The sequence below is a fragment of the Rattus norvegicus genome, chromosome 1 (genome assembly GCF_036323735.1).
Source record: "Rattus norvegicus strain BN/NHsdMcwi chromosome 1, GRCr8, whole genome shotgun sequence".
Classification (NCBI taxonomy): Eukaryota; Metazoa; Chordata; class Mammalia; order Rodentia; family Muridae; genus Rattus; species Rattus norvegicus.
Window position 1 is genome coordinate 22,168,373 of NC_086019.1, and position 101,664 is coordinate 22,270,036.

A 101,664-nucleotide genomic window follows, 5' to 3' on the forward strand; every position below is an offset into this window, starting at 1 on the left:
GAGCCTAACTAAAGAAAGCGGATGTTTAGCCTGCATGGACTGATACGCCCTATGCCTGGTGCTCGTGGAGGCCAGAAGGGGGCGCTGGATCCCCTGGAACTGAGGTTGAGAGCTGCTGTGTGGCTATTGAAAATCAAACCTGGGTCCTCTGGGAGAGTCACAAGTACTTTTAACTTCAGAACGATCTCTCCAGCCCCTAGAGACGCTTCTGGAGAGACCTCTACGTCCATGTTTAGGTGTCATTCTGTGGCCCAGCCTCTCTTCTTGTCTACTTTCGGCCTCCTGAAGAGGTGAGACAGTGAGGAGTTCCAGCAGCATGTCCTGCAGTGTCTTCCCTACCACCATGGACTGTGCCCTCAAACTGTAGCCAAAATAAACACTCCCCTCCTTAGTTCACTTTTGTACAGATTGTGTCACAGCAAAATATCAAATAAAGGATCAAGTCATCGTGACTGGAAGAGTGTGTTGAATAATGAACCCCAAAGATGTAGAAAAAAAATCTTTGCATATGTCGTAAAAATGTTCAGATAATTAATGATTTTAAAATTCAAAGACCATCACAGATTCCCTGAGTGGATCCCAACCACCATCTCAGTCTTTATAAGTGAGAGGCATAGTGAGCAGACCATTTGTAGACGGACCAGTATGACTGAACAGACAGTGCCGAAAACCTATGGAAAGGGCTGGGCGGGAACATCAGAGGCAGCCTGGATCTTGTCAGTGAACTTCAAGAGCAGCTCCTCTGGAGTCTTGGGCACTCGCCTCTCTGGTCTGTCCATCCTGAGGTCCTGCAATGTCCTGTAAATTCATGTGACCTCAGCTGTGGGATTAAGAGTGGAACTGAGAGATTGGTTTTGCTTGGGACAGACATGGAACAAGTTGTTTCCAGTTGGCTCCCTGGGAAGCTTCACTCCTGTTACAGGGAGGAGGGGCACATCTTCCGATAAGAAACATAAAAGGAATTCAGACCCTGATGTTAGTGATAGACCACTAAAGACAGTGGTCAATGGCCAATGGTCAGTTGGCCCCATCAATGGTGCGGCCCTCTTTGAGCTCCCTTTCACGTGTGGCCTGGAGCCTATATTAGAATAAGGGTACACAGTTTTTTTAGGAGCTGGCCATAGATACATGGACAGAGGTGTGTTAAGCACAAATACTTTGAGAGTTACCTGTGGAAAATATCTGCTAAGTTATGGATTCAAAATAAGTATAAAAGTGAAATTTTAAAATAATTTCCCTTTAAAATTTTTCTTTAACTTTTGTTTTTAGGAAAAGAAACTATCACAAAATACAATTTTTAAAACGCTGGTTGATGAACAAAACACCAATGGCTTATGCTCTAAGATCAAGAATCGACAAATGGGATCTCATAAAACTGCAAAGCTTCTGTAAGGCAAAGGACACTGTGGTTAGGACAAAACGGCAACCAACAGATTGGGAAAAGATCTTTACCAATCCTACAACAGATAGAGGCCTTATATCCAAAATATACAAAGAACTCAAGAAGTTAGACCTCAGGGAGACAAATAACACTATTAGAATATGGGGTTCAGAGCTAAACAAAGAATTCACAGCTGAGGGTTGCCGAATGGCTGAGAAACACCTAAAGAAATGTTCAACATCTTTAGTCATAAGGGAAATGCAAATCAAAACAACCCTGAGATTTCACCTCACACCAGTGAGAATGGCTAAGATCAAAGACTCAGGTGACAGCAGATGCTGGAGGAACACTCCTCCATTGTTGGTGGGATTGCAGACTGGTACAACCATTCTGGAAATCAGTCTGGAGGTTCCTCAGAAAATTGGACATTGAACTGCCTGAGGATCCAGCTATACCTCTCTTGGGCATATACCCACAAGATGCCCCAACATATAAAAAAGACACGTGCTCCACTATGTTCATCGCAGCCTCATTTATAATAGCCAGAAACTGGAAAGAACCCAGATGCCCTTCAACAGAGGAATGGATACAGAAAATGTGGTACATCTACACAATGGAATATTACTCAGCTATCAAAAACAATGACTTTATGAAATTCGTAGGCAAATGGTTGGAACTGGAAAATATCATCCTGAGTGAGGTAACCCAATCACAGAAAAACACACATGGTATGCACTCATTGATAAGTGGCTATTAGCCCAAATGCTTGAATTACCCTAGATGCACAGAACACATGAAACTCAAGAGGGATGATCAAAATGTGAAGGCTTCACTCTGTCTTTAAAAGGGAAACAAGAATACCCTTGGCAGGGAATAGGGAGGCAAAGATTAAAACAGAGGCAGAAGGAACAGCCATTCAGAGCCTGCATATACAGCCACCCAATTAGACAAGATGGATGAAGCAAAGAAGTGCAGACCGACAGGAGCCGGATGTAGATCGCTCCTGAGAGACACAGCCAGAATACAGCAAATACATAGGCGAATGCCAGCAGCAAACCACTGAACTGAGAATAGGTCCCCCGTTGAAGGAATCAGAGAAAGAACTGGAAGATCTTGAAGGGGCTCGAGACCCCATATGAACAACAATGCCAAGCAACCAGAGCTTCCAGGGACTAAGCCACTACCTAAAGACTACACATGGACTGACCCTGGACTCTGACCCCATAGGTAGCAATGAATATCCTAGTAAGAGCACCAGTGGAAGGGGAAGCCCTGGGTCCTGCTAAGACTGAACCCCCAGTGAACGTGATTGTTGGCGGGAGGGAGGCAATGTGGGGAGGATGGGGAGGGGAACACCCATAAAGAAGGAGAGGGGGAGGGGCTAGGGGGATGTTGGCCCATAAACCGGGAAAGGGAATAACACTCGAAATGTAAATAAGAAATACTCAAGTTAATAAAAAAAAAAACGCTGGTTGATATACATTTTTATATATAATTGATATATTTGATATATTTGCGATTGCCATATAATTGACACATTGACATATTTGATATATGACAAAACCAGGAGAATATGTGAGTCTTCTCAAGCTGACCCTGTTTGCCTGTACTTTACTATATTTTCTTGGCTACATTTCGTGCGTGGTCTTATAGTCATGCCAGAGCCACATCCATCACGGCTGACAATTTTGATCAATTTCAAAGACATCGTGACAGGTAAGAGCCATTCCCATGTCAGGCGAACTAGTGATGATATAATAACCTGGCTCTGACAGGCGCCACAGAAGTGCAGCCGGTTTATCCTCATCCAAATGTAATTCCACCACTCATTCTTACCCAAACGTAATCTCTCTCACCTTACTTCTCTGTTAGCTGGTTCATCAGCATTCTGGTGATCATCTGATGTCACAGAGGTGTCATGTAGGGAAATAAGAGCGACACGAGCTGCAGGCCATGCAGTTTCAGTAAAAACAGCTGACTTCTGCGGATGCCACAAACCCACGCCTGATGGGATGCATCCTGAGGTCCCCCGGGAGCCTTGAAACGGGCCAGTGGAAGTGAGGGGCGCTGTGGCTGGTGCTTCTCTGTCTTCATAGAATCCTTCTCCGTACTGCACGACTCTGTCCGTTCAGTGCATCAACTGAGCCTGTATGGTGTGACTGAGACAGACTCCCTTCACGCAGAACTCTTCTTTACAGTTGGTGGAGACCCAGGAACTGCCACCTGTTCTAATTTCACGAAGCCTTTCCACAAAGTACCACAGGGTGCTAAAGGAGTGTGGTAGCTCACAGATACCTTTATTTGTTTTAGATTTCAAATCAGAGATAAACGGCACTCGCAACAACCTGCCCGTTCCTTTTCTCTCCCCGTGTCCCCTTCCAAATTGTTTTCTGGGCTCTAAACTATCCTCCCGTGAAGCAGGGAGCAGTACTACTGGGGGCATTTCAAAATGGAAGCTTGTATACCCGGATGCTTCACGCTCTGGTGAAAGATCTGTCTTCACACTATTTTTATCTAAAAGTTTCAAAGCACTTGGAGCAGGGATTATGAAGTGATGTTTAAGCAGAAAAATGTGCCATTGGAGGGGACATTTTGCATTCCTGGGGACACCCTGCTGATTAGAAGGAAGGGAAGAAAAGCTCTGTGCTGTGGCTGAAGACACAGCTGCGGGGCGGAAGCAATCTTTCTTTTTGTTTTGCTCATTTTGGCATTTGGTGGGCTTTATTTTCTCTCTCAATGCTGTCTGAAAACGTGGATATAATAACAATATGAAAATTAAAGTCTTTTATCCTTGGATTCTGACAAGTTGCCAGAGCTCTAACATTACTCAAACATGTAATCACTCACGCACAACTCAGAGGTTTTGAAATACTGAAAATAAATTGGAAAACAGTGGCAATGTGCATATAATATGCACCCTACTTATATCTATTGATTTATATTCTGAAATTGGAATTACACTTGAATACACTTTTGTGGTTATTTTTTTTTCTGGCAATAATTCTTGAAGTGAAATTACACGTAAAAATAAATATGAAGGAAGCATTCTTTCTCACTACTTGGGCTATTTTGGAGTAAACATTAGTAATTGGCTCCATTTTACTAATTTATGATCATTGACTGTGCATCTGTGTACATTTGAATGCATGTGTGCATAAGTGTGTGCATGCATTTGTGTCTGTGTGTACGTACGTGTGTGCGTGTGTGCGTGTGTGTCTGTGTGTGTGTGTGCATGTGTGTCTGTGTGTGTGTGCATGTGTGTGTGTGTACGCACATGTGCACATGTGTTTATAAATGTGCAGATGATGGGACAACCCCTGGTGTTCTTTAGATGCCATACACTTTTCTTTTGGGGACAGGGTCTTTCACTCGCCTGGAACTCATGACAAGTCTCAGCTGTCTGGTTAAATCTGACTTAGGCATGCATGTGGTACTAACAATAAACAAATAAATAAAAAATAAACAGAAGTTTGCTGGGAATTATTAATTCTTCGAGGACTTAATACAATGCATTTTGTCATATTTACCCATCTCTACCTAAGTCACCCCCACTTTCTTATCCCCTCAACTTCATGCGGTTTTAAAATTTTTGTTTTTAATTTGATAGCTCACTGACTCCAATCTCTGCTGTCCACATACTCCTGGGTAGGGGACATACACTAGAGTATTATTGACCTACCAGGAGCCATTAGTAAAACCCTGGCTTTCCCCTATCCCTGAGAAACCATCAACTGTCTAGGACGAATGCTGGCCCAGGGACAGGACTTGAATGACATGTCCTCTAGAGGCTCAGACATGGATACTTGGTCCCGAGTTGGTGGAAGTTTGGGAGAAGTTTAGGAGGTATAGACTCTGGAGAAAGTGTGCCACTGGGGGTGAGCTTTGAGAGTAGATAGCCTTGCTTTCTGGCGCTCTCTCTCTCTCTCTCTCTCTCTCTCTCTCTCTCTCTCTCTCTCTCTCTGCTGCTGCTGCTGCTGCTTTGCCCTTTGGGTTAAAGCACAGGGTGATCTTTCAGTTTCCTCCTGCTGCTGTGTCTACCTGCTACTATGCCTCTCCACCACCATGGACTCATCCTCCTGGAACCAGGAGTTCAAACACACTTTATAAGTTTTCTAGGTCAACGTGTTTTATCGCAGTAGCAGTAAAGTAGCTAATGTACCTTGGAAGACCTTTAAAGGTCCTCTGGTTTGGTTAGATGGAGACATATGTACCACGAATTAAGCCACAGATAGAAGAGATTCTCAGGAAACAGTAGTGTGCAGAAGGAGTCTGCATGTCAAGGGGGAGGGTCAGTTACACTTCCCGGAAGCATCAGGAACCATGAAAAACTGGCCTTTAAAATAAATTTGTGAAATTTAACTATCCTTCAAGGTTCAGCTTTTAAATCCTCCGTTTCTTTTGTTCATAAAAACATCAAGTTTCCTACCTTTACTGTAACCGGTTTCTACAGTTCATCCCTGTAACATTGGATCTCTTGTCATTATCTTACCAGATCTTTGTCATGATGAATTATTTTACTTATTTTTACATCCTTCACCTTTCTGAAAATGACCTGGGCATTCTAAGGATCCAATGAGAGTGTGTTGCGTTAAATAAAGTAGCTTACACTCATGCCTCTCCTAAACCATCTTGTCCCAGCACTTGAGATGTGTGTGTTCATGTGTTGCTTAAAATCAACATTAATTTAGAAAAGAGTATTGGTCAGAAAGAAAACTATGTCAAGTTGGAAAGAGACACCCCCCCCTTTTTTTATTCCATCAAAAACGGACACTACTCTTTTCAAAGAGAGCTATAAATAAACACCCCAAGCCGCTCCCTGAAAGAGGCACTCGGTCTGGCCAAGTGCAGCCTTGAATGTTAATTCTGTTCTATTGAAAGCACCCGGGATTCAGAGACTTCTCCAGCCTGGCTGGCAACAGAGCAGTTTTATCTTCTGCACAGGGCTCGGAATGACCCACTTCTGTCACTTCAGTGGAACAAATAGAAGTAAGTTAGTTGACAGAGATAAAAAGCACATGTGGTGGTGGAGGCGGGTGGGACAGAAAAATCTCAAGAAAAAATATCAGTAGGACACTTCCTTGAGACTGGGTTAGCTTGCAATGAGGTTCCGACTTTTGCTTTGAACTGGGTAAATTCAGGCCATTCCTTCTGCTTGGTTTTAATGGCTCAATATGGCTTGGAATCATGTCTGAAGGCCTGTGCCATAGAGAAGATTGATGTGTCTACTAATCAGGAATGAAGCTAGCACAGGGATAAGGAGTCTTGGTCTCTAGGGTGACTGAGGAAATCCTTATAGTTAGGAAGATTGCAGTTAGTATCCTTAAGCAAGCCAATTCGACATCAATACTACTATAAAAGTCAGCAGAAATTCATGGGTATTTCTTTCTGTTACCAATAACAAGTCTTCCCCTCACTCCCCAACACGCATACCTCCTCAACTTCAATGGGGACAAAACCATTATGTAATGTCTTGGAGTTCAACATGAATATTTTTTTCTCCTATTTTGCCATAAAAATCTCATTTGCCAATAACCAGAAAATTTGCATTTGCATAAAAATACCACAATACACTGCAGCAAACCTTTAAAGAATACTCTGTCTGCTTTCTGCTCACCAGTATTCCTGCCAAGAACAATTAGTAATGCCAAATAACATCTTGCTAAATAGCTATTGGAAAGCACCAGTGAGCTACCAGAACATCTAGACAAAGGAGGTCACTGTCGAGAGCCCCACATCCCCTCAGCTTGGCCTCTTTGACACTGACCAGTTGGTGAATGGCACTAGGAAGCTGGAAAGCAGAGAAGACTGGAAGGGAAGAAAAATGAACTTGGAATCTGTTGAGGTCTAAGCCCCGCTGCCCGCCCCTCCCAGCATGACTGTAGCCTCTTGTTCCACGCCCTCTAGCTATTTCATAGTGGTGCCTATGATAGGCCTGCCAGTCACTGATACAGAAGAGTAACTTGACTCAGGGCAGGGCCGTGCTGATCACATACTCTGCTATATTCTGTATGTTTTGTAGTGAGATTTGTTAATCTTAAGAAATTCCACAAAGCTTTACATAGGTCCCATCAAGTTAAAGGTCAATATGATCTGTTATGTCTAAAGTGGCTTGCATCAGAGCTAACCACTGGACAGCACTTCCCGCACCTGCCTATGAGCTCACTGTGGCTTTTGTGGTTTTTGTTTTTTGTTTTTTCCTTTATAAGCTGAAAGATGTTTATCGTCATAGCTCAGATTCTCTCTTATGTTTCTGGTCTGATCAGTCTTAGGGTGTGGATTCCTAAACCTTCCCTGTCTGTCTGAGATCAGTGCTCATGTGGTTTGTAGAGTGCCTCATGGACTCCAAGAGAATCCATCAAAGAAGACAGGCTTTCTATTGGGACTATGAAAATGTGAGCAGCAGGAGAGATGAGAGATGGACAGGTCCACACTAGGACAACAGGACAGAGCAGCTCTGAAATAGCCCAGCCCAAGTTCAGACGAAGGCCATCCACATCACTGCCCACGAGAAGCAAAGAGGCCATTGGGATTCTTCAATTTTACTGATAAAGGCAAAATTGTTCAGTAAACGTTTACAAATGAAGGAAAACATTTCATTGAAGCTGGCTTACAGTTTCAAAGGTTCAGTCCATTATGATCATGATAGAAGCCCGGCAGCATCCAGGCAGACATGGTGCTGGAGAAGGATCCAAGAGAGTCTTGATCTGAAGGCAATCAGGAGAGACTGTCTCTTCCCTACTGAGTGGAGCTTTGAGGACTAGGAGCCCTCAAAGTCCACCACCACCGTGATACATTTCCTCCAACAAGACCACAACTATTCTAACAAGGACACACTTGTGAATAGTGTCACTCCCCGTGGGCCAAGCGTTCAAACCCATGAGTCTATGGGGGGCCTATTCAAACCACTACAATAACTGAAGTTAAGAAATAAATATATAGACCCTCTAAATGTGTAGTGGTGTAGGATTCAGGGGTCAGCTGAGGCTTCACTGGTCTTCTCTTCCTTTTGGGGTCATGGTGTATTAGGTGGGGTTCTCTAGAGGACCAGAACCAGTAGACTGTGTACATACATCATGAAAGGAGACTTATAAAACAGGGGATGAGCAGCCTCACACGGGAAAGACGGGGAACCCAGAAGCTTTGCAGTGCGCCAAACATTTTAGTAGCTCCATTTGGGGCTTTGCTAATTTTCAATCCACACTGAAGTACCAAAAAAGCTACACTCTAGTGTCAGGGGAGGGAAGATGGTGGCAGCAGCAGATAATTCCAACATATACTCTCATGGTGAGAAGTGAATGCAGGCAGGCAGGCAATGCCCAGGCCCCCTACCTGGGAGGAAATCCTCTCTGTGAGTTAACCCTTTCTGGACATGCTCTCACAGCTGCATTCTCTTAGTCGATTTCAGATCCTGCTGGGAATTTTTATAAAGTAGGTGATTCGTGCATTGAGGAAAAAAAAAATCAGAAAAAAATGCTTATTTATTTATCATCCATTGACAGTTTTGTATAGTCTGTAATGTATTTTGGCCATTTTTACTCCATTACCTACTGCCTCTCATCCTCCTTGTACTTCTGCTGAGCCCTCTCTTGTCCCCGAATTCCCTCCTATTTTCATGTCCTTGCTTTGTTGTCAACTCACTGAGCTGCACTACAGTTGCTTCTGTGAGCATGGGTAGGTGGTTATTCTTGGAGCACGGGTGGATTAACAATGGCTACACCACTGAAGAAAATGATTTCACTCCTTCCCAGCAACAATAGATTGCCAATAGCTCCCTGGACTGGTTTTGAAAGAAAATGGTCCCGCTAGGCTAACAGGGTTGACTACAATAGGAAGTGTGGTTGCTGGAGTAGGTTTGGCTTTGTTGGAGGGAATGTGTCACTAGGGGGTGGGCTTCGAAGTCTCAGAAGCTCAAACCACACCCAGAATGGCATTTTCCCCCCTTGTTTCCTTTAAATCCAGGTGTAGAACTCTCAGTTCCTTGTTCAACCAGCATGCGCCATGCTTCCTGCCTCTGAACCTCTAAGCCAGCCCAGTTAAATGTTGGTCTTTATGAGTTGCCTTGGTCATGGTGTCTCTTCGCAGCAATGGGAACCCTAACCAAGACACACAGTGAAGAGAAACTCCACTGACCGAGGGTGAGAGCAGCAATAACCTACTGGTGATAGCAAATATTTAGAAGGCAGTTTGACAAAAGAAAGCGAAAGGCAAAAGAAACAGGCTAGAAAGAGGTTGTTGCCCAATGTCTTTGGGTTTAGTCAAAAGTCATTATTGCTTATCTCCTCCTACTACTTTAAATATCTGTCATAGCTATGAATCTTCCTCTCTCATTTAGGATGAGCCCTGTGACTTTCTCTGATCAAATCCAGATAATGAAAACAATCTCAAGATTCAGTAACGGAAAGACACACTGTAGGGACCTCCGAGTCAGCTCAAGATCACTAAGACCGAATTCTCAACACGAAGAAGACTTACTTGCTCCAGAGGGACAGCGGGCAGGGATAAAGGACAAAGACAGAGAGAGAGGAAGAGGGAGAAGGGGAAGGGAACAAGGTTGGGGAAAGAAAATGGGCAAGAGACAGCGGTAAGAGACGTTTGTCTCTTGGGGGACAGAGGACTGCCTATGGATAGAGAGAAGACGGGAAGTGGCACATAGGAAAATGGCCGCTTTACAATTGTAAAGAAAGGCAATGGGCGAGTGCCTGAGTAAAGATGAGGTGTTTAGTGTTAATTGCACATGTTAATAGGGTCAGCCAAAAGAGGGGCTTTTGGTTGCTGGACTTGAATACTTTGATAGCTGGACCTTGGTAGGCAGCCTCGGGAGAAGGAAGTGGATAAAATAAGAGAACAGACCTTGTTGGTTAGTTTCAGGAATGTTATCTAATGGTTTGGCAAGGGAATGGGGCAAAAGGCAAAGCCTGCCAGAGCCATGCCCGCCAGGATCGCCATGCCCGCCACGATCGCCATGCCCACCATGATCGCCATGCTTTCTCACCACGCCCGCTTGCCATGCCTGCCATGTCCGCCATGCCCCCCATGCCCGCTTGCCATGCCCGCCATGCCCGCTCGTCATGCTCAGGCTGGCGATGGTCCCCTCAAACCCTGCTTGTACTTCATTCACAGTCCAGCAGCTCACTTCGCCTTGCTCAGGGCTGACTGTGCAGGAAACTGCCTTCTGCTACCTCCATTTCTCATCAATTCTGTCAGAATTAGAACTTTAAGGATGCCAAAGTTACTGGTCTATTGTATGAAAAACATAACAAACAAACAAAAAAACACAACTCCTGCAACCTATAAAAGAAAGCATTCACTGGGGGCTTGCTTACAGTTCCAAAGGGTGAGTGTCAGGGAGGCACTGAAACAGTGGCAGAGAGCTTACATCTCACCTGCAGGTAGCAGGGAGGGAGGGAGGGAGGGAGGACAGGAGGGAGGTCTGGGAATGGTATGGTCCCACCCCTGGTGACACACCTTCACTAGTAAGGCCATCCTCCAACAAGGCCACAGCTCTAAGTCCATCCCAAACACTGCTACCCTGAAGCCAAACATTCAGATATATTAGCCTGTAAGGTCCATTCTCAGCTCTTGCCCCCTCTCCCCACACGGGTAAAGGAAGAGGAAAGAAAAATCTTCAACTCCAGAGACTTTCTCTGGACTTGAGAGACATTTGAAGTTGTCCCTCTCTAAACTCTATGTGCAGAGTTTTGGTTTTTGTTTGTTTCTTCTTTAGGTTACGGGTCATTCCTGGAGATGTCTCAGCCACAGTCCTTGCTACGGGGACATTTTACTTCCTTTGGCTGTGCCCCTCGTCTTGGCAAATGGTGGCACACTCTCTTGTTCCGGTCGCTTTATCTTGCTTCAGACTGTCTCTTCTTCAGGTCCAAGACTCATGTTCTGTCCCTGGCCAAGTCTGTGATACAAGTTACCACCAATTGCAGCGACCTCAGACTGCCTAGTCCTCTTCTGCCCTTAGCTTCACTTGCAGTCCTCAGCTGAGAACACTCTACCCAGGACATTCGTTAACCCTTCCGGCACATCCTGTTGTCTTTAAATATCAACTCAATGGCACATAAATAATTCACACCCCTCAAGTAGTTTTCTGCATGGCTGGACTAATCATAGAAGCCTACCTAATTCACTGACTAGCGTCTGACTGTGTAAGTGCTCACTAAATATTTATTGAATTATGACTTATTGTGGTAATACAAGCTTGCTGTTGGCAGACATGATTCTCGGAAATGGTTATGACGGGAGAGGAGACCTTTTCCCTCTGAGGCCTTTCAAATTGGGTTAAGTTATTGTGTTAGAAGGGTCTGGCTGTCTAGCCTGAAACAGGCAGTGGGAGGGATAGCCTGATCCTGACATCTTAACTCAGCACCCCAGGAGCCACTGCGGCAAACAGAAAAAGGATCTGGTCACATTGCAGAAGCATCTCTTGTTATCTTATTCTTTCCCAAATCCCATGAGCCATTTATTCAGGGAGTTTTAGGTTTGGAGAAAATGCATCCAAAGCTCCAATCGTCATTTCCTTCCTTGGTTTCCGCGGCTAAATAACTCTCTAATCAGTAGATGGGAGAAGCTTCACTTTTTCCATCACACTCTTCACAACCCTGCAGGAAGAAATCAGGTCTCTGCCTGTGCTCTTGTAGACCAGAGAGTGACTGAAGAGAGCCAGACTTCTTCCTGCTGCTCTTTCTACAGCCAGAGGGACAGGCAGCTACAGATGGAACGAAGAGGGTGGCAGAGAGAGGATGGCAGGAACCGGAAATGAGCTCAGGAGAACCAGCCCTGAGATGGCTGGAACTGACTCAGCTGCCTGCTCTGTGGTGCGGATTGTCCTTCATCCCTTCCCAGATGTCCTGTGAGTGAGATGTTAGCTATGGAAGCCTCCGTCCGCCACTACCAGAGACCGTGCAGCCGAAGGACTCAAACTATGCAGGATTTAAGGATTTAAGCGCACAGTGAAACGCAAGGGAAGAGGAACCAGCCACAAGCTCTGTGTTTCTTAGGGCAAGACACATGAGCTAGCGTTGAGTGTCACTAGTGGGTGACTAAATTAACATTTAGTTGTTGTAATGAGTAGCAAGGGTGCAAACGTGCATCTTTTATGTGCAGTGCCATATTAAGTATGTAGGGGCCTCATAAATGTTAGGGAGCCTTGGTGTTGCCATCTGTCACTATGGCTAATGAATTTACGGTCCAGTTTTACTCCATAACTAATTCGTCCACTTACGACCCTCTTAGATTTACTCCCCAAGTCGTTTTAGAAAATACAGGATGGCAACAGCTTCGGCTCTCACAGCTGACCAAGTCGGAGCTCTCCCCTTGCTACGTGGCCAGAGAAGGCCCCGCCCTCTTCAATGCACCCAGAGCTACCTTCATCTGACAAAGCTCCCCTCCACAGGAAGCAGCTGGTAACACTCCTGCCCTGAGTTTTTAATATGCTTTCAGCATTAGGAATGCCTGCCGAAGGAACACACTTCCCATCTTCATTTTCAGACTACAGAAGCCATTTCTGCCACTCTGAAGAGCGGCATGACATCTTCCCCAGTAGGCATTTGAACCATCCACACACAACAGTGAGAAAGGTGTCCACGTGTTGTCAATAAATACAATCCTGCCTAAGGTCAGACCACACCCACTTTCTACCTCTCCCTCTTCCTCCTTGTCTCCCTCCCCCTCTCTCCATCTTTTAAAGAAATAATCTAATATATGGTGTGTGACTTGCAATATGTGTGTGTGTGTGTATCACATCTTACATAGCACATCTCATGAATTCTCCTAATTCCCATCGATTTCTTTTGATAACTTGTTCTTATCTTAAAATATTAAAGAGTATCGACCACTTCACAAGCTATAAATTTACCTGTCAAACGAAGTTAATTTCAAGAACATATTATGGCATGCTAAGAAAATTCATTCATGTATGTCTGGTACCAACATATACTCACATATGATACTTTAAAATACAAAAACAAAAGAATGAATTTCAGGATCATTGCATACCCGCTACGTCAAATCAGTGAAAAATGTACCTTCTCTCCTTATGTAGTGTAAGCTAATAAGCTATTTAGTCATGCAGTACGGCAACTACCAGGATTTCCCCATGGGCCTGTGAGAAGCGTTTGTGGGTTCGCTGCCCCCTTACCCATGCTGTAGAAGGTTCTGCGGTCAGCTGGCTGCTCAGTGGAACTGTGGATGTCTTAGGAAAGAAAGACGTTTGGGACAAAACCCAAGGAGAGAAAAGATGTGTGTGTGCTTCCTCCATATAATAAACCTTAGGGCCAGGCATTGGTGGTGCCTGCCTATAATTCCTGCACTAGTGAGCCTAAGGCAGGAGAATTACGAGTTTGAGGTGGCCCTGTGAAGAAAGAAAGGGAAGCAGGGGTGGGGGGCAGTCTTGGGTTACTTTTTTCCATGAAAATGTAAGTCAAAGTCATGTTTTCCAAAGATATCCAGACAGTTAATGTAGAGAAAGAGGTTTTCAGGGGTAAATTTTTTTTTGTAATAGTAGCAGATATTAGAACTTTGATTTATCTACTTAGCATGCTTTACTTTGTATTTTCAGTCTGTCTCCGAGTTGCTCAGAGTATCACTGAGTAAGTGTGGTTGTCTTGCCCCGAGAGAGAGCTGGGATTACATACAGGCTTGCGCCACTGGGCCTGGCAAAACTTTTATGACGATAAATTATATTTGATTTCAGATGGTTTTGGAGACGAACAGCCAGTGCCAAGGGTAAAACAGCCCCATTTCCGTCTTACTATCTTTCCTATTTGTGACAGTCTACTTGTTACCTCCGGAAGAGCTGTGCTGGCGAGCATGTGAGCAGAATGAAACCAGGCCATGCCTCCTGCCTGGTGCCAGCTGACACTGAGCCCAGAGAGAACCACTGATACCTGCTCTTCCTCGGGGCTGTGGAAAGTGCAGGGCAAACGAAGCTTCAGGAGATGAGGGTGACCTCATTTCGCTGCAGGGAGTTTTTCCGCTGCAGGGAGTTCCGGCACAAATTTGCCTACTGTACAGTAGCATACGTCTGTCTTATAGTTGAAGAGTACATTCCAGTTTTCCCATGCCTGAAACTCCGCATGGTAATGAAACATCCACCCCCTTTTTTTTTTTTGATGCAAACACATTTATAATAAAGCTTAATTAATAAATTAGGCATAGTAAGAAATTAACAAGATACAATGATAAAATAGAGCAATCATAACTATACTGAAATGTAGTATATGTCTCTCTTGTGTCAAGATAAGTACAAATACTTTCAATGCTTGAACAATGAATTTAACTATAAAATGTTTATCAATAACTATAAACGTCTGAAAGACAAAGTGAACAGGGACATTAGCTAGAGTTCTTGCCTCAGCATCTGATTATAGACTTGACCTAATTTGTTTGAAACCCGGTGGTAAATGGTCACCTTTTGCCCCGGTTAAGAAGATTTGCACCTTGCCCTAACTAAAAAACCCAGCAACTGATCATGATACAACCTCATGGTCAAAAAAAGTAAGTTTCTTCACGTATGTTCTCTGAGGAAGACCGTCAAACACTGCCATTGTTTGAAAAGGTTCATGTGTTTCCGTAGGTTCATGTGTTTCGATGCTTGGCCACAGGTAGTGGCAGTATTAAGTGGTATGGTCTTATGGGAAGTAGTACATCACTCCGTAGGTGGGCTCTGAGGTCTTCTATGCTCAGGTTCAGCCCACTTAGGATGAAAACCTCCTACTGGCTGCCTTGGAAAGGCAGTCTTCTTCTTGCTGCCTTTGGAATAAGATGTAGAACTCCCAGCTCTTCCAACTCCATGCCTGTCTGCACACCGCCCTGCTCCCACCATGATGATAATGGACTGGACCTCTGAAACTGTGAGCCAATTAAGTGTTTGCCTGTATAAGAGTTGCCTTGGTCATGGTGTTTCTTCACAGCAATGAAATCCTAACTAAGATACACACACACACACACACACACACACACACACACACACACGCACACACACACACACACACACCTTATTAAAGGGACAGTCCCCAGGTTCCCACTCCATTTCTCATATGCTGGCTATTCTCTCTGCTGCCTTCATATTTCTCATTGACTGTCCCTTGACAACACTGATCTCTCTGGGAATAGTAAGTAATCAGGTAGTTCTGTCTTGTACCTTTTAACCTTATCTTATGTTGCCTGGCATGACCACACCCAAACCTGATCTCCCACCTCTTGTCATCCTCTTCCATGGGTTTGTGGTCCCCTCTAATACTCTCAAGACCGTATTAGGATAACCCACAGGGCTGAAGAAGCGGGCAAGTGGGCAGAAGCTTTAGCTGTGCAGTTCTGACACCTGAACTTGAGTCTGCAAACTCACGTACAAAAGTAGTGGCCCCATGTACTGGCTGGTTTTGTGTGTCAACTTGACACCAGCTGAAGTTATCACAGAGAAAGGCGTCTCAGTTGAGGAAATGCCTCCATGAGACCCAGCTGTAGGGCATTTTCTCAGTTAGTGATCAGGGGGCGGCGGAGGGCGGGGTAGCCCATTATGGGTGGTGCTGTCCCTGGGCTGGTAGTCTTGGGTTCTTTAAGAGAGCAAGCTGAGTAAGCCAGAAGAAGCAAGGCAGTAAGAAATATCCCTCCATGGCCTCTGCATCAGCTCCTGCTTCCTGACTTGCTTGAGTTCCAGTCCTGACTTCCTTTGGTGACGAACAGCAACGGGGAAGTAAGCTGAATAAACCCTTTCCTCGCCAACTTGCTTCTTGGTCATGATGTTTGTGCAGGAATAGAAACCCTGACTAAGACACCCCACATATATAATCCCAGCATTTCTATGGTTTGACGGGATATGGGGCATGGGGGTGGGGGGAGACAAATTCATGTGTCAGATAGATTTCAGTTGCAGCGCAGAGCATAATCAACAAGAGTGACCCTGCCTCAATAGGTGGAAGCCAAGGACTGATTCCTTAAAGTCCATTGACCTTTCAATAACTACTATGACACTTGAATGCTTTTACACACACACACACACACACACACACACAGAGAGAGAGAGAGAGAGAGAGAGAGAGAGAGAGAGAGATTCCATAACAATACAAGTCATAATGAATGATAGCTGGCTTTATTTAAAAGTGTTATTAATCATCTCAAGGAAAGGCAAACTCATTGTAATTTGTTGTTTGGTTTTAATCACTGTTCTCTTGAAATCATTAAATAAGATCTGATTATTTATCCCCTTCATCCAGCTATTTTGTTAAATGACTTTTAACAGATTTTTTTCCCTAATGCTAAAAGACCCATGTTTCCTTGGGGTATGTCACACTTGTTCATGATTTATGACTTTCTGAAGTACAATTAGCTTTTATATTTCATTAGGGTTTTTAGAATTATGTCAACAAAGGAGATTAAACAATCATTCTTTAGGAGAAAGACACAGAAAAGAGAGAGAAGAGTGACGAAGGGGAGGGAGGGAGAGAGGGAGGAAGGAAGGAAGAAACAGAGACAAAGACAGAGATGGAGAAACAGGTTTTGAAGAAGGTAGTACGGTTGGCAGACCGGGATGGGAAGCTTAACAGACTCTTTGGATGCACTGGCTTCCTGACTGCGCCTCACCTGAAAAGGTTGCTTACCTTGTTAGGATGTTTCTGAATGGTTGAGTGTTGCCCATTGAGTTTGTAAAGTCTTGCCAAAGCTCCTGTCCCTAAATTGGGTGCAACCCAGAAAGTCCCCGTGCTCCCTGAGGCCCACCAGCTGCCAACTTGAGGAAGGAAAGGGGGTGACCAAACACAGCAATTCAGGCTGCCTATCACTCTCCTAGAGAGGATACTTGCCTCTGACTACATGTTACACGTTTCCCTAACAGGCAGAGGTTGGAAAGTCTACTGGGTGCACTGTCATAGATGAGAGGCTTGTCCAGATTTCAGAGGTGAACGAAAGTCCATATTTGTAAATGCCTGCTCTTACTTACCAGGCCAAGGTCACCTAATATAACCAAACAGAATTAAAGCAGGACAGTTGGAGGGTCTGAAGCAAAACTGATGCTGTGGCAATTTTATTGAGAGCAACCAGACTTTTTATATCTCTATCAGAAACAGAATATAACTGTCAGGACCAAGACAGTTGTAGTTCCCAGGGCACAGTAATGTTTGCAAGGTATACAGGGTACACAAGATTAATATCTACAACCAATTGTCCTGTCAAGCTTCCATGCTTTCATGTCCCTATTAAAGGGACATACAGAGAAGCACAAAACAGCCTGACCACTTCACCACCCAAGGGAGTGTTCTCTCAAGAACTGGAAGGCACATAGTGTGCACTCTAACCTGAAAAATCTACGATTCTTCCCTCTCAAGGCAGCTAGGCTGGGCCAACTCTATGGTTTCCTGCAACATACCCTTCCACTGAGTCTGTGTAGCAGTGTCTATGGGAGGCCCCTAGATGCCCTTCCTAGCAAGGAAAGGTCCCTTTCACTGGAGATAATGACCCTCTATAGGAAGATGTTATCAGGCTCTGGGACTTACAGATTGCTGCTTTTTCTTAATTCTTTCACATCACATCCATGATGAGACTGATTGGGGAATCTCAGAGATGGCGGCAGCTGCAGTCCAGTAGTCCAAGAGGAACCACTGTAAAGGCTGCTACCCATAGGGTGCAGAAGGCACAGACAATACCAGGAATCTCCCATGAAAATATTCAACACGGGAAGGGAAATTATTTTAGCTGCCTAAAAAGAAAGCCTTTCTACGGATTGTACCTCAAATGGTGGAGGGCAGGGGAAGGTGATGGCCATCTTGTGGTAAGAGAGCGTCTCAGAGAACAGCCAACCCTACTTTCCATCTTGTGTTTGAAAGTCACCTGAGTAGCTCGAATTGTAGAATTTACATACTTAAATTCTATAGTATGTAAGTTTTGGATTTTCAATTTTCAACCAAGTTACAACTTTATTTAGTTATATGCATATTATATATCCATACTCAAATTACTGCACACTTACCTACTGCACACTTATGTCCAAACAATATCCATGTAAGTATATTCCGATTTACCACTACACGAAAGTGGGGTCTCACCTGTGAGCTTGGGAGTGAGAGTGCTCTTGGGAGACAAGCTCTCTCTAGGCAAGTTTTGTGTCCGGAGGGCTGTGGGACAGCGTTAGCAAAAAGAACAAGCAGAGCAACCCCGTACAAAAGAAAAACAATCTCACCATGGCCACCAAGTACCTGCAAGTCCAAGAAGGTGCAGTTTAAGGAACTTTTGTCCTTTATTACTAAGCAAATGTCTGGTCTCACAAACAATGCTAGTTCTAGATTGCTCACTGTTTTAAAACAAACCCCTTAATTCTGGGGAGGGATACAATTAAGTAAATTATATATATATACTTTGTCCTAGTTAGATTCCATTATTAACTTGACAGAGCCTCCCAAGTCCTCTGAGAGAAAAGTCTCAGTTGACAAATTACTTAGACCAGATGTGTGTGTGTGAGCATGTCTATGGGGGACTGTCTCAATTTTCAATTGATATAGAAAGGTCTAACCAACTGTGGGAGGTACTCTTCTCAAGCAGAAGGGCTTAGGTTGTATAAAATGGCTAGCTAAGCAGCACTTGAGAGCAAGGCAGCAAGAAATGTCTCTCCATAGTTTCTGCTTGAGTTCCTGCCCTGACTTCCTTCAATGATAGATTACCATTTTGTTAAATGAAACGAATTCCTCTAAGATAAAGTTGCTTTAGGTCAGAGTATTTTGTCACAGTAATAGAAAGGAAGTTGGGATATACTTATATGGATATTGTTTTGACATAAGTGTGCAGTAAGTAGTAATTTGAGTATGGACATATAATACGCATATAACTCAATAAAGTTGTAACCTGGTTGAAAATTGAAAATCCAAAACTTTCATACTATAGAATTTAAGTATGTAAATTCTAAAATTTGAGCTACTCAGGTGACTATAGCAAGAAGGTCTCTTAAGTTCTGGATCTTAAGATTTGCATAGACTAAATAGCAAAAATCCTTGTACTCAAGGATAGAGAGGTGGAGGAGGAAGGAGAAAGGACAGAAGAGAGCAGAGTGAAGGGAAAGAGGAGAGGCATGAATTGCTTTTGTGTCTCTGGAACACTGATTATTTCTAAAAGTTAACAATCACTGATGCTTCCAGTCTCCATCTGTGCCCAGAGCTAACGCTGTCCACAGCCCTCCGGACACAAAACTTGCCCAGAGAGATTTTGTCTCCCAAGAGCACTCTCACTCCTAAGCTCACAGGTGAGACCCTACTTTCATGTAGTGGTAAATATTAAAAAAGATACACCATTCCACACTACTGCCAGCTCCAGTGGGCCACATGGCATCTGCAGGGTATTTTCATCTCAATCAGCAAAGTGTTTCAACCACTAACCTCCCAATCTCCATCCCATGCTGCCAACAGCTACTCTCTGAGCCCGGCAGGAGCAGCCCTCTTGCAACTCTTGCTGTGGACTCTACTCACATTCCAGCATCCTCCCCCTGTGGTTATAGTCACAACTCCCAGCAACCCATTAAAATCAAAACAATATACTTGTAATTTAGCGATCAGATTTATATCAGTAAATCATCACCCCACAAAATGTCCACCCAATAAACTCTAAACCAATTAATATTAATGTAAACTGCCCATCTGGATAAAACAAATTGTCCTATAAAAATTCATCCTTTATGAAATATCCATAACTACCTGTGGCCTTTTAAGGCCACACAGATCTGGGCTGTCCTTCTCCTTCTTGGTTCTTCTCCTCCTTTTTCTTCTCTCCCTCCTCTCTCCAAAACTCTGTGCCTCCTATACTTTTTCACTGCCTAGTCTTATCTTGTGCCTACCTTCACCTGCATTTAGAAAACAACCCACAGTTTCTCTCCAAAGAGGGACCTGCCAGGAGCCCACAGGGCACAGGAAACGTGGAGCAGCCTGGGACAGGATCCTTCTGGTCTCTACCTGTGCCCAGAACTAAGGCTATCCCACAGTCCTCTGGACTCAAAACCTGCCCAGAGAGAGCTAGTTTCCCAGGAGTGCTCAAAACCCTAAGATCACATACTCACAGGCCCTCAGAAGGAATAAGCTCCATTCAGAGACAGCAAAACCAAATAATATCAGAGATAAACAGACGGTGAGAGGCAAGCATCAGAACCTAAGCAACAGAAACCAAGACTACTTGGCATCATCAGATGTTGTTGTAAAATTATATTAAATAAAATGCTGCCTTTACCCTCACTAGGTCTGGCACCATAGTGCCCCAAGATATCTGATAGATATCTTGCCAGAAATACACATCCCAATTCCATGGCAGCCCAGTGTCTCTGCTGCCACACACTCTCCCAAACTCAATTCTCCACAAGAAAGAACATGCAACAATACCCTCTGATCCCACTGGTAAGACATAATTGCCCACCTAAACATACAAAGCCCTATACACATCTATCCCTTAAGAATATTCATGACAACCTGTAAATACACAGAGTGGAATCTTAATGTCAGTCTCCATGTTCTCTCCGCAGTCTCTTTCTATCTCTTCCAGTCTCCTGTCTCCTCCCATCCCAGTCTCCTCCTCTTTCCTCAAACTTTTCTCCCGCCCATCCTTCCTTTTCATCCAATGACAGGCCTCATTCTATCTTGTACCTGCCTATACCTGCATGATGACATCATCCCACAATCAGAACCAGTTCTCCCACCACAGCAAGAACTGGATACACCAATACACTGGAAAAGCAAGATTTTTATTTAAAAATCACATCTATGGTGATGACAGAGGACTTTAAGAAGGACACAAATAACTCTCTTAAAGAAATTAAGGAGAACACAGATAAACAAGTAGAAGCCCTTAAAGAGGAAACACAAAAATCCCTTAAAGAGTTGCAGGAAAACACAACCAAAACAGTGAAGGAATTGAACAAAACCATCCAGGATCTAAACATGGAAATAGAAACAATAAAAACAAACAAACAAACAAAAAACCAAGAGAGACAACCCTGGAGATAGAAAACCTAGGAAAGAGATCAGGAGTCATAGATGCAAGCATCACCAACAGAAAACAAGAGATAGAAGAGAGAATCTCATGTGCAGAAGATACCATAGAAAACATTGACACAACCCTCAAAAAAATGATTAATGCAAAAAGGTCTTAACTCAAAACATCCAGGAGATCCAGAACACAATGAGAAAATCAAACCTAAGGATAATAGGTATAAAAGAGAACAAAGATTCCCAACTTAAAGGGACAGAAAATATCTTCAACAAAATTATAGAAGAAAACTTCCCTAACCTAAAGAAAGAGCTAGCCATATACATACAGGAAGCCTACAGAACTCCAAATAGATTGAAACAGAAAAGAAATTCCTCCCATCACAAACACCAAATGCACAAAACAAAGAAAGAATATTAAAAGCAATAAGGGGAAAAGGTCAAGTAACATAAAGGCAGACATATTGGAATTACACCAGACTTCTCAACAGAGATTATGAAAGCTAGAAAATCCCAGGCAGATGTCATACAGACCCTAAGAGAACACAAATGCCAGCCCAGGTTACTACATCCAGTAAAACTCTCAATTACCATAGAAAAAAAACCAAGATATTCCATGACAAAACCAAATTTACACAATATCTTTCCACAAATCCAGACGTACAAAGGACAATAGATAGAAAACGCAGAACACAAGGAGGGAAACTACACTCTAGAAAAGGCAAAAAATTAATCTGCTTTCAACAAACCTGAAAGAAGATAGCCACTAACAACAAAAATAATAGGAAACAACAATTGCTATTCCTTAATATCTTTTAACATCAATGGACTCAATCCCCCCCAAAAAGGCATCTACTAACGGACTGGATATGGAAAGAGGACCCAGCATTTTGCTACATACAGGAAACATACCTCAGAGACAAAGACAGACACTACCTCAGAGTTAAAGGCTGGAAAACAATGTTCCATGCAAATGGTCTGAAGAAACAAGCTGAAGTAGCAATTCTAATATTGAATAAAATTGATTTCCAATCAAAAGTTATCAAAAAAGATAAGGAAGGCCATTTCATACTCATCAAAAGAAAAATCTACCAAGATGAACTCTCAATTCTAAACATCTATGCTCCAAATGCAAAGGCACCGACATTCATATAGGAAACTTTATTAAAGCTCAAAGAATACATTGCACCTCACACAATAATAGTGGGACTTCAACAGACCACTCTCATCAACGTGCAGATCATGGAAACAGAAACTAAACAGAGACACAGTGAAAGTAACAGAAGTTATGAACCAAATGGATTTAACAGTTATCTGTAGAACATTTCATCCTAACACAAAAGAATATACCTTTTTCTCAGAACCTCATGGTTCCTTCTCCAAAACTGACCATATAATCAGTCACAAAACAGGTCTCAACAGATACAAGATACAAGAATATTGAAATAATCCCATGCATCCTATCAGATCACAATGGACTAAGACTGGTCTTCAATAACAACAAAAACAGCAGAAAGCCCACATATAATATGGAATCTGAACAATGTTGTACTCAATGATAACCTGGTCAAGGAAGAAATAAAGAAAGAAATTAAAGACTTTTTAGAATTTAATGAAAATGAAGGCACAACATACCCAAACTTAGGAGATTCAATGAAAGCAGTGCTAAAAGGAAAACTCATAGCTCTAAGTACCTCAAAAAAAAAAAAAAAAAAAAAAAAAAAGAACAAACCAAAAACCAAAAACCAAAAACCTGGAGAGAACATACACTAACGGTTTGACAGCACACCTGAAAGCTCTAGAACAAAAGGAAGCAAACACACCCAGGAGGAGTAGATGCCAGGAAATAATCAAACTCAGACTGAAATCAACCTTAGAAACAAGAAGAACTATACAAAAATCAACAAAACCAGAAGCTGGTTCTTTGAGAAAATCAACAAGATAGATAAATCGTTAGCCAGACTACCCAGAGGACACAGAGACAGTGTCCAAAATAACAAAATCAGAAATGAAAAGGGAGACATAACAAGAGAAACTGAGGAAATTAAAAAAAATTATCAGATCCTACTACAAAAGCCTATACTCAACAAGAATGGAGAATCTGGAGGAAATGGAGAATTTTCTATACAGATACCAGGTACTAAGGTTAAATCTGGATCAGATAAACCATCCAAACAGTCCCATAACCCCTAAATAAATAGAAGCAGCCATTAAAAGTCTCCCAACCAAAAAGAAGCCCAGGACTATATGGGTTTAGTGCAGAATTCTTTCAGACCTTCAAAGAACACCTCATAACAATACTCTTCAAACTATTCCAAAAACTACAAACAGAAAAAACACTATCTGATTAGGTCTTTGAAGCCACAATTATGCTTATACCTAAACCATACAAAGACCCAACAAAGAAAGAGAAAATCGGGCCAATTTCCCTTATGAATATCAATGCAAAAATTCTCAAAATTCTCAGAAACTGAAGAATATATCAGAATTCTCAGAAAATAAGACTATATCAAGACAATCATTCACCATGATCAAGTAGGCTTCATCCCAGGGATGCAGGAATGGTTTAATATATGAAATCTATCAATGTAATCCACTATATAAACAAACTCAAAGAAACCACATGATTATCTCATTAGATGCTGAGAAAGTATTAGACAAAATTCAATACCCCTTCATGATAAAAGTCCTGGAAAGATCAGGAATTCAAGGCCTATACTTAAGCATAGTAAAAGCAATATACGGCAAACCAGTAGCTAACTTCAAACTAAATGAAGAGAAACTTGCAGCAATTCCACTAAAATCAGGGACTAGACAAGGCTGCCTACTTTCTCCCTACTTATTTAATATAGTACTTTAAGTCCTAGCCAGAGCAATTAGACAACAAAAAGAGGTCAAAGGGATACAAATTGGAAAGGAAGAAGTTAAAATATCACTATTTGCAAATGCTATGATAGGATACTCAAGCGTTCCCAAAAATTCCACCAGAGAACTTCTAAATCTGATAAACAACCTCAACAAATTGGCTGTCTATAAAATTAACTCAAACAAATCAGTAGCTTTCCTCTATTCAAAGGATAGACAGACTGAGAAAGAAATTAGGGAAATGACACCATTCACAATAGTCACAAATAATATAAAATACCTTGGTGTGACTCTAACCAAGCAAGTGAAGATCTGTATGACAAGAACTTCAAGTCTCTGAAGAAAGAAATTGAAGAAGATCCCAGAAAATGGAAAGCTCTCCCATGCTCATGGATTGGCAGGATTGACATAGTAAAAGTGGCCGTCTTGCTGAAAGCAATCTAAAGATTCAATGCAATCCTCCCATCAAAATTCCAATTCAATTCTTTATAGAGTTAGAAAGAGCAATTTGCAAATTCATTTGGAATAACAAAAAGCCTAGGATATTGAAAACTATTCTCAACAATGAAAGAACATCTGGGGTAATCACCATCGTTGACCTCAAGCTGTATTACAGAGCAATCATGATAAAAAAAAAAAACAACAAAAAACTGCATGTTATTGGTACAGGGACAGGCAGGTAGATCAATGGAATAGAATTGAAGACCCAGAAATAAACCCACACACCTACAGTCACTTGCTCTTTGACAAAGGAGCTAAAACCATCCAGTGGAAAAAAGACAGCATTTTCAACAAATGGTGCTGGTTTAACTGGAGGTCAGCATGTAGAAGAATGCAATTCGACCCATTCTTATCTCCCTTTTCAAAGCTTAAATCCAAGTGGATCAAAAACTTCCTCATAAAACCACATACACTGAAACTAATAGAATAGGAAGCAGGGAAGGGTTTTGGACACATGGGCACAGGGGAAATTTTCCTGAATACACCACCAGTGGCTTATGCTCTAAGATCAAGAATTGACAAATTGGACCTCATAAAATTTCAAAGCTTATGTAAGGCCAAGGACACTGTCAATAGGACAAAAGAGCAACCAACAGATTGCAAAAGATCTTTGCCAATCCTACATCTGATAGAGGGCTAATATCTAATATACACAAAGAACTCAAGAAGTTAGAAGAGAAGACTCCAGAGAACTAAATAACCCTATTAAAAATGGGGTACAAAACAAACTGAAAGAACAAAACCACATGATCATTTCATTAGATGCTGAGAAACCATTTGACAAAATTCAACACCCCTTCATGATAAAAGTCCTGGAAAGATCAGGAATACAAGGCCCATACCTAAACATAGTAAAAGCCATATACAGCAAACCAGTCGCTAACATTAAACTAAATGGAGAGGAACTTGAAGCAATCCCACTAAAATCAGGGACTAGACGAGGCTGCCCACTCTCTCCCTACTTATTCAATATAGTTCTTGATGTTCTAGCCAGAGCAATCAGACAACAAAAGGAGATCAAGGGGATACAGATTGGAAAAGAAGAAGTCAAAATATCACTATTTGCAGATGATATGATAGTATATTTAAGTGATCCCAAAAGTTCCACCAGAGAACTACTAAAGCTGATAAACAACTTCAGCAAAGTGGCTGGGTATAAAATTAACTCAAATAAATCAGTAGCCTTTCTCTACACAAAAGAGAAACAAGCCGAGAAAGAAATTAGGGAAACGACACCCTTCATAATAGACCCAAATAATATAAAATACCTCTAGGTGTGACTTTAACCAAGCAAGTAAAAGATCTGTACAATAAGAACTTCAAGACTCTGAAGAAAGAAATTGAAGAAGACCTCAGAAGATGGAAAGATCTCCCATGCTCATGGATTGGCAGGATTAATATAGTAAAAATGGCCATTTTACCAAAAGCGATCTACAGATTCAATGCAATCCCCATCAAAATACCAATCCAATTCTTCAAAGAGTTAGACAGAACAATTTGCAAGTTCATCTGGAATAACAAAAAACCCAGGATAGCTAAAACTATTCTCAACAATAAAAGAACTTCAGGGGGAATCACTATCCCTGAACTCAAGCAGTATAACAGAGCAATAGTGATAAAAACTGCATGGTATTGGTACAGAGACAGACAGATAGACCAATGGAATAGAATCGAAGACCTAGAAATGAACCCACACACCTATGGTCACTTCGTGATTTTTGACAAAGGAGCCAAAACCATTCAATGGAAAAAAGATAGCATTTTCAGCAAATGGTGCTGGTTCAACTGGAGGTCAGCATGTAGAAGAATGCAGATCGATCCATGCTTATCACCCTGTACAAAGCTTAAGTCCAAGTGGATCAAGGACCTCCACATTAAACCAGATACACTCAAACTAATAGAAGAAAAAGTGGGGAAGCATCTTGAACACATGGGCACTGGAGAAAATTTCCTGAACAAAACACCAATGGCTTATGCTCTAAGATCAAGAATCGACAAATGGGATCTCATAAAACTGCAAAGCTTCTGTAAGGCAAAGGACACTGTGGTTAGGACAAAACGGCAACCAACAGATTGGGAAAAGATCTTTACCAATCCTACAACAGATAGAAGGCTTATAGCCAAAATATACAAAGAACTCAAGAAGTTAGACCGCAGGGAAACAAATAACCCTATTAAAAAATGGGTTCAGACCTAAACAAAGAATTCACAGCTGAGGAACGCCGGATGGCTGAGAAACACCTAAAGAAATGTTCAACATCTTTAGTCATAAGGGAAATGCAAATCAAAACAACCCTGAGATTTCACCTCACACCAGTGAGAATGGCTAAGAGAAAAAACTCAGGTGACAGCAAATGCTGGCGAGGATGTGGAGAAAGAGGAACACTCCTCCATTGTTGGTGGGATTGCAGACTGGTACAATCATACTGGAAATCAGTCTGGAGATTCCTCAGAAAATTGGACATTGAAGTACCTGAGGACCCAGCTATACCTCTCTTGGGCATATACCCACAAGATGCCCCAACATATAAAAAAGACACGTGCTCCACTATGTTCATCGCAGCCTTATTTATAATAGCCAGAAGCTGGAATAACCCAGATGCCCTTCAACAGAGGAATGGATACAGAAAATGTGGTACATCTACACAATGGAATATTACTCAGCTATCAAAAACAATGACTTTATGAAATTTGTAGGCAAATGGTTGGAACTGGAAAATATCATCCTGAGTGAGGTAACCCAATCACAGAAAGACATACATGGTATGCACTCATTGATAAGTGGCTATTAGCCCAAATGCTTGAATTACCCTAGATGCACAGAACACATGAAACTCAAGAGGGATGATCAAAATGTGAAGGCTTCACTCCGTCTTTAAAAGGGAAACAAGAATACCCTTGGCAGGGAATAGGGAGGCAAAGATTAAAACAGAGGCAGAAGGAACACCCATTCAGAGCCTGCATATACAGCCACCCAATTAGACAAGATGGATGAAGCAAAGAAGTGCAGGCCGACAGGAACCGGATGTAGATCTCTCCTGAGAGACACAGCCAGAATACAGCAAATACATAGGCGAATGCCAGCAGCAAACCACTGAACTGAGAACGGGACTCCCATTGAAGGAATCAGAGAAAGGACTGGAAGAGCTTGAAGGGGCTCGAGACCCCATATGAACAACAATGCCAACCAACCAGAGCTTCCAGGGACTAAGGCACTACCCAAAGACTATACATGGACTGACCCTGGGCTCCATCCTCATAGGTAACAATGAATATCCTAGTAAGAGCACCAGTGGAAGCATCTTGGTTCCACAGTGGAAGGTAAGACTGAACTCTCAGTGAACATGATTGTTGTGGGGAGGATGGTAATGGGGGGAGGATGGGGGGGGAACACCCATCTAGAAAGGGAGGGGGAGGGGTTAAGGGGATGTTGGTCTGGAAACTGGGACAGGGAATAACAATCGAAATGTAAATAAGAAATACTCAAGTTAATAAAGAAAAAATGGGGTATAGAGCTAAACAGAGAATTCTCAACTGAAGAATATCAAATGGCCAAGAAGCACCTAAAGAAATGTTCAACATCCTTCGTCATCAGTCATGCAAATCAAAACAACCCTGAGATTACATCTCACACCAGTTAGAAAGGCTAAGAACAAAAACTCAGGTGACAGTAGATGCTGGCAAGGGTGTGGAGAAATAGAAACACTCTTCCATTGTTAGTGGGCTTGCAAGCTGGCACAACCACTCTGGAAATCAGTCTGGAGGTTCCTCCGAACATTGGACGTAGTACTACCTAAGGACCCAGCTATATCTCTCCTGGGCATATACCCAAAAGATGCTCCAATATGTAACAAGGACACATGTTCCACTATGTTCATAGCAGCCTTATTTATAATAGCCAGAAGCTAGAAAGAACCCGGATGTCCTTCAACAGAGGAATGGATACAGAAAATGTGGTACATTTATACAATGGAGTACTACTCACCTATTAAAAACAATGACTTCATGAAATTCTTGGGCAAATGGATAGAACTAGAAGATATCCTGAGTGAGGTAACCCAGTCACAAGACAACACACATGGTGTGCTCTAGCTGATAAGTAGATATTAGCCCAAAAGTTCGGAATATCCAAGAAACAATTCACAGACCACATGAATCTCGAGAAGAAGGAAGAACAAGGTGTTTATGCTTTAGTCCTTCTTAGATTGGGAAACAAAATACTTGTGGGATGAAATACAGAGACAAAGAGTTGAGCAGAGACTGAAGGAAAAGTCATCCAGAGACTGCCCCACCTGGGGATCCATTCCATATGCAGCCACCATACCCAGTCACTATTGCTGATGCAAAGTAGTGTTTGCTGACAGGAGTCTCATATGGATGTCTCCTGAGAGGCTCTGCCAGAGCCTTACTGATTCAGATGAGGATGCTTGCAGCTAACCATCAGACTGAGCACAGGGACCCCAATGAAGGAGTCAGAGAAAGGACTGAAGGAGCTGAAGGGATTTGCAACCTCATAGGTAGAACAACAATATCAACCAACCAGACCCTCCAGAGCTCCTGTGTATTAAACCACCAACCAACGAGCACACACTGAGAGACCCATGGCTCCATGCACATACGTAGCAGAGGATGGCCTTGTCTGGCATCAATAGGAGAAGTCCTTGGTCCTGTGAAGGCTCATTTCCCAAGTGTCGGGGAATGCCAGGGTGTTGAGGTGGGTGTGGGTGGGTGGAAGTCAGAGCATCTTCATAGAACAGGAATGGGTAGGGGTGATGGGGGGGAAGGGGATAACACTTGAACTGTAAATACATAAAATATCCAATAAAAATACATTAAAAATCACTGATGTGTACCACCTGACAAGTCTTCCTTGGCTTGGTCAGTGTTGGTGTTTAGATTGCTATACTTGAAAACCCCACTGAATTTGAACATGCTGATAACATAATTTTGAGAAAGCCACCATATTTTAAAAAGTAGACAAGCTTTAGTCCAAAGCCTTGCCTAATTTCCCTATAGTCATAGCAGTAATTGCTATAATGACACAGATACTCTGGTATTAAACTAAGTACTTACAAATTATTTTAATACAAATATTGTCAGAGTATGTAATAGTCTTGAAAGAAAATGTTATGAATCCCATTGTCCATATATATACTAACAAAGTTTTTAATATAAAAATTTAGCCTAATAGAATGAAACTCATATAACTCCCCAATTTTAGAGAGTTTTGTGGTCCAATATAAGTTACATCAGGGCCTTCAGGGATATAAACATGTATATGTGTACATGTTTATGTATCTGTGAAATATTATTCCTATGTATTATCCAAATGACAGCTTAATTTTGCTTATTCTTTTTTTTTTTTCGGAGCTGGGGACCGAACCCAGGGCCTTGTGCTTGCTAGGCAAGCGCTCTACCACTGAGCTAATACCCAACCCCTAATTTTGCTTACTCTTAACTTTGGGGAAAATAAAGGGTTTGTTGTTACAGCACTGCAACCTCAGTGCTGTGGTTCCATTTGCTGGAGTCTCAATAGGCCATCCCCAACAGGACTAGAATTGATACTTTTCCTAAAGTAACAGCTGCTACGTGTTTTGCTCATCTGACAAGAATGTGTAGTTTGGTGCCCATTTCAACAGTCCCAGCACAGCCTCCCTCTCATCCTGAAGGAATTTCTCTGTTGCCTACAGGATCATCACGCACCAATGTTTGCAGGCAAGAGCCTCATGCCCTCCACTTTCCCAGAAACTCAGATACAAGGTTATCTCTGTAGCCTTCCCGTCAAGGAGTCCAATCCGACCTGCTCATCATGGACTAGTGGATACGATAGTTTTAGTGCTTCTGATTTCTGGGGACAACGGATGCCTTGCTTGCAGGTTCTATATACACACGAAAATCAACAGGCTCCCAGGTAACTGCCCTTGGAAACCCCTCACTGCAGACACTTTGGCGGCTGTCCTCATGCGCCTAGAGTCTCAGACTACTCCGTGCTGCTTTTGGTTGTCACAGGACTTTGGATGCTCAGTATCTGGCTATCCGATGGTCAGCTGAGATACGGAGTCTGTGACCTCCACATGCAGTTGTCTATTTTGCTTATGGACACAACACATTCCAACATCACCAGGGTTCTCAAGGCTCTGTAAGACGGGATGGAGACTCAGGGTATCTTGTATATTATACCTGAAGAGGGCCGGAGGGTCCTCGGACACTTGCCAAATTTGCCGGACAGCAATCTACTCTCACGCTACCTGCAGGCTGGGTGGAACTGACTGTAAGGAGCAGTTGGAGTCTGTAGACCAGATGACTCAGATGTATGGCGAACCACATGGGACGGGGCTCTGGGAGACGCCACTGTTTTTCATTTCCTTAGCCAGTATATCCCTTAAGAAGGGCAGGGCTCACTACCTAAAGACTATACATGGACTGACCCTGGACTCTGTCCCCATAGGTAGCAATGAATATCCTAGTAAGAGCACCAGTGGAAGGGGAAGCCCTGGGTCCTGCTAAGACTGAACCCCCAGTGAACTAGACTATGCGGGGAGGGTGGCAATGGGGGGAGGTTTGGGAGGGGAACACCCATAAGGAAGGGGAGGGGGGAGGGTGATGTTTGTCCGGAAACCGGGAAAGGGAATAACACTTGAAATGTATATAAGAAATACTCAAGTTAATAAAAAAAAAAAAAAGAAAAATTAAAAAAAAGAAACAAATAAAAAAAATGTTAAAAAAAAAAAAAAAAGAAGGGCAGGGCTCAGAAACAGCACCTTGGGCAACCTTTGAGCATTCGTATTAATGCTAGGTGCCCTTTCCAGCATGTGCTCTCATCTCACACTTGTGGTCAACCATTATCTAAAGGTTTGAAACAAAATTCTTTAAATATGAAATCCAAAGACAGAGCAAACGGCATCCAAAATCTTCAGTAACTCTCTTGGTTCCCGTACATTCAGAGCAAAATCACACACCTCCACAACACGAATGCTTGTCAAACCACCTCTTTCCCAAAGCTCTGGAGGTCAAACCTGGGGCCTCAAACTCATACTAGGGAAATACGCCATCCCTGTAGCTACTCCTCAGCTGTTTCCTTCATAGTCATGGGTAGCACTGGTAGTAACCCGTATATGCACTTCACTTTTTAAAACATACATTTTGTGTGTGTGTGTGTGTGTGTGTGTGTGTGTGTGTGTGTGTGTGCGTGCGCGTGCGCGTGCGCACATACATGGGGGTGGTGGTCTTGAAATAAACATTCAGTAGCTGCTGTAGCATAGGCATTTCATCCAAACTCCCTTTGAAATTCCCATCTCAGTAATAAACTCCTAAAGCTTTCTTCCGTCAGGCTATAACCCTCCTCCATCTGTCTGTATGTGTTTTGCCCGAACATATGTATACATATCATAGCTTACAGAGACCAGAAGAGGGTGTCAGACCCTGTAGAACTGAAGTTACAGAGAGCTGTGAACCATCATAAAAATACTGGGAATTGAACACAGGTCCTCTAGAAGAGATTCCAGGGCTCTTAACTACTGAACTGTCATCTCTCCAGCTTCTTTTGTCAAATTTTAAAGCTAATGAACTTATTATTTTGATCCTTCCCCATGAAAGCTAGGCCCAGATGAGGAGGTATACTCTTGGACCTGGATGTTTGAACCTTCACTTGCACTAGGCCCTAAATCCTTTCAGGTTCAGTCCCATACTCCTCCACTGCCTGTTAGTCCTCTTGCCCCAGCTGCCTACTTGGAAAGGATCCTCCTGTCCCACATCCTGGATGGCATCTCCCTTTGATATCAAGTGGGCAAAGATTCAGACACAAGGGAACCAAGGAAAACTGCAGCTGTGTCTTGTTCGCCATGTCTCCTGAGAATTAGACATCTCTTTGTGATTAAACATTCTCCTCAAAGCTACAGTTGGGTTCTCCATGGTGATTGGAAGCTAATGTTCCAGGTGTTTGCTTGATCACCATGTATATTTACACACTAGTGAAGGGTCTGCATCCTCACAAGACCCTAACTTCTTTATATTTACATTATGGCTTTTTTATCTTCCTTCTGTGGCCTTTCTAGAATTGTGTAATCTGTTCATCTTTTGTCAGAGGAAGGGTACTTCATGGTAACACTGATGACTACCTTAGTTAGGGTTTCACTGCTGTGAAGAGACACCATGACCAAGGCAACTCTTACGAAGGATAGCATTTAATTGAGGCTGAGTTAGAGGGTCAGAGTTTCAGTCCATTATCATCAAGGTAGGAAGCATGACAGTGTCTAGGCAATCATGGTGCTTAAGGAGCCAAGAGTTCTCCATCTTGATCCAAAGACAGACAGGAGAAGGAGACAAGGAGGAGGGTCTCAAGGCCCACCCTACAGTGACAGACTTCCTCCAACAAGGTTACACCTACTCCAACAAGGCCACACCTCCTAATTGTGCCACTCCCTGGGCCAAGCATATTCAAACCACCTCATAGACCTTAAAGGGAATTCTAGTCCACCATGCTTGGGCTGAGTGGAGAACCACTTTATTGCATGGTGCGTGATTATGCTGTGTACTTCATAAATAATTGTAGAGGAGTATTTAAAAGCCACAATGTGTTAGCTCAGTGGTAGAGCACTTGCCTAGCGAGCGCAAGGCCCTGGGTTTGGTCCCCAGCTCCGAAAAAAAGAAAAAAAAATAAAAGCCACAATGTGGAAGCCACTGAGTTCATTTTTTGTACCTACTCCTCTCTCTCTCTCTCTCTCTCTCTCTCTCTCTCATTTCCTTTGCTAAATTAAATGCCCTGTTAAGTGGTCTGTTTTTCAACTGACTTCCTTGAAAAGTCAAGATCTGGGAACTGCCTGTACGGCAATGTGGTAACTGGTACCTTCACCCCTTCAAGTCCAAATGCCAGAGAGCACCTCTCTCCTTGCACTGTAGCTTCTGTTTTCCTGGCAATGGCTGTAGACCTCCACCCCATGCTACCATGAAGCACTCTTTCTGCATCAAAAGATGAAGTGGTTACATGCCTTCCTCTCTGTTTAGCTTGTGATCCTGGTCTAGCCTTTGGTCTGTATTCACACCTACACGTTTACACTAAATGGTAACATCTGCTAACACATAGCCCTACCCACCAAAGTAAGGCAAATTTTACAGGTTATAGAACTTACAGCATAAACACCTCTTCAGGGCCCACCATAGCTCTCTGTAGCCCGCTACAGACAATAAAGCTGAAATGTGAGTTCTCTCCCTGATTTACAGCTGGCTTTATGAAGCCTGTGATTTTCATTTATCTGTAAAAACATTTTTTAACTTGCTTTTGGGAAGAAATGTGAAGTGGCTTTATTTAAAGCACGTACCACAAATATAATTTGGTATTTGTCCAGTTGAAGATAAATTTAAACTGACTTTTCACTACGTATAGTAAAACCATCCCAAAGCAGCCCTGTGCAGAGAAGTGAAGCATACCATGTTCCAGAGACCCATCCACCATTCTCTCTCATTATCCTTTACGGTTTAGGGTCACTATCTCCTCTAGTCTACACTTAGCTGCCTGCCTTAGCCTGCTAATGGCCCTCCCAAAGGAACAGCCAAACTTGCTTAGTCAAGATCTTCATCTGGTAACTGGGGCTTCGAATGCTGACCCAAAGGTTGCTCACCACCATCTTGTTCGCAATAGACACAACAAAAATGAATTCCCAATAAGCACCCCCTCATGTGTTAGCATTCAAGATAAAGAGAAAAAAATCCTAAACTATTTCTTCTCTAATGACCAGTGATGTAAGTTTATTTTAAATATACAAAGGTTTAAATTTATGGAACATTGAAAAACTATCCTTAATATTATTCATGATCATTTACTTAATTCCAAATCACCGAATCAGTTTTAGAACTAGACCATAGATCTTCAGTCTCCTGATAATATAGCAGTATACACATATCTGTGTGCATATATATGAATGTTTTGCTTTGCAAATACAGGTGAAAACTATATTTATCCTATTTATGGTCTATCTTGCTGTGATTGTGGCAAATCCAGTGTTCTTCATCAATCCCTCCTACATCCAGTTCTTGGGGATTATCCAAATACACCAGGAGTCTCATGTGAAGGGCTCCTTGGCCTTTGGTCATCGTGGTTATTGTCAACTGTAGTGGTTGCACAGAAAGGGTATGTGTTTCTAGCGGTCTTATCAACAAGGTGCGTATAGGACTTGCTAACTCAAGGTGTTCTTCCTAGGGTGCAGCCTACCCTCACGACATTGAGACACCTTCTCCTCCTCATCCAAAATGTCCTTTGAAATGTTTGGCGAGTAGAAGTGAAAATTTTTCAGTCCTGGCAGAATAGTGATAGGGTGCTCATGTAGAATACACACAAGAACCTGTCACCCAGCACACACAAGAATCTGTCACCCAGCACACACAAGAACCTGTCATCCAGAACACACAAGAATCTGTCACCCAGCACACACAAGAACCTGTCACTCAACACACACAAGAACCTATCACCCAGAACACACAAGAATCTGTCACCCAACACACACAAGGACCTGTCACCCAACACACACAAGAACCTGTCACCCAGCACACACAAGAATCTGTCACCCAGCATACACAAGAACCTGTCACTCAACACACACAAGAATCTGTCACCCACTATATGCAAGAACCTGTGCTTGGTCACTATGGAGACACATTCACACCAACTCCCCCATACACACAAATAACACCCCCTGCCTATTCCCACCTGCCAAGAAGAATGGCCACTATTCTGCTCACAGGCCACCATAGATTCACTGGTCAGACCTCAATCTCAGGTCAGGCAACTCTTATCCCCATGCACCATTTCTTAGCTCCTGCCCTAAAAAAGGCAGATGCTTTCCAAAATCTTTCCTTTCAGCTCTGGGGAAGAGGAAGCCACAGGACTTTAAGACTTAAATTACCAACAAGGTTGAACTGTGTGGGAAGGACAAATTCTCATTATTCCATTTTTCATACAAACCAAACAAATCGGAGGAAAAAGAACCAGAGGTAAACAACTCACAGCTCTAAAAATTTAACATCTTAATGAAATTGCCTTCATTATCTGTGTATTCTGATTTGTTTTCTGAATCTTAACTCTTAAGGTATATACTAATCTGATTTTTAAGATTGGGCTTATTTTAGAAAAGATTATGTGTATGGGATGGGGGAGGGGTTGTTGGTATGAATGTGCCTTCATAGTACTGGGAACACATATAGGTTCTTGTGCATGGCGGGTGACAGGTTCTTGTGTGGTCTACATGAGCACTCTATTACTATATCACCAGACCTAAGATTGCCACTTTTAATTGTCAAAACATTTCAAAGGACATGTTGGATCAGGAGGAAAAGTTTAGGGATGGCAGCAGTGACTCTTAAGGTTGTAGTTCCAATAGAAAGGGAACAGGTGCCTGATGCTTCTCCTTTCCTACTCCCCACTCAGTCATTGCCTCTTCCCAGAGCCTTGAGCATGACCACAAGATTTAAAGCTATACCAGGACCGAACCTATTATCTTTCTTCCTTCAAGGAAATTATTAAAATCACTTCGAGAAAAATATATGAGAATTAGAAAGTATATTTAAGAGCTTAATGGGATTTTTGAGTTCCATTTTCCCTTTAGAACCGACTTCAGTATTCTTAGGAAAATGTAGACTCCCTACAGAGCTGGTGATAAAATCCGCCCTTAGCCACATTTGCCTGTGTTGGACTTGGTAATGTGGTTTCCTGTCTTTGAGTTATTCAGGGAACTGAGGATCTAGGAGTGGGTTTGAGAGCTCATTTCAATCTCACCCTTTATAAAGATCCACCCCCAAACAGCGCTGCTCTGTGTTGGTTGAATAATTCACAAACGGACAGATGGAAGCAGGCTTAGGGAAACTGAAGTCGGGCCACGCATACCCAGCCTTTTGTGGAGCAATTCCTTCCTCATTTCCATTGGGGCTAAAAACAACACAGAGAAAGATTTAACAAAGCATCACTAATAGACTTTCATGTGGATTTATTAAAGAAAAACAAACAAAAAGCAAAACAAAACAGCAACATCAAAAAGCTCTTCTTAGTGGCGCGTTACGACTCTAGAGTTGGAGGGAACAACCAAAGAGTTAATTGGAGCCCAGGCGTTGTTTTACAAAATAAGCCTTCTGGGAAAGGTTTTGTCAATGGTCCCCGTTCTGTTTCTTTCTTCCTTTTTAAAAATTATAAAAAAGCAGTAATTGTTTTGCTCATTGAAAAGCATGAAACAAGAAAAGTAGAGCTGAAGCTACTGCCACCTTTTCCTGAGCCTGTCAGCCAGCCCTCCCGTGGAGCCCGGGGGGCGCTGCTTGACTCCACAAATTAAGCACCGAGTTATCACCCTGGGTCTCCAATCTAATTTTCAGTGACCTTGTGAAAATTTCTTCAAGTGTTCGGGTTTGTGTTTGATTTTAAGGTGTGGAAAATAATATCAGCCTCCTACCACGAAGCTACGGGGGTGATCCCAAATGAGTATCATTGAAAATGCATTGCTCACAATGTGTGAAGGACTGACTCCATGCAGGGAAACTGGAAGGTGAGAAAACATACATACACACACATACACACACGCGCGCGCGCGCGCGCACACACACACACACACACATGCACACACATGCACACACGCACACATGCTCGCGCACGTGAGGGGAGTGGGGGTGTGGGGTGGGAAGACCATTCTGTTATCGGATTTGCACTGCACATTGGCTATCGCTTGAGAAGCGGTGGCAGCTTTGCTATGGTCTAAGAGCCGAGGTAACTCTCATTATCCTGAAGAAAGCAAGAGTTAACATTTGCACCATCAGACAAGAACTTGGAAGGAACGTAGCTAGTAGAGTTTGGTTTGGCTTAAGCTCCCCAAGGTCCAGCCGTTCAGTCCACTCTTCTTTCACCCTCAGCTGCCTTTGTGGTGCTGGAACCACCCACAGCCAAGAAGGGCTGCTCTCCCTCCCAGTGTGGGTATCGGGCAGCCATTCCTGACTCCGAGTTGGAGTCTCCTCATTCCCTAGCCTGTGCCATGGCCTAATCCTATCCTCTGCCGCAGCAGCGTCAATCTGCTCATTTTCCTGTCAGACAGACTTTTCAGCATTTGAAGCCAGAACTCCATTTGGCTAGACTACTGTCTTCAAGAAACATTTCCACATCCACTCATTATCCTGGTGCTGACTGGGAGTCTCTCTGGCAGTGTCATCTTCTTGTAATTCAAGATTTCTTCTTATTGTTTCTCTTAAAACGTTGTTTTCAAAATGAGTCATGGCCCAAAAAGGTGGATCTAATAATTCAAAGTATACTGAAGTCTCTTTTACTTATCTGTTTGTCTTCTTTTCATTCCAGATGGCTTGAAGGGCTAAAACTACAGTTCCCAGACTGCTTTGCTGTAGATAAGAGTCTGGGTAGGAACTGCATTCTGTTACATAAAAACAGTATGTTTTCTACAATTTTTTAAACCTGAATAGAAGAGAAAGCCTTTGAAAGATTTTTTGGTAGTGGTCCAGCTTTATAGTTCAGAGTTTAAACAGCCAATAAGGCTAACCCTTTCCCATGGGGCAGAGCTTAGAATCATTTTATCATTAAACAAAATAAAACAAACAAAACAAAATCTTTCTATGGCAAATAAGCTAGATTAAACCAGAAAAATAATTTAGAAAGAAATTGTTTCAACTTTTCATCTTGGACATATTTTTCTTCATCCATATATGTTCTATATTTTTAATAGATGGAATGATATGCAAAATGTGTTAGTTTACTTCGATTGTTAACTTAAATAGCTAAGCAATAGCTAAGAAATCAGTAAAGCACTTGTCTAGATAGAGGATTGCTATGTGGGACAGCAACTGAAGAGAAAGAGCTCCCCTGCATATGGGCAACACCTCCCAAAATGGGGGAATATGGAACCAAAGTGGAGGCAGTAGGAAGCCCATTGGCGTGCCTGACCCCCTTTCTCCACTTGTGGTTTCCAAGATGCTAAACTCTGCTCCCCACCCAGATCCTCTCAGTAATAATTTCTTTCAGCCCCTACTTACTTATATTTCATTTGTTTCACAAATTCACTGACCAGGGCAGCCTACCCTAGAACTCACAGCAGCTCTCCTGACTGTAGGCATGAGCCACAACCCAGAGCTTACCCCAGCCTTTAAATCTAGCCCTCTTATGTGGAGCTCTGACTTCCACACTCTATTGTTCTGGACTCAAGCTACAAAGCTCTCCGTGACTGTAGGTTCCATGTCTGTGTATTCAGCCAAGTACAGATGGGAAGTGTGCCCAAAGGAGCCCTGAAACTCCCAAAATAAAATCTTGAATTACACACAGACACACACACACACACACACACACACACACACACACCAAAAAAATAGTTTTTGGATCTACCTACTTACGTATCATCTGTCTATCTACCTACTATCAACCTACCGATCTATTTATCTATCTATCATCTATCTACCTATCTATCTAATGTATCTATCATCAATCTATCACCTATCTATATCTATCCACAACCATATCATCTATGCCATCTATATATGTCACAATCAAGTTAAATTACAAATATTTAGCTTTGATGTGTACACATGTTAAAGTAGTTAAGCTCTATTCTTTATGCAAATTTCTAGTACAGCAACAGTACACATTAGCTTTTGAGAACTTACTTTTAATGGAAAGTGCTCTTGACCCCACAGCTGCTATAAAACAAACTCAGTCCACTTATGAAAACCTTTATGAGGTCAGCAAAGCACAGATTCAGAACTTGACAGACAGTGAAATGGTCTGTGATTTCAGAGAGCGCTTCACTCAGGCAAAGGGCACACCATCAGGATGTTAGTACATCCTGATGCACCCTGAAGGGAGGTCTGCACTGTGACTTTTGTGGGGATGCCCTGTAAGCACAACATCGTGCAACCTCCAGCTTCCTTGGACACGAAATCCACTCTGCTGTGTTCGGCATCGCCTCTTCTCTCTGGGAGCTGGACCGATGATGCCAGGGTATAAGTTACTGAAGTTCATTTCTGCTCATAAAAGGACCTTTACTCCATACTTCGTTCCTTGCAGTTAAGTGACATTTTCTTTTCTTGGAACTCAAAGGAGCAAGACACTCTTTTGGGATGCCCTTTCCTCCTTTAAACATGCATATTTTTTGTAGTGCTGGCGATCCAAACTCAGGGCTCGCTGCATGCTAAGAAAATGCTGTACCACTGAACTGCTCTTTAGGGATTTTCTCAGCTTATATTATCTCGTCTATATAATCCTATATATTCTTTGTTAGAACAGCTAAAAATGTCACTTTGTAGATTCTTCAATCCCTTGAGATGAAACGGTTTCTTTCTCTATATGTGATTCCCTAGTGCTGGCCGGAAAAGCCTGCTTAGATTCGAGCTACTCAGATTCAACCAAATTTTAGCTGTCTAAGAACTCCTACAGTGGACACTGTTTGAGTTAGGGTTTCCATTGCTATAAAGAGACATTGCCAAGGGACTCTCATAAAAGCAAACATTTAATTGGAGCTGGCTTACAGTCCATTTATCTTCGTAGCAGAAAGCATGGTAGTCATAGTGCTGGAGGCGCTGAGAGTTCTACATCTTGATCCAAAGACACCCAGTAGAAGACTAACTTCCAGGCAGCTAATAGAAGGATCTCATTGCCAACCCACACAACGACACACTTCCTCTAACAAGGCCACACCCACTCCAACAAGACCACGCCCACTTCAGCAAAGGCCACGCCCACTCCAACGAGGGCACGCCCACACCAGCAAGGCCACACCCACTCCAACAAGGGCACGCCTGCTTCAACAAAACCACACCCACTCCAGCGGGGCCACACCCACTTCAACAAGGCCACACCCACTTCAACAAGGCCACACCTCCTAATAGCATCACTCCCTAGATCCCGCATATTCAAGTCACCACAGACATAGCTTAGCCTCTAGTTGGGTTCGTATTACAACCCGCATTATGTTTGAGCTTCAGTCTTAGATTGGAGTAAATCTTGGAAATGACTGAAGACATACATACTAGGAGCCCAGTTTGCTGAGGTCACACTTAGTGGGTTTTTTTACCCCTAATTGGGTTAAGCCAAATGTTAGAATATCCACCGATGTGGGAGAATAGATTCCCGTATGTTATTTAACTATTGCTGGTCTCAGATGGCTTCGGAGTTGCCATGAGTCCTTATTCCAGAAATGCTGGACTCGGCTTGCTACTTAAACCCCTTTTTATTAACAGAGAAAAATCACATGGCTTGCAGAATATCAGCCAGTTTCTTAGATACACCCAGAAACTCTGGATTTTCCTTCTCATCTGTCTCTTCTATTTTATATACAATGGCTGCCATTCAAACCACAAATTTGATTCCTTCACCACCACCACCACCCCCATACAGGATATGGTCTTATTTCCTGCTTTCTTTGGGTTTTTCTCTGTGATCCCTCTGTAGTAGCCATTCTCCAGGCCTGCACCAGCAGCACCTCCCTTCCCTGGCTGATCTCATCATCATCATCATCATCATCATCATCATCATCATCACCAACATCATCACCATCATCATCACCATCATCACCATCACCACCACCATGAGCATCATCACCATCACCACCACCATCATCAATCATCATCATCATCATCATCATCATCATCATCATCATCATCATCATCTAAGCAGGGATCCTTTATTACAACACATGAAAAAACAACAAATCAGTGTAGGTGCCAGGTTGCACCATACCTACCTCAGTGTCTGTCTTAGTTAGGGTCTCATTTCTGTGAAGAGACGCTGTGACTAGGCAAGGCTCATAAAGGAAAGCATTGAATGAGGGCTGGCTTGCAATTTCAGAAGTTGATCCCATTATCATCTTAGTAGGAAGCATGGCGCTGTGCTTGGAGGAACCAAGAGTTCTATATCTTGATGTGCAAGAAGCAGAAGGAGACATTGTGCCACACTGGATTGTATAGTGCCACCCCCTATGGCCAAGCATCCAAACACATGAGCCTATGGGGGTTAGTTCCATCAAACCACCATAGGCTTATAGGCTTATAGATACAATATAATGTGGAAATGCATTCAGTTCAACTAAAAAATTTCCATAGCTTAAAACAATCTCAACCCTGATAAAAGAGCCCAAAGTTCAAAGTCTCCTCTGAGATTCAGGCACAGTGACACACTTCCTCGAACAAGGCCAGACCTACTCCAACAAGGCCACACCTCCTAATAGTGCCACTCTTTATGGCCAAGTATTCAAACATATTAGTCTATGGGAGACATTTTTATCAAGCCACCACAATATCCTGCCTATTTCTTTTTCTACTACTCATTCATCACCCCACTGTTGTGGTTTGCCCTGAAGTTATCTGTATTTTGATGCTAATTCCACTGCCCCAAGAACAACTGCCTAGTCACATACTCAGGAATCAGGTGACTTCACCAAAACCTTTTCCCCATTGAATTTGTAAAGTACAGGTGAGGGGCAGGTACAGGATAGAAGGAGGCCTGTCATTGGAGGAGAAGGAAGGATGGGAGGGAGAGAAGTTTGAAGGAAGAGGAGGAGACTAGGATAGAGAAGAGGAGACAGGAGAGAGAGAGAGGGTGAGAAGCCATGGCAGGTGATGTTAAGATTCTGCTCTGTGTATTTACAGGTTGTTATTAATGTTCCTGAGGGATGGATGGTACCGGGCTTTGTATGTTTAAGTGGGCAATTATATCTTATCAATTGGGTCAAAGGTTATTGTGTTGTGTGTTCTTTTATGTGATGGTTTGAGTGTAGGAAAGTGTGTGGCAGCAAGAGACACTGGACTGCCGCAGAGTTGGGATGTGTTTCTGCCAAGATACCTAGCAGATACCTTGGGCACAGTGGTGCAGAGCAAGCGGGTAAAAGACCAACAATACATTTTTTTTAAGATTTATTAATTTATTATATATAAGTACACTGTAGCTGTCTTCAGATACACCAGAAGAGGGCATCACATCTCTTTACAGATGGTTGTGAGCCACCATGTGGTTGCTGGGAATTGAACTCAGGAACTCTGGAAGAGCAGTTGGGACTCTTAACCGCTGAGCCACCTCTCCAGCCCCAACAATACTTTTTTATTTTTATATTTTTACAACAACAGTGTAGTATAGGTTCCCTTGCTTTTCCAGAGAAATTGCTCCTTCTTGACAAATCCAATGGTAAATGCAAGTCTTCACCTCCATTCAGAGTTATCCTGGACACTGCTGATCCTTGGCTCTCCTCTCACCTGGCTCGCAGCTCTTTCCTAATCTCTTCTGAGAGCCATTCTTGTCCAGCCTGTGTTCTTCAAGTTTCCATTGAGGGCCTGTTCTGCTATTCCCTTGAGTATACAGTCTGAGGGCTAGAGAGTTGGCTCAGCCATTAAAGGCTAGGCTCACAACCAAAAATATAAGCGTATACAGCCTGAAAGCAACATTTACCATCTTAAAGCCCAGTATGACTGGAATTCTGACCTTTCTACATCCTTATCTAACATATCCAGTCTCTGAGTGGTCCCTTGGTATCTTTAAAGCCTCCGCCCCTTCCTCATTTCCATTGACCTAGCCATCTTCAGATTCCTGACAATTTTCACAGAAGACTTTGATCCCTTCCTGTTTCAGGGATGAGATAGTGCATTGTCCCATGGAAAAATGATAGGCAGCAGGTGGGGTAAGCAAAGCCAAGGCCATGATTTATAGATCATATACCCTCTATGTGACCTCAGTTCTTATTTCCACCTATGTACAATATCAAAGTATCCCGACAGTCTCAGAGAAGAATTGAGCTAGCTTTCAATAGACTTCCTGCCTCTGACCCTGGCTTCCAATGTTCACTCAAACTGGTCTTTCTAAAACAGATGTTATCCAACCTTTTCTGTAAAGGATCAGATAATGATTATCTTAGACTCTGCAAGTCCTACTAACTCGGTTGCAACTGTCAGTGTAGCACAAGATTGGCCATAAGCACCATTACGTCAATGAGCATAAAATTAAACAAATAGGCGAGATTCAATACAAGGTGGAAGATAGAAACTTGATCTTATCCTTTCCACTGGCTTTAGGGTAGACCTTATATTCTTCCAAATAGTTTATAATGCCAGTTATCACTGAGCATCATCCAGGATGGCAGCCATACTGGAAGACCTGTAATACGTACTGCCTTGTATGTCTATCTACAACTAAGTAGGTCTGTCTGGGGCTGACATAGATAACCAGTGACTGAGACGTTTATATGATGTTGTATCTCTGTCTTTAGGAAAGCTGTGCTCTTAGGCAAGCCTCAATTTTTTTCACCTGTGAGAATACGTAGTAATATTAACACTGTTCTGGGGGAAAATACTATCAGCCTCTTGTGAAATTCAGCTACATATGAATAAAAATATAATGAGAAAGGAAGAGCAAATGTCCATCCTGCCTATGCAGACTTGGCTGGTCCCTACTTCTCACTTCCTCTCTGGGGCACTTATCTTGGGGTCTCCATGTCTGCCTTTTATTGACACAGGAGGTCAGGGGCAGCTCAGTGGATTCCTAGAGGGTCCGTACCACCTGCATTCTCTTCAAACTTATCCACTCATCCTTTTGTGATGGAAACTGATACCTACTTAATTCAAGTCTAGGGTGGGAGCCTTGGCTCCTGACCTATTTCTCAAGTAATTTATTCTTCTCATGAAGCTAGCTGGAAATGATGCCAGTGTGTGTGAGTAGGAGTGTGAGTGATTGTGTGTGAAAGTGTCACTTTGAATGTGTAGGTGTATGGGAGTGTGTGGACATGGGGGTAACCACGAGTGTGTTTGTGTAAGTGCTGAAAGAGAGCCTTTTCCCGTGGAGAATGATAGACAGCAGATGCAGTAAGCAAAACCAAGGCGTGATTTGTAGATCATCTATTCTTTGTGACTACAGGTCTCATTTCCACCTATGTACAGTATCCAAATATGATCTAGACTTAAACATCGAGTAGGGAATTCTTATTTTATACGTGTTGCTTTTAAAGTGCTCCTTTGTCCAGCTTTGGTTGCCTCATGACTTGAATCTGACTCATTCAAGCTGTTACAATACACCTTAATGAACATCTTTAATAAACAGCTAAAGCTCTGGGGACCAATCTTCTCTGCTCTTAAGGAACTTTGCCTCTCATCTCACATCAACTACAAGGAAGGACCCTATAAAGCAGATGCATTGGCTCTGAGCATGGCAATTCTTTCCTTTGTTGCCTGGAGCTAGAAAAAAATCTCTTTTAATGAGGGATACCTAGAGAATGCATTAAAATGCTTTCTACAAAATTCACCTTTTTTGGGTTACAAAATTAAATTCAATTACTGTGAGTGGCACCTCTTACAAAGCATCCTTTGTATATACATAAATCACACCCTGCAGCATTACCACAGAGAAGGACATTCATGCAGAGGATTCTATAAATGATCACCATGTCAGCTTGGAAATCCATCTCAATCTCTTAGTTACTCTCTTTTTTTCTGTTTAAACTTTTCTATTGTTTTTATGAGAATTAATTGACTACACTGAAGTTTTTAAACTCTCTATTATAATGACTTTAATACAAATGTCAAACACTCTGTTAAATATTAAAGTATAAAACATGTCCAATCTATTTATATATTTTTCTGAAAACTTTTGGATAAACGTCTTCTAGTTCCTCTCCTAGTTTGTTTCAACTCGCGTTTGAAAGTCCGGAGTTTGCTGAGAGCATGTGGGTTAGAGTATTGCTTCAATCAGATTGGCCTGTGGGCACATCTATGACAGATTTTCTTCACTGAGAATTAATATAGTAGAGCACAGTTCCCTATTGGCATTGCCATCCCTGTGCAAGAAGTCCTGAGCTGTATAAGAAAGCACAGTCCACTGTTGGCATCGCCATCCCCATGCAAATGGTCCTGAGCTGTATAAGAAAGCACAGTCCACTGTTGGCATCACCATCCCCATGCAAGTGGTTCTGAGCTGTATAAGAAAGCACAGTCCACTGTTGGCATCACCATCCCCATGCAAATGGTCCTGAGCTGTATAAGAAAGTTAACTGAGCAAAAGCAAAGGAGCAAGGCAGTAAACAACATTTCACTGTGGTTTCTGCATCAAACTCTTGCCTTGATTTCCTGCCCAAACTTCATTCAAAGTAAAAGATGAAAGTATAAGAAGAAACAAACCATTTCCTCTCCAGGCATTTTTTGGTCAAGGTGTTTATCATAGCAATGGAAAAGGAAACTAGGTCAGTCTTAAGCCTGGATGAAAGCAGAGAGTCTTCCATTTTTAAGGAGGTAAATGAGTCTATATCCATCTACCAACAAAGCCACCAAATACATGTAGCAAAATATGATGGACTTGAAGGAATATATAAATCCCCAATGACCTTTTGGATACATCCAGACCTCATTTCCCACAGTGGACCAACACTATACAGAACACAAGGGAGACTGAAGACTAGTATAAGCCAACAGAACCTAAAAAGCTATGTTTAAAAAATCTACCCTAAACCAACAGAATACATATTTTCCTCAAGTGTGCATGGGACATACCCATGGGATATGAGACAGATGGAATCGACCATATGTTAAAGAAGAAAACACATCTCAATAAATCTGACAAGTTTGCAATCACTAGTAGAAATCAATAATAGAGAAACACTGGAAAATCTACAAATTGGAAGAAATTAAAGAACACACTCTAAAAACAATTCAATCCATGACAGGAAGAAGTATTGGTCTTTCTCAGTTCCAGACAGTGCCTGCTGTTGCCCAACTGAGATCAGGTGGTGTCCCTAAAGCCAGTCGACTGCAGCAACTCAGTGGCTCTATAGGAACTGGCTCTATATGAAGATGGTGAATCCTGTTCTTTTCACACGCAGTGTCTGGGCGATTTCCCAAAGCAGAAAGTAAATCTGATCAAGTCAGGCAGATGCACAAACTGACAGTGCTTTGAACAAAGCCATAAAAAATCTCATGAAATAGAGGCTGAACCAGAAAACGTGGGGAGGGAGATGACCCCATTGGCAAGTGCTTGTCATACAAGCATACACACCCATGTTTGATCATCAGAAAAGCTAGGCCTGGGCAGTCCGGACCTTTAATCCCAGTACTAGGGAGGCACAAAGAGAAGACTGGAACTTGTTGATCAGATCCTATCTGAAAAAATAAGGTTCTCCATCCTATAAAACAAGGCAAAACAAAACAATTTTGCTTGGAAAAGATACCCAGTGTTGACCTTTGGTCTCTGCATACACTTGTTCAAGAACCGACACACACAAACTTGGATGAAATGAATAAAGTTCACGTGGGGAAGAGCAAAGAGTCAGAAGTGGCCGGCACAGCAGAGCCTAGTGTCATCAGAGGCAACTGCTCTATTACCTGAAGGAATATATCAGAGTGCATCAACAGAGTAACACGCCGTGACCTACATGGTGAATACCAAAGTACAAAGAAAAATGAGTTGTGTGTGGAAAGGGAAGGAACCATTTTAAAAAATATAAATAGCAGAGATCGGGATGGTGCCCACAACAGAACATATGCATGCTTATAGAAGCATATGGGAGGGATGGCCTAGATTTGATACAAGACCTGCGATAGTGGTTATCAGGGAAGTGATGCAACAGGGTGTCATCCCGAAAGTCCAGTGAACAGTGTCTCAAGGAAAGATGGTACCCAAGAAGAAGAGAAAAACCAAAACCAGCGCCAACAGAGGCTACGGTTATCACTTTTAAACAAGAGGGAATTAGATGGTGGAAAAACAGTGAAGACATAGAGTGAAGCAGATTGAGGCAAACATGGAGAAAGCTAGCCAGCACAGAGGACTCTGCTAAGATGTTTGACAAGAACTTAAAGAGACAGGAACAAGCTTCTCTGTCCTACTTTATAAAAGGAAGACAGATAAAGCTTCCTTCCCGTGGCTGTGAAGATGAAAGGGAATGATGTTCGCAAAATGCTTATCATAGATCCTGAACAAAATGAGAAGTGATTAAAAAGAAATCACATTACTGTTGTTGTACTGTCACTTCCTAGTTAACAGACCTGAGGATTCCAAGGGCGACCAAAGTGCTCATTCAGCAAAGTCCCCGGCAGGCGGAAAGTGCACTGAGGATTGAGCAGACAAGATGGTGGCCTCTGTAGACATGCCAGTACTTACCAAGCAAAAGGAATTCTAAAAGCGTAGCAGTGGTTTGCGTTAGGGTGTCTGTGTGGTGGGGCCTGGGACTCATTTACATAAAGCCCTACCTTTTCCAGTTCTGTCTCTTGATCTTCTCTCTGCATTGCATTTGTGTTTTATCTATTCTGCATGTCCCATCAATCATCATTTACTTCTACTTTAGTTATTATTGTATAATTTAAAATCTGATTTAGTTATGGGATATATATAATAACATTTCATTTCCATTGCCCACAACTTATTTCTTCCTTTATATTTCAGCTCCTCTTCAAACTCCATACTTTAAAGTACAAGTTATATATGTCTAGACACTGACACACACACACACACACACACACACACACACACACACACACACACTTTTTCATATCCATGGCTGTGACTAATCATAGCTCCTAAAGAGAGCTTAGTCAAATCTCAAGAAAGAAAGCATAAGAAAAGTTCATAGTAAATTAGGGCAAGGAGAAATTCTTCTATAAGGAGTTTAAATTAGGAAATACAATAGATTTCTACATCTGGATCCACAGGCAGTAAGAAGAGAGAGACACTGGGTCTGGTTTGAGCATTCAAAACACCAAAGCCCACCCCTAGTGACACACTTCCTCCAATGTGGAAGTTCCCATGAAGTATCACCATTCCCTAATAATCAAGAATTCAAGTATATGACCTTATGGGAGCCATTCTTATTCAATCCACCACAAGTCATCACATACCTTTCAAGATATTGAAAGAACTTGTACATTTAATTTAAAGCATTTAAAAGTTTGATGTGGCTGCTCTCCTGAGGACACCACAGCCTACAGGCATCCCAGGAAATCCACTGCACATAGGGCAACTCGTTAGAACCCTCCTGAAGTCCTACAGCTGTTGCTAGGAGCCCATTGACTCAGGACACATCACCCCAGAACACACTACCCCCTTGAATTCTATTCCCCTTCTGACCAGTGCCTTCTGCTGGGAAGACTGTCAGCTAGTCTGCTTCCCTGAAGACACTCCAGCCTGAGGCATCCTAGGAGTTCCTCTGCACACAAGGCAGCAGGGCAACTGATACCACAGTCTAAAGACTTCCCAGGGGCTCCATAGCATGCAGGGCAACTGACCCAGTAGACTGAAAGCCTCCTTGAAGTTCTGGTATACACAGGAAAGCCGAAACCACAGTCCATAGGGCCCCCTGGAGAACAGCTTCACAGAGGACAACAGTTTGACTGCTCCTCTGAAGACCCCACAACCAGAAAGCCCCACAGGAGATCTGCTACAGCCAAGGCTGCAGGCCCACCAGGAGAACTGAAGCAACCCAGAGACAAAAGAGGCAGGATCCAGACAGACACCCAGACCAGAAAACACCAGGGACAACCTGATGGTGAGAAGCAAGCACAAGGCCATAAACAACAGAAGCCAATATATGTGGGTATCATCAGAACCCAGTTCTCCCACCACAGCAACCCCTGAATACACCAACACACCTAAAAATCAGGAAGCTGACCTAAAATCCTATCTCATGAAGATAATAGAGTCCTTTAGACAGGGATATAAATAACTCACTGAAAGAAATACAGGATAATGCAGACAAACAGGTAGAAGCCCTTAAACAGGAAACCAATAATCTCTTACAGAAATACAGGAAAACACAATCAAACAGGTGAAGGAATTGAATAAAGCAGTTCAAGACCTAAAAGTGGAAGTAGAAACAATAAAGAAAACACAAATTGAGTCAACCCTGGAAATGAAAAACCTAGAAAAGAGGCCAGGAGTTACAGATGTAAGCATTATCAACAGAATATAAGAGATAGAAAAGAGAATCTAAGGTTTAGACGATACGATAGAAGAGACTGACACAACTGTCAAAAAAAAAAAACCCAAAACATAAAAAACTACTAACTCCAACATCCTGGAAATCCAGGACACAATGAAAAGACCAAATCTAAGAAGACAAAGATTCCCAGCTCAAAGAACCTGAAAATGTCTTCAACAAAATCATAGAAGAAAACTTTTCCAACCTAAAGAAAGAGATGGCCATAAATGTACAAGAAGCATATAGAATACCAAATAAATGGGGCCAGAAAAGAAAATCTTCTCATCACATATTAATCAAAACACTAAATGCACAGAAAAAAGGAGCAAGTACTAAAAGCTGCATGGGAAAAGGGCCAAATAATTTATAAAGGCAAACCTATCAGAATTACAACAGACTTCTCAACAGAGACACTAAAAGCCAAAAGAGTCTGGTCAGAGGTCAACAAGACTCTAAGAGAACACAAATGCCAGCCCAGGCTACTATACCCAGCAAAACTCTCAATCAACAACAATGGAGAAACCAAAATATTGCAGGACTAAATCAAATTCAAACAGTATATATCTACCAATCCAGCGCTACAGAGGATTCTAGAAGGAAAACTCCAATACAAGGAGAATATCCACACCAAAGAAAACAAAAGATATTAATGATATTAATCATCTTACAACAAAACCAAAAGGAAAGAACCACATGCACATAATGCCAACTACAAAAACAAACATAACAGGAACTAACAATCATCTGTCTTTAATATCTCTCAATATTAATGGACTCAATTCTTCAATAAAAAGACATAAGCTAATAGAATAGATATGAAAACAGGATCCAGCATTTAGCTGCATACAAGAAACACATCTCAATAACAAAGACAGCACTGCCTCAGAGGCTAGAAAAACATCTTCCAAGCAAATGGTCCCAAGAAACAAGCTGGAGTTGTCAACCTACTATCCAATAAAATAGACTTTCAATCAAAAGTTATCAAGTGAGATGATAAAGAACACTTCATGTGAATCAAAGGAAAAATCACCAAGAGAACATCTCAATTCTGAACGTCTGTGACCCAAATTGCAAGGGCATCCACATTCATAAAAGAAACTTTACTAAAGCTCAAAACACACACAGCCCCACACAATAACAGTGGGAGACTTCAACACCCCACTCTCACTAATGGACAGATCATTAAAACAGAAAGTAAACTGAGGCACTAATAGAGGTTATGATCCAAATAGATTTAATAGATATCTACAGAAAGTCTCAGCCTAAAACAAAAAGATGCACCTTCTCAGCACCTCACGGTACCTTCTCCAAAGTTGACAATAAAATTGGGCACAAAACAAGCCTCAACTAATACAAGAAGACTGAAATAATCCCATGCATCCTATCAGATCACCATGGCCCAAGCCTGGTCTTCAACAACAACGAAAACAACAGAAAGCCCACATACACGTGGAAACTGAACAACTCTCTACTCAATGATAACTTGGTCAGGGAAGAAATAAATAAAGAAATTAAAGATTTCCCGGAATCCAATGAAAATGAGGACACAACATATTCAAACTTATGGTACACAATGAAAGCAGTGCTAAAAGGAAAATTCATAGCACTAAGTGTCCTGGTAAAGAAAATGGAGAGTTCTTACACTAGAAACTTAACAGCATACCTGAGAGCTCTAGAACAAAAGGAAGCAAACACACACAAGAGAAATAGAAGTCAGGAAACAGTCAAACTCAGAGTGGAAATCAACCAAATAAAACCAAAGAGAACAATACAAAGAATCAACAAAATCAAAAGCTGGTTCTTTGGAAGAATCAAGAATATAGATAAACCCTTAGTCAAACTAACTAAAGGATCCAGAGGCAGCATCCAAATTAAGAAAATCAGAAATGAAAAGGGAAACATAATAACAGAAATGGAGGAAATTCAAAAATCATCAGATCCCACTACAAAAGTTTATACTCAACAAAACTGGAAAATCTAGATGAAATGGATGGTTTTCTAGACAGATACCACACACCAAAGTTAAATCAAGATCAGATAAATTATCTAAACAGGCCCATAATCCCTTCAGAAATAGAAGTCATTAAAAAGCCTCCTAACCAAAAAAGCCCAGGGCAAGATGCCTTTAGTGCAGAATTCTACCAGACCTTCAAAGAAGACCTAATACCAATATTCCTCAAGCTATTCTATAAAATAGAAACAGAAGGAACACTACCTAATTCATTCTATGAAGCCACAATTACTCTGAAACCACACAAGGACCCAAATTTCGCTGATGGATATCGATGCAAAAATACTCAATAAAATTCTTGCAAATGAGATCCAAGAACACATTGAAACCATCGTTCACCACGATCAAGTAAGCTTCATCCCATGGATGCAAGGTTGGCTCAATATATAAAAATCTATTAATGTAATCCACTATATAAACAAACTCAAAGAAAAAATTCACATGAGCATCTACTTAGATGCAGAAAAAGCATTTGACAAAACACAACATCCCTTCATGTTCAAAGCATTGGAAAGATCAGGAATTCAAGGCCAATACCTAAACATAATAAAAGCAAATTACTGCAAACCAACAGCCAATATCAAATTAAATGGAGAGATACTTGAAGCAATTCTACTAAAATTGGCGACAAGACAAGGATGCCCACTCTCCCCATATCAATCCAATATAATAGTCAAAGTGTTAGCTAGAACAATAAGAAAACAAAAAGAGATCAAGGGATACAAATTGGCAAAGAAGAAGTAAAAGTATCACTTTTTTCAGATGATATGATAGTATACTTAAGTGACCCCAAAAATTCTACCAGAGAACTTCTACAGCTGATAAACAACTTCAGCAAAGTGGTTGGATATAAAATTAACTCAAATAAATCAATAGCTTTCTTTATATAAGTGATAAACAGACTGAGAAAGAAATTAGGGAAACAATTCCCTTCATAACAGTCACGAATACTATAAAATACCTTAGGGTAACTCTAACAAAACAAATGAAAGATCTGTATGACAATAACTTCAAGTCTCCCAAGAAAGAAATCAAAGATCTCAAAAAATGGAGAGATCTTCCATGCTCATGGATTGGCAGAATTATCATAGTAAAAATGGCCATCCTATCAAAGGCAACCTACAGATTCATCACAAGCACCATCAAAATCCCAACACAATTCTTTGAAAACATGGAAAGAGCAATTCTTAAAATCATCTGGAAAGAAAAAAAAAACAGAATAGTGAAAACAATTCTTAACAATAAAAGAACTGCTGGAGGAGTCACCTTCCCTGGCCTCAAGCTATACTACAAAGCAATAGTGATTAAAACAAAACAAAACTGCATGGTATTGGTAAGAGGCAGACATGTTGATCAATGGAATAGAATTGAAGACCCAGAAATAAAACCACACACTTACAGACATTTTATCTTTGCCAAAAAAGCCAAAAAAGAAAGCATCTTCAATAAATGGTGCTGGTCTAACTGTCAGTCCATATGTAGAACAATGAAAATAGATCCATATTTGTCACCTTGCACAAAAAAAGTCCAAGTGGATCAGTGACCTCAACATAAATCCAGATACAATGCATCTGATAGAAGAGAAAGTGGGAAAGAGCCTTGAACTCACTGTCACATGGAGAAATTTCTAGACAGAACTCCAATGGCTCTAAGATCAAGAATTGATAAGTAGGACCTCATGAAACTGGAAAGCTTCTGTAAGGCAAAGGACATAGTCAATAAGACAAATTGGCACCCTACAGATTGGGAAAAACTCTTCACAAACCCCACATCTAATAGAGGGCTAATATCCAAAATACATAAAGAACTCAAGAAGCTAACCTTCAAAAAGCCCAAACAACCCAATCAAAAAATGGGGTGTAGAACTAAACAGAGAATTTACCACAGAGGAATCTTGAATGGCTGAGAAGCACTTAAAAAAAATGCTCAAAGTCCTTAGTGATCAGGGAAATGCAAATCAAAACCACCCTAGGATTCCACCTCAGTCCAGTCAGAATGGCTAAGATCAAAGCCTCAGGAGACAGCAGAAGCTGTTGAGGATGTGGAGAAAGAGGAACACTCCTCCATTGCTGGTGAGATTGCAAACTGGTACAACTATTCTGGAAATCAATCTGGAGGTTCCTCAGAAAATTGGAAATAGTTCTACCTGAAGATCTAGCTATACCACTCATGGGCATATACTCAAAAGATGCCCCACCATGCCACAGGTGCACGTGTCCCACTGCAACCTTGTTTGTTATAGCCAGAACCTGGAAACTACCCAGTTGTCCCACAACTGAAGAATAGATACAGAAATTGTGGTTCATTTACACAATGGAGTACTACTCAGCTATTAAGAACAAGGACATCTTGAGTTTTGCAGGCAAATGGATGAACTAGGAAATATCAGTCTGAGTGAGGTAAGTCAGACCCAAAAAGACATGCATGGTATATTCTCACTAATAAGTGGATATTAGCCAAAAATAAAAAAGTACAAAATACTCAGGATACAGTCCACAGAACTCAAAAAGGTCAACAAGCTGAAGGGCCCAAGTGAGGATGCCTCAGTCCCACTTGGGAGGGAGAAGAAAGCAATCACAGGAGGGGGATGTAGGGAGGGACCTTGGTGAGAAAAGGGACAGGGAGGGGAAGAGGGGAACATGGTCAGGTATTGGGTTGGGGAAATGGACTGAAGAAGGAGGTTGGTAGAACCCTCCAGAATGTACCAGAGACCTGGGAGGTGAGAGAGTCTCAGGACTCAAAGGGTGGGATCCTAGATGAAATGCCCTACAGTGGAGAACTTGTGGAGCCCACCTCCAGCAGAAAGACAGGGCATCAAGTGAGGAATGGGATTGCTATCCCACAGTCAAAACTCTGACCCATAATTGCTCCTGTCTGAAAGGACTGCAGGGATGGAAATGGAGAAGCGCCTGAGGAAAAGAAGGTCCAGCAACAGGCCCAACGTGAGATCCAGCTCAAGGGGAGGCTCCAAGGTCTGACACCATTACTGAGGCTATCGAGCACTCACAAAAAGGGACTCACCATGACTGCCCTGCAAAAGACCCAATAAGCAGCTGAAAGAGTCAGATGCAGATATGTGCATGCAACCAGTGGGCAGAAGCTGCTGACCCCTGCGGTTGAATTAGGGAAAATCTGGAAGAAGCTGAGGAGGAGGGCAACCCTGTAGGAGGACCAGCATCTCAACTAACCTGAACCCCCAAGATCTCCCAGACACTGAATCACCAACCAGACATCATACACCAGCTGAGATGCGGCCCTGACACATATACAGCAGAGGACTGCCTGGTCTGGGTTCAGTCAGAGAAGAGGCACCTAACCCGGAAGAGACTGGAGGCCCCAGGGAGTGGGGAGGTTTTGGGGGGGGGCATCCTCATGGAGATGGGAAGTGGTGGGGAGAAGGTATGGGACTGGGAAGCAGAAAAAATCTGGAGTGTAAAACAAAGATTAAATAAAATTAAAAATAAATAAAAAAATAAAGTTCGATGTGTCTTCTTTTCTGTTGTAGTGAGATGGCGATGTAATATGCTGCCTGACAGTCTTGTTTGGTTTCAGGGAACTGTACTTGATTAGGCTGTGGTGTTTGCTGTGAATAAAGGCGAGATACTACTACAGAATTGCAGCATCCAGAATTTGGCTGCTTTTCCTCCTACTCAGCCAGGTCCTGTAGCACGGGTCTCTGGAGAGATTTTTATGATTGGCCAATGAGCCTTATATATGCAGTTGCCGGCTTGTCCTATCTTTTATATTTCTTTTCATTTACTGCATTCCCATGCAATGTCAAAATCCCTTGTGCGGGTCTCAAAAATAGCCTTACTGTCGTTAAGGAGACCCCAGAGGCAACTACACTCATGATTTACAGTGATGATGTCTATTCTCAAATGCCCTCTAAATATAGCACCGGCTTGCTCGAAAAGAGCAAGCCAGGTTTCTGGTTTTTGAGAATGTGAAGGGGAGCTGAACGGAGGAAAATTGTGAGTCAAGCTGGCTGTGCCAACAATTCAGGTTGTATTGGAGTCAGGGAAGTAGAGGTTTGCCTATGTGGCTCGAGCATTTCGCTGTTGTTCACAAGCAAGTGTTGCTAGTAGGAGAACCACTAGCTGTTTTCCACCCTAGTTTTCAGACATTGGAAATTAACAAAAGCGAGTGGGAAGGGCAGAGGCACTGCAGGGATGATTCATTCAAATGAGTAAGAGGTATTGTTTTAGTGCAAAGGCGATCTAGGTGTGCCTGTGTGAGAAACATCACGTTTGCTGGTGTATTCGAACTCCTAGAATTTCATTACTGCCCAGTTCAGTCACTCAGGCATCGGAGATATCCTCAAGGGACAGTGTGTGCGTGCGTGCGTGTGTGCGTGCGTGCGTGCATGCGTGCATGCGTGTAGGGGACCGTAGAGAAGCCCAGGTAGCCAAGTGTTTTACTACACCGGTTTTAATCTCAACCACTTGCCTAAAATATCTGGATAACAGTGGCCAGGCCTGGGGCTTGCTGATCAGAGTCTAGCCCAGTTGGTTGGCCTCACACCTCAGTAAGAAAGTTTGTTTTTAAAGTAAACTTATTAAAATTAAAAATGAAAATAATTAAAAGTTAAAAAGTGCATTTTTTTTGGTCTCAAAATTCTGAAAGGCGTGCCTATGTCCAGAAATGAGTCTAGGCGCAGTCCAGGCTGGGACTACAGAAAGACTTCTGGTAGTTAGATTAAAACCTATAATCAGCATTCCTCAGAAACCTGTGAGACAGGTTTCTATCTGTCAAAAGGATTCACTTCCAATATGTTCCCTTGACTCTGGCAGAAAGGACATATGTCTCCCCATTGACATCCATTTACCTTAGGTATGGATCAAACCCCACAGAACTCTGCAAAGGATTCTAATCTGAGGTACTGTATGTAGGCTTTACTTTTCCTAGAGTTACTCGGTCTCCCACTGAGGAAGACATTGATTACCTTGCAGACATGCAAAGTCACAGAACTGGGTTCAATGAAAGAAGAAACTCAAATTACCGTGGTATTGTTATTTTAAAACCTGCTTTTACTATTTCTTTATTTAAACAATTTTGAGGGGAAAAAAAAACCCTTTTTGATGGCTGCTCTTAGTAATCAGGCACCTATGTTTCTGTGCCTTGTGATAAAAGATTGGATATTTCCAGAAGAAAGGGAAAGTGAAAAGTTAAAGGTCGGAGGGAGTGATTTGAGGTGTGTGAATGCAAATTGTGAAGTTCTGACGGAGTGGTTTTACATATGTGAAAAAAATTGAGACAAACAGTATGTAATAGTAAGATTTCAAAAGCTCAGAGTTTACACATATTAATCACTGGAGTTCTGTTCAGTTTTTAGTTTGGCTTTGATAAAGCATTGGCTGCTAAACTTTCTTAAAGAATTATCATAGTCACAGGTTCAAAAATTTTAATTTCTTGGTTGCTTTCTAACCATAGACTTAAAAGCGCTTCTCATATGTTGAGAACATTTCTGTCCAGTCTATACCTATCTAGTCCTTAGACAGAGGGAAGAGGGTTCATGGTTTTCTTCCAGAACCATCTTCTGGGTTCTTTTCCCTTTGGTTCCCTTTCCTGTCAGGAAATCTCTCTTATCAGTGATGAACGCTCATGTTGATGATGTTCCAGGATTTATCTCTGCTATAGTTCAAAAATATGTGTCTATTTCAGCTGCTTAGGGACACTTAACTGATTTTTCCACAATGAGAATTTCAATGCACATTATAGACAATGGCCATGCTAATGTTTCTTAAAACTTTTAACTTGTATCAACTTTAAAAGTGTCATGTGAACTTTAGGGAGTTGCAACTTGGGTCCATCTGTCATAGGTCAACTGGACCTCTCAACCAGTTGAGTGTATGTTCTCTTTGTTGTTAAAAACAGGGACTTTTCTATGCCTGCCTTGCTCTGAAATAATGACAAGGAGAGCTTTATATTTATTAATAATATACAGGCTTTATAGCCGGGCAGGTTCTGAGCTATTCTAGCCCAACAATGCTGGCCCGGCCAACTTAGTCTTGCCTGGCACCTCCTTCTTCATTCACACCCGATGGTGACTCCTTGATTGAGAGGTTCCCACCCTGAGACCCTCTCCTTCCCCCTGGTATGGAAGTCCCCCCATCTTTTCCTCTCCTGCCCAACTATAGGATGTTCAACTCTTTATTTGACTAATCGGGTGACAGAGAACAATGATTTATAAAATACTGAGACAGGAGGTGCTTTGTAATAATGACAATACCAAAGTCTGGACTGCAACCACATCTCTGGATACAGAAATCAGCAGTTGAATACAAAGTACACAAAAACATCCCCCAACGTTTTGTCTTCCAGACATCCCAGGCGAAAAGACAGACCTGGAGTAGCACATAAAGGTTCCCCCTAAACTCCTTAAGGTTACCTTCTGTTCCTAGTCTATATCTGTCCCAGCAGATTTCCATGGGGCTGACAAACACCATCCAGGAATCAAACCTTAACTCTGCAACTGCTCTCAAAGGACCTCATCTCCATAGCCTCAGTGTGAGACATGAGAAGAACCATTTCCACGGTTGTCTGATAAAAGCAAGCTGTGTTTAGAAGTGCACAAGGGACTGGTCAGACTACTGCCTCCCCTCAGCTGAGTTTCAGAGAGTAGCCCTTCACTAACTTTTGAGATCCCTTTTATGGGGAGGGATTAGGGTTGATAGAAAAACAAGAAACTGAACAAAGACAACAGACACCATGACAATAATAATTGTTGTCACCCAGAGGTTCAGCAGCCTGACCAAGAGCATTTAACAGATAGGAGTCTGGTTCAGTTGTCTCCTTGTACAACTCCTGGACTGCCTGATGTCCCCACACTGGGCCTCTCCAAGTTCTAGGTTGGCTCCAGTGTCCTGGGGCATCCTCAGCTTGTTGTAAAGCTTAGGCGTTGGAACCCTGTTGATGGGCATGCAGGTGCCAGGCCTCTCCAAGTGCCTCAGTCCCCAGTGTCACCAAGGTGTTCTCAGGGCTACAAGAGAGGTCATAATGAAATCAACAACAAAACAAAGCAAAACAAAACAAAAACCAAAAAACTGTTGGCTCTGGTTGAACTCATATTAACCAGAAATAACCAGTGAGCCACTGAATGTCTCCCTTTGCCCAGAACAAGGGTGTATAGTCCTCATCAGATCCTCCCCATTCCCAGCTCAAGATTCCCAGAACCAGAGCTAGAAACTAGCCAGAAAATGTCACAGAAGACTTTAGAAATGCTTCTGTGACTTATCGGGAGTGGGGAGTGGGAGTGGAGGATCCTCCTTGCTGGGGCGTCCAAATGTTAGACCTGAGGGAAAAACCATTTCCACAACTGTCTTATTAAAGAAGCTATATTTAGAAGTATGCAAAGGACTGACCAGATAACTGCTTCCCTCTTTGTCAGGGTTTCAAAGAGCAGCCTCTTACTGGCTTTTGAAGTCCTGTTTTGTGGGTTAGGGTTAATAGGCTGCTGAGATAGTTGGCTATTAGCACCTAGACAGAAGAGAGGGAGACTCAGAGCTCAAGGCTGATAGGCAGAGAAGCATCAAAGGTGTTCAGGAGATTAGCAAGGCAAAGGGGTAGAGTTACATATATAAAATGTATGGTTCAACTGAAGGTCAGCATGTAGAAGAACGCAAATCGATTCATTCTTACCTCCCTGTACAAAGCTCAAGTCCAAGTGAATCAAGGACCTTCACATAAAACTAGATACACTGAATCTAATAGAAGAGAAAGTGGGCACAGGGGAAATTTTCCTGAACAGAACACCAATGGCTTATGCTCTAAGATCAACAATTAACAAATGAACCCTTATAAAATTGAAAAGTTTCTATAAGGCAAAGGACACTGGCATTAGGACAAAACAGCAACCAACAGATTAGGGAAAGATCTTTACCAATCTGATAGAGGGTTAATATCCAATATATACAAAGAACTCAAAAAGTTAAACTCCAGAGAACCAAATAATCCTATTAGAAATGGGGTACAGAGCTAAACAAAAAATTCTCAACTGAGGAATACTGACTGGCTGAGAAGCACCTTAAGAAATGTTCAACATCGTTAGTCAACAGGGAAACGCAAATCAAAACAACTCTGAGATTCACGAACACCTGTCAGAATGACTAAGATCAAAAACTCAGGTGACACAACAGATGCTGATGAGGATGTGGAGAAAGAGGAACACTCCTCCATTGTTGGTGGGATTACAAGCTTGTACAACCACTCTGAAAATCAGTCTAGAGCTTCCTTAGAACATTGGATATAATACTACCTGAGGACCCAGCTTTACCACTCCTGGGCATTTACCTAAATGATGCTCCAACATACAACAAAGACACATGCTCCACTATGTTCATAGCAGCCTTATTTATAATAGCCAGAAGCTGGAAAGAACCCAGATGTACTTCAACAGAGGAATGGATACAGAAAATGTGGTACATTTACACAGTGGAGTACTACTCAGCTATTAAAAACAAGGACTTCCTGAAATTCTTAGGCAAATGTATGAATCTAGAAAATATCCTGAGTGAGGTAGCCCAATCCCCAAAACCATAAACATGGCGTGTGCTCACTGATAAGAGGATATTAGCTCCCAAACTCAGAATACCCACGACACAACTCACAGACCATATGAAGCACAAGAAGAAGGAAGTTGAAAGTGTGGATGCTTCAGTCCTACTTAGAAGGGGGTACCAAATAAATACTCACGGAGATAGAGGGTGGGAGGGACTTGGAAGGAGGGGGAGGGGTTAAGGGGAGCAGGATCAGATATGGGAGGAGATGGGGATGATATACAGAGGGTCAGGAAATTGAACAGAGGTGTGTAGCAATGGGGAATGGGGAACTGGGGGTAGCCACCAGAAAGTCTCAGATGCCAGAAAGGGAGGCTCCCAGGACTCAAAGGGGATGAGATAAGTGGAAATGCCCAACAGAGTGGAGGGAGAACCTGTAGAGACCATATCCAGAGATTGGACAAGGGCCCCGGTTGGGGGATGGGGCCACCCATTCAAATTTTTAACCCAAAATTTCCCCTCCAAATTTTTAACCCAGAATTGTTCCTGTCTAAAGGAAATACAGGGATAAAGTGTGCAGCAGAGACTGAAGGAAAGGCCATCCAGAGATTGTCCCACCTGGGGGTCCATCCCATATACAGACACCAAACCTAGAAACTATTCAGGAGCATGATACAGCTGTCTCCTGAGAGACTCTGCCAGAGACTGACAAATACAGATGCTCACAGCCAACCATTGAACGGAACACAGGGACCCCAATGAAGGAGTTAGAGAAAGGACTGAAGGAGCTGAAGGGGTTTGCAACCCTATAGGAAGAACAACAATATCAACCAACCAGATCCCCCCACCCAGAACTCCCAAGGACTAAATCACCAGCCAAAGGGTTCACATGGAGGGACCCATGGATCCAGCTGCATATGTAGCAGAGTTTGGCCTTCTCAGGCATCAATGGCAGAGGAGGTCCTTGGTCCTGTGAAGGCTCAATGCCCCAGTATAGGAGAATGCCAGGGTGGTGAGGTTGGAGCGGGGGCTTGGGGGTCTGTAGGAACACCCTCACAGAAGCAGGGGGACAAGGGATGAAATAGGGTTTGCAGAGGGGAAACCAGGAAAGGGGATAACATTTGAAATGTAAATAAATAAAATATCCAATAAAATGTATATAATTTGTAATCCCCTACATCACCTCTCGCAGGTTTAGCATAGGTGGAAAACACAATTTGCAGAATACATTGTGCTTAGGAAAGAGAAACTTACCGTACAGTCCAGAGATAATAATGATGCACAACACCGTGGCTCCTTAGCAACAGTGTGGCTCCTTAGCAACAATATGGCTCCTGTGTTGGTTTCTCGGTGGCTGCTCAAAACCAGAGAGCCCTGGCGTTGCTGATAACGGATGGAAACAAGTCCCCAGCATGAATTAGTCTGGTCAGTGTGCTTGTCTCCTCTGTTTCTTTCCGGTGAAGTTACTTGTTATCATTTGCAAGCCAACAGCATTGGAGAAGAAAGCCGTGGTAGACAGCTCCAGCAAAGAGCAGTGTCCCACGCTGACAACGTCCCCAGCTCCCTACACCTTTCCCACACCTCATTTCCTGAGTTTGAGTCTGAAGGAGCCAGGTCAGCACCTCACACAGCTCAGGAACAGGACACAGAAATAGGAGAGCCTTTTGCCTTGCAATTTAACATCCTGACAGTTGCTTAGAGGCCTTGGAATTCGCAGAGCCACCTTTCTGCTTACTGCTCCACTAGCTGAACACAGGAGTTTAGTAAAACAACTTCAAATGAAGAGACTAACTCTGGAAAAGGCGGATGGCTGATGTCCTTAAGAAGTAGGAACTAGGATTCTAGTTTCAAAGGTTCCCATGCTAATGTGGCCTGCTTTGTCATTGACTATGGCCAAGTCTAATTTAGTTCATTTTGCCACATGGGTACTTTCTACTCAAGGAACTCGGCAAATGTATTTTACTGTGTCACATTGGCTAATGTTTCTATTCTTCATGATGCTGTGTTCTCTGATATCACTGTCGGTGGTTCCTTATGGTCTCAGTTCTGATTTCATTGGTAATGGACTTAGCATCCTTCCATGTGAATTGTTTCTTTTGTTTAGAGCATGTGGATTAGAAGCCTAGATTTCCTATCCTACACCGTATTCTTGCAGTGGAAATACACCCACTTCTGTTGTCAGGGTGAGTGGAATATAGTGCTGTGATTGATTGACACTCCTGGATGGACCTTATAATATTGTGTGGTCATTGAAATTTCAACAAACATGTTAATAAAAGCTTTTCACTAGCTTTAAATTTCCACATGAAGAGCATATTGCAGGTGTCTGGAAGCCTTTCATGAAGGACTAGGGAAGAAAATAAGTGTAAAGAAAATGAATCAGACCAGAAATAGATTTTTACTTAGCAAAGTCAAGACAACTGTAAATCAACCAAGTTCCTGCTACATATAGACCTGTGAAGATGAAAAGAAATGTTTGCTGCAAGCTGTTCAAAATCTGGAGTTTAAGACGTAACAGCAGCAGACTCATTCAGACGGTGAAACTGGATATTGGATACAAGTTACATGTGTGCATAGATGCACACATGTACACAATCTGCACATGCTAATAAAGTAAAATTAAAGTTAAAGATATACCTTCTAGAAGACAGTATTCTGGAAGACAGAAAACATGCCAAGGGAACTTGTAGAGTCATAAGAAAGTCCAGGCAGAATATTTTCAGCAATGGCTGTGTGTTGTAAGAAAGAAACAGGCTCGGCAAAGGACAAGACAGTTTGCCACAGAAAGAAAAGGGAGAGCTCAGACAATAGAAAATTGGAGAATGAAATTGTTCATTGCTAAATCACGGCTGTGGCCATATAGAAGTAGGAAAACTTAGATCTATAACATCAACATCTATAACATCCCGTAAAAAAAAAGAAACCATGAAAAATTACGGCTGTCCAGATTACCCAGTAGATAAAAATTCATGGCATTAGGCCTGATGATGTGAGTTTGGTCCCTGAGATCCATGTGCCCTGGCTCCCATTAGCTGTCCCCTAAGCTCCACATATACTCCACGTATCTGTGGCATGTATATGTTGTATTCATGTACATGTGTACATGCACACATGTGCACACACAATTTTTAAATTCTTAAACAAAAGATTAAAAGAATGCTAGAAGGCCATTATGATTCTTTCTGGGGGTGGAGAGGTGGCTTGGTGTTTGAGAGCGCTAGCCAGTCCTCTAGAGGACCAACGTTCAGTTCCCAGCACTGATCTAGCTGTGGAGGATCTGACACCTCTGTCCCCTTCAGACACCTACACTCACATGTGCATGCCCAATGTAGACATACACACTTTTACACAGTTAAAAATAATTTTTAAAATCTTATTTCTTATGGTGACTTATTTAAGAATAGTTTGTCAAATCCAGAGTTGGAAAGATATTCTGAGGGCCATCTGATGGTTCATCCAATTAAGTACGTTATTTGTTTGTTTGTTTATTTATTTATTTATTTATTTATTTATTTATTTATTTAATGGTCTTAGGTGAGTTTAACGACTTCTGTTTTCTTTCTTTCTTTTTCTTCTTTGAGACAGGGTTTTTCTGTGTAGCCCTGGTTGTCCTGTAACTCACGCTGTAGACCAAGCTGGCATTGAACTCAGAGATTCACCTGCCTCTGCCAACCAAATGCTGGGATTAAAGGCATGGCAGTGCCAGGCTCCACTTCAGTTTCCTAAACCGCACACACAAACAGGGATATGATGTGCCTCGACCAATGCCATATCACAGCGAGAGCAACAGGACATCCCCATGTCCTTCAGAAGACGGCCTTCAGACTATTCTACTTCATAAAACTAGGTCCTTGTACAACACTTGGAAATGTTGCAAGAAGGCCAAATGAATCAGAATTAGGGAATTCCCGAGATCACTGAACCTAGTTAGAAGTGGGCAATGGAAAAGCTCTTCTTTATCCTGGGCCACTCCCCTGCTGGCAGGCTCCACCCACTTGACCTGAGTATAACTTAAGAGTCGTGAGTCGAGAGCAGCTGTGTTCCCAGGACTGTAGGGAGAGAGAGAGAGAGAGAGAGAGAGAGAGAGAGAGAGAGAGAGAGAGAGAGAGAGAGAGAGAGAGAGAGAGAGGAGACACAGAGACAGAGACACAGAGAGGGGAGAGGGAGGGAAGGAGAGGGAGAAAGACAGAGACAGACAGAGACAGAGACAGAGACAGAGACAGAGACAGAGACAGAAGCTGGTAAGGTATAGCCAATGAGTCAGCCTGTCTCAACACTTGGGAGAATGACATTTGCGGTTGTCCAGCCTCCACATACACATGAACTTGAACACACCTATGCGCACACGACCACCACATTTATCTAAAAATAATGCACTCTTTCACCTTCTTCTAGAAACTTCAAAGTTACAATTTTTCACATTTGGGTCGATGGTCTCCTTTAAACTAACTTTTGTCTTTGGTGTGGAAAAGTAGTGAAATTCAATTTTTTTAAATTAGCCAGTTGCCTCGCCATTATCTGTTGAAGATTTTACCTCTTACCCTGAACTGTATTCACACCCTTAGTGAGCATGGAAACACTGAGCCTTCTCTCCTGATCCATGGGTCTGTGACTCTAACCTCGAGCCAAATAGGAAGCGTGCTATTTTAATTGTGTAGCTCTCTGGTAAGCCTTGGGATTTTCCGGTGTATTTTCTCAATTTCGTCTTGGTTCTTAAGGTTATCTCAGTTGTTTGGAGACATACATTTATTTATTTATTTATTTATTTATTTATTTATTTATTTATTTATTTATTTATTTTGCTATGCACATGCTAAAACCAGTTTATCACTATCTAGAAGATACAGTGGCTTCTTTGCAACAGTACTTTGGGATTAGAACCAACGATTTATTGATGCTCAACACGGATTCATCTCTCTATTTATTTAAGGCTTCAATTTCCCGTCAGAAATTATCTCCTTTTTTCAAAACAGATATTATTTCCTTTTGGTAAAATTACTTCTAAGTATTTTCTAGTTTTAAGCTACTGTAATGAATTACTTTAAGTTTGTCATTATTATGGAAATATCATCTACATTTTATATTGATTTATATTCGGTGACTTTGCTAAATTCATTTACCAGTAGTAAAAATATGTAGATTAATTTGAAGTCCTCTGTATACAATCAAGTGATCCCAAATAGTAGTTTGTATTATATGTGTATTTTTCCAATATTTGTAATGTACATGGTTTTATTATATTTTCTGTGAGTCGTGAGTGGACATCCTTGCCCTCCCCTTGATATTATTTTACAGTACATTAGTTGCAGATATTTTTGACAGATGTCTTCCACCAGCTCAAGGAAGCTTTATTCTTGACCTAATCTGTTAAGGGTTTTGTCTTCATTGCTGAAGTGTTGAGTTATTTTTTACTCCTATTACGATGAGTAACCTTGTCTTCCCTTTATTACAAAGATGTCACCAGACTGATAAATTTTCTAAGGTTAAGCCAATTTTGATTTTTCTGGGGTCAAATGTCATTAGGTTACGGTAGAATGTTTCTTTTGCGAATCAGTGCATTCTAAAAATATCTGTTTACGAGAGATAAGAGTCTAATCTTCTCTTTCAATGACATCTCCCCAGTTTGGGGGTACCGTATTTGCTGACCTTATAACTCAAAGCTTCATGACATAATCTCCTTTTCTTCAGTCTCTGCAAGTTTTTACGGAATCAAAGATCTTGCTTCCTTAAGCGTTGGCGACTTCTCCAGGAGACTGGCTCAACTTGGAATTTTTTTATTATGGAAGGGTCGGCAGCTGGCCCTTCACTTTCTCTAAAGAGGACACAACTCCTTAGGCTTGTTTTATTTATTCATTTCAGCTTTGGAGAGTTGCTTCTTTCAAGACTATCTTCCTTCTTTATCTAAATTGTCAACAATATTGGCAAAGGCTTGCGTGCAGACCATTATACATCATCTTAACATCCATACACTATGACCTAGTGTCCACTGTTGACAGTCTCATTATTTATGGGTTTGCCCATTATTTCCTGATCAAACTTTTCAAGACGCCAAAGCTCTCCCTGAATCTTTCTATTGTTCTTGAGTTTTACGGCTTCTCTCTAGTAATTAAAATTTTATTTATTATTTTATTTTATTGTAATTTCTTTGGGTTTATCTTTTTCTAGATTCCGAATATTAACATTTGGATAAACAATGATTCATTTTCCAATACATACAGCTATAATTACAAACTTTTTATTCTAGCTGCATCTCATAATTTTAAATGATGTGTTTTAACTTCTATTCAATCTCAGATGTTTTCTAAGTTTCATGTTTAGTTTGTTCTTCATAAATGTGTTGTTTTTATTTTATTACTGTTTATTAAAATGTGTTTAGTAATAAATATATAAAATACTATTGCTTTCATTGTGACATTTTCTTACATGTGTATAAAGAACTTTGATGTACTCCTCCCTTACTCTCCCTGATTCTCTGTGTACATTCTTTCTGAGTGGAGTCCTTCCTGCTCTCCTGTCTTCTTCTGTGTCTAGATTCCACATATAAGAAAATGTTATTGCTTTCTTTCTGTATTTATCATAATGAAATGACCTCTACTTCCTCCATGTTTCTGCCTTGAAGCAGAAAATGTGTAACTAACCTGACTGGGTGCCTGTAGATGACTTTTTGAGTATAATTTTTTTTTGGTTCTTTTTTTTTTTTTTTCGGAGCTGGGGACCGAACCCAGGACCTTGCGCTTCCTAGGCAAGCGCTCTACCACTGAGCTAAATCCCCAACCTTGAGTATAATTTTTGAATATGATAAAATGTCCATTATTTAACTCAAGTCAGCCATTCTCTTATCACCTAAGTTTAGTTAATAGAAGAGATACACTCTTGAGTTAGAGGGCTAGAAAGCCACATTCTCACACTATATTGTGTATCCTTTGTTCATCTGGTAAACCTGTTTATGTGCATCTGTTTTAGCACACAGGACAAATCTCCAAAAAAACTGTAGCTGGCGGGTTCATCTATGCATTGCTCAAGTAAGTAACAGTTTATCTCTTTGGTTGCCCACGTTGTTTTCCTGCATTTGGAAGGTAGGTTGTTGGGATGTCTGGAAGGGTTCAATCCACCTTCCTCACATTGATGATAGCTGCCTACTTGGAGCTTAGCTGGGGTTGCTGACTGGAGACCTTGGTTTTCTTGCCAGGGGACTTCTCCTCATATCCCTCTGGGTTTCCTTCCCGTGTGGCACCTAGGCTTTAAGTGGGAGCATTAGCAGTTAGTCCTAGAATTCCCCCCTGCAGAATTCTAGTGGTCAAAGTCACTCTGGGTTTGGAATGTTGTTGCTATTCTGGGAAGCGAAGTGACAAGCACATGGTAATCTATCACATCATATTTTCAACTCCTCCGTAGTTTAAATTTATCATAGAGTCAAAGAAATAGGTCAGAGTCCAGCCAGAATTAGGTAAAAAGGAAACACACTCTGTCCTAAAATAGGGAGATGACATAATTCTAAGAGCTTACCTTGGCTGGGCCTGGTGGACGTACCTGTAAGCACAGAACTTAGTGGGAGGAAGAAAGATTAGGAATTTAGTGTTATTGTTGGATGCATAGGGAGTTCAAAGCCATTTTGGGCTAAATTGAGACCTGTCTCAGAACAATAGCAAAAACCATCTATAATGACACTGTTTGTCACCTGCTCAGTGGTCTTCACAGTGTTTTGTATATTGTAAGTATAAACATGATTTGGGGTGTGTGTGTGTGTGTGTGTGTGTGTGTGTGTGTGTGTACATGTGTGCATGTACATGTTGTGGAATGTCTGTCAGTCTGCCTGTCTACCACTTGACCAATGTATTGACACTTTTTAGTCTTGGGTAATTTTTTTAAATAAAAACTTGAAAATCTTCCCTTTTTGCATTTGAAGCAATTTTGATCAGTTTCATTCATGCTTACATAAATCACATTTTGTGAAAATGGTCACAAGGACTAGGTTGGACCAGACCATGGAGCAGTCAGTGACTTGACCACTGGGCCATTCTGACCCAGAGACAAAATTATCCACAGAATGAAAACTATAAATGAACTCAAGTGAGCAGTGTTTTTGTTGCAAACAACCAACTCTCTGGATAACACGTCGTATATATTATAGCAGAATTTTAACCCAGCGACATGGCAAGGGATCACATCCAAAGACTGAGGTCCATGTGCTCCAGGTGGAATGCAGACACACCGCATACCTTGAATCCCTCCGGCTGGATTATAGACATGCCCTTAGAACACACCTTGAATCCCTAACAGTGAAAGTAAAGATCCTTTGCAGAGAAAAAGCAGCCCTGCTTGAAAATGATGTCTAATTGAGGGTAAGGGGCAGATAAAGTGACAAATCAGTGAAAGATTTGACAGACTGAGTCAGAGATCGTATACTCTCATGAAAACAGGCAGAAAAGAGAGGTTACTTAAGAGAAGAATGAGAGAGACAGAGACAGACAGACAGACAGACAGACAGACACACACACACACACACACACACACACACACACACGAGATACAGAGACACAGAGAGACACAGACAGAGAAAAAGACAGAGAGAAAAAGGAGGCAGTTTTTATAAAGATAGGTTGTAGACAGAACAAGCTAGACACAGGTGAAAACAGAATGAGGCAGAGAATAAGGTGCCAGGAGATTAGAATATATTGTCAAAGTTAATATGAGGTCAAGCAGAGCAATTCAGCCAGAAGCTGAAAGAAGCCAGATTGAATCAGTCAACTTGGAGAGGAGTTTTGAACTAGAACAGCTAAGTTGAGCCAGCCAGCCAGAGTTCAGAAAGAACTAGAAAAGGTGAGCTTATTCAGCAGAAAACCTCTGAAATAACAATTACAGATGACTGATAAAGGTTACATGCACAGAATATTAACTACTAGTCATCTGTGTTGATCTGTGAGGGAACTAGCATATCACAGAATACCACTGTATTTAACGCCTCAGCTGTGATTTTCTGTGACTCATTTTTAACATCTTGGAATTCATTTATAGCTGCCTTCTACCTTCTTCCTCAGCCTTCCATGCAATAGTAATTTGAAGTGAAGAGCCAAATCCATTTTCTCTTCTTTTGACTTTCCTTCACACTCCAGCATGGAAATACAAAATTTATGAGGACAGAGCAATGAGCCTTGGCATGGCAGTTCTGATTTATTACTTAAGAAAGCTCCAAATTAGCTGAAGGGGTTTGCAGCTCCATAAGAAGAACAACAATATCAACCAACCAGGTCCCCCAGAGCTCCCAGGGACTAAACCATCATCCCAAGAACACACAGGGATGGACCTATGGCTCCAGCCAAATATGTATCAGAAGATGGCCTTGTCCTGCATCAACAGGAGGAGAGGTTCTTGGTCCTGTCACGGCTCAATGCCCCAGTGTAGGGGAATGTCAGGGCAAAAAGGTGGGAGGGAGGGAGTGGGTGGGTGAGGGAGCACCCTCATAAAAGCAGGGGAATAGGGGATAGGATAGGGGGTATATGAATGGAAACCAGGAAAGGGGATAACATCTGAAATGTAAATAAATAAAATATCCAATAAAAGAAAAAATGTAAAAAAGAAAAGAAAAGGCACATGGGAAAGGCCCTACTGTGGTCTCTTATTAGCTCTACAAAGAAAGAAAGGGAAGGAAGGAAGGAAGAAAGAAAGAAAGAAAGAAGGAAAGAAAGCAAGCAAGCAAGCTCTAAATTCATGGGTGAGATCTATGTTTTATTTCTTTTGTCCAATCTATATCAGTTTTGGTGTAAGAAATTTTTGAAACTGAATTGGAGGTGTGAAAAAATAAATTGAAAATACTTCCCTCTTTTTATGCTCAGAAATCATTTTAGCAACACAGTAATGGCCAAGCATTTGACGGACAGATAGGAGCGACCTGTGTATAATATAAAATCACCCAGGTGTGGCAAAATGATTGGAGGTAGATCTTGAGTCGTTCTCTTAATCTTTATTTTTTTTTCAGCGATTACTGTTCCATTCAACTTTTTCCTCTAAAGTTGATTTTTAAAACTTTTATTTCACAGAAAATCAGCTATTTTACCTAAATGCTAGCCACTTTGAGTGATTCCTCCACACTGTAATGAATAATTTAATGATGCACAGAATAAGTCAATCGTGAAGGGCAGGGAGGACAAAACGAACACATTTTAATGGCACTTAGGCAGACAGAGCCTGTCCTGACTGCTGAACGAATTGTTTTAAAGCAATTTAGCACTTTCTGACTTCTAGGGGAAAAAATTACATAGACAGTTGTATCTTAAAAATGGAGTTTGTGAAGTAGCTTGTTATGAAATGGCCCTAGTTCCCTGCACTTCCACCTCCTGAGATACAATCTCCTCTGGCCTGTAATAGATTCCTGATGGGCAGAAAAGTGGTTATTGTCACCGGGGAAGCTGGTGGTTTGCAATTGTGTTTACAATTTAGGGAGAACAAGTGGGATTGAATTACATGCTTAGAGTTCTGTCATGGGTCTCAAACATTTTCTTGGTTTCAGATTCCTCTAGGATCATAATGTCTGTCTGCATACAAACTCAGGGAAAATAAGACTTTTCTGGTATTTCATATAGGACAGATAACGATTCATTTGTAGGCCTGGGTCTCAGGTGTGCCAATTATATTATTACTACAAGCTAGAATATTACCCCTGCTCCTATAACTCCCTGCACTCTTTGTTTACTCAAACCTTTGCTGCACTGTCCATGAGTTTCTCAACAGACAACCGACTTCCTGGACAACCTGTTTAGCCCTCTCTATGCTTCACCATTTGGATAAAAGACAGAAAAAAAGGTAGGAATCATAGAGAATAACTCGTTAGACAACAGCAGACTTTCCATCCCCCCATATTACTGTGCATGTTAACATGCTTGGATTGCAGTGATAAAGACCCAGAGTCTGGGGGTGGTGCCTGAATAGCACACAGGTCGCTCCTATCTGTCTGTCAAATGCTTGGCCATTACTGTGTTTCCTCTCAGTCCACTAGTACTGTACTGAGGCTCTCTGTCGCTTTCTGCCGTGACAGCCCATGACAGACTGTTAATGCTGACTCTTGTGGGAACAGCATAGCTTATCTGGATAGCCCTGCCCACTTCCTAGCAATGACCTCATACACCTTTCCATGACACATCATTCAGGATGCATCCTGCTCAGCTCTCACCAAGCACTGTCACTCTCCCCACACGGGGCTTGAGGTCAGCCTTCTGAGTCCAAGGTTTTCTTTTTTTTTTTTCCCCCGGGGCTGGGGACCAAACCCAGGACCTTGCGCTTCCTAGGTAAGCGCTCTACCACTGAGCCAAATCCCCAACCCCCCAAGGTTTTCTAAGGTGGAGCTCACAGACACAGGTGCAGAAAACACACATCCTGCCTGATGTGTCTGGACCAGCATTTTATTTCCTCAGTTGACTCCTCCGACACAAATATCTGCACTATCAAGCCACACCCCCATCTGACACCCACTGTCCCGGGACTCACTGCTCACATCAACTTTTCATTTACTTGGCCTTGTACAATTGAAGGTCAGTATCACAGTCACGATGCCACATTACTTTGAAAGGAACTGGGAGGCGTCTGCCTTTCCCTCTTTCCATGTGTTCTGTTGTAGGAATACTTACATGACAGGTGAGGAGAGGGAGGGTCAAGAAACCAGATGACATTCCAACATTAACTTTGAGCCTATGAGGAAGTAGCTTTAGGATTTAGTAGCAAATCCTAGCTATTTAGTACCAAATGTGTAGAGCACTTAGCTTGAAGGGGCACTCATCATGTACTTATTAAGGGGGTAACTGAGTTCTCCCCAGTTCTACTGTAGAACAACATTCAGACCCACATTTAAATCCCAGGACAGCTTGAGTTATCGAACTGGGATAATGTCTATTAGAACCCACACATAAAAGGGAAAGGAACTGGATATTTCTCCAACTAATCCCTATATACTGCCATTGGCTTTGTGTATAATAACACCGAACATTGTCACCGTGGCAACACACTGTCCTGAGTCATATTCAGACCATTAGGTGTATGTTATGAATAGAATATTCATTCTATCCAATTGTGTTTCTACTTTTAATAAGAGAAATAATAAAAGGCTTATTAACTTTTTGCTCTGAAACTCATGAAGTTCTTACTTAATAAGTAACATAACCACAAGAGTCATACAAATTTGTTTCATATTTTTCTTTAACAACTTCAAACATCTGTGTAATGTATTTTGATTATATTTACCATTCATTACCTTCTTTGGTTTCCCTGCCCCCTCATCTCTTGCTAAAACTTTTCTTCTCAAGAAGATATCCTCATACTTTCATTAAATTTTTTTTTTTGGTGTACCACTGTGTTTGATTACCGTTACTTGTATAATTACGAGTGGGGTTTTATTTACTGAAGCATGGATAACCAGTGGCTTCACTAGTAAAGAAAATGACTCTCCTCCAACAGCATCCCTAACTGCCAATAGCTCTTCAGGGGCGTGGCCCTGTAAAGCCCTTCCTGTCCCATAATGCAATGCTGCACGTCGCCATGGCTTCTGTGAATCCACCTTACAATTGACACTTTGTGTCCAGAAGACATTGCTTTTTTAACGCCCCTTGCCCATTGTCTGGCCCTTACACTCTTTCTGTCTCCTCTTACACAATGTTCCTGAATCTTGGAGGAAGATATTTTCAGATTTAAATCTTTTCTTGGTCCCTTAATGAATGATGAACAATCCATTATCTGTTAGTCGAAACTTCGTGTGCCAAAAACACAAAGATAAGCACGGATGACTTTCTAGTCCTCACGGTATGGATAATCCACAAGCCTGGGTTCCTAAATATGTCATGTGAATCTGTAAACTTAAATTAGACATCACATGGTCACATAGCATGACTGCAATTCCCTGTAATGCAAACAGAACCAATTACTGAATCTCTTTACATTTGTGGTTTGTTTTAGATCTCGTTCAGACAATCTCAGCCTGTCACAACAGCGATGAGTTTGTATATATCAAATGACAAGTTGGCTAAATTAGGTGGGAAGATTGCATTAAATCAGTAGATTGTCTTTCTGTCATATTTCAAAACTGTGTTAGACAAGGGAGCATCTTCCTTTATTTCAGGCAGTTAAGATGTGCTCCAGGATAGTATTTGTGAGATTTATTTTTAATCTTAATTTTGGGTGTGGTGTGTGGCTGTGTTGCATTTGTGTACATAAATGTAGAGTGAACCATCCAGCAGGTCCAGTTATTCAGGGTCCCGAAGCGGCGCTACCTGAGGGTCAAGGTGGCGGGAGGAGAAAAGAAGGAGACCAAGCAAGGTTCTGTTGTCAAGGTCTCATTTATTGGGGCGAGCGTTACAGCTTATAAGGCTTTCAGATAGGGGAAGTGACCTTTGTGAAACACAAAGGAGGGAGGGGCGAGGGTATTCTTAGCAGCGATAGCAGGAAGCAAAGAGGTCATGAGGTGGAGACATCTGGTGTTTGCTCAGGCTGAAACATCCTGTGATTGTTCCCAGAATCTTCCTGTGCCGTCAGTTTATGGGAAAGGCTTTTGTCCAACAATCTCATAATCTTGCAGCAGTCATCTTAGGGGTGAGCGTTTTGTGACTGTATAGCTCAGAATGGCTCCCTACATCTCCCCCTTTTTTCTTTTATAGAAGACCATAGATTTCTGGGGAGAAACTGGGCAGAGGAGCAAATGACCGAAAGAGGTGTAGCCATCTCTGTCTTAGGATGGACCTCTCAAACCCCAGCCTTACCTGTTGTAGGATTACCTTGTCGTCCTCAAGGCTCCATGTCTTAGGTTGGTCAGGGGCTAGAGGAAGTTGCCCGTCACTGAGATGGCTACTTTGGGTCATCTTACCATTCCCCCTAAAAGCCTAGGGACAAAAGGGTAGGGGCCAGACGGCATTACTTTAGGAGCTTGTGGAAGTTGAGCCTCTATCAATGTATTGAGGGCACCTCGCCTTGTTCGCTGTCTCTCTGGTCATCCTCAGTTGTTCTGGTCTCCAAGCGATGATAATGTACTGAAACAGAATTTCTAGGCAAAACAGAATCTATTTGTGATTTAGTAAAGCATGCGAGTCACTGAAAGGCCCAAGGACAGAAGGAAATCAACAGAAGCAGGACTACAAGGGGTCCTAAAATCGAAGGCAGCAAGGTAGAGAGCCATGAGATGTAGAAAACCAGTTTTTATACCAGGACTCTTGTTGTTCTTGCTCTCTCTTTCACTTTTCTAGGCTATCTCTCACCCTTCTTAGACTGGCCTCCACGAGTCCAGTCTTACCTACATAGACACAGCATTCCTCTTTTAAGGCAGCACAAAGCCCTCCCTGTTGTAGGAAAAGCAAATCGAGTCCTCTCCTGTTTTGTAGTACTACTTCTGAAAGGGAGGCAATAGAATCTTTTAAATTGGCTAAGCCCTCTCTCAGTTCATTTAGGTCCTGGTCAATTGCAGCACTAAGTAAATGATAGCATTGCTGGTTTTGTTGGGAGGTCACAAGAGAAGCGATGCCTGTGCCTGTTCCCGCTGTCCCTAACCCCAAGAGGACTGCGAGAGTGATGGCCGATATAGGCTCTCTCTTTTCTCGATGGGGTACACCAGGGTTCCTGTCCCAGAAATTTAAAATATCCTGTGGCTCATGAATGCTGAGTCTTGGGAGTAGTTGCACCAATATGCAGTAATCGCGCTGTTGCAAGAAATCAGATATTATTATATAGGTAGTCAGCCCTGACAAACATGCCAGATAGGTATGATTTGGGGCGAGCAGGTACTCATGATGATTGTCAACAACCAAGGTATGGTTGCATATTTCTAACAGCTGGTGAGGAGGGAGCATATGTTCTCCCAAAATACAGCTTCCCACCCCAGATACCTTGGTGAGGGCAAATCCTAAAAAGCCTCTATATAGGACATTGGATTCATTGGTATATATATAAATTCTCCAAAAAGGGCAATGCCTTCATAAAATGGAGGGGAGGCAGAAAAGCACATCCAACATTCCACATATTTGGAGGAATTATTTATCTGCTCTTGAAAGAGTAGAGCGGAGGCAAACGCATTAAGGATGGAAAGAATGACTTGTGCGGATAGCATGGGGCCTTGAGGAATGGTTGGCTGAAACAAAGTAGTCAAAAGGGAATCCTGTGGGGCCTGCATGGCCACTGAGTTTTTGGGCTCTGAGCCCCTTTTAGGCAGAGAGGGAACAAAATTATATAATTGAAGATTAGGTCCAATAGAGGCCTGATGTTTAAATGGCAGTGTTTTTGTTACTTAATTTTAAAAGTTAGCCCAATATTTTTATGTTCTTTGAAAAGGCGCAGGCCCCAGGTGTAACCTCGCAAATTCGCTCACGATTGTCTTTTGCCTGCGTCTGTAAATATTGTTTGGATAATGTTGCACCAACCCCTGGACATAGTGTTACTGGCTGGGCAGGCAAATGGTTGGCCTCATTAGGTTGTAAGGGAACATTAGGGTTAGGGGGAAATTTTCTCTTAACTTTGATATAGTCCCAGAAAGAAGACGGAGCCCAATAGGTATCTCCACTGGTCTCACAACCCCAAGATGCACAATAATACTCATTATCAAATCCACAGTGGTAACCAAGAGAACGATCCCTGTGGGGTCCTGGGCATACATAAATCCCTCCAGAATGTAAAGCAAGGGCTCTCCTGCCACCTCTGCTGGCACACCCAAAATCTAAATTTCCATTATTTAATTCTGGGGCCTTCTCTTGGGGAAGGAAAATCTCAGGAACTCCCCAATCAGGATGCGCTCCCATAGCTAGTTTACACAGGTCGACCTCAAGGGTTGACCAGGGGGTGTTGCCTGATATACTAGAGGTGGGATTGGCAATATCTCCTGCTTGGTTTCCTATAACCCAGATATAGTTGAAGACCCGGTAGGGTGCTCAGATGATCTTCAACGGGAGGGAGAGGAGGCACACCGTAATCCAGTAGCAGGTCATCATCTGAAAGGAAAAATAGATTGTTCTCAGGCGCCACCCTGGAATTTGTTATAAGGCTTTATTAATCTTTTGGGAAACCATCTGGCTCCCCCCTCTTTAGAATTATAAATACAGGCAGACCCTTTTCCCCAGACCAACTCAGGGTCAGGACCCTGCCATTGTCCAGTTAGGGGGTCCTTCCAGAGAACATGAGCGTGATCCATCTTGGTTGAGGGGTGCCATAAGCGATCGGCAGCCGAACGCCCTTGATTATCCAAGGTTAAGAAATTTAAAACAAAAAAGGCATGGGACAATAAGAATTTAGCACTGCCTTTAAGAGAATAAAGAGTTTCTTGGGCAGTAAGCTTTAACAGTGTATTTTTAAGGGTTTGATGGGCTCGTTCCACAATCCCTTGTCCCTGAGGGTTACAAGGTATGCCTGTAATATGTTTTATCTGAAATTGGGAGCAAAATTGTTTAAATTTGTGACTAACATAGCCGGGCCCATTATCTGTTTTTAGCATTTTGGGCTGTCCCATAACCGAAAATGTGTAGAGCATATGAGTAATAACATCTTTTGTGGCCCCTCCTGAGTGTGCAGAGGCACATATAAATCCACTAAAGGTGTCAATGGTAATATGTACAAATTTTAATTTTCTGAAGGATGGGACATGGGTGACATCCATTTGCCATATTTCTCCTGGAATAAGGCCCCTAGGATTAACCCCAATGTGTGGCTCAGGAAGTAGGGTTCTTACAATTTTTGACAATTTGTCTGGCTTGTTCTCTAGTAATTTTGTACTTAAGCTGCAATGTTTGAGCATTAAGGTAATGAAGCGAATGTGCCATTTGGGCCTCTTGTAAGGAATCACTAAGAAAAGCAATCATGGCCAGCCTAGTGGCTTTGTCGCCTAGATCATTTCCTTTGGTTAAAGGACCAGGCAAATTCGAGTGAGCCCTGATATGGCCCATAAAGAATGGGTTTGGCCAGGCCCTTATGTGTTTTTGTATTTCTGAAAATAGTTTAAATGTAGGTGTTGAAGGTTGTATGGTAGAGACAGTCTCTAAGACTTGGAGAGCTCTGACTACATAATGCCTATCAGAAAAAAAAGGTTAAATGATTGATTTACTAATTTAAATACTTCTAAAGCACTATAAAGTTCTACCAATTGGGCAGAAGCATATGGTGTATTGACAGAAAAAGCTTGATCTTTAACAACAAAGGAGGCCTTTCCATTCTTAGATCCATCTATTAAAACAGTCAAGGCATTTGGTATAGGTTTTAGATGTGTAACCTTTGGGAAGACAAAGGGGGTAACATGGAGGAACTGTAATAATTTATCTCCTGGTAAATGAGTATCAAATGTTCCCTGATAAATGGACAGCAGGACGGCCCAGTCATCATGTCTGTGTTGCAGCCAAGCAAGCTGCTCTTGTGAATATGGATAAATGATAATATCTGGATCGCGGCCAAAATGGTGGGTAGCCAGCTTAAGCCCCCAAAAAATGGTCTGGCAAATCAAGGAGGGATAAGTAGGAAGTATTTTAGGGGGGTTGCGGGCAGATGGATCCACATTAGTGGATGATTATCTTGCCATGGAGGCCTGTGGGTGTAAACTTTGTTGCAAAAAGGATCAGATACAGTGTCTTGGAGGGGCTGAAATAACCCATGAATTGTTGGCTAATAGCCTGTTCAACCTTTAGTGGAGACTTTTCAGCCTCAGGAGTCAAAACCCTAATGGAATTAGGATCAAGGCTACCCCTCAGGATTTCAAATAGAGGTTTTAAATCACCGGTGGTCAGCTTAAGGTAATGTCTAAGCCAATTAATATCACCCAAAAGTTTTTGAAAATCATTTAGGGTATGTAACTGCGATCTTCTAATTGCTAACTTTTGAGAATAAATGGATGTAGGTTCTAATTTGAATCCAAGAAACAAAAAGGGGTATTGTGTTTGAATTTTTTTTTTTTTGAGCTGGGGACCGAACCCAGGGCTTTGCGCTTCCTAGGTAAGTGCTCTACCACTGAGCTAAATCCCCAGCCCCGTGTTTGAATTTTTTCAGGGGCAATAGTGAAGCCCCTTTTTTGCAAGGCTAAAACAATAATTTGGGCTAATTTTTGGGTTTCCTGTAAACAAGCGGAAGAAACCAACAAATCATCCATATAATGAATAATATAAGCAGACAGGAAACACAGCCTCATTGGATCTTTAGTTTGAACCACATATTGTTGCACAGGGTGGGGCTATTAGCCATCCCCTGTTGCCACCCATTGAAAGCGGGGATTAGGGCCCATATGATTAATGACAGGGATAGAAAAGGCAAAGAGGGCACAATCCTCCAGATGGAGGGGAATGGAAAAGAAACAATCTTTTATATCAATGACTATTTTATAAAAGCCTTTAGGAATAGCTATTGGGGAAGGCAAACCAGGTTGTAGGGCCCCCATAGGGATCATAGTTTTATTAACCACTCTAAGGTCTTGTAACAATCTCCAAGAACCATTTTTCTTTTTTATGACAAAAATAGGGGTGTTCCACGGTGACGTGGACTGTTCAAGGTGCCCTTGCAATAATTGTTCCTGCACCAACTGTAGGGCCGCTTGAACCTTTTCTTGAGGCATGGACCACTGATCGATCCAGACTGGGTCATCTGACTTCCAAGATACTTGATCAGTCTGGAGTGCAGGAGGAACATCAGTCTCTATGAAAAAAGGTCTGCTCCTAAACCTCCTCTATCTGTTTTGGGTGTGGGGATCAAGGGTTCTGTAATTCCCTGTTCATATCTACCTAATCCTTTTCCAGGGAGGAATCCTGTCCTTAACATTTGGTTAGTAATGACCTCATTGGGACTACACATCATCACTCCCATCTGGGAAAGAATATCCCTTCCCCAGAGGTTAACAGGGAGTCCAGAAACTACAAACAGCCTAACCATGCCTGTATTATTTTCTTTATCTTTCCAGGTCAGGAGCTTTGAACTTTGAAGTGTATCCTGTGTTTGGCCTATCCCTTTTAAATGTGTGGCGGTAGCTTTAAGGGGCCAGGTTGAGGGCCACTGTCTAGAAGAGAGCACCTTTGCAAACGCCCCCGTATCTAAAAGGCCCTGAAACTGTTTGCCATCGAGCCAAAGAGACATCATGGGTCTTTTATCAGTTAACTTTTGAACCCAATAGACATCTGAAGAGCCCGGGAAGGAGGAACCACGTCCTTCTTCCATGTGAGGAAACTGTCCCATGAAGGGAAGCGGTAGAGTTTATGCAATGCGTTGTCCGGCCCTAAGCGTTAAGGGGCCCCTCGTGGCAGTGGCTAGAAATTTAATTTCTCCAGAATAGTCAGCATCTATTACAGAGGGAAGGATGACAAGTCCTTGAAGAGCACTTGAGGCTCGCCCCAATTATTAGGAAAAACATGCCAGGCGGCGGGGGCCCAAACTCTCCAGATTCTATGATATTAGTCACTTCCTCAGGGGTTATAATCCTGGTGGTGGAGGAACACAGGTCCACTCCTGCGCTCCCTGCTGTTGCCCTGGATGAGTTGGCGTTGCAGGAGCTTGATGCTGCACTTGGGGGCGTGTGGTCACCTGTGGATAGGGGCCCCAGTGTGGGGCCCCTTGTCCGTTTCCCTGGACCGCAGGGAGGGTTTGCCCATTAGCGTCAGTCTTAGACCTACATTCCTTTGCCCAATGATGGCCTCTCCTACAGCGGGGACAAATTCCCGGGGCAGTGGACCTAGAGGCCCCTTGACCAATGGCAGGATTAGGGGACTGGCTCAGGTTAAGGGCGCTACATTCTCTAGCAAAATGACCAGGTTGTCCACATTTAAAACATGTTTTGCCTCTAGGGTGACCAGAATCTCCGGTTTTTTGGAACACAGCCCCGATCGCCAGACTAATAGACTTGGATACGTGATGTGAGAAGGAATCGACATCATTGCAAAGTTTAATCATTCCCGGAATATCAAGGTCTTGCCTTTGGTCTTGCCTCGCAGTGCGGCTCTGCACGCTGAGTTAGTGTTCTCAAGAGCCAGTTGTCTAACGAGGAGCCCCTCACTTTCGCTTTGACCTAAGATTCTTTCAGCTGCTTTTTGTAGTCTCCCCACAAATTGAGCGTAGGGCTCTTGTGCCCCCTGGATTATTTTAGTTAGGGGGGGATGGTGAATGCTCCTGTAGCAGGGACCGCTCTCCAGGCGGATAAGGCAGCCTGCACTGTTTGAGCGAGTACACCCGGGGACAACCCTAGCTGTTTTTTCTCAGAGGTGAATGAGCCCCTTCCACATAATTTGTCCGCCGTCCAAGAAGCAGTCTTACTTAGAGGATTTTTTCTATTTCTAGCAGCAAGACTCTCTGCCCTATCTATAAACTCAGATTTTCAAGTTAAATATTGTCCTCTAGTGAGGACAGACTGCACCACCTTGGTCCATTCACTAGGAGTCAAATATCCAGACCCCGCGAGTCCTTCTAAAACGGACAAGGTAAAGGGAGCATTTATACCATAATTTTTAACAGCTGAGTGTAATTCAGCTTGAGTTTGAGTTTTTTGTACAAGGGACATAAAGTCTCGTATTCACCTTGGTCGGAGTCTTCCTCATCAGAATCTGCAGCTACCTCATCATAATCATTCTCTTCTTCGATCTCTTGTTCCTCATTGTTATTCTCTCCTTGATTATAATTGGTACTATCTGGCTCGGGCTCATCTCTGGCCAGTCTATTCCGTGCCCTAGTACTGTCTAACTTTGGTTCATCCCTGGCCTGTCTGGCGCGTGCCCTAGTCATAACTGGGAAAGTTAGTTTTGGCTGGGGTTTTTTAATGGTGTTAGATGGCCTTTTTGGGGCAACTTGTCCCTTTCTCATGGTCTCTTGTAAGTTTTGAATCTCTAATGTAAGGTTCCTTAATTCCTGTTGTAAATGTAAGACTTGTTTGAGTTCGGTGATTTGAGCCTGAAGCGTAGCCTTAGTCTGAGTTAGGCCCTCTATTACTGCGATTGGCAGAGGTGCAGGAGGAGCTGATGGCATTGGGGGCAAATAGGGTGGGGGGCGGGTAGGTCCGGATCTTTGTGTGAAAAAGACCCGAGGTTCCTGTGGCCCGGGGCCGTACCTCTCCTCCTCATATTTGGCAGCTTCCTCCTCTAACTCGGCCTCAGAGGTGGGATCTAGCCTTGACTCAGAGAAGCGGCATAAGCGGTGCCTCTCATTTTTATCTTTGTCTTGGTCCCTAGAGATCTCTTTTAGAGAGGGATAGATAGTTTTCGAATTTTTAGACATTTTGGGGTCCTCTAGAGAGCGTAAGGCTTCGGATGAGGGATTTCCCCCATCCCCAGGCATATGGATGACAATGGAAGGGCAAGGAGAGTGTGGCTCCCGTTTTTTCTTTCATTTTTACTTGATGGTGGCCACAAAGCTTGTAAGAAATCCTCTGCAACAGCTAAGAGGTGGGCACTCTCGCCTCCTTTCTCAGCATCTTTTATAATGTCTCTAATGATACCCCAGTAACTAAAAAATGCTGCAGAAACTGGGTCACTGGTTTCAAGAGCTTATTAATGTCTTGACCAACCTTATTCCAAGTAAGGGGGTGTATATCGGGGCTGCTTAAAATTAACCAAGGACACTTTTCATCAACAAAACAAAAGAATTTGATTAAATCATTTTTCTTAACTCTTATTCCTCTCTCCCTGAGTGAGCACTTGATCTCTCCTATGAAACAAGCTTCTTTAGATAATTGCTTCCCCAGGACAATTAGACGACAATTATTCGGCTGTTCTTAACTCCCTCTCCAGTGATGCACGAGCGATGTGGCCTGAAGAGTTTTCAACTTCTTTTATGGATCCTTTGTCTCCATCATCCAGTAGTTGGCCATACTTCGGGTCCCTGTTTGGGCGCCACTTGACCCATCCAGCAGGTCCAGTTATTCAGGGTCCCGAAGCGGCGCTACCTGAGGGTCAAGGTGGCGGGGGGAGAAAAGAAGGAGACCAAGCAAGGTTCTGTTGTCAAGGTCTCATTTATTGGGGCGAGCGTTACAGCTTATAAGGCTTTCAGATAGGGGAAGTGACCTTTGTGAAACACAAAGGAGGGAGGGGCGAGGGTATTCTTAGCAGGGATAGCAGGAAGCAAAGAGGTCATGAGGTGGAGACATCTGGTGTTTGCTCAGGCTGAAACATCCTGTGATTGTTCCCAGAATCTTCCTGTGCTGTCAGTTTATGGGAAAGGCTTTTGTCCAACAATCTCATAATCTTGCAGCAGTCATCTTAGGGGTGAGCGTTTTGTGACTGTATATCTCAGAATGGCTCCCTACAATAGAGGGTATCAGATTCCCTGGAACTGAAATGTTTGTGAGTCACCCAGTGTGGATTCTGGGAACCCAATTGCAGTCCTCTGCAAAAGCAATGTGTCTTCCTAACTTTGAAGCCCCTCCCCAGACCTTAGGAAAGGCTTAAGAGAATATTATTATTTAACTATGTCTTCTGTTTAGTATTGCTAACCATACTTTGGATTTTTCTGGGGATATGGACTTTGCAGTAGAAGTGGTGAGTAGCAGTTGTCACTGATGAATTAGCATGTGTGAGGCAGGATAACTTGCCTGTTTGTCATGGTCTATCAAGGACTGCATCACCACCCGACTTGCCTTGATGAAGAGGAACCCAGAGTTGAAAAAGACCTGTTCAAAAGTCTGTTTTCGTTTGGTTTCAAGACACAGATCATTTCTAGAAAAACGCTTACATGTGAATATTAAACAAAGATGTTTGAATTCTTTGTCAGATGCCTTGGATTGTTTACTTGTATCTTGGCTTCCTGCCATTCCACAGAACCAGAATGTCTCCACCATACTCTGTGCAGGACCAGAAGTCACTACTGTATTTCAGTTCCCATTCCCTGGATCCTGCTCTGCACATCTCCCAGTGAGGGCTAAAGTCTCCAGGTGGCAGTGACATAATGGACTTTGCTTAATGACTCCTTTGGAATCATGCAGTTAGTGCATCTGTGGTGGATGTAAAACCAACTCTTGGCTTGGGATCAAATTAAGATGCTCATTATACTTGAGGGCAATGGAAAGAATCAAGAATACAGCTCTAAAGGCACCATTAATACGCCCTTAGAGACTTTCCAGTGTAGGAAGCTCATTAAAACACTCCGTTCTCAACATTCCATGAGTGTGCACACTTCTTAATGTTAAAAACCCCTAAAATAAATAACATTATGTTTAATGTTATATATAACTACATAAATAATAGATAAATAATAAAATAACCCCAATTCTAACCCCTAACACTTACTGGAAAGTCTCCCCAGGTCCTTGAAGATAAGGAAAGAAGAAAAATGAGTTTAAGATTTTTTAAGAAAAAAAAAAGCAGAGTTCTTTAGGATTTTCAAGTGGTGGGCTGCCAGAGTCCTGAGCATGGGAAAGTGACCATTGGGAAGGCCACAGCTTGGCTTGAGAGAAGGCCAAGTATTCAGGTCTATGATGATGTCGGGAGTGGGGACAGGGAGCGGGCTGTGTGAAACAGTCTTTTCCCTCAAGGGTAATTAAAATTGATGCTCACTCCACCATAGCCAACCAGGATTTATCAACCATGACTCAGTGACCCCTTGGCCAAATAACTTATGGGATATGTGTGTGTTTCTGGTTTTGTATATATGTAGGTGTGTGTGTGCATATACATATATGTTTGCACATAAATGTGGAGGTCAGGAATCAACATTGGGTATCATTCCTTAGAAATATCATCCAATTTGGTTTCTGAGACAGACTTTTCACTGAACCTAGAATTTGCCCACTTGGCTAGACTGGTCAGTGAGCTCCAGGGTGAGCTTACTCACCTTACTCTTACCTCCCAAGTGCTGGGACTTTTCTACATGGGCTCCTCATGCTTTCAAGGCAAGTGCTTCATCAACTGAGGTGTTTCCCTAGCTCTACCCAAAAAAATTTTCATTGAGGGTCTAATGTTCAACAGCACCTCTGGATTTTGTCCACTACATGACTGCGCCATGCTTCTTCCTATAGCCATTACACTCCAAAATTCTTCTCTGACACTGTCAAATGTCCCCCTCATGTCAGAAATCACCTCTTTCCAGTGGCAGTTCAGGCATATTTATCCCCCCACCTTCAGGTGGATTTGAGTTTCAGCCCCATACTTACTGACTGTATAGCCTTAATAAAAAATAAAATAATATTAAATTATTCATTGACTGATTATTTGTTCACTAATCCAACCAAAATATGTGAAAGGAACCATTGACCACTCTGATTTCACAGATTGTATAGTCTGCAGTTGTTTGAACGAGAATGGACCCCAGAAGCCTATCTGTATGAGTGCTTAGTCCTCAGCTGGTAGAACTGTTTGGGAAGGATTGGGAGGTGTAGCCTTGTTGGAGAAGGTATGTCACAGAGGCTGGACTTTGAGGTTCCAAAAGCCCATCCCATTCCAAGTTAGCTTTTATGTGCCTTAGTTTTTATTCTTTATTTGAAGATAAGAATGCACATTCTTGGCTACTACTCCAGTCATGCTCGTCTGTCTGCTGTGATGTTCCCAGTCATAACAGTCATGGACTCACTCTCTGAAACTGTAAGCAAGGTTCTAGTTAAATACTTTCCTTTATACATTGGGTCATGGTGTCTCATCACAGCAACAGAAAATTAACCGAGACATAGCCTAACAATGAGATAGTAATCAAGTAATTGTTCATATAAGGGTAGTAGATAGTCAGATGAGGTCTGTAAAGTACATGGTATTTGTAGCTGGAGAGAAAAACAAACCAACTAGCATTCTGAAACATGAACACAACATGGCTTTACCACAAACAGCAAGTACCTCTCCAGTCTTTTGAAATGATAGTTTCATATGCTAGGAGGTAAGGACCTAATTTCATAATTTTCATATAACTAATTGCCCTAGGTCCCCTTTAATGCCACTGATTATCACCACCTCTGTCATATAATCAATAATAAAACACAGGGATCTCTATCTAGACAACCGATTTTCTCCTATTTTATTTCTTAACATTTTTGCCTAATTATTATAGTTTTATAATAAGTCTTGGTGTCAGGTTCTATAGTCCTTCATCTAATCCAGTACTCTGCAGGGTATTTTTTATGACTCTTTTGTATAGATGTATTTAAACTCCACTTCTTTTGTTGTTGCTAGAGTGTATTTTATTAAATATAAAATGTAATATATTCTGATCATGCTCCCCATCTCTTCCCTACTCTGTAGTTCTTGATGTGTCTCTAATGTATATTTTAAGGTAGACTTTCAGTTTCTACCTACCAAACACAGCTAGTATTCTTACTGAAATTATCATGAACTTCAGGAATAACTTAAGGATCCTGTACTTTAATAACCTAAATATGAACATCTCTGTGGCTGGAATATCAAAATACACTTGAGTTTTGTATAAGATCATTAACAAACTTGATGAACTGTTGTCTGCTTAGATATCATAAGTTGCTTATAGATTTTCTTGGGGTTTCTGTGTAAACAATTGTATCTATTGGACTAAAAAAATTAAGTCACACCTCAGTCCATTTTGTGATAATGTAGAAAATGTCACAGGTTGTGTAATGTATGAAGAACAGAAACATTTCTTGTTGATTAGGAGGCTCAGAAGTCCAAGTTTGTCTGGTGTGAGTCTTCTCATCACATCCTCCTATGATAGAAGGAAGAAAAAGAGCAAATGAAGATTAATACCATATCTCTACAGGGCAGAGGGGTAGAAGACAGACAAGCCATTCCCCTTAAGAGGGTGGGATTAGAATACTCATTCTCCCACCCCCATGATTTATGTACTTTTCTGTGTCAATGCAGGGACAAAAGTACCTGACAAAAACCACAATAAGAACTTGCTTCTGGTCTGCTTCTCCATCCAGATCAGATTAGCAGGCCTGATACCCTCCCTTACCCTATAGCCTACTTGCCTCCCAGGAGGTCTGCAGTAACTAGGAACACAGCCTGCATGTCTCTCAGAAGGTCTGCCTTAACCAGGGGCATAGTCCTTCTGGTTTGCACCTCCATCTGCAACTGGGGCAGATCCTGGAGCCCACAGCTACTTATCTTTCAGGAGCTTTGCCCTGGCCAGGAACACAGGAGGTCTGCCCTAACCATGAACTCAGGATGCCTTCTCTAACCAGAGACACAGCACCCCACAGGAAACTCAGGACACAATGAAAAGATCAAACCTAAGAATAGGAATAAAGGAGGTTGAAGATTCCCAGCTCAAAGGGCCAGAAAACATCTTCAACAAAATCACAGAAGAAAACTTCCCTAACCTAAAGAAGAAGATGGCCATAAATGTACAAGAAGCCAACAGAACACCAAATAGATTTCCAAATATAAAATCCTCTCGGTCACCTAATAATCAAAACAGTAAATGCACAAAACAAAAAGATAGCATTAAAAGCTATAAGGGAAAAAGGTCATGTAACACATAAAGGCACACTTACCAGAATTAAACTAGACTTCTCAATGGAGACTCTAAAAGTCAGAAGATCCTGGGCAGATGTCATCCAGATCCTAAGGGAACACAAGAGCCAGCCCAAGCTACTATACCCCGTAAAACTCTCAAGCACCATAGATGGAGAAAACCAAGATATTCCATGACAAAACCAAATTTAAACAATATCTTTCTGCTAATTCAGCCATCAGAGGATACTGGAAGGAAAACTCCAATACAGGGAGAGTAACTACCCCACAAGAAATTAAACATCTCACAACAAACCCAAAGGAAGAGAATCACACACAATACCACCTCCAACAACAAAAATAATAGGAACTGACAATCATCAGTCTTTAATATCTCTCAACATCAATGGACTCAATTAACCAATAAAAAGACACAGGCTAACAGACTGGATATGTAAACAGAATACAGCATTTTGCTGCATACAAGAAACACACCTCAGTGACAAAGACACACACTACCTCACAGTAAAGGGCTGGAAAAAAGTTTTCCAAGCAAATGGTACCAAGAAACGAGCTAGAGTTGTCATTCTAATATCCAATAAAATAAACTTTCAACCAAAATTTATCAAGCAAGATGAGAAAGGACACTTAATATTCATCACAGAAAAATTCCACTAAGAGGAAATCTCAATTCTCAACATCTATACCCCAAATGCAAGTGCACTCACATTAGTAAAACTTTACTAAGGCTCAAAACCCACATTGAACTTCACACAATAATAGTGAGAGATTTCAACACCCTACTCTCACAAATGGATGAGTCATTGAAATAGAATCTAAACAGAGACACAATGAAACTAACAAAAATTATGAACCAAATGGATTTAACAGATATCTACAGAACATTTCAATCCCATACCATTTTCTCAGCACCTTCTCCAGAATTGGCCATGTAATTGGACACAAAACAAGACTCAACAGATACAAGAAGACTGAAATAACCCCATGCATTCTTTCAGATCACCACGGACTAAGACTGTACTTTAACAACAAAAACAAAAACAGAAAAGACCACATACTCATGGAAGCTAAACAACTATCTGCTCAATGATAACTTCGTTTGGGAAGAAATAAAAAAATCAAAGACTTTATAGAATTCAATGAAAATGAAGACACCACATACCCAAACTTATGGGACACAAAGGAAGCAGTGGTAAGAGGAAAATACATAGCACTAAGTGCCTTCATTAAAAAAAATTGGAGAGATCCAATACTAGCAACTTAACAGCACACCTGAGAGCTCTAGAACAAAAGAAGCAAACAAAGGTAAGAGGAGTAGAAGTCAGGAAACACTCAAACGCAAGGTTGAAATCAACCCTAGAAACAAAAGAGAATGATACAAAGAATCAACAAAACCAAGAGCTGGTTCTTTGAGAAAACCAACAAGATAGATAAACCCTTAGCCAAACCAACTAAAGGGCACAGAGACAGTTTCCATCTTAACTAAATCAGAAATGAAAAGGTAGACATAATAACAGAAACTGAGGAAATTTGAAAAAAAAATCATCAGATCCTACTACAAAAGCCTATGCTCAACAAAACTGGAAAATCTAGATGAAATTGATGATTTTCTAGACAGATACCAGGTACCAAAGTTAAATCAAGATCAGGTAAACTACCTAAACAGTCCCATAACTCCTAAGGAAATAGAAATAATCATTAAAATCATGTCAACCAAAAAACATCTCAGAGCCAGATGGTTTTAGTGAAGAACTCTACCAGACCTTCAAAAAAGATCTAATACCAATACTCTTCAAACTATTCCACAAAGTAGAAACAGAAGGAACACTATGTAATTCATTCAATGAAGCCACAGTTACTCTGATACCTAAACTACAAAAGGCTCAACAAAGAGAAATTCAGGTCAATTGCAGGTTTTCTCCAAGTGCAATATACTCAGTAAAATTCTCAAAAACCAAATCCAAGAACACTCCAAAACCATCATTCACCTCGATCAAGTAGGAGGCTTCATCCCGGATGTAGGGAAGGTTCAATAACAAAAATCTATCAATATAATAGACTATACAAAAAACTCAAGGAAAAAGTCACACGATATCTCATTAGATGCAAAAAAAAAATACAAGACCTCCTCATATTAAAAGTCTTGGAGAGACTTTTAATTCATGGCACACACATAATAAAAACAATATATAGCATAGACATAATAGACATAATAAAACAATATATAGCAAACCAAAACCAACCATCAAATTAAATGGAGAGAAACTAGAAGCAATCCCACTAAAATCAGGAACTAGACAAGGCTGCCCACTCTCTTGCTGTCTATTCAATATTTTACTCAAAGTCCTAGCCAGAGCAATTAGACAACAAAAGGAGATCAAGAGGATACAAATTGGAAAGGAGGAAGGCAAAGTATCATCATTTGCCAGTGATAGTATATATAAGTGACCTCCAAAATTCTACCAGAAAAATCCTACAGCTGATAAACAATTTCAGCAAAGTGTCAAGATATAAAATCAGTAGCCTTCTTTTATACAAATGATAAACAGGCTGAGAAAGAAATTAGAGAACAACATCCTTCACAAGAGTCACAAATAGTATAAAATATCTTGGCGTAGCTCTTACCAAGCAAGTGAAAGATCTGTATGACAAGAACTTCAAATCCCTGAACAAAGAAATAAAAAACCTCAGAAGATGGAAAGATCTCCTATACTCATGGATTGGCAGAATCAATATAGTAAAAATGGCCATCACACCAAAGGTAATCTACAGATTCAATGCAATCCCCATCAAAATTCCAACACAATTTTTAATCGAACTTGAAAGAGCAATTCTCAATCTAATATGGTAAAACAAAAATTCCAGGATCTCAAAAACAATTCTCAACAATAAAAGATCTTCTGGGAAAATCACCATCCCTGACCTCAAGCTGTACTACAAAACAATAGAGATAAAGCCCACATGGTATTGGTACAGAGACAGACAGGTCAATCAATGGAATAGAATTGAAGACCCAGAAATAAACCCACACATCTATGGACACTTGATCTTTGACAAAGAAGCCAAAACCATAGAGTGGAAAAAAGAAAGCATCTTCAATAAACAGTACTGGTCTAACTGGTAGTCTATATGTAGAAAAATGAAAATAGATCCATATTTATCACCTTGTACAAAGTTCAAGTCCAAGTGTATCAAGGACCTCAACATAAATCCAGATAGACTGAATCTAAAAGAAGGGGAAGTGGGAAAGAGCCTTGAGTTCATTGGCACAGGGGGAAATTTCCTGAACTGAACACCAATGGCTCAAGCTCTAAGATCAATAATTAATAAATGGGACCTCATGAAACTGAAAAGCTTGTGTAAGGAAAAAGACAAATAGGATAAATTGGCAACCTACAGGTTGGGGAAAAATCTTCACTAACCCTACATCCAATAGAGGGCTAATATCTAAAATGTATAAAGAACTCAAGATGTTAACCTCCAAAAAACCTAGTAGCTCAATTTAAAAACATGGGGTACAGACCTTAACAGAAGTCACAACAGAAGAATCTCAAATGACAGAGATGCATTTAAAGAAATGCTCAAAGTCCTCAGTCATCAGGGAAATGCAAATCAAAACAACCCTGAGTTTCCACCTCACACTAATTAGATTAGCTAAGATCAAAATCTCAGGTGAAAACAAATGTTGTTGAGGATGTGGGGAAAGAGGAACATCCCTCCATTGCTGGTGGAATTGCAAGCTGCAACCAATCTGGAAATCGGTCTGGCAGTTCCTCAAAAAAGTGAAAATAGTTCTACCAGAAGACCCAGTTATACAAGTCTTGGGCAGATAACCAAAAAATTCCCCACCATACAACAAGGACACTGTTCATATCAGCCTCATTTGTGATAGCCAGAAGATGGAAACAACCCAGATATCCCACAACCGAAGAATGGACACAGAAAATGTGGGTTTTGTACTCAATGGAGTACTACTCAGCTATTAAAAACAAGGATGACATGAATTTGCAGGCAAATGGATGGAACAAGAAATACCATCCTGAGTGAGGTAACCCAGACCCAAAAGGACATGCATGATATGTACTCATTGATCAATGGATATTAGCCAAAAAGTACAGAATACCTCGGATACAACCCAAAGACCATAAGAAATTTAACAAGCAGAAATGTTCAAGTGAGGATGGATGCCTCAATCCTACTTAGAAGGGAGAAGGAAATAGTCACAATCATAGGAGGCATTGAGATGGAGGGAAGAAAAGGTGAGAGAAGGGAGGGGGAGGTGAAAGGGAGAACAAGATCAGGTATGGTGGGGTTGGGGAACAGGAGAGAAGCCCAGAGGACCAGGAGAATGAGTGGAAGTATGCAGCCTCAGGGATGGCAGGTCGGGACCCTCTAGAAAGTACCGGAGACACACATCTATGGATACTTGATCTTTGACAAAGAAGCCAAAAACATAGAGAAGAAAAAAAGAAAGCATCTTCAATAAATAGTGTCGGTCTAACTGGTTGTCTATGTAGAAAAGAGACCTGGTAGGTAAGAGACTCTCAGGACACAATGGGGGTGTCAAATCTTCACCCAAATGCCCAATAATGGAGAGAGGGAACCCAAAGAGTCCACCTCCGGGAGATAGACAGAACCTCAAGAGGAGGGATAGAGTTACCAATTCACAGTCAAAATTACTGACTCAGAATTGTTCCTGTCTAAAAGAACTTCAGGGACAAAAATAAAGAAAAGACTGAACACTGTCCAGTGACAGGTCCAACTTGGGATCCATCTCATGAGGGCACCAAGGCCTGACACTATTACTGATATCGTGATGTGCTTACAGACAAGAGCCTGGCATGGCTGACCTCTGAAAGGTCCTACCAGCAGCTGACTGAGAAAGATGCAGGTACACCCAACCATTGGACTGAAGTCAGGGACCCCTATAGATGAATTAGGTGAAGGATTGAAGAAGCTGAAGGGGATGGCAATCCCAGAGAAGACAGGTAGTCTCAACTAACCCAGACTCCAGGGAACTCCCGGAGCCAACCAGGAGCACACATGGTCCTGTTAGAGGCCCCCCAGCACATATATAGCAGAGGACTGGCTGGTCTGGCCTCCGTGGGAGAAGATGCGCCTAACCCTGGAGAGACTTGAGGCCCTGGGGAGGGGGAGGTCTGATGTTGGAGAGACCTTCTCAGAGGCAAAAGGGAGGAGGAATGGGATAGGAACTGTGGGAGGGGAGCCTGGCAACTGTTGGAATATAAATAAATAAAATAATTAAAACACAAAAGTAAGGAAGCATTCAGTATGGCCCACAGTTTGAGGTAGTCCATCATGGGGAGCTGTCAGGGATATGAGGTGGCTGGTCACATTGCATACAGTCAGGAAACAGAGAGGGATGAGTGCTCAGTTCACTTTCTCCCCATGATTCAGTGCGGGCTATCAGTACAATGCCACCCATACTCAGGGTGAGTCTTTCCTCCTCAGTAAAACCTCTCCACAAAGGCCATCTGAGACAGCCCCGAGGTGGGTGTCCCAGCAGATTCTAAATATCGTAAGTTGACTGTGACTAGTAACCATCAACGACCCGTCATTGTCTTGCCCCTCCATGGCAGATCGCCTTAATCCCTCTACCACAGAAGTCATCTTCCATCCCCCGACCCTCACCACACAGCAGCCTGATGAGATCCTGCTAAGCATGACCCTGAAGCTCGTCCTGAGCAGGCGACAGCTCTCTCCGCCCACACACCATTACCGGCTTTTGTCTGCTGTTCCATTTGTACTGGTTCTCAACTCCCTGTCCCCAGCTTTGCACAACGATCCTTCAGTTCACTGTCCTCAAATCACGATTTTGTGCTTTTGTTTGATCTGGGAACCTGACCAAGGCAAAAAATATATAAATGATCCATGCCATCCTACTGTAACCTGGATATGTACAGGAATAGCTTTAAATCAAGATTTGGTGCTCAGTGGAACATCTAGTCCCTGTCCTGAGAGATGGAAATGATTGAACTAGTAATTACCATCTCTGATGGGGTTGGAACGGTTTGTTCTGTTGTGCTTTTTGGATCCTTGCAGGTTCCAAGTGCAAGCTAAATTTGCAACATACAGAGGAACCCTGTGCAATGCTTGGTGGCCTCTAAAGGTTCTATAATATTTGTTTTGTTTAAAAGGAGAACTGAACGTGTCAGAAGGGGTTTTCTGAAGTAGAGATTTTTGCTGTGGCAGTAATTCTCAAGCCTGCTGTGCTCTGCAAACCCAATATTGCCTCCAATCTGGTATATTGTGATAGAAATTACACAGCAGAAGTCGAATCTGGACAGCAAAGATATGGGAAATTATTTAACAAAGCAAAAGGAGTCCCTATCGACTGTAACATTCCTCCTGGTTGTGTCAGCAATCTTTCTCATCAGGAATGCTTTCTACGAGCTTGGCAAAGGCTCACAGGCTGGGTTAGGCACCAAGGTTAGCAGAGGTGTGCTCGTGCAGCACGCACAAGGCCTGAATTGGATCCCAGAGGACAATATCATGATGTTCAGAGAGAAAGGAGGAACTGGAGACTTGACATGTTAATCAGCCCAGCAAGGAACAAAAGTGATCGATCGCGCATTTGATGAGGTCCCTGCTTTTGGGACCTCATATATGAAACAGAATCCTGCGGGTTTTTAAGTTCAAAGGATTATACACTGGTTTGCCAGCTCATTTTGGGGAGCCAAAGTGCTCTGAGAAAGGGGATAGTTAAAAATAATGACTGGAAATTGTTCCTTAGTGTTTAGAATTCTGCTTTTAATTCACACCAAAAAAAAAAAAATACACTGTAGGTCCAGTTCAGAGAAATAATAGTATATTATTGAATTTGGTTGATTGCAGACGTGTTAAAGACACATAGTTTCAAAATGGACAGAAAATAGCTTTTCCATAGTCAAATTTATATTTTCCAAACAGTTGTAAGTAGTTTCAGATAGACCTTAAGGTTCATTTACTTATGTGTTTTATGTTACGGATACTTTGTGTATCTGCACACTGGAAGATAGTTACAGATGGTTGTGAGTTGCCATGTGGATGCTGGGATTTGAACTCAGGACCTTTGGAAGGGCAGTGAGTGCTGTTAACCACTGAGCCATTTCTCCAACCCTGCGAATAGACCTTAAATACAGAGTCACTCTATTAGGACTCTACGTGTTCCACTTTTTCTGAACAGGATTGTTAGCTAAGTACATGGAACCTCTAATGATCACACAAAAATAAGCCAAACAAACAAATAAACAAAAGGTGGAGAATCTCTGGATAGCTTATTAAACCACTTCAGGGACCAGGGAGATAGCTCAGCAGTTAGTAAGCCCGGGCTGCTCTTTCAGAGAACAATTCCCAGTACCCTCAGGCTGACTTACAACTGTCTGTAGCTCCAGTTCTAGGGGGTCCAGTGCTTTCTTCCAGGGCAGCAGGCATGCAAGTGACACACAGACATACAAAAAGCAAAACACCTCTACACAGACACATACACACAGTAAGTCAATTCTGCCTAATACAACAAGTCACACTACAATATTGCACCCTCTGCAGAGCTGAACAAAAAGGGCCAGGAAATGAATATGTCTTTGAAGGACACCCTTACGAAGGCTTGAGTGTACACCATGTTTAACTGTTATGTGACCCGCAAGGGTAGTAAAAATAAGTATAGGGAGTGGGGTGGTCAAGGGAAGCACCAAGAGTAGACAGAGTGAACGCAACTAACCATCAAACAGGACTGGGAGCTGATATTTAATAAAACCAATTAAAAAAGAAAGTAAAGAGATGGAGAGACGCTAAAAATAAAATAACCTTAAAAACAGAATGTTTAATACTTTATAAATATTATTTGATCTGTGTAAAGTGCAAACGTTTTCCGATTTAAAATGACAATTCCAATAGGTAGAAATATTGCTCCCACTTTAGAGGTAAGAAAATTAGGCTTCGAGGTTTGGGAATCCACCTAGGCCAGAATCCACACAATGTAATGAAGAAGAGTTAGTAAAAAAAAAAAAAAGTAAAAATCCTGGTTATTGGGCTAGTAAGATGGCTCATTGGTTAGAGGCTCTTGCTGCTAAACCTGATGACCTGAGTTCAATCTCCAGGAACTGCATGGTAGAAAGAGAAAACTGACTCCCACAACCTTCTATCTGACATCTACATGTGTACTATGGCATGCGCATAAAACACACACACACACACACACACACACACACACACACACAAACCATACATGCATACCATACCACAAACACATATACATCACAGCACACACAGACAGACACTATACAACTGCATAACACACACACACACACACACACACACACACACACACACACACACACACCACGCTGTAGGTTGATTTCATTATGCAGGTGAAGGCAGGTACAGGATAAAACAATGCCTGTCATTGGAAGAGAAGGAAGGATGGGCGGGAGAAAAGTTTTAGAGGGGAGAGCAGCTGAGAGAACATGGAGGTGGATGTTAAGATTTCTCTCTGCACATTTACAGGTTGTTATAATTATTCTTAAGTGATGGATGTGTACAGGATTTTGTGCTGTTTGGATAGGCAATTATATCTGATCAATTGGGTCAGAGGATATTGTGTGGTGTGTTCTTTCACGTGGCGATTTAATTGAGCTCAAGAGACTGTGTAGTGGTAGGACACACTGGGCCCACCATGGAATTGGGATGTGTTTGTCTGGCATGGTGGCAACCTGCCTTGGGAAATAGATGGGTAGAGAGATTGCTGCCAGGCTCAGAGAGTAGCCATCGGCAGTGTGATATGGGATGAAGCAGAGCAGGTGAGACGCTTTGTTGACTGAGATGAAGATATCCCACAGATGCCACGTGGCCAGCACTAGTGTGGGATAAAAGAAACCTTTTGTTAATTATACCGCAATACCACACCATATATATGCAACATACACACCACCCACACACACCATATGTATACACACCACTCCTCACATAACAGACACACTCACCACCATGTACATGCACACTGCCCCCTCACATACCAGACTATACACCCACATACAGCACACCACACAAACACACACACACATGCACACACAACACACATACAACACATACACACAAACCACACCCACACACAACACAACACACATACAACACCCACATACAAACCTCAACCATACATACACACATCATATCATGCACACACATACATATCACACCATACAAACATACACACACCACACCATACACACATACAACATACCACACATACAACCCATACCCATACCACACCATACACACAAACACTACCATACAAACATACATACCACATCATGCACACATATACATATCACAGTATACAAACATACACACACCACATCATACACACACATGCACACCGCACCATACAAGCACACACACACACCACACTATACACAAGCTTAGAATTTAAAAAACAAAGCAAATTCATCACGCAGTGGAAGACTTACTATAGTAATGGGATTTATCACTGAGGCCTCATTTTCTCTTGGGCTTTATCTGCAGCTTAGGAATTTCTTTCTTTACATAAATGCAAATCTTTATACTTTAAATGCTTAAACTAGACAAATTTGAAATGATGCCATGGATGTTTCCATACATTAATTCCTATTCCTAAAATTTTGGCTGATTTCTTTTGCCTCAAAGCACCTATAAATACCTCTGCAGGATGAACTGTTAAAAGACAGCCTCCCAAGATGCAATGTGCACTCTGCATAATTCTTGTCCAGATTTAAACTGATTCACCATGGAGATAAATAACCTTCTTAAGGACTTGCTGCACCACTGGTAAAGTCTACTTAATTTATTTTGACATTGTCTCTAATTGCTTAATAGCACACGTTACATGAAGCTTAATAACTTAAGACTGGTATGTATTTGCCAGGCGTGTGTGTGTGTGTGTGTGTGTGTGTGTGTGTGTGTGTGTGATGACTTCTGACCCCCACTTGCATGTATATACATGTGCACGTGCACATGCATATATACAAACATGCACAAACTCATACAAAATAAATTCAATGGGCTTTGATGAACTGTAATTCACACACACACACACACACACACACACACACACACACTTGTTTCTCTAGAGAATACTGACTGGTGCAGGCACATCTGTGAAGATGAAGGTCAGGTTGGTTTGACTGATGCTTCTATAAATTAAGGAGCCCGAAAGTCACCAGCACACCCTCAGAGGCTGGAGAAAATCGTTGGACAGTCTCCACAACCTTCGAAGGAAGCATCCCTGCTTCCAAATCACGTGTGTGTTGGGGATTTATTCAAAGGCATTATTCAAAGTCCTCAGATGTGAAGATACTGAGTTATATGAGGAATGTGTAGAAGACTCTTCAACAAGTAAATATTTCCAGTTCTCAGCTGTGAAACAAACAATGACTCAAAGGTATTTCAGCCTAATGTTAATTTGTGCGCATGGGTCTTTCTGTGGGGCTGTCTTCTTGTATGTTGATCTAGCGCCCTCTTGTGCAGCACATTTTAACAACAAAGTTTGAAAAATTATATACTGTGTTTCCATATCCAGGTACTAGAGGAACATAACCATTAGATATTATTACTTTATCTTCTTTTTTATTTTCAACATTGTCATAGCAAAAAGACAAAAGACTGAAATCTACCAGTCACCTGCTGCGACTTTTCAGAATCAAGACAGTTCGCTGTTCAAAAAAATTTTTCATTTTTGATATGATAATATAATGATACCAGTCCCCCTCCTCCTTTTCTTCCCCCAACCCCTCTCATATGCCCCACCTCGCCCCCCATCAAGAAAACTTCTTTTTGCTTGCATCAAGCGGAGATCATCACAGAAAATCACAACCCATCAAAGCACAGAGTCGTGGTGCCCTTGTCTCTCCGGTGTACAGTCACTGGGCATGGCCAGCACCAGCTACATTTCAATGTTAGTGCTTCGTAGGGAGCAGAGCACCCAACCAGTGTTTCAATTTCAGGAAATGTGCAAAGCTAACAGGAGTGACGTTGTAATCAAAGACAGGGTGAGCCCCACATGCAACACCCTCCTCTGGTTAGTGACTGTGTGCTGTGAGGTTTGTGAACATCCAGATGTCACAGCTTTTCTCTCCCTTACCACCATGGCTTGAATACTTTGAAGTCCTGACTCTACTCCAAGGGACTCAAGAGGGTAATCCTCCATTCTGTTTTGTTTTGAGATAAGGTCTTGCTATCTAACTAAACCAAGCTATCTTAAACTCTTATCATCCTGGCTTAGCGTCCTAGAATCTCAGGCCACCACAGCCTGCAGAATATGGCCTTAATTGGAGACAGGGTCTTTATGGGTGTAGTTAAGTTAAAATGCGGTCATATGGAGGGGCTTCAATCCAGTACTGCTTCTAAAGTGGGGAGAGTTGAGATGATCGTGGCCGAGCATTCCTGCAACCCATGAGCTTCTAGGTGGAAACGGAAAGGTTGAGAGTTCAAGGTCAGCCTTCGAGGTCACCTGCACAATAAGAGACTGTGTCCCCCAGAACTCTGCAGGGGGATTCGATAGCTGTTCTTGGTTGTCAACTCTACTGGAATTAAGTTCAAGCAACTGGGCAGACTTGTGAGGGATTTTTTTTTTTTTGATTGAATCATTTGAGGGCAGATGATCCACCTTAAATCTGGGCCACACCTTCTGCTGGCTGCCTATATAAGGGACATGGAAGAAGGAAGGAAGCTTTTGTCCTTCACCTGTTTGCTCTCATACTCACTGGCAAGTTCACTTCTTCACTGCTCTTAGGGCCCTACTTCTTTGGAATTCCAACATATTCTGAAGAGCACCTGAGATATGCAGCCTTGTGGACTACTGGGTTCTTAGACTTTCCCTTTATAGGCAGCCGCTGTTGGGCAAGCTGGACCACAGCGTGCAAGTCATTCTAATCAGTCACATGTGCGCACTCACACACGCATGGACACACACACACACACACACACACACACACACACACACACACACGTCACTTCTCTACAAAACCTTGAGTGGATGACTGCTACAGGGGCATCTGTGATTGGTGTGATGGAGGAGAAACCAAACCACTGGAATAGCCCAGAAGCTGGAAACGCAAAAAGCCTTGAATGGTCCCCACGACCTGCAGACGGAAGAGTTTCTACCAATACTCTGATGTTTTAGCCTGCAGACCTGTGAGAGGTGCCTTCCTGCTGTTCCAAGTTGCTCAGTGTGTGACGCTAAAGAGGAAAATGGACTGACGATGGGTTATTACGAAGGATTTACCAATAAGCTCAACTTAGAAAATGCTAAGTTACACAAAGGTAAAATTTAGCTGCAGGAGTATTGTCTCGGTCAGGCAGCTTTAAGAACCCAACCCTGGCTGACAGCCACCGATCAAGCCCTCTCTCTCTTATCAGGGAGGGCAAACATTCTGCCAGACGGGTAGGGTGAGCCTGGCGAACAGCGGCCCTGGGAAAGGCAGCTGAGGTGCGGCTCCGAGATAATCTCTACATCGTAATCTCTCCATTTGTCTAAACAACCAAGGCATGGAATTACTCTCTCTGTAAATCATGTTTAATTGCTCAAAGTATAACTTGGGGTGCGAAGCTATGTTAAGTTGTTAGAGATTTCTGTTCCAGGTGGCTTCTCCTCCACGCATTAGCCTGAACTAGCATGCTATTAGTGTCATACTATTATTAAAGAGTTTTTCCTTTATTAATATCTAAGTGCTCAGAATGATTTCTCACTGGGGAGGTATAATAACACTCTTAACAGCACTTAGTTAAACAAATACATCACTCTGCCTTCAGCGCCACCGTGTTTCCTCACTGCTAGGGAGAACAGCGCGGTTTAGGGTGAGCAAGGAAAAGTCCCCACAGATAACGATGTGGAAATCCTGGGGCGTCTTCAAGAATAGCCGAGCTTTTCTTCGCTCTTGGTGTGCTTTGCTTGTGGGACTAGGGTTCCAGAAAAGTTGACAGTGATGAAAGCTACCCCCCAAGAGAGTGTGTTCTTAACCCTTGAATTTGAAAAACGAAGTTTGTGGGTCCTAGAGAGAGAGAGAGAGAGAGAGAGAGAGAGAGAGAGAGAGAGAGAGAGCAGAGGGGGAGTCAGCGCGGAGCGGGGAGAGCTCCTGCATAGCGGGTGGAGAAGTGGGATATCCGTGAACTGATAGTCTGGGGGCTTCTTAAAGGACTTGTGGTAGGAACCAGACAGAGAGAGACCCAGGAAAGGAGATGAGCTGGTCGGTCCAGTTGGCCCAACCACCAGGTGTCCAGGTGCCTTGCTCAGTTTCAGTCACGTAGTCATGCACCCGGCATGCAGTCCGGCAGAGGTGCTCAGTTAGGACTTGACAGAGAAACTGGAACCAAAACTCTGCCCTGACACTCCTGACCTCCAGCAAGGACGTTCTCGGGTGGAACTGTTGCTCTGGGATCCATGCCCTACCTGACCAGTTTATATCTCAATCCCTCATCTGCATGGAAGCTTTCCAACACAGTGCAAACAATACAATGTTCTACGATTAAAAAAAAACTCACTGGGAAAATATTTTTTTCCTAATTGTGTACCAGATATCTAAAATGTATATGTACACTACATTGTTTCAAAGGAAGCTTTAGCCACCATTACATTTCACCATTAAGATTTTGGTTATTTCTTTTTAAGATAAGAGCATTTTTTCCTTGTGAAACTAAAGCAACAGTTTCCTCTAATTTTCTATAGGGGTTAGTGTTGTATAATAATAAGCCAGTTCACTTAAAAAATCCCCTCGGTGTCTTCCAAATCATGCATACGTGGCTTGTTCAAAACGTGATGTATCTCGAGTCCGTATGTTGCATCTGGTTATTTCCCGAGGGCTCTGTGACTCAGTTGGGCATGGTGTGCGGATATGTTCCACGAAGGAAATAATCCCGACTCCAACTCTGAGTTTGTCTGTTTCGTTCTTCTATTGTTAAGCTTATTTCTGTAAATGGGATATAAAGTCTCCATCCCATTTAAATGTTTGAGGCTGGAACGCATCCTGCCCTGTGCGGGTTACTTCAGTAGCATTTGAAAACTCGTCGACGACCCAGAGATGCGAAGTGAGGCCACTGGGGTGGAACCACATATTGATCTCTTTGTTGCAACCAGAAACCAGTCTCTGGGCTTACTGTGGCCCTCGCACAGTTGCCCTGTTTCCCAATAGTCACTTATTAAGTATCATCATAAGTTCCTTGGTGGTCTGTAATTTAGCCAGGCATGAAGTATTGTTAAGATGGTGCTGGCTCAGGACACCTAGCCAACTGGGCCCTTTGGGTTGCCCTAAGGTAGCTGTTCTCAAAAGTGGCTTAAAGCTTTCTCTTTTCTCCATACTCCCAAGCTAAGTGTCAGTTTAGTAAGGACCTCAAACAGTGAACAGTGGGGCCTTTCCCCACCCCTACACCATTCCTTCTCATTGCTATCACTATGGGTTTTTAGTTCTCAGTCTATAAATTTCAGAACCTAGAGAAATGATTCAGTCAGTAAAGTGCCACACAGACACAAGTTATTGAATGCTATTACCTCTTTAGGACAGGGGAGTCTGGGTAAAGTATAATATATTTATAATTCCAAACAGCCAACCTAGACTAATCCATGGTCTATGAGCTCCAAGCCAGTGATGGACCCTACCTCAATTAAACAAGTCAAACGACTCCTGGGGAATGACCTCTGGCCTCCACTAGCACACACACACACACACACACACACACACACACACATATTTGTACACACGTGCACATGCATGTGCAATTACATACACACAAACCTGCACAAACCCATTTCAAATAAATTCAAAGGATTTTAATGAACCCACAGAATATGAGCGTTTGTCCAACGGGACACTCTCTAAGCCAGCTCCTGATCCCTTTCTATGAAACTTGATTAACTTTTGTATGTCTCCTTTCGGTGCGCAAGATCTAGATGGTTTTCACAAGAAATAGTGCAAAAGACTAAAACCCAAATTCTGAGAGATGAGATTGTTAATGTGGTGGCAATATGTCTTAGACATGTTGATGCACAGAGAATACATACATGTGCCATTAAAAACCCACGAGTTTACACTGATAACTTCCAACTCTTATTTGTCATTACATATTGTCTTGTGCTTTGTGCTTACTTCAGATTTCTCCACTCATATCTTTGTATTTTTGTTCTGTACTGTTTTTCTTGTCTGAAGATCCTGACTTTGAGCATGCAAGGTCTATTACTTCCTCTTCTCCAC

The 101,664-nt window shown here is 42.1% G+C and overlaps 1 protein-coding gene and 1 long non-coding RNA gene across 6 annotated transcripts in view; both read left to right on the forward strand.

Moving 5' to 3' along the window:
• Akap7 (A-kinase anchoring protein 7) overlaps nucleotides 1-291 on the forward strand; it is a 262,161-nt gene extending 261,870 nt beyond the window's left edge. The window contains exon 12 of the transcript XR_010054020.1: nucleotides 1-291. This exon is cut by the window's left edge and continues 580 nt beyond it. The gene's annotated coding sequence lies outside the window, so the exon portion shown is untranslated.
• Nucleotides 292-39,451: 39,160 nt separating this feature from the next.
• On the forward strand, nucleotides 39,452-80,013 carry LOC134484967 (uncharacterized). 5 transcript variants are annotated; one of them, XR_010062806.1, is made up of 5 exons: nucleotides 39,452-39,735; nucleotides 67,077-67,135; nucleotides 78,634-78,752; nucleotides 79,003-79,256; nucleotides 79,880-80,013. It is a non-coding gene; the product is annotated as an uncharacterized LOC134484967 (long non-coding RNA). The 5 variants fall into 5 exon arrangements; XR_010062803.1 differs by having other exon boundaries at nucleotides 39,465-39,735; nucleotides 78,567-78,752; XR_010062805.1 differs by having other exon boundaries at nucleotides 39,484-39,670; nucleotides 78,567-78,752.
• Nucleotides 80,014-101,664: the final 21,651 nt, after the last annotated feature.